The 136,350-nt window shown below is 42.1% G+C and overlaps 47 protein-coding genes across 47 annotated transcripts in view; 23 read left to right on the top strand and 24 right to left on the bottom strand.

The window, feature by feature from the left end:
- Positions 1 to 4,272: 4,272 nt before the first annotated feature.
- EAE97_011055 (uncharacterized protein) lies at positions 4,273 to 6,168 on the top strand (the record flags this gene model as incomplete). Its single annotated transcript, XM_038881570.1, has 5 exons — positions 4,273 to 4,791; positions 4,873 to 5,247; positions 5,318 to 5,663; positions 5,742 to 5,972; positions 6,077 to 6,168. 5 exons carry the CDS (start codon positions 4,273 to 4,275, stop codon positions 6,166 to 6,168), a joined length of 1,563 nt encoding a protein of 520 aa, XP_038727497.1.
- Positions 6,169 to 7,322: 1,154 nt separating this feature from the next.
- EAE97_011056 (uncharacterized protein) lies at positions 7,323 to 12,991 on the bottom strand (the record flags this gene model as incomplete). The annotated part of the gene is made up of 6 exons (XM_038881571.1): positions 7,323 to 8,472; positions 8,520 to 11,185; positions 11,258 to 11,352; positions 11,480 to 12,340; positions 12,416 to 12,464; positions 12,587 to 12,991. 6 exons carry the CDS (start codon positions 12,989 to 12,991, stop codon positions 7,323 to 7,325), a joined length of 5,226 nt encoding a protein of 1,741 aa, XP_038727498.1.
- A 2,908-nt stretch (positions 12,992 to 15,899) lies between these two features.
- On the top strand, positions 15,900 to 17,534 carry EAE97_011057 (uncharacterized protein; the record flags this gene model as incomplete). Its single annotated transcript, XM_038881572.1, has 3 exons — positions 15,900 to 15,999; positions 16,152 to 16,284; positions 16,526 to 17,534. The coding sequence occupies 3 exons, from the start codon at positions 15,900 to 15,902 to the stop codon at positions 17,532 to 17,534; spliced, it is 1,242 nt and encodes a 413-aa protein (XP_038727499.1).
- Positions 17,535 to 18,940: 1,406 nt separating this feature from the next.
- EAE97_011058 (uncharacterized protein) lies at positions 18,941 to 21,020 on the top strand (the record flags this gene model as incomplete). The annotated part of the gene is made up of 3 exons (XM_038881573.1): positions 18,941 to 19,222; positions 19,371 to 19,896; positions 19,957 to 21,020. The coding sequence occupies 3 exons, from the start codon at positions 18,941 to 18,943 to the stop codon at positions 21,018 to 21,020; spliced, it is 1,872 nt and encodes a 623-aa protein (XP_038727500.1).
- Positions 21,021 to 25,023: 4,003 nt separating this feature from the next.
- EAE97_011059 (uncharacterized protein) lies at positions 25,024 to 26,013 on the bottom strand (the record flags this gene model as incomplete). The annotated part of the gene is made up of 2 exons (XM_038881574.1): positions 25,024 to 25,502; positions 25,740 to 26,013. The coding sequence occupies 2 exons, from the start codon at positions 26,011 to 26,013 to the stop codon at positions 25,024 to 25,026; spliced, it is 753 nt and encodes a 250-aa protein (XP_038727501.1).
- Positions 26,014 to 27,029: 1,016 nt separating this feature from the next.
- EAE97_011060 (uncharacterized protein) lies at positions 27,030 to 27,236 on the bottom strand (the record flags this gene model as incomplete). The annotated part of the gene is made up of 1 exon (XM_038881575.1): positions 27,030 to 27,236. One exon carries the CDS (start codon positions 27,234 to 27,236, stop codon positions 27,030 to 27,032), a length of 207 nt encoding a protein of 68 aa, XP_038727502.1.
- Positions 27,237 to 28,128: 892 nt separating this feature from the next.
- Positions 28,129 to 29,607, bottom strand: EAE97_011061 (uncharacterized protein). The gene is made up of 2 exons (XM_038881576.1): positions 29,358 to 29,607; positions 28,129 to 29,259 (listed from the first exon to the last, which is right to left on the bottom strand). Exons 1-2 carry the CDS (start codon positions 29,403 to 29,405, stop codon positions 28,624 to 28,626), a joined length of 684 nt encoding a protein of 227 aa, XP_038727503.1. The 5' UTR covers positions 29,406 to 29,607; the 3' UTR covers positions 28,129 to 28,623.
- A 391-nt stretch (positions 29,608 to 29,998) lies between these two features.
- Positions 29,999 to 31,273, top strand: EAE97_011062 (uncharacterized protein; the record flags this gene model as incomplete). The annotated part of the gene is made up of 5 exons (XM_038881577.1): positions 29,999 to 30,323; positions 30,382 to 30,400; positions 30,451 to 30,525; positions 30,579 to 31,109; positions 31,159 to 31,273. 5 exons carry the CDS (start codon positions 29,999 to 30,001, stop codon positions 31,271 to 31,273), a joined length of 1,065 nt encoding a protein of 354 aa, XP_038727504.1.
- Positions 31,274 to 31,871: 598 nt separating this feature from the next.
- Positions 31,872 to 33,538, bottom strand: EAE97_011063 (uncharacterized protein; the record flags this gene model as incomplete). The annotated part of the gene is made up of 2 exons (XM_038881578.1): positions 31,872 to 33,355; positions 33,406 to 33,538. The coding sequence occupies 2 exons, from the start codon at positions 33,536 to 33,538 to the stop codon at positions 31,872 to 31,874; spliced, it is 1,617 nt and encodes a 538-aa protein (XP_038727505.1).
- An 828-nt stretch (positions 33,539 to 34,366) lies between these two features.
- On the bottom strand, positions 34,367 to 35,774 carry EAE97_011064 (uncharacterized protein; the record flags this gene model as incomplete). Its single annotated transcript, XM_038881579.1, has 2 exons — positions 34,367 to 35,577; positions 35,630 to 35,774. The coding sequence occupies 2 exons, from the start codon at positions 35,772 to 35,774 to the stop codon at positions 34,367 to 34,369; spliced, it is 1,356 nt and encodes a 451-aa protein (XP_038727506.1).
- A 1,403-nt stretch (positions 35,775 to 37,177) lies between these two features.
- EAE97_011065 (uncharacterized protein) lies at positions 37,178 to 37,642 on the bottom strand (the record flags this gene model as incomplete). The annotated part of the gene is made up of 1 exon (XM_038881580.1): positions 37,178 to 37,642. The coding sequence occupies one exon, from the start codon at positions 37,640 to 37,642 to the stop codon at positions 37,178 to 37,180; it is 465 nt and encodes a 154-aa protein (XP_038727507.1).
- Positions 37,643 to 39,727: 2,085 nt separating this feature from the next.
- Positions 39,728 to 40,138, top strand: EAE97_011066 (uncharacterized protein; the record flags this gene model as incomplete). The annotated part of the gene is made up of 1 exon (XM_038881581.1): positions 39,728 to 40,138. One exon carries the CDS (start codon positions 39,728 to 39,730, stop codon positions 40,136 to 40,138), a length of 411 nt encoding a protein of 136 aa, XP_038727508.1.
- An 822-nt stretch (positions 40,139 to 40,960) lies between these two features.
- Positions 40,961 to 41,482, top strand: EAE97_011067 (uncharacterized protein; the record flags this gene model as incomplete). Its single annotated transcript, XM_038881582.1, has 1 exon — positions 40,961 to 41,482. The coding sequence occupies one exon, from the start codon at positions 40,961 to 40,963 to the stop codon at positions 41,480 to 41,482; it is 522 nt and encodes a 173-aa protein (XP_038727509.1).
- Positions 41,483 to 42,469: 987 nt separating this feature from the next.
- EAE97_011068 (uncharacterized protein) lies at positions 42,470 to 44,181 on the top strand. Its single transcript, XM_038881583.1, has 2 exons — positions 42,470 to 43,225; positions 43,286 to 44,181. The coding sequence occupies exons 1-2, from the start codon at positions 42,868 to 42,870 to the stop codon at positions 44,059 to 44,061; spliced, it is 1,134 nt and encodes a 377-aa protein (XP_038727510.1). The 5' UTR covers positions 42,470 to 42,867; the 3' UTR covers positions 44,062 to 44,181.
- Positions 44,182 to 47,204: 3,023 nt separating this feature from the next.
- EAE97_011069 (uncharacterized protein) lies at positions 47,205 to 48,264 on the top strand (the record flags this gene model as incomplete). The annotated part of the gene is made up of 2 exons (XM_038881584.1): positions 47,205 to 47,360; positions 47,419 to 48,264. 2 exons carry the CDS (start codon positions 47,205 to 47,207, stop codon positions 48,262 to 48,264), a joined length of 1,002 nt encoding a protein of 333 aa, XP_038727511.1.
- A 255-nt stretch (positions 48,265 to 48,519) lies between these two features.
- EAE97_011070 (uncharacterized protein) lies at positions 48,520 to 50,109 on the bottom strand (the record flags this gene model as incomplete). The annotated part of the gene is made up of 1 exon (XM_038881585.1): positions 48,520 to 50,109. The coding sequence occupies one exon, from the start codon at positions 50,107 to 50,109 to the stop codon at positions 48,520 to 48,522; it is 1,590 nt and encodes a 529-aa protein (XP_038727512.1).
- A 411-nt stretch (positions 50,110 to 50,520) lies between these two features.
- EAE97_011071 (uncharacterized protein) lies at positions 50,521 to 51,306 on the bottom strand (the record flags this gene model as incomplete). The annotated part of the gene is made up of 2 exons (XM_038881586.1): positions 50,521 to 51,062; positions 51,129 to 51,306. The coding sequence occupies 2 exons, from the start codon at positions 51,304 to 51,306 to the stop codon at positions 50,878 to 50,880; spliced, it is 363 nt and encodes a 120-aa protein (XP_038727513.1). The 3' UTR covers positions 50,521 to 50,877.
- Positions 51,307 to 51,686: 380 nt separating this feature from the next.
- EAE97_011072 (uncharacterized protein) lies at positions 51,687 to 54,065 on the bottom strand (the record flags this gene model as incomplete). Its single annotated transcript, XM_038881587.1, has 7 exons — positions 51,687 to 52,163; positions 52,237 to 52,502; positions 52,552 to 52,817; positions 52,875 to 53,300; positions 53,379 to 53,759; positions 53,817 to 53,957; positions 54,013 to 54,065. The coding sequence occupies 7 exons, from the start codon at positions 54,063 to 54,065 to the stop codon at positions 51,687 to 51,689; spliced, it is 2,010 nt and encodes a 669-aa protein (XP_038727514.1).
- Positions 54,066 to 54,350: 285 nt separating this feature from the next.
- Positions 54,351 to 56,186, bottom strand: EAE97_011073 (uncharacterized protein; the record flags this gene model as incomplete). The annotated part of the gene is made up of 3 exons (XM_038881588.1): positions 54,351 to 54,983; positions 55,036 to 55,206; positions 55,254 to 56,186. The coding sequence occupies 3 exons, from the start codon at positions 56,184 to 56,186 to the stop codon at positions 54,351 to 54,353; spliced, it is 1,737 nt and encodes a 578-aa protein (XP_038727515.1).
- A 495-nt stretch (positions 56,187 to 56,681) lies between these two features.
- Positions 56,682 to 58,762, top strand: EAE97_011074 (uncharacterized protein; the record flags this gene model as incomplete). The annotated part of the gene is made up of 9 exons (XM_038881589.1): positions 56,682 to 56,867; positions 56,920 to 57,024; positions 57,082 to 57,190; positions 57,241 to 57,395; positions 57,453 to 57,802; positions 57,855 to 58,285; positions 58,336 to 58,416; positions 58,465 to 58,542; positions 58,599 to 58,762. The coding sequence occupies 9 exons, from the start codon at positions 56,682 to 56,684 to the stop codon at positions 58,760 to 58,762; spliced, it is 1,659 nt and encodes a 552-aa protein (XP_038727516.1).
- Positions 58,763 to 59,549: 787 nt separating this feature from the next.
- EAE97_011075 (uncharacterized protein) lies at positions 59,550 to 62,144 on the top strand (the record flags this gene model as incomplete). The annotated part of the gene is made up of 6 exons (XM_038881590.1): positions 59,550 to 59,630; positions 59,695 to 59,751; positions 59,805 to 59,896; positions 59,949 to 60,571; positions 60,624 to 61,243; positions 61,299 to 62,144. The coding sequence occupies 6 exons, from the start codon at positions 59,550 to 59,552 to the stop codon at positions 62,142 to 62,144; spliced, it is 2,319 nt and encodes a 772-aa protein (XP_038727517.1).
- A 1,179-nt stretch (positions 62,145 to 63,323) lies between these two features.
- EAE97_011076 (uncharacterized protein) lies at positions 63,324 to 66,242 on the bottom strand (the record flags this gene model as incomplete). The annotated part of the gene is made up of 7 exons (XM_038881591.1): positions 63,324 to 64,234; positions 64,332 to 65,057; positions 65,106 to 65,296; positions 65,347 to 65,381; positions 65,432 to 65,543; positions 65,591 to 66,013; positions 66,099 to 66,242. The coding sequence occupies 7 exons, from the start codon at positions 66,240 to 66,242 to the stop codon at positions 63,589 to 63,591; spliced, it is 2,277 nt and encodes a 758-aa protein (XP_038727518.1). The 3' UTR covers positions 63,324 to 63,588.
- A 1,327-nt stretch (positions 66,243 to 67,569) lies between these two features.
- EAE97_011077 (uncharacterized protein) lies at positions 67,570 to 69,226 on the top strand. Its single transcript, XM_038881592.1, has 2 exons — positions 67,570 to 68,796; positions 68,851 to 69,226. Exons 1-2 carry the CDS (start codon positions 68,232 to 68,234, stop codon positions 69,156 to 69,158), a joined length of 873 nt encoding a protein of 290 aa, XP_038727519.1. The 5' UTR covers positions 67,570 to 68,231; the 3' UTR covers positions 69,159 to 69,226.
- Positions 69,227 to 71,145: 1,919 nt separating this feature from the next.
- Positions 71,146 to 75,033, bottom strand: EAE97_011078 (uncharacterized protein; the record flags this gene model as incomplete). The annotated part of the gene is made up of 7 exons (XM_038881593.1): positions 71,146 to 71,723; positions 71,813 to 73,055; positions 73,596 to 74,113; positions 74,160 to 74,349; positions 74,461 to 74,598; positions 74,674 to 74,919; positions 74,980 to 75,033. The coding sequence occupies 7 exons, from the start codon at positions 75,031 to 75,033 to the stop codon at positions 71,146 to 71,148; spliced, it is 2,967 nt and encodes a 988-aa protein (XP_038727520.1).
- Positions 75,034 to 77,025: 1,992 nt separating this feature from the next.
- On the top strand, positions 77,026 to 77,676 carry EAE97_011079 (uncharacterized protein; the record flags this gene model as incomplete). Its single annotated transcript, XM_038881594.1, has 2 exons — positions 77,026 to 77,607; positions 77,671 to 77,676. 2 exons carry the CDS (start codon positions 77,026 to 77,028, stop codon positions 77,674 to 77,676), a joined length of 588 nt encoding a protein of 195 aa, XP_038727521.1.
- A 771-nt stretch (positions 77,677 to 78,447) lies between these two features.
- EAE97_011080 (uncharacterized protein) lies at positions 78,448 to 80,196 on the bottom strand (the record flags this gene model as incomplete). Its single annotated transcript, XM_038881595.1, has 4 exons — positions 78,448 to 79,344; positions 79,401 to 79,864; positions 79,913 to 80,063; positions 80,113 to 80,196. 4 exons carry the CDS (start codon positions 80,194 to 80,196, stop codon positions 78,448 to 78,450), a joined length of 1,596 nt encoding a protein of 531 aa, XP_038727522.1.
- Positions 80,197 to 81,635: 1,439 nt separating this feature from the next.
- EAE97_011081 (uncharacterized protein) lies at positions 81,636 to 82,643 on the bottom strand (the record flags this gene model as incomplete). Its single annotated transcript, XM_038881596.1, has 3 exons — positions 81,636 to 81,883; positions 81,934 to 82,317; positions 82,391 to 82,643. 3 exons carry the CDS (start codon positions 82,641 to 82,643, stop codon positions 81,636 to 81,638), a joined length of 885 nt encoding a protein of 294 aa, XP_038727523.1.
- A 2,290-nt stretch (positions 82,644 to 84,933) lies between these two features.
- Positions 84,934 to 85,326, bottom strand: EAE97_011082 (uncharacterized protein; the record flags this gene model as incomplete). Its single annotated transcript, XM_038881597.1, has 1 exon — positions 84,934 to 85,326. The coding sequence occupies one exon, from the start codon at positions 85,324 to 85,326 to the stop codon at positions 84,934 to 84,936; it is 393 nt and encodes a 130-aa protein (XP_038727524.1).
- Positions 85,327 to 86,044: 718 nt separating this feature from the next.
- Positions 86,045 to 87,008, bottom strand: EAE97_011083 (uncharacterized protein; the record flags this gene model as incomplete). The annotated part of the gene is made up of 2 exons (XM_038881598.1): positions 86,045 to 86,670; positions 86,741 to 87,008. 2 exons carry the CDS (start codon positions 87,006 to 87,008, stop codon positions 86,045 to 86,047), a joined length of 894 nt encoding a protein of 297 aa, XP_038727525.1.
- Positions 87,009 to 87,330: 322 nt separating this feature from the next.
- On the top strand, positions 87,331 to 87,921 carry EAE97_011084 (uncharacterized protein; the record flags this gene model as incomplete). The annotated part of the gene is made up of 2 exons (XM_038881599.1): positions 87,331 to 87,577; positions 87,668 to 87,921. 2 exons carry the CDS (start codon positions 87,331 to 87,333, stop codon positions 87,919 to 87,921), a joined length of 501 nt encoding a protein of 166 aa, XP_038727526.1.
- Positions 87,922 to 89,369: 1,448 nt separating this feature from the next.
- On the top strand, positions 89,370 to 92,547 carry EAE97_011085 (uncharacterized protein; the record flags this gene model as incomplete). The annotated part of the gene is made up of 5 exons (XM_038881600.1): positions 89,370 to 89,479; positions 89,531 to 89,970; positions 90,018 to 90,567; positions 90,621 to 91,458; positions 91,525 to 92,547. 5 exons carry the CDS (start codon positions 89,370 to 89,372, stop codon positions 92,545 to 92,547), a joined length of 2,961 nt encoding a protein of 986 aa, XP_038727527.1.
- A 1,318-nt stretch (positions 92,548 to 93,865) lies between these two features.
- EAE97_011086 (uncharacterized protein) lies at positions 93,866 to 95,066 on the top strand (the record flags this gene model as incomplete). Its single annotated transcript, XM_038881601.1, has 2 exons — positions 93,866 to 94,996; positions 95,046 to 95,066. The coding sequence occupies 2 exons, from the start codon at positions 93,866 to 93,868 to the stop codon at positions 95,064 to 95,066; spliced, it is 1,152 nt and encodes a 383-aa protein (XP_038727528.1).
- A 1,402-nt stretch (positions 95,067 to 96,468) lies between these two features.
- On the top strand, positions 96,469 to 98,399 carry EAE97_011087 (uncharacterized protein; the record flags this gene model as incomplete). Its single annotated transcript, XM_038881602.1, has 4 exons — positions 96,469 to 96,645; positions 96,724 to 97,022; positions 97,097 to 98,231; positions 98,286 to 98,399. 4 exons carry the CDS (start codon positions 96,469 to 96,471, stop codon positions 98,397 to 98,399), a joined length of 1,725 nt encoding a protein of 574 aa, XP_038727529.1.
- Positions 98,400 to 98,892: 493 nt separating this feature from the next.
- Positions 98,893 to 100,221, bottom strand: EAE97_011088 (uncharacterized protein; the record flags this gene model as incomplete). The annotated part of the gene is made up of 3 exons (XM_038881603.1): positions 98,893 to 98,913; positions 98,966 to 99,588; positions 99,651 to 100,221. 3 exons carry the CDS (start codon positions 100,219 to 100,221, stop codon positions 98,893 to 98,895), a joined length of 1,215 nt encoding a protein of 404 aa, XP_038727530.1.
- Positions 100,222 to 100,994: 773 nt separating this feature from the next.
- On the bottom strand, positions 100,995 to 102,718 carry EAE97_011089 (uncharacterized protein; the record flags this gene model as incomplete). The annotated part of the gene is made up of 4 exons (XM_038881604.1): positions 100,995 to 101,419; positions 101,506 to 101,538; positions 101,628 to 102,090; positions 102,158 to 102,718. The coding sequence occupies 4 exons, from the start codon at positions 102,716 to 102,718 to the stop codon at positions 100,995 to 100,997; spliced, it is 1,482 nt and encodes a 493-aa protein (XP_038727531.1).
- A 5,179-nt stretch (positions 102,719 to 107,897) lies between these two features.
- On the top strand, positions 107,898 to 108,303 carry EAE97_011090 (uncharacterized protein; the record flags this gene model as incomplete). The annotated part of the gene is made up of 2 exons (XM_038881605.1): positions 107,898 to 108,191; positions 108,274 to 108,303. 2 exons carry the CDS (start codon positions 107,898 to 107,900, stop codon positions 108,301 to 108,303), a joined length of 324 nt encoding a protein of 107 aa, XP_038727532.1.
- A 1,702-nt stretch (positions 108,304 to 110,005) lies between these two features.
- EAE97_011091 (uncharacterized protein) lies at positions 110,006 to 111,028 on the bottom strand (the record flags this gene model as incomplete). Its single annotated transcript, XM_038881606.1, has 1 exon — positions 110,006 to 111,028. One exon carries the CDS (start codon positions 111,026 to 111,028, stop codon positions 110,006 to 110,008), a length of 1,023 nt encoding a protein of 340 aa, XP_038727533.1.
- Positions 111,029 to 111,640: 612 nt separating this feature from the next.
- EAE97_011092 (uncharacterized protein) lies at positions 111,641 to 113,287 on the bottom strand (the record flags this gene model as incomplete). Its single annotated transcript, XM_038881607.1, has 6 exons — positions 111,641 to 112,422; positions 112,476 to 112,634; positions 112,686 to 112,790; positions 112,848 to 112,949; positions 113,005 to 113,129; positions 113,208 to 113,287. 6 exons carry the CDS (start codon positions 113,285 to 113,287, stop codon positions 111,641 to 111,643), a joined length of 1,353 nt encoding a protein of 450 aa, XP_038727534.1.
- A 2,606-nt stretch (positions 113,288 to 115,893) lies between these two features.
- EAE97_011093 (uncharacterized protein) lies at positions 115,894 to 116,271 on the bottom strand (the record flags this gene model as incomplete). The annotated part of the gene is made up of 2 exons (XM_038881608.1): positions 115,894 to 115,977; positions 116,089 to 116,271. 2 exons carry the CDS (start codon positions 116,269 to 116,271, stop codon positions 115,894 to 115,896), a joined length of 267 nt encoding a protein of 88 aa, XP_038727535.1.
- A 1,241-nt stretch (positions 116,272 to 117,512) lies between these two features.
- Positions 117,513 to 118,605, bottom strand: EAE97_011094 (uncharacterized protein; the record flags this gene model as incomplete). The annotated part of the gene is made up of 2 exons (XM_038881609.1): positions 117,513 to 118,373; positions 118,429 to 118,605. 2 exons carry the CDS (start codon positions 118,603 to 118,605, stop codon positions 117,513 to 117,515), a joined length of 1,038 nt encoding a protein of 345 aa, XP_038727536.1.
- Positions 118,606 to 119,644: 1,039 nt separating this feature from the next.
- On the top strand, positions 119,645 to 120,550 carry EAE97_011095 (uncharacterized protein; the record flags this gene model as incomplete). Its single annotated transcript, XM_038881610.1, has 3 exons — positions 119,645 to 120,051; positions 120,101 to 120,227; positions 120,278 to 120,550. The coding sequence occupies 3 exons, from the start codon at positions 119,645 to 119,647 to the stop codon at positions 120,548 to 120,550; spliced, it is 807 nt and encodes a 268-aa protein (XP_038727537.1).
- A 56-nt stretch (positions 120,551 to 120,606) lies between these two features.
- Positions 120,607 to 121,222, top strand: EAE97_011096 (uncharacterized protein; the record flags this gene model as incomplete). The annotated part of the gene is made up of 2 exons (XM_038881611.1): positions 120,607 to 120,993; positions 121,058 to 121,222. 2 exons carry the CDS (start codon positions 120,607 to 120,609, stop codon positions 121,220 to 121,222), a joined length of 552 nt encoding a protein of 183 aa, XP_038727538.1.
- Positions 121,223 to 122,826: 1,604 nt separating this feature from the next.
- On the top strand, positions 122,827 to 123,027 carry EAE97_011097 (uncharacterized protein; the record flags this gene model as incomplete). Its single annotated transcript, XM_038881612.1, has 1 exon — positions 122,827 to 123,027. The coding sequence occupies one exon, from the start codon at positions 122,827 to 122,829 to the stop codon at positions 123,025 to 123,027; it is 201 nt and encodes a 66-aa protein (XP_038727539.1).
- Positions 123,028 to 124,550: 1,523 nt separating this feature from the next.
- On the top strand, positions 124,551 to 125,153 carry EAE97_011098 (uncharacterized protein; the record flags this gene model as incomplete). Its single annotated transcript, XM_038881613.1, has 2 exons — positions 124,551 to 124,767; positions 124,825 to 125,153. The coding sequence occupies 2 exons, from the start codon at positions 124,551 to 124,553 to the stop codon at positions 125,151 to 125,153; spliced, it is 546 nt and encodes a 181-aa protein (XP_038727540.1).
- A 2,216-nt stretch (positions 125,154 to 127,369) lies between these two features.
- Positions 127,370 to 128,336, top strand: EAE97_011099 (uncharacterized protein; the record flags this gene model as incomplete). The annotated part of the gene is made up of 2 exons (XM_038881614.1): positions 127,370 to 127,631; positions 127,696 to 128,336. 2 exons carry the CDS (start codon positions 127,370 to 127,372, stop codon positions 128,334 to 128,336), a joined length of 903 nt encoding a protein of 300 aa, XP_038727541.1.
- A 2,061-nt stretch (positions 128,337 to 130,397) lies between these two features.
- Positions 130,398 to 133,931, top strand: EAE97_011100 (uncharacterized protein; the record flags this gene model as incomplete). The annotated part of the gene is made up of 1 exon (XM_038881615.1): positions 130,398 to 133,931. One exon carries the CDS (start codon positions 130,398 to 130,400, stop codon positions 133,929 to 133,931), a length of 3,534 nt encoding a protein of 1,177 aa, XP_038727542.1.
- Positions 133,932 to 134,382: 451 nt separating this feature from the next.
- EAE97_011101 (uncharacterized protein) overlaps positions 134,383 to 136,350 on the bottom strand; it is a gene marked incomplete at both ends in the record, with an annotated part of 2,456 nt that continues 488 nt past the window's right edge. The window contains 10 exons of the mRNA XM_038881616.1: positions 134,383 to 134,520; positions 134,626 to 134,655; positions 134,733 to 134,772; positions 134,842 to 135,254; positions 135,309 to 135,382; positions 135,465 to 135,714; positions 135,788 to 135,897; positions 135,948 to 136,039; positions 136,104 to 136,143; positions 136,202 to 136,316. Coding sequence (XP_038727543.1) covers positions 134,383 to 134,520; positions 134,626 to 134,655; positions 134,733 to 134,772; positions 134,842 to 135,254; positions 135,309 to 135,382; positions 135,465 to 135,714; positions 135,788 to 135,897; positions 135,948 to 136,039; positions 136,104 to 136,143; positions 136,202 to 136,316 — 1,302 coding nt within the window. The remainder of the gene's footprint in view (positions 134,521 to 134,625; positions 134,656 to 134,732; positions 134,773 to 134,841; positions 135,255 to 135,308; positions 135,383 to 135,464; positions 135,715 to 135,787; positions 135,898 to 135,947; positions 136,040 to 136,103; positions 136,144 to 136,201; positions 136,317 to 136,350) is intronic.

The raw sequence follows: 136,350 nt of genomic DNA on the forward strand, positions 1-136,350 counted from the left end.
CTGTTCGACGGAAAAGATCGACTATAGCCTGGTATTCAAGTCAATATCTTGATGTTTGAGACTGAAGCAGGCAATAGACCCATTCTGTTACGAGAATACGTGCTTGCTATTTCTTTTCCTTGAGTTTTCTACATAATTTACTGAGCCACTTCACTTGGGATCATGGTTCTTAGAATGCCCTCCTTGATTAAGAACATGGGGAAGATACAGTGATGTTCATAATTCACTCACCTGTGCATGATAATCTTGAGGTAGTCTCTCACGATCATTCTCTAGTCATAAAATAGTCACTATACATCCAGGGTAAAAGTTCAATATATTTTATACTATGTGTTTTCTTGGTTCAAATCGTGGCGTTACATCTGGCTTAGTTGCAACAGAATATCTTTCCAAATGGTCTCGCGATATCAAGAAGATTCCATCTAAACTGTCATGAGTTCCATATGTATTGTTTCCTTGTCATAACAATAAGAAGAATCTTGGATTTAGATTCCAAGCCGTGAACTCAAGATCGTCATTATTACCACGGTGCGAGATGGCGAGGTAGCATCCAACACTGCTAGAGTTGACCAGTCGCTGCAACTCTAAGTCGACGTCAAGGTACAATTGGGCCATTGTTTTTTTTTTTTTGTTCTCTTTTTTTGTTGAGCCCACTTACTGAGATATCTTCCATTCTTGATGAATCAAAGACAAGCTTTACACAAGGCTTGACACCAAACAAGCTTGTTACTCTAGGAGATGATTCTCCAAAACCCATCCCAGCCCTGAGAATCCAGGTGTCGTTGTTGCATATACAGTGTATTAATGACCCGCTGCTCCTGAATGAGATTCATTTTGTAACACGTAAATGTCACGCAAGTATGGGAATACATTTATCGACGAATGAACATCTGGCTGGTCAAAGACCAAGTGGTAGAACAATTGACACTCCACACGAGTACATGTATGTCTTTCGAAAGAAACTCGACATTAAAATGGTTTTATGGGCGCGAATAAGCACTTCCCGAGTGCCAGGCAGTGTAGGCAATAGTATACTATAGTGAAACTGTGGTGCGTATTAGCATATTGATATTGTAGCTAGTATGTATAGAAAGGAGGCTATACTATTTTTGTATATATTTATATATTTAGAGAATATTAGTAATATACTGAAATATTAGAATGCAATATAAAGTATATATTCCTATTCAAATTAAATAATAAAATTCTATTCCTTATTTCAAATTGAATAGGAATCCCTTATTTCTAATCTCATTTGAATAGGGATGTATATTTTATATTGGATTCCAGTATTTCAATATATTACTAATAGTATTAAATAATTAAATGATATTAAATATTTTCAATAATATTGAATTCTATATTATATACATATATATTTCGAAAAAACTCAATACGCATTACTAAACTAACCCATAACGTAGTTTAACACCGAATGGCCCATATCACCGAGTAGCCCACTTTCACCTCAATTTACACTTTCAAACTCATATTATTCAATAATAATTGAATCAATTGATTGAAATTATTAAGAATCTAATAATCTAGGATCTATTATATTATTTTGATAAATTCTTATATTATATTCTATCTTTTCATATTTATTATAATATTAATTAAAAAATACTTTCTTATTAGAATTCCCCCCTTTTTGATATTTATTATATTAAATCTAAATATTAATCTTTTATTAAAATAATATATTAAGAATTTTTTATTTAATAAATATTTTTTCTTAATATAATTAAATTTTTTTTATATATCAATATTTACTTAATATTTTATTTACTACCCAAAATATACAATTCTTTATATTTAAAAATATATTCTTATAAACTAATTTTTCTATACTTTTAATTAAAGTTAATATAATTTTGAATATAAATATAAAAGAATTTAATTGATAATAAATTACTCGAAATTTAATTAATATTAATTAAAAAAAAGCTTTAATTGGATTATAAGAAGTTTGAAAGATTTATTGATTTAAATTAAAAAAAAAAAGAATAAGTATGTGAATTTGAATATTTAATTTTAAAAATATAGTTTTAGAATTAAATAGAATTAAATCTATTCTTTAAAATTCTATTTTTATATTCTGAGAAATAATTGATTTTTGATATACAGTTTTGAAAGCTATAAAGAATTCAATCTTTAAAATATAATTAATATATATCTTAATAAATTTATTAATTTGAGTATTATATAAATATTTTAGATTATTAAAATAATTAATATTAAATAATTAAGTTAAATAACTTAAATATAATGATAAATTTAGATATATAATATTATTCTCTTTATAATATACTTGAAAAACTACTGATTTATAATTTTTATATTCATTTAATATTAATATTTGATATTTGCCTTCTCTTCAATTCTTAATATATTTATTAAAGTATTTTAATTATTTTAAATCTATCTTATTGTTTATCTATTTATTAAATATAGATTTAATAATTCATTCCACAGGAAAACTAGTTTTGATATATTAATTGAAGAGATGAATCTATCCTTAAATTATTAGAAATAAAGGAATAATTTCACTCTTCATATTTCCATATATTATTACTATAGCTTATTCTCAATTGCCTAATTATACTAATTTATTTCTATTATATCTCTTAATATTAATAATAATCATTACTATATATATAATCCCTATTATAAAGCTTATTTTATTGAAATTATAGAAATCGCTATCCAAAATACTATATTTCGCTTATATATTCACAATCAATTGAAATCATTTTTTAATAAATTTAGGATCTTTACAAAAAGCTTTTTGAAAATCATAAACATAATTAAAACATATCTTTAATTCAATTCAACATTTTATAAATTGATATATCCAAAGTTTCTTAATATATTTTGTATTCCTCAATTCAAAAATATAATTCATTATATCTTCCATATTTTTCAATTTAAATGGGAATTTTCTTAAATCTATATTAAATATATATTAAATAATTATCTTTTTTTCTAATTCTATAATTTTATAATTATTAATTCAAGTTTTTATATAAAAAGATAAATCTTTTATTTTATATTAAAAAATTATACAAGGGATATTATAAAGTATAATGGCTTTTTGAATACTTAGTTTTTTATTTTTATAAATAGTTTTGATAGTAAGAAGTATACAAGTTTCTTGATTATTCAAATTTATTATAAATTATTAATAAAATATATATTAAAAGAAAAAGATGTAAATTGAAGTGAAAGTGGGCTACTCGGTGATATAGGCCACTCGGTGTTAAACTACGTTATACGAAATACGGGAAACACTATTGCCTACACTGGTGCCAGGTAGCCAGTCATCAACAATCAGCGACGGCAATTGGATTGGCGAATTGAGTGGCTTCTTAAATCTTCCTCCAAAACCGTACCTGAATTGATGCGATATTTTAAGCTTAAACTCATGAGCAGTAATCCACTCCATCACTCATTGTACTCTCTTGGCGACATGGCGGCGCTCTTGGCTCACACTTATTCATCAATACTGAAGGCTGAGCCGCAACGCAAATACATCTGGGGGAAAACTTGGTATAAGCTTACTCATTATCGATCACATTATCATCCCAATTCAAGAAGCTGATGATTTGGATAGCCTATGGAACAGATTCAGATTACCATACTCTAAAAATCATTTCGCTGACCATTCCAAGCGGTTTTGGAGATTGTCTCATTACTTTTCAGACCCCAAGTGATAGAATGATTGAAAGGATGAAAATAGTCGAATAGCCTATCCAATCACCAGCCTCTCAGCATTCTATCACGTAATCATCTAGATTTGGATATAGGCGCTTGGCTTGTCTTTGAGCAGGGCTATGAGCACTCTGCATGTGTAGAACACCAGCAATGGCGCTTTAGAAGTTCTTAGGGCTGCTAACGCCAGCCAAGGTTAACATCATGTGTGCGATGTATCTTGAGCCAAATGCAAACTTTTGACGCTTTTGATACATTTCTAAGCTGATATATCAAATCCTTCTTGTGAGTAATGATCTTGGCATCTTGGGTTCTGGCAAGTTGTCATGAAAGGAGCTCCAAAAATTCGAGGATATAAAGTGTGCATAAATCGCTGTCAATTTGAGTCTTCATTTTACAGAACGCATATCTGTTCGCATATCTTTCTTTGGTATTTTCTCCATTAAATTTTCTATTCCTGTCTTTTTCCTTATTTCCTTGATTGAAAACACATTCTTTCAATTTCCTTCTCTCCTTCATTCTCCAAAATCTTTCTTTCCTCTTTTTTCCAATAACTTAAAAATGCATTCTTCTAAATCCCAGGCCATCCTCAGTCTTCTCTTCTCCCAAGTCTTCACGACCACCGCCTCTCCCGCCTCCATAAAAGTCCGCGAAGCACTCGCTCCCGTCCCGTCCAACTTCAACCCCGGAGTCTTCGCCATCCAGCCCAACAGTGGCGGCGGCGCCTCCGACAATTGCGGTGACGGACCCATCACTCTCAACCGCGACACATGGGCATCCCACAACATGGACCAACTAATCAGCGACATGTTCTCTACCGGGATGAGCGATCCCAATTTCGATTTCCACCAAGCATTCGGCAACCGCTACAATGTCGATTTCTACTGTCCCAACAGTTTCGATAACTGCGACACCACCCCCGCAAGCTGCAGCGCGCTGAGTGGAACAACCGCAGAGAAGGAACAGGGTTGGTTGGGAATCAAAGCAATGATGAATGTGCAGCAGATGTATCTTCAATGGGAAAAAGTCATGAGCAATTCGCTTGATACGCTTACGCAGACGAGTGCGGATTTTCAGTCTGTACGTTTTTTTCGAAATCTTCCCTTTCATAATGAAAAAAAAAAAAAAAAAAAAAAAAAGAATATTAACAGCTTCATCTAGAGCTTTGCTCCTACCACCCCTGGTGCAAAAATCGGTGCCAAAAACGCAGTGACAGTCATCTCCGGTGGTCTCGCCGTCGCAGCCGTAATCGGAACCTGCTGGGTCCCCGGAGCCCTCGTCTTTACACTCCCGGTACTCGGTACACAAATCACCGCCGGCATGCTCACAATTGGAACCGGAATTGCCGCCGGAACAGCCAGTCTAGCTGGCACCATCGCGAACGATATTCAAGATAGCAAGGAATCGGATGAATTGAGCGTGTTGGAATTTTCGGACTACTTACCGGTGATGAAACAATTGGCTTTGAGCTCGCTGGAATTTTCGCACAATGGAACGTTTTCGAATGGTCAGGTGAATGGGAATAGTGTGGGGACTGTATGTTGTTCTTACTCCTGCATGCTCTGCAGCCTGTGCGAGGGATTGACTAACTAACTTTGTCGTCTAGTTGAAAGATCTCCTCACCGGCGGTGCATTTGCCGGCGACGAAGTCCTACAAGCATATGTTGGTGGCGAGAATGGTCTCGACGGACTTTTCTCCCGCTATGCAGCTATCAAACTCCTACAAGCATATTGGGAAGCGCAAAATGCATTCTTCATCTACATCCCAGATGTTGTCAAAGATTGTTCAGGATGGCACGGTAATACCGGTGGGAAGAATGCCGGTGATCCCAGAAGATATTGCGGTGAAAAGGGCATGATGATTTTAGCAGGTGTTGACAACAACTCCAAGTTTTCTGCTCCGACGGGTATTGATAATGGGAAAGTTGCTTCTATTGGCGGATTCAATATTCGTTCGTTTCCCCTTTCCCCTGATCTCATTTACCCCTTCTATGCCTCCTAAACTTTCCCACTAACTCTCTCTCTCTCAGAACTCCAACAGCTCTACGCCAGCACCTACAATATGTACACCGGTCATGGTCTCGATGCCTACAAAGATATCACCTGGCACATGAACAGCATCGCGCGTGAATTCGTCGGCAACAATGACGCTAACAAAGCATATTCCACCGCTGGATTTTTCACCTTGCCCGTCTGTGAATTGAAAGGTTACAATTGGAAACAGAGTGATAATATGCATAAAGATCCTCCTTGCGATTGCCGTGAGTAATTTTCTCTCTTCTCCCTTACCAAACTATAGCCGAAGACGATGGAAGTGATGTGTAATGGAAGTCGCAGTCTAGAATTGACACTAACATGAAAACAGTATGTGCTCAAGATGCCTGGGGCCATAAATTCCTCGATTATGCTTCTCAACCTATCAAAGATTGGTTGAAGAGTTGCCCACCGTGTTCTTAGGAGTTATCATAACTTTTCATAGCCAGATCTTACGAGAGCTCTCTCTGATAGGCTGGAGAAATTGTACAAGAATTACGGGTTATCATTTCAGGTGTTGGTCAAGAGGGGGTTTAGAGGTTTTGGAGCGATGATTTCACAAATGGGTTGTAACTTATGGGTCTGAGGTTTCTGCATTTTGTTTTCCGTGTTTGGACTGTCATTACAGGATTTTTTTTGGCTTAGCTATTTTCTCACGAGTCAATTTTTGATTGAGTTTGCTCCCGATGTAACCAATGGTCAGAGTGAAGCACATGTATATGCAATACAACTAGTGACTTTTTATATATTTTTATATATATAAATCGAACCTCTAACATAAAAGGGAATCGATGTATTCAATGCTTTCATAGTTTGCGGGGCATAACCACATGTTGGAACGAGTTTTGTGTACTTCGAGTATTCTCATTGAGGAAAGGTAAGAGTAGATAGTACATTTCTGATGTTTTCATTCACTGCATCGGCACAAGTATTATTTCATGTTGTATTATACCACTATGTTGCGAAGATAATCATCACACCACTCTCTCTCTATTGCGTCATTAAAAACCGCCCCTTTTTAGCTACACACCCTGCCAGCCAAAGCGAGCTATCGCTGTTAACCCAAAAATGCTCCCCTGTGAAACTCGGCCCGTTCCCGCATGCCCATTTTCGCCTCACACAATACCACCCACCAGAAAAAGCAAAGCGAAGATAGCAATCCCCCACCATAGATCCACCGATTGCAGTGTAAATATAAACCCAAATGTATGTATGCGATTACTTCAATCCTCATCTATCTCTGTATTGTGTAAACTTGGACGCGTACCGAGACCTACACACAATAGCAAACCCAAACCAAAGCCATTTCGACACTTGATCCATTAATTCATGCATGAGATGAGAAGACAAGGAATCAACTCATGAAATGATACATCGTAAGGAAAGTCAAAATTTGGAGCCCGATCCCATCAAAAACGCCTTGAATCCATAAAGTAACCATCCCACGGAACTAAACACCAAATGTATGCTACCAGCCGGCCCCCTATGCCATTTCTATGTTTTCCTTCGCTAGTCACAAACCCTATATGACTTTTTGTGTGATTGCAAATGCCGCAAATGACCAACCATTGCACTAATCAAGGTGCATCGAAGAACATCTCGATATTATTATTTTCCATATCCCATTTAGTCGCGTCGGCTGAATCTTTATCATCATCTATTGGTTTCCTATCAATCGATGTTGTCTCTTTATTCCCGATCGGCTCCTCATCTCCACTGACATTCGTAAGTTGTTCAAACATCCTATCTCCCAAAAGTTTGTCTTCGCCAGCAGTAACACCTAGAGGAGTATGACCAACATTACTAACACCCATTACAAAGTTATCTCTCATTGGACTATGGAGTGAAACAGAAGGATCCATCCTTGACAGCCCTGCCTCATTGAAAATATTTGGTTGTTGAGGAGATGCATGTCCGAATGTAGGGGTACCGTTTGCATTCAGATAAGCATGCGGCGCGAAAGCCGGAGATGGATTTGCCGAAGCCGCCATGCTGGTATACGGATCGTGGCCATAAGATGCATAAGGATGCGCATGATCATGAGCACTGGGGAGACCACTCAGAATCGGACCATGTGAACCCATACTGGCCATGCTTGGTCCAGAACTAGTTCCAAAACCATGGGTAGTAGGGGTTCCAGGCTGTGATCTTCCTGGAGCAGGTTGCAAAGGCATTGGTCGACTTCCGCTAGGCTCACTACTTTTCCTTTTGAAGTTGTGAGGCTTGGTTCTCAAATTCTGTGGTAAAGCTTCAGGGTCATTAACACCATGCTGTGCCATCAACTTTTGAAGTTTCGTTGGTCTAGGCTTTCGTGTCGATTTCGAAGATTCAAGTACTGGCGGAGGATCTGGCGCAACTGGTGACCATTTGTGAAGTTCTTGCCTAAAGAAGTTGGTTTCATAAGCAAGCAAGATTTCTGAACCTTCAATCTTTCGTAGATAGAATCGTTGGGTTTCGGATTCGTCTGCTGTTGACATGACTGGATTGCAATAGGGTGCAATATGATTTCGGAATTCCTGAGCATTATTTATGATTGACTCGAGAATAGCCTCTTCATCGGGCTGGAATGGTAATGACGGAATCTTATCTTGCCATGTTTGTAAATCTTCGAGCTTTGGTCTGGCCGCATCGCGAGGAATCTTCACACGCCAATCGCAAATTGGACAAGTATATTTGTCATCATCCTTTACTTTACCACGAGCAATCTTCAAGCATTTGCCATGGTACCTATTCTTAATTAGCAAGACCCTAGGGAAAAGGGACGAATGACTGACCATTCATGACAAAGCTCACACTCAATCATCATACCGGCTTCAATTCTTCGACAGATACAGAATACCTCCCGAAATCTTGGATCTTCCCAGCTGTGTAATTTGTCGTTTGAAGGGGAGGGTTCACGAGATAATGGTTCAGCCGGAAGCCGTGGTTTATCCTGGCTGATATCGAAGCAATCTACATTTCGTTCCATAACGTACTCCATGTGTTGTTTGAGAATATGTAGAGGGGCATTTGCCTTGCCGAAAAGTTTCTTCCCTTCTCGCATCCAATCCTCATGTCGCTTGATTTCTTTTTCCAAATCAAGAGTACCGCTTGGTTTACTACCCAATCCTTGGAGTTCCTTTTGAAGAAGAGCAACCTCTGCATAGGCAGGACGTTTCATGAAATCAGGATCTCTACAACGGTCATATAGCGAAACGATCTGTTTATGAACTTCTCGATGCTTGTTCAGGATTTGATCAACCTTAGCCAATGTTTCTTGTGATACAGGTAGCGACGCAGCCTGAGCTTGTTGAGACAAGGCTTCCAGTTGTGGATAGTGAACAGTCTCTGCACCAATAACTTCTTTGGCTTTTGTTTCCCAATTCATACCAGCGATCTTCTGTTCCTTGTAGTAGCTCAAGTAATCGTTATAGTCGGAAACTTGAAGCTTTGTAGCTTCGTCGATGATGTCGCTGACTTCCTTGAGAGAGAGAAAGATTCCACGATTATCACGGGCTCGATCATTCCACTTCATTTGTTGAACTTCCTTCTCAAGCTTATCAATCTCGACCATGTCGACATTGAATCCTCGTCCAACTTCTAGAAGTTCTTCAAACTCAGTAGTACGACGTGAACTTGGGTGGGCTAGAGCCGCTCTGGCATCGGTCTGGAACTTCGTGATGGCATCCGCTCGCTCTCGTAGTTGATCAACTTCTGGACAGTGGAAGCCAATCCTATCCGCATCTTTCAATAACTTGACAACGTTTTCGAATTTTCTTAATTCACGGTCCCTTTCTTCCATTTCTGCGGCTCTACTGCCTTTACGCCAGGCCTTTTCGTTCTTTCGTCGATTCTGCTGTTTTCGAACGGTGTAGTTTGTTGCTTCTTCCACCCATTCGTTACAACGATCAACAAATTTCTTGAGTGAAGGAAGGGATGGTAAATCATACGGAATGCGCTCTCCTTCATTCAAAAGGGTCCGCAAAGTTTTCAACGACGGAGTTGCATCTTCTTCGAGAAACTTTTCCACTTTCTCTTCCCAGATTTCAGGTAAACCTGCTTTATCAGCGACCTTTTGGTGCATTGTTGAAATGGCTTCTTCTGTACGACGGTAGTGAAGAGTATGGTCAGTACCCGCAAATCTTTCTGCTTCGGTGACATCGCAACATTCGTAAGTACCCGCATGGAGAAGACACAGAACCTTGCCACTCTTGTTGCACTTGAACCTTGAGATATACGCATAAGCTTTGCAGTGCGTGCATTGATACTCTTCCTCTGGTACATCTTCTTCATCGATCTGGAATCCAATATGACATCTGGGACCAGCACCTTTAATGACATCGGTAATGACACAGGCATGACCATCCTCCTTGTGTTTATCAACGAAATCCTTTCTTTGTGAAATCTCTCGATCGCGAAGTCGTTTGAGAGCAGGGGCTAGCCATTTGGCGGTCTGGATGGTAACACCACCAGTTGCCGCACCTTCAGCTGCAGTCCATAAGAGTTCATCATGGGAAAAGCAAGGCTGTCGTCTGAACTGTTGGAGGCGTCCAACTCCAGAATCCCCGAATGGTTCCCAGTCAGTGGGTGCAAAATTAACGGCTTCATTAAAATTGAAACCGTGATTAAATCCAGCATGGTAAGCTTGGGGGAAGGTGATGACGAATTGTCCAGCTCTTTGGTCCAAAGCATACACTCTGACACCTGCTTTCTTTAATTGTTCTGGGGTCAATAGTGTGACCAATTGAAACAATAAGTCTGGTTGTGTTTCAAATAATTCGGGTACAGCTTCTCGCATGGCGTCCTCGAATTTCTCGGCATCTTCCCCTGGAATTCCGTACCAAGTCTTTGTTGATCCAAAATGTTGATAGTTTGCGGAATATGCGTAGTGATCCTCATTGTGCCAGCAAAAAGTCGAAAAGATCATTCCAACGTACAACCATGGCACAGTCATACCGGAGATATCCGATTTGATATGTCTGAATAGAGATTCTCCATGAAGTGGCATATTCGTCAAGTTCCAGGGGTCGGTAGAGTATGGATTTTGTGGTTGTCTTTCTAAGGTTGGAAATCCACTTCCATGTGTAGTTGAATGAATATCAGCACCGTATTCAACCTCCACAGTTTCTTCTAGGCTTGCAACCAATCTCCAGAATTCTCTTTCAATGTCATCTTCCGTAACTGGTCGAGGGCAATTGAGAACGGGATCAAACGGCATTTTGTTCTGGAAGTATCCTTCCTTGAAGTCTGCTGCCTTTTCTTGAAACTGCTTTAGTGAGTAGATTCCACCCTCTTCAAATCCAAACTGGCCATCTCCGACTAAGCATCTAGGACAATGCCAATCAAAATCTGGTTTATGGGTAACGGGAGGATCAAGACATTGCATATGGTGACCATAATCGCAAGATTCGCAAATCAGGATTTTATCAGCATCATCACCCTTGCCGCAAGTCTCACATTTCTGATCTGAATCTAAGTATGTGTCCGAACAAATGGTAGAGGAGATAGAGGATAAAGAAGAATCACTACTGACCTCCCCAGGTGTTGAGGATCCACGTTCTCCTGGATTTCTAGGTGGTGTTGGTCGGAATTGGGTCATATGTGATCCAGCCACAGTTGGTACAGCATCTGCAGGGGTATCGTTAGCCGGGCACCTGGACCACCAATGATGCATCAAGGTTTCTCATTTAAACATTACAATGTTACAGTGGTCCATTTGCTCGATGCATGATGAATATGAGAAATGTAACTTTACCTTTCTTAAGTCGTTTGCTACGTCTTCCACCATTGTCTGAATCTTCCGGTGGTTGACTTCCTTTACCCGAATCCAAACTTTCGTGACTTAATTGTCTCTTGAGTGATGGATTAGAGGTAAAACCATTCAACACCGGAGCTGAACTCAGTGCAGATGGTTTATACTCGGGGGTGTTTTTAGCTGATGAAATCGGACTATCGAATGGTCTCCTTGGCGTTGGTGTGAAACTAGCGCTCGACTCTCGTTCACGGCGATTATTATTGACAGGTGTAAATGATGAAGGTGTAGAGTTGACAGCTGTAAACCCGCCAGCATTCACCGGAGTAAAACCAGATGTAGCTTGCGACTTTGGTACAACCGGAGCATCTAACATCGGAATATTCTTCATGCTCTTTTCGAACTCCTCCTTCATTACACTTGTGTTCAAAGCATCCGATGCGCGCATCGCAGGAGATTCACCCCTCAGACTCGATGGGGTATGTTGTACTGATCTCTTCATCGGCGAGTTTGCAGGAGAGGGTGTAAGCGGTCCTCCGTATTCATATTCTAGTTGTTGATGTACGCCTGGTTTGGCCAATCGTAGGTATTCTTCGTAAGGATGCAACCATCTTTGATATGAGTTCTTCAATGACGTCGACAATGAGGACATTATCTTCCCGCTGTATCCTAAATCTCTCCCGATCTCAGCCCATTTTTTAAGCTTGCAAACTTTCTCAAATCCGCCTCTGGTATCGACGGCCTTCTTAAGTTTGTACAAGTCGAGAGGTCGTTTATCGACACTAGGAAACCGATTGAGATTTGTGCCATGTTGTTTATGGAATTTAGCAAGTTGATCGAGATACGTAAGATTCGCTCGTGTGCCTAGATGTTGTTAGTAAGGGAAATGGGTGATGTCGATAGGATTGGGTCAGGGATGGAGGTTGCGATTGAACTTACTGCCTTCGACTGAATTTAATTCTTGTTTGCGCGTGCGGAAGTGAAAACGCTATGAATCATTAGAATAGATATGCAAATGTTTTATGTTGTGACCAAATAGTGTGAGTCGCAGATTCGCAAGGTAATTGTGTCGTTGCGATTGCATTGAATAAGTGGTGGGTGAAAACGTACCTCGGTGTCGATCGCAAACTCTGGTTTCCAGGAATCTGGTGGAATAACTTTACAAATACCATATTGCTGAGCTTCTGGCGCAATACTTCGAATGTATGCATAGGGGTCTTTGAATTCTTCTGCTGTTGGTCTATAGGTTGGCGCTTCTTCTAAACCATGAGGACGCATCTTTTTTGGATTTTCTCGGCTGGCCGTCGGTTGTCCCCTCCTCTCTACGCTGGTCAAGTCCAAAGGTGGAGAGATCATGGCACTCAAAGCTGTAGGCGCTGCAGCTGGATTGGAAGCATTGCCATTTCCATTTGATTTGCTTCGATTGGAACCTGAGTTGCCATTTGGCGTACCGATGGATGGCGAGGCTCTCATGGTCGAGCTCGAAGCCGTTGTATTCATGGGTACCTGAACCATATTGGCGATTTAATCCACCAAAGGGGTAGGCAGACAGGTGCAATGATCGTAGGTAGATGTTGATCGCGAAAATGAAGACGGACGTTAAATTATCGACATCGAATTAGAAAAGATGGTGAAATAATATTGGTGTACCAATCGTTGTGATCGTTGTGTGAAAGAAACTTGGAAGATCGTTCCCCTCGTTCGTCCTGGGCTGGTAAGGCAGATGGAAAGAAAGGAAGAGGAAAATGATGGTACAGTACAGTACGGTGTGGTTTGTGGTGTCTTGTTGCCGATATCAAACTAATCAATGCAAACGCATATCAAGAACCTAAGGTTAATCAACTAAAATAGTTTGGCTCTAAATCAAGTATTGAAGGTTTATCACTTCTTGATTGCCCTCGGGTGGTTATCAAAGGGTGAATTGAATTGAATTCGGCGTGAGCGAAGGTGGTAGACAAAGGTAGGTCGGTACGTAGGGACCTCGTAAAGGGCGGATTAATTATCTTGGTAGAAAGATGTGATGATTCGTCTGTGAGTGAGAGAATGAGATTATTGAGTGAGGTTTGTTTGTAGTTTCGAGTAATGAAGTATATGGTGTGGGTGGAAGTGGATTTCTGGCGTGGATGCGGATGTGGATGTGGATGTGGATGTGATATTGATGTGGAGGATTTGATTTGAGAATGGTGGAGGGCGGATAGGATAGGATGTCTACGACTCACGAGAGAGAGAGAGAGAGAGAGAGAGAGAGAGAGAGAGAGAGAGAGATCCGGTTAAGCCGCTAAGGAAACCCTTCACACATATTCCGTCCGCACGTAATAATAAGTAGGTAGGTAGGTAGGTTAGGTATACCGGGTACCCAGGTGTATCAAATGGGATTTTTATAAATGTGGAGAAGATGAAGGGAAAATGGGTTGGTAGATCTAGGTAGGCATGTCTTGCTGTACTGTGTAACTATGGTATGGTATGGTATGGTATGGTATGGTATGGAAACGCTACGGCACAAAGAGTGGTGGTGTAATAATAAGGTTGGGTATTATTTCTTGGTGAATTGATATGAATTGATATGATATGATATGATATGATATGATATTACAGATGTGGAAATCGAATTCACGTTCTCTCATTCATATTGTACAATGAACAGTGAGAGGTGACGGACTACTCTATACAAGCTGCGTTTTGTTCCTATTTCTCTTAGCATGATATCAACGATCCTTGCATCTGTGTGTAAGGGCGAGGGCGAGGGCGAGGGCGAGGGCGAAGGCGTGGATGAGGGAGAGAGAGGATGAGCATCATAAATTGAGGAATCGATGGAAGAAAGAATGATAATATTGATTGGAATCTGTGTACAAATCCATCATCTTCATTTCACATAATTTTCCCTATCGTTTTCATTCCTCTTCTCCATTGTCTTCCATTTTACCTTCACATTGACATTCCCCCCGTTCTCCCGCCCGTCCGCCCGTATCAATTTATTACCCACCTACTAATTCGAAGCTTCCCTTATGCGATTTATATTGCATGGGGTCAACTTGCAACCTCAGGCCAGATGTCGTTTGGCCACCCAATGAAAAGCATTTGACGTTGATAAATGACGAAAAGCGTTTAGCGTAGGACGCTTGCCTAGGTTATGATATCAAAATTCATAAAAGATGTGTTAGATTTATACTGGGATAAATGGATCAGTGGCTTCCAAGGTTTTTTTCATGGGGTGGAGTGAAGCAAAGTTAATTCTTCTAGATTTCGGGATGTTGAGCTGAGGGCTGAGGGATGATTGATGAGTGGGAGACTCGAGTGAGCAGTAAAGTAAGTACACTAGACTACGAGACTATAGGACTACAAGACTACTGGTGAGTGAAGTGAGTGAGTGAATAAATGAACGACTTCCATCTGGGGTGATTGACTGATGGACCACCAGACTGATTGATCTGAACTTGTGATCTGATCTGACCTGATCTACCTGCCCTTGCCTTATCAATCCCTACCTAGACACGGAGCGATAAGTCGGTGCTCCTCCCGTCTGTATGAAATCATTTATGCAAGTCTAAAATCAATACTACCCGGAGTCTTTGGGGGATACAGCGTACGTACAATCGATCGATATTTGCACCAACGTTGCCAGAATTAATTCAACCCAGTACCAGGTAACTTGAGAAGAAGAGAACTTTTGATGTAGGTGCCTAGGTAGGTATCGTAGCTTGGTATGCTTGAACCAACATCTTATTGCTTGCTTACCTACTGGGTTCTTATTGTGTATAACTATGCTATGTAGAAATCTTACGTAGCATACTATTATTAATAATTAATCAATTCAATTAGGAAGGTCGTTGTGATTACCTACCTACCTACTCATCCCATCCCTTCATGTTTTTCATCTGATGTTGAGGTGTGGTGGTCCCAATTATGCGGTTCTGGCGCTTTTCCAATGCCATTTCTTATTATGTTCAAGGGTTGATGCTGATGTTGATGTTGATGCTGACTTGATGGTCTAGAGTACTCGGTAGACTGGGAGGTGCAGTATTTTGTTTCTTGATTAATGGTAACAACATTAAATACCACACACACCACATCTCACACACCATATATACACAACACATCGACACAACACATCAACCACACCAAACACATCGACGCTACATTCCTTGATACTCTCCGCATAGAACTACCAGCAATTGGGGAATACACCCCGTACCCCGTACCGCCGTCACATCGCTCTTTTCACCGAGTACCTATATCGTCAAATTCATTTATCGTGCGTAGAGAATGATATAAGTGGCGTGGCAATTAAGTCAAGAACGGCATCCGAATACAACAGAGAAGAATTAAAGAGAATTGTCAAAAAAACCCCCCCCCCCCCCCAAAAAAAAGAAAAAAAAAAAAAAAAAGTCTATCTCTAGTATATCTACATTTCCTTCATCAACAAATGGCCATCGATCGTCCAATTCCTTCATTTTATTGTTGTTACCTTCTTCGTTCAACTATTCGACATAGTGCTTTATATGTTGGTTCCACTCCAAACCCAGGTAAGTCTGAGGTTATTCAAAATCTTCCTAAATATCCAATCCATGACCACGTACCATAATCAGATGTAACCATACAACACAACATAAAAATAACAAACCAAGAGTGTGAGTGAGCTTACATTTTCTGACATTGAAACCCCATGAATAAATAGTCAGACGACTTCGGCAACATAATGGATTGGCAAAGGGTGGTGCCGTGAGAACAAGTCGAGGCAATTTAAGGCCATGGGAAATGGCTTGTATCGTTACCGGCTTTCCTACCTCCATTGCCGCTCTCCAATTTGAGTAAGTTACATGATATTTAACAATACATCTTGATATATCCACGTGACACTCCTTGAGAGTTGACGTTTCTACACTTGAAACATCTTGATGCACATATTCATGGATGCATATATATATATATATATACCCCTCCATTATGCTACATTACTCACCCTTTCTTCCTTCACTTACAATATCCCTTCGTTCGATACTCACCATGATTCTCCTCAATTTACACCCTCCACTTACTAACCTCCAGCAGATGGGCCTGGCAAAATCCACACATAACTCTTCATATTCCACCATCAGCACGAATTTCTCATGCTACTCAAAAGAAACGATCGGGTCATCCAAAAAGACCTCGACATTCCCTTCAATCACTCTTATCAAACTTACATATTTTACTTAGTGTTCCATCATTTTCACGATGGCCATTAGAAGTAAGATTTTTTGCACCGGATGTTCATAAGGCTTGGGTTAAATGGTCGAAAGCGGCAACTGGATCTCTGAGGGATACTTTGCCTATCATCACAGATTTTCCACCAGCGGAATCAGAAGTGAATGACGAGGATGGTGAAATCAGAGACCGACCCTATGGACTTGAAGCTTTGAAGGTAGCCTATGAGGACACCAAATTGCATTTGGAGAAAGGGGAACAAATCTTTTGTCCTGATATGAAAGAATCGTGCGATATTTGCGACCAAGACCTTTACCACAACTCGGGTCTCTACACTATTTGTCCCAACATAGATTGTAATTCTATCACCCACATGACATGCTTGAGTCAACATTTCCTTCAAGGTGAGAAGGATGAGCGATTGAGTGAACAATTGGTTCCCGTTCAAGGGAGGTGTCCTGGTTGTCAGATGGACATTCGATGGAATGATGTGGTGAAAGAATTATCTCTTCGAACGAGAGGTCAAAAAGTGGTGGAGAAATTATTGAAACCGAAAAGAGCACAGAAGGGAAAGGGCCCCGCAACATCTCAGGCAATTGTGGAAGATGAGGGCGATGAAGAGGAAGAAGAGGAGGAACAGGAACATGCATCAGAAGATTACTTTGACGCGGACGAATTCCTTGCACAAGATGTCGACCGACAGGAGAATGAATTTATGGATCTTGACCCCGACGACTCCGATGCTCTATCTAATATCAGTATGGAAAGCGGTAAATCACCAAAGAGGAAGAAGACAATCGGTCCTTTTATCAAACCAAAGCTTATCACTGTGATTGAGGATAGCGACTTGGATGAAGGGGAAGAATTGGCCTGACGATAGAATTCGAATAGGGTTTTATGTATATTTGAAACGATCCACTTCGATGAAGGATACCCAATTCTCAGGCGTGAGTTTATATGGGTTTGAATCTGAGGTGCGATTGGATTGTTTGGATTCGACACTCGATATATACTTATCAGATATCTGCAAGCAAAGCAAGGGATCATCATATGTGGATGAGAAGATACGTATTAGGCATTAGGTATGTACTTGTACTCCAGGTCCTTCAATCAAAAATGACACCAAATGGAAGTTGGAGTGGAGTGTTAGTTGATGTGGATTCTCGCTCTTTAGTCGCACTCCCACTTTCACGACCACTTCTGGCTACTGTGATGAATTCTTTCTTATACAGCGGTGAACCAATTGCAATGTCAAATGTTTCATCGTTGATCCATTATCTATATCTGCTGAGTGTTATCCATTACCTATCCTCCATGATGGTAAAAGCTCTGTGTAAAGATAATCCACTCTTATTAGTCTCATTGACACTGTTTTGACAGAGTGTATGAAACCACTTTCCTAACGTATTGTGTGCCTCTCTATATCCTTGAAGAAAGATGGCCGAGACTGATATGCTTCTCAAGAGACAGGACTATAATTCATCCCATCGGCGAAAGAAAAGACTTTTGTTCTCGGCGACCCAAGCGTCTCCATTTCTAACCCCACAATCACATTGACACTTTACTTACTTTGTCTATCGTACGTGCTTATTACCTAGATTACCTAGTACCTACTCACTCTCACCACCCAGTAACAACATCGTATGCATACTGTAGGTCCATCCCCCGAGGTCCAACCTAATCAGAATAATTGTCCATCAATTATGGATTTTCAAATGCCTCAATTGCGATGTTGTATTTTTCATCCATCAATCCAAAGGATTGGCTTGATTTCTCCATATTCTTTAATTCCCGACTTCAAATTGAATAATTGCCGATTCAATTCTGCTCTTCTCATGCTCACCAGGCCATCCAAGGAAACAATCATCCCCGTCATCCCCGTCATCTCCGCATCTCCACACTTCTCCCTTTACCCCGCTGTCCACCAATTTTCTGGGAATTTTCTGGGAATTCTGCAAGATTTCTGTACCCCATCCTTCATCGCCTCTTACACTAATAAACCATCCACCATCCATCCACCCTCATCCACCACCATCCACCATCCACCATCCACCATTTTCTATTTCATCCTTCACTTGACACCCAAAATAGAAGGTAAATCTTCGGCACTTATTCATGTACTCCGCAAGTTCGAAGAATCAATGGGTCCCCTTCTCATTCCATCCAATGATCAATCGAAATCATCTCGACGTCACTCATCACATCTCCGCTTTATCATTTTATCATTCGTATGGGCATGGATGAGAATTAAGATGGCTCAGGTAATATTCACAAACAAGAATGGATAGAGCCTTTTCGAGAAAGGTACAAATACACGATGGTTCCGCTGTCACTGCTGCAGCTCTTCCCATCAAGCTTTTTCTTCTCTTAACTTTCACCTCTTTGACCATGTTCCTCCATCGGGATCTCATTCCCGTCCTTTCCCTCTGCGCTCCTTTGGTTTCGGCAATTCCTACGATTCGTTCCACGGCTCCGACTGTTACGGTCAAGAATGGCTCATACACGGGACTTCACAATACTTACTATAATCAAGATTTCTTCCTTGGCATTCCATACGCTCAGGTTAGTCATCTCCTATCTTTTTTATACCTTCTTTCTTGTACTCTCCATTCCTCTGTCGCTTTCTCTCTTTCCCTCGCCTCCTCTCCATTTTCTTATCTTCTTTCCCACCCTCCTCTTCCTTACACATGACTAACCCTCACACCCATAGCCACCAATTAAGGACCTCCGTTTCCGTGTACCTCAAAGTCTAAACGAATCATGGACAACTTCAAAATCAGCAACCAAATACCCTCCATTCTGTGTAGGATATGGATCAGATGATTTCGAACAAGAAACTGATGAAGACTGTCTTTACTTAAACGTAATCCGTCCATCATCCGTTCCGCTCAATGCCTCACTACCTGTAGCCTTCTGGATTCACGGTGGTGGTTTCTTTGAAGGTGGCACTAATGACGCTCGTTACAATCTATCATTCATCGTCCAAAACAGTGTAGATATGGGGACACCAATGATAGGTGTCTCAGTCCAATATAGACTCTCTGCCTGGGGCTTTTTGGGTGGTAGTGAGATGTTGGAAACCGGAAATACAAATTTGGGTTTCAGAGATCAAAGATTGGCTTTACAATGGGTCCATGAGAACATCGGATCTTTTGGAGGAGATAAAGAAAAGGTTACTATTTGGGGTGAAAGTGCTGGAGCTGCTAGTGTTGGTGCTCAAGTTTTGGCTTACAATGGTTCGTTCCTCTATTGATTCCTCAACTCCTTCTATTTGACCACATATTAACAATGAATAGGACGAGATGATGGATTATTCCGCGCCGCAATTTCTGAATCAGGTGGCCCAGCAGTTCTCTTTTTCCCAACTGATTACCCCGGTGTCTATAACTCCACAACACCCCAAAAACTCTTCACATCCGTCGTCGCAAACACAACTTGTGCATATCTTCTCGGCCTCAACACCACCTATACAGATTCCTTGGAGTGTCTTCGTAAACTCCCCTTCTCAGAGATGAATGCAGCACTTAATACAACAGCTGGTGGCATTGGTCCTTTCTTCCCGTACATCGACAATGATTTCATCGCCGATTATCCCAGCAAACAACTTTCCTCTGGAAATTTCGTCAGAGTTCCATACCTCATTGGTACAAATACTGATGAAGGAACTACCTTTGGATCCGGCTATGGACCCAATGGTACTGGAATCAACACCGACTCTGAATTCTCAGACTTACTAAACAGCACCGGATTGCTCACCGGTTCCGATGCCAATTTGGAGATCCAGAAACTCTATCCCAATGATCAAAGCGTCGGCATTCCAAGTCTCGAAATGTATCCCGAGCTTTACACACCCGAGAATCCATTAACAGCAAAAGTTGGTCTGCAATACCGTCGTGTTTGCGCTTACATGGGAGATGTCATCATGCAAGGTCCTCGACGTCTTACCGCCCATTCTTGGACCAAGTTCGGTGTGCCTGTCTATACCTATCGATTCGATGTTCTTGTAAATGGTGTACCAGCTTCCACTGGAGCAACACATTTCCAAGAGGTAGTATTTGTTTTTAATAACACTCAAGGACTTGGATATGATACTCTAGTCGCGGTCGATCCATTCGCGAACAAGACCCAGAACTACTTTGACTTGGCGCAAGAAATGAGTCAGAGATGGGTAGGATTTATTGTTCACGGGGTTCCAAATGGGGAGACTGGAGTGAACTGGCCTAATTACGCAGGAAATACCACCGAAGGGAAGAAGAACTTGGTATTCAATGTTACGGGTAGTTATACCGAGGATGATACGTACAGGAAAGAAGGAATTGCGTATATTAATGAACATGCATTGGATGTTTATGGGCTTTAAATCTGGAAGGGAACTACTTAGATACCGCTCTTGGAGAAAAAACGAATAATGAGATATGAAATTTTCTTTCGATAAGTTTTTTCCTTCAACAATGAAAGTTGACTTTATAGTGAATGCTCAAACCATCACCACTCCACATGAACATTGACAGGCGAATAAATCAAGATCAAAACAAAGACAAAGAAAGAGACACGAACTGCTATAGTAATCTTACTAATTTTCAAACCCCTCAAATTCGAACCGACTTGTCATAGATTGAATTAGATATTTCTCAAGAGAGAGAGAGAGAGAGAGAGAGAGAGAGATAAGAGTCGTAATTACATACACGTTATGCAATGGATACTTTAAGACCTCGAGATTGAGAACTCATAGATTGAGAACTCGTAGATACAGAAATATAGAGGTGAAGGAGTCGATTTGGGGATTTGTGGGTTTCTAGTAAGGGTGAGGAACTGGAGATGGGGATGGGATTTGGAGTGTGGAGTGGAGTGGAGGTTTTGGTATGGATTGGCGGATTTGGTTGGATTTGGTTGAACTGGGTTGAACTGGGTTGAATCTGGCTTTGAAGGGAGGGAGGCAGGGAGGGGGATAGGAGAAAAGGGGATTTTCGTTCGAGAACTTGTCGTCGATAGATTGGGTTAGGTAGGTACCATTGGTTATTCACAGATGATGGGATTGATTATTGTTTAGTGAGATTGTTGGGGGTTTAAATGTTTCTTTAGGATTAATGTTGTGTTTTGTGTGTTATGGGTTGTGGGTTATGGGTTTGTTAGATCTTGAAATTGGGATGGGGATAGGGATGGGGATGAGAATGGATTTGAGAGCCACTCCTTTTTTTTCCCTTTCTGGGCTTTGAGGGGGGTGGTGGGTTGATGGAGCTGTAGAAGAGGGGGGAGGGGGGTTTATAGAAAGTTATTTTGAGGTGAGAGGTGAGAGGTGAGATCTTGGGCACTGTGAAGGGATAGCCAGGGTATGTGGGAAACAGTGAAGGTCAGTGTGTGAATGGACGTAAACGGAAAGGGGAAGAGGAGTACCTACCTATCCATGATCTACTGACAACCTTGCGTATTTCACCTAACCCAAGCGCACATCATTTCCTACGCAGCTTTTTGGATACTCGAGGAGTTATATAAATATAAATCTCTCCAGCAGCATCAATTCCGCAAAGATACAAATCGTCATGGAATGCTGAACATCATGGAACAAGGTCTGGTGCTGTATTTTGGGTGCGCAGTTGGGTACAACTTGGAGATTATTTTGAGAAGATGATTCTTGGTGGAGAGGACTCTGGGGTGATATGTGGAGGGAAGGGGAGGAAATGTGTGGGTATTTATCTGGTGTCTTGATTCTTGATGGAAGTTGGTGATTGATGGTAGGTGAGGTGAAGTTTAGTAATAGTGATTAAGATATTAAGAAACTATGTAAAATGACAGTAAAAGTCTTGCAATCTCTATCTCGATTCCTGAATCCTCTCTTTCATTAAATTTTGGACATTCCAAGCTTCTAAACCCGAAATCAAGACCGGACTAAAAGCTTCAGCTAAAAAAATAAAGTTCGAATGGGCAGTGTTTGATGCGGCTCCATGTCTCGTGCTCCTTCAAAATGCTCTGTGTTTTGGACTTGAACTTGGATATGAGTTGTGAGGGGAGTGTAGAGGGGGTTTATATAATGTCTTGTCTTGAGGAAGATATCTAGGAGAGCAGCGGTGGAGCGGAGCGGAGATTAATTGGTAAATATGTCAAAATATATGTGAATTAGAGTCTGAACCTGATATATCCCAGCATTCACTAGAAAATTCCTATACGTGACAGAAATAACTGGACTTGAGTATGGGAGTTTCAATTATTTTGTATAAATAGACTCACTAAGCTAGACATCTGGAAGTCAAACACGAAGAAATGCAAATTCCTGAAAGAATAGAGCATCATTATTACTCTCGTATGTTTTCCCTCGACCTTTTTTTTGGCGTAAGCGGGGTTTCAAGAGTAGATTCAGAGTGTACAGAGAGGAGTTACTTAGATGAGTGGTAAATTATCGGTAGTAAGATTGTAGCACAACCATAACAATAACAACCATTCTTCATCGTCCCTACCCAATCGACAACGAAACACCTAGAACTCGTCTTACATTTGCTCTGTTTACACTCTCCCGCTATAATAACGAGCAGTCTGATCACAAACTTCGAAATCGCGGAATGGGAAGATATCATTATCCTCCATGGCTTTCCACCTTCGCCACTTTTCGCCGAGTCTTGCTTGGATATCGGTCCGGATATCAGCTTGTTGAAAAACTCGATTGGTGATATTCAAAATGCTAAGTTAGGAGTTCTTACAGAGAGAAAGAAGTCAAAACTACGAGAATAACGGAATCATGGATTACAGCAATTTACCCATCGTATCTTCTACACGAGAGTTCCGCGGATGAGGACAGGAGAGAGTGAATAATAGAGAATAGTAATGATATGGATGGCACTTGAGTTTGTGATTGATGGTTGCATTCACTCTCAAGTAATTTTCTTACGACATGCCTTGGGGAAAGAACAAAAAGATTATCGATTTGTTAGTTTATAAATTCATCATTCTTAGTCCAATGATTAGGTAGTATGCGCAAAGGTGTAGCTGAAAAAAATGAGTCGAAGGGTGTTGTCGTACACTCTGAGCCTGATGTGTTTCACAGATCGACTCGCTGATCATATTTGAAGTGAGTCTTTTTGATTTTAGGATTTTCGTTTAGCACTGTTGATTCTGTATATCATCTCGTTTAAATCTCACAAAGTTTTTGTGGACGACAGTGAGGAATTACTTCTTGAAAACGTCAATTTCCAGACTCTCATCTGAAAACATTTGTCTAAAACCATTCCTACGTAATTCGTAACTGCAATAATCCATCCGCGTCATTCTTTTCTGAATTCACCAAGCTGGAACACAAGCCCAGGAACTCAAGCCTTGGGGCGTGCTTCACAACGAGTTGATGCGTGATGGTTTGGAGACTATAATGCAAATTTGAGGTTTAAACAGTTCTCTCCTAGTAAAATTTTGTGAAGCTGCTGCGAGTAAGAACCAGAGGGGGCAATAACTAAATAGTGAATTGGAAGATTGTGGATGCTGGATGGTGGAAGTATGGAATAACACGAGATATAGATCAATCAAATCAATTCCAGACGCGTATTTTGAGTACGAAAAAATTGATGATCCTAGACATATAAAATCATAAGACGATACGGGTCCTATAATTGCACTTGCTGTAATAATTTGTAAGTAATAAGGAAGAAATTATTACCAAAGGCTCTGGGTTGACGAATGGTCATCTTTGACGTATGATGGTGGCACCTTATTCCGATGGTTGGGTATATACCGCATGTTGTTATAAAAATTGTCTAATCAAGCAATTCTCTTGAATCTTTATCAAATCTCTAATTCAACGATATAGCTTCTATCTGGTATTCTGGGAATGAATAGTTCGTGAGAAAGTAGAGGTGAGTAGAATTCTGTGACATTTAGCTAATATTGATAAGAGATACTGAATGATTAATATAAGCGAATCACGATGCTGATTTACTTTGGGAAAGACGAGTCGATGGAGGAACCGTCATTGTAGGTATAGAAGAGATATACAATTGTTGATATTACGAGTTCAATCTATCTAGATTTATTATAAGTACATCTTTGATCTTTGTTCTAACATCGATTTGTAAGATTTTATATCATGCAAATTGGAGATTTGTCTCGCGTACTATTTGAAACTCGCTTAAATAATAAAGATGATACTTACCGTTTAAGGAATTTTTTGATATGAAAGGATTACTTAAACGTTTGCTATTAAGATGAAGTTCTCGCACGCTAAAATGCAGCGATTAAATTATAGATTGCAAGACAAAAAGTAAAGAAGGCATTGTCAAGGATCTAGTCATAGCCTTTAAGATCATCAGGAGAGTCAAACTGTTTGTGGGAGTAGAAAAAAGAGAATTATAAGCGACACCTCTATTCCGTGCTATTTCTTTTCTTTAATCTTCCCCTTGAATCTGAGAACCAACACCAGCACCAGCGCAAGTCCCGCTATACATCGCACCCACAACGTTTTTTAACATCGAAGCGCAATCTCCAGTTGCAAAAACCCCTCTTACACTTGTCTCGTTGAAAGGTGCTGTGACCTTAATATCTCCTTGCTCGGTTAATTCGATCCCGAGTTGACGAGCGAGATTATTGGCCTGCTCGGTTACTGGTTTATGAAGCAGAAATGCGTGTGTATGATCTCCCAACCCCGCTCCGTCACTTTTGTCCAAAAAAACAGTGGGACCAGATGATGGATCATCATTTGGGATGAATTTCTGAATCGAATAATTGCAAATTTCGATTTTACTGCGACATTTGGAGTTGACATCTGGATTTGACGCGATTTTCGCAGCCTCTATTTCTTCAGCTAAGGCCTCGTTTCGGTGCGTATAGATTGTGACGGTTTCAGACAATCGAAGTGCCTGGCGACCTAGGTGAAGAGCTAGCTGGGGTGACGCACAGTCATCAATTGCAAGTACGCCAGTTGATTGTGCAGGAGATGATCATAGCCGTGACAATAGAGGCAGTGAAAGTTGTAATCATCTTAGTCACGGAAATAATAATGGATTCTAGTGATGCTCGGACGAAAACACTTAATCAAGGATGAGTGATCAGATTACACTTACATGCTTTTAACCCAACATTCTTCATAACCTTCAATATCCACCATGATATCTCTCAATAGTTTGAATACCCACATCTTCAAAACATATGGTATTGTACCTGGCCAGAATATCCTCTCGAGAAGCAGCGCGGAACTCTGAAGGATCTCGATGATCCCATGTAGAAACTGTGTGCATGTGCTCAGACTTTTCGTTTCGGAATTTGTTGCTGGAAAATACGATGGCGGTATGGTGAAGACGCGCAAGAGCGGCGGCGCAAGATATACCGGCTGGACCAGCTCCAATGATCAGGACGTCTACAAGTGACTTTGGAGGCATGTTAAGGTGAGTCGGAGTCATGGATTGTAATATATCTTTCATTTGTATAAAACGATTTACTCAAATATTCATTGATTGTTTTCAATGAAATTAGATCACAGTTTGTGAAATTCCCGTGCAATTGGTCCTTATATTCAGAGCCGGAAAAATTCCGGACACAAAAGATTCGACTATTATGACACGTTTTGATGCTTGATATCGGGGACTTTTCGGGGACTTTTCCGGCACCAATGACCCATTTACTCCCCAGCTCATCTTGTTCATCCAAAAAGCTGAGAGATGAGCTTAGAATTCATGGTCCATCAAATAAAGATTCTACAGACTGGTTCTCTTAACAAAATCCACTGGCAAATAAGTTTCATCGCCAAATTCAACAACGCTGCTTACTAAGATTTTGTGACAAGCTTAAGTCAGGGCTTCGAACCATGCAGTTTATGCAATTAATATGTGACCTGAGAGGTTAAGGAAGATTCGAAGTGTCCATTGGTTTGAATAAATAGCCACCCAATACCTGATGTGACTATATTTACCATTGGTTTGAGGTTGTTTTTTCTTTCACTCGGAGCTTACTTGATGAAGGATCTATGTGTCATAGGATAGGAAGAAGACCTAGTGTACCGGCTGTATGTTCGCATCGTTTGATTTGATGTTTAGTTGAGACATTAATGTGGATTCGGTGGCTGTCAACACTGCTACGGAGACGTTTATCCTTTTGGAGCGGTTGGTGATGGACATTGCGATTCCTCCTGCTGTCACTCTGATAGGAACAATAGCACGGGCTGATAAAGATTGAAAAGCTGAACAGAAGTGGTACTGATTCTTGCGGGTTGTGAACTAGCCTTAGATACCTGATCAAGCGGGATCCAGAGATTAACACAAGCTGAAAAGACTTAAATCAAGAGTAACTGAGTCATACCTATGTATTTTGCACGTAGAATCTTGGTTACCAGATTTGCAATGATAACATTAATCGTCACATTATTCCCCGCATTCCCAAGTCCCTGAACCCAGGACTATTATAAGGCATTTCCCTGCATACTTTTTGAGCCTCTTGCCCTTCTTTCAGGAACATACCGCGCAGACGCTAACCACCCGCCCTGTGTTCTGCGTTGACGTGCAGTATTAGATAAGATATTGTCCAAAGGATCGACAGTAACAAGAAAATATGAGCTAAGTAAACTCAAGTGCCAAGTCAAGTGTTTGACATGCTTATTCGCTGTCATTTTGATTGATTACAGGCACAGGTCTAGCTGGTGTATATCATACCACGAACATCAGATTTTATCCCTCACGAGATCCGAAATCAATCTTGACCCGAAAATTGAAGACATACGATTCGAATTCTATCCAGACATTGTAGTCATTTCTACATATCTGATCAGATTGTGTCATTTTAGTTTGTATAGAATTTCAAAAATGACGAATAAGTATGGTTCTCGACAGGGAATTCAGTAAATTTAGAACAACACCAAGTACATGATTCATGACCGAATACCTACCGTTTCGGCAAGATGCCGATCCGAGTATGGTCTTAGATACATAGGTTGCGCGAAAATCTGCAAATTTAGGATGTGCAGATGCTCTATTGGAGGTCCTACCCCATTCTGCAGATTATCTATAAGACCCATTATTTGCTTTACAATATGTTATTCGTATCAATCTTGTGTAATATTCATGGCAGAAACTTAACAGTTATTAACATTTGTTCTAGGGGTACTTTAGTCATTGCGAAGCAGGCTTCCGAGCAGGTATCTTGGGGAATCATGTAATTACTGTGAAGAGACCACAAGTTCTGCCTCCAAGTGGTATTGTCCCACTTTGATGGGCATGAGACAATGAACGGCGGACGTGAGGATCCTGCAAGCGATTGTACAACATTGGGTTATAATTAATGTGTGGAGTGGAGTTTTTGATAGCCTGAATTGTATAATAGGTCCTAATATGAGTTTTTGCATGGACTATGATCTGAATCAACAAACTTCATGGCTTAAGTGACCGGTGATGTATTTGAGCTGTGACTGCGGGCATGCGACTACATTCCTGCCTCTTGAGGCTCGGAGAGACTTCAGTTGCGGATCGGTCATTGGTGATAACCCCCCCCCCTCTTGCCCCTTCCCAACAAGAACAAATTTGAGATGATGAAATGAAATCAACATGTCGCTAGACTGTCTGCGACTTTTTTAAGGGAATTTAACCTTGATGTCTGAGTCAACTTGGATAGAGAAGTGTTTCACAACGTCTTCCTCCCAGCGTAGATTGAATCTCATAAGACGATCTACAGCTCCCTTGGTGAGCAAGGGCACACTTCATAAAAACTCCAAAGAGCTCCTAGAAGAAGCACTTGCTTATACCGTCACATAGTCACTTAACTCAACCAATTTCAGCTTGAATTCCATCCTATGCAACACCCGACCTGATACATAGGCGTAAAGCACGGTATTCCCGGAATATGGACGTGTTTTTGGGGAAAAAGTGGAAATGCAATCGTAAGCATCAGACGTACTAACATCGATGCAAATATTGAATTGAGACAATTGTACCAGTACATCAGAAAGAATTACTCGCTGCTATTACATTGCAATTCCAGCAAAAACAACTGACAATTCCCCTTTACATCTCCGCCAAATTATACCCATTACCCTTTTCCATTGCCCTCTTCCAAGCATCTCTTTCTTGTATCCTCTGTCTCCACTGGAAAATCTTGGGGTACTTCTCAAACTCCACATACTTCTTTGCAGCCAAGAAATCCATGGGCCAACTCAGCATTACATCAGACCTTCCCAAAATCTTCCCATTGAACCAGTCGTCTGTCAGTTCCTTCTCCAGATATTGAAATTGAGTTGCATATTCCGGCCCCGTGAAACTCTTATGTACGTTCGACTTGACACCTCCGAGTAATATTGATAGTGGCCACGGAGATTTACTGGCCACGATATCAAATATCAACTCAATCATTCCGATAGTCCCAATAGTCGACCCAGCGAAGGACGACAAACTCTCATCGCGAACCTTATCCTGTGCTGCAAATTTACCATCTTTATCGTACGTATCAATCAGGTACCCGAGGATTGCACTACTTTCTGCGATGGGCACATTTTCGGATGTAACAAGAACCGGGGCCTTTCCCATGAAGTGAACATTTTTGAGCTCGGGTGGTGCACGACCTTCAACGCGTGTATGGCACACGAGGTTATATTCGATTTCTAGCTCTTCGAGAAACCAGAGAATTCGTTGGGATTGGGAGTCCTACATCAAGAGATGGCGTCAGCATGTGTGGGTGCATTTGGTGGGGTGATGTTGGTTTAGAGGTTGGGACCGATGGAATGATTGCCCGGCCCACTTACATTGAGGTGGTGGAAGGTTGGAAGTCCAGGCTTGATTGTAGACGCCATGATTAACGTCTCGTGGAAATTTCCTATTATACTAGTGAGCAGACGATATCCGTTGAATGCCAGCTGAGGTGTCTCAATTTATACATGTCGTCGTCTCCCCGGACTCATATTTCCATCCGCCCGTTCCGAGACCAAAATTGAACTAAGAACCTCATTACTCAGGCATTAATTTCGTTTCTTCTCTATGGACTTTGTGCCACCATCCGACTGAGCGTAACCAATCTTATCAAACACTCGCCGCCATGTATACAGCTGATCAGGTGCCAGCATCGATAACAATCGATAAAACCTTGATTGCTTCTGAACTTCCTCCACTTTATGATTGGTCTTGAGAACGCGAATGGTGGGTAGTAGTCTACACAAAGCTGGGCAGAAGCATCTCCGACATGGATAACTGCATATGCAGTGAACATGCAGTGACAAGATTGTTATCGCCCACGCCCAAAGATGTCTGGTCAAGTCACCATGATTCCTTCAGCTAGTAGTGAGGATTTCATAATTGAATCATATCTTCGCTTTTTTGACCACTTCACTTGCTATCCCTTCTTTTCTCTCCTCGCCAAGTTTTGAACTGTATTCTTATCATCATTACAATGGCTACCGTCAAACCAAAACCGATAGTTCTGCACATTGGTGACCCAGTCAGATGGAACCTTGATTTATATGAACAATTTTCTAAGGATTTTACAATCATACGGCCTTCAACTGAAGAACGTCAACGTGGTGAATTTATAAAAGGCTTGAAAGAGAACAGATGGGGCAACTTTTCCGCAATATTTAGGCCGTTCTGGAATACTGGTGGTGAAATGGGTCGATGGGACTCGGAGCTCATCCCCTTAGTACCTGAAACGTGCCGAATCTTTGCATCTGCCGGAGCTGGTTTTGATTGGGCCGATGTAGACCTTCTGGCCGACCGAGGTATGGATTCTTGTGCGATAAATGTTCACTTTATGTTCCTAACGCATGATCCGGATAGGCATTGTTTATTGCAACAGGTTTGAGTGACCTTCATATATTCGCATATGTGGCTAATGAATTTGTACAGCGCCACGGCTACTACCGAATCTGTAGCAGATTTCGCTATTTTTTTGATCTTAGCTACATTCAGAAACCTCACTTGGTGGGTTTATAATCTTACCCGGATCACACATTACGAGTGCTAACACAAATGAGGTGCACCCAAGCTGCTCGTTCTGGCGCAGCTTCGTTCCAAGATTGCCACACCAATGCGGCAGCTATGTCTCATAATCCTCGTGGCCACACGCTCGGTATTGTTGGCTTGGGAAACATTGGTTATAACATCGCCCGGAAAGCTTTTCTAGCATTCGGAATGAAAGTTCTTTACTACGATATCGTGCGAAAGGCTCCATCCCAGGAGGCTGCCGTTGAAGCACAATTCTTTACTGATCTGGATGATATGTTAGCCCTCAGCGATTGCGTAGTTCTCGCTACACCTGCTTCTCCAGATGGAAGAAAATTCCTTGATCGACAGAGGTTGAGCAAATTTAAGGAAAAAAGTAGATTTGTGAACATTGCTAGAGGTGTCTTAGTGGACGAGCAAGCATTGGCCGAAGCTGTTGAGTCAGGAAAATTGGTGGGCGTAGGACTAGATGTTCATGAGCATGAGCCAAGAGTAAATGATAGACTAAAGGCTTCGAGGAATGTCACGCTTACTAGCCATAATGCTGGCGGCACACTTGAAACGTATGTTTCTTTACTTGGATTGATTCCCAGATTACTGATATTTCTACAGCCACATTGGATTTGAGGAATTGGCAATGAAAAACATCGACGCAGTATTGAAAGGGAGAGAGCCATTGACACCGGTCAATAATCATTTGGTCGGGAAGGCGAAGCATACTTTGTGAGGATGTATCCTGCCAAATAGGTACTACGGCAAGTGGGTATTGGAGAAATATCAGGAGATACTACTACTCCGCATGTTACCCCAGAGAGTTTTGAACAAAATTAATATCCGGAAGATTTCAAATGGTAGTCGAATCTGCAAAAATGTGGTGAAACGTGATCGCAGTTGAGTAAATGAAGGAAGGTGCATGTGGGAATTTCGAGGCATGGTTTAGTTTCCAATGTTTCACATCAAGTAGCACTACGAGACTTTCTCTTTCTCAAGATGAAAGCTTTGTATGTATCACATTATGCACATCTCAAAACAATTGTAATGAATCAATGAACATCAATAAACAACTATAGAATTGCTTCATTTCATGTTAGCTTCAGCGGAAATCAATCAAGTTGCTTGACCTTGAAAGTTCATCTGCCACTCTACCAAATTTAAAATACATATTTTACCCCGCACCCTGTGGCAGTCAGCAACCGATCCTACAATGGATACACCCAGTACCAACCCATTGGTGCTCTAGCAATTTTGATATTTGATAGACATGTGCAGACCTACCCAAATTAGTGAAAATCAGAAGCATGTTGCTGGGGCACACCAAAAATCCTTCAGAATGAGAGCCACCATCTTCTCACGTGTTGGCCAGGAACCCAGGTACGGGGTGCGATGTCCTGGTCTACCTTCGTTGAAATGTTTAAGATTTGTCCGTGATCACGTCTGGCACCACCATGTGCATCCGAACATTTCCACACATCACCCGACTTTTCTGGCAGAAATCCATATCTGTCTCTTCGATCAGGACTATCCATTGGCGGTTCTCCAATAGAGCCCGGATTGGTTTGGGATGGGCAGCGGGTGACAGTCCAGGTGCAAGTGCTAGTACCGTAACTACCCGGACGTTCGTGCTCTCGCGAATCTTTGTGGCGACTATAAATACCACTCCGACCTGGAACCCGAGCTTTCCCCACATCAACACTGGACCAACTGGTCGGTATAGTACTTGGAGTATATAGCTGGTTGGCATATCGCTCATCAACAAACTTCATCCATTGAATAGACTTTCCCCACTCGAATCTATGATCTGCATAGCAATGAGATGGATAACGAGCAATTGGAGGTTCGGAATAAGCGCCTAGTTGAAGTTGCTGGAGATTTGGTAGACCGAGAACCACTTTACCTAAGATTCTATACATCATGCCGTAGTCATACCCCATCTCTTTTTCCTTTTCGGCACTTCTGGTGTCGTTGTCAAAGGCGAGAGAGCGCTGATGCAAGGTGAGCTTGCGTAATTTAGGACAGACCTCTGCTATGATGATCGTGTACATAGGCAGAATTGCTCCAAATCCGAGCGACGGGTTTCTTTCGCCAGGCGGCTTGAGAGTAAGCGTGAATCCCCCATCAAATTTAATATCTCTCAACAGTGAAGAATTCTTGAGTCCAATGTACGCCATAAAACGAATAAGCGGATCTTTTGCAATGAACGCTGGCTGATAGCATTCTAAATCAAAAAGTTTCTCGACAGCATTACTAATAGTGGCCTTACTGAGTAACTCTTCAAACAGCGGAAAACCAGAGACATCCCATGGGTTCTTCAGCTGGTGCATCCTATGACAGTCTGACACATCAAACTCATATTTGTTCTCCCCGTAAAGAATTTTAGTGCACTCTTGCTCCATTTGTTTGCATACTCGCACGATACTGACAGAACGACCAAACGGGTGTAGTTGGAATTCGGTCTTCTTTATGATTTGAGGACCAAATCCATCTCGATGATGTACAGCCCACTTGGTCTGTTGACCAGGCTCCGGGAAATTACCAATCGTGAATTTTTTGACTCCACCTTGAATGAGTTTGAGTTCCTCGCGGGTAGGGTCTGTAGTCCATGCGATTTCTCGACTAATGGTGTTACCACCGAAAAATGTCTCTGGAGCTGGCGCCTGGGCCCAATCGTAACTAAATCTCCGTTGAAACCTACAATGCTTATGACCTTCGGCTTGACTCCCTGTTGCAAATAAATACTTCCGTTTACGAACCCTGGGCATGATCGCAACCGGTCTCAAAAGAATGAGTCGCCAGATATTATCGCGAATCTCTACTCTTTTGTTAGTCCCTGACGTCAAGATGAAAAGATTGATCACTTACCTCTGGGAAGTTTATCGAGGAGGGCACAAACTCTCGGCTTGGGGGTTTTGATACTGATTTTTGCCATCAAAGAATCTACTGTCGAAGCGTTCGAAGTTGAATCAACATCCAGCGTCCGATCTTTGCTCGCCATTATGAGTGTGACTATTGCTAGACAGGCAATCTAAACAGTCAAAAAGTTTTTGCAATTTTCGGGTTTTAGGCAGATGGATACTGGAGTAGCTAGATAAGCTAAATGTATTAGAAAGGGGGCAGGATAGATGGGATAAGTTTCTTTATGATTATTGAAGGCGAACCAAGTATAGGCATGTATTATTAGGGTCCTGTAGAACGACATGTAATTTAAATAGAGATTGAGGTAGCTGTACTGGCGAACCAGAGTCTCACGCTAGTTTAAGCGTGGCAGTGAATATATGACTATCACCTAATCCAACCATGATACTACCAAGGTCATGACTGATACTGTATGGTGGCATAGAACTAGCGCTTCATCCGAATTGCCTTATAGTTAATATGTAGATTTGCTCAGGAGTCTCGATATTTCCTTGTCTAATATGAAAAATGAAATCAATTCTTGAATCTTTTTGACCTCCGACTTGAAAATTGAACATTCTTCATTCCTGAACTGCATTTCAAACTATTGAAGATTTCATAAACTAGGTACTGTAATAGATTACTTTGATTAAAGTGTTTTGAGGGAAAGCAATACATTCACATTCATTGATTGAACACAGATAGAGTCAAATATTTTGTTCGGTGAATTATAGTAGACGTGGGTGAATTGAAACATTGATTGATCATCTCATATATGAATCTAAAATCAAAAATCAAAAGGAAAAGATGGTTATAACCTCGTTAGCATTAGGTACATCGCAACGTTCTGAAATGATACCCTCATACCTTTATTCAAAGTTCTGATCTAATATTGCAAATGTGGGAGACGATTTATACTATCCCGACCTCATCGATTTCTTGGTTTTTCCCCATTCTCCTTTTTCTCTTCGCATTTTGATTCTGCCAGCGTGCGGCTCTGGGCACGTTGTTCAACGAATCCTATCCACTTCAAAGCCATCCCCCACTCGTCCTCTGGATGCACCAATTCTATGACATCACTACCAGGAGTACCTGGATCATATCCACAGCCGGCTGGTACGAACTCGTAACGGCCTAATTGTAGTTTCTGAAGATATGGAAGCGCGTGAACAAGTTTCTCGACAGACTCATTTATTTGCCTGTTCCTGTCCGTATCTCGCCGATCCAGCCGCTTCATTTGAGGGTAGCCCCGGTCGTCGTCATGCAAGGTTATGGTATGAATGTTCTTACAAACTTCAATAAGAATGGTAGTATAAATTGGAAGAAGGTCATGAAGTCCGACTGGGATAGACTTTGTGTATTGCCATTTGCCGATAATCCAGTTAAATTTGCCCTGAATGACAATTTTGGTAAGCTTCGAAGCATTTTTCCGGCCAATCTCCATCAGAAATCTTGTGAATGGGTCCTGGTAAATGAACTTCGATTTTTGTTCGATTTTTTCTAGGTCTTTATATGCGAACTTCAATTTGTCTTGATCCTGCTGAAAGATCATATCAACAGAGTGAGAAATCTGCTCTGCAGTTGGCATGGTTCCATCCTTACGTCGATGACCTGGAATCTCATCGAAATCATACGAGAGCTGGTCCATGGTAGCAACACTTTGAGGTCCGGTAAAGCTCGGAGAGCCGCGTGTGTCGAAAACGAAGGAGTTTTCCCCATAAAGTACGGCAACTCCTAATTTATTAAGACGTTTACAAGAACGCAGAATCGCAACTCCTGATATTACGGTGAAAGTTACTTTGGATCGGTGAATGACTTGAACTCCGTAGCCCTTACGATCATGCAAAAATCCTTGGATTTTTCGACCTGCTTTGGTTATTGTTGTAAGCTGATTGTACCCAGCTTCGATAAGTTTTGCCTCCTGCTTCGTAGGAGTTGCAGCCCAGAACATTTGTGTAGGTCTATCTTCCATATGTTGGGGAAGACGATGCAGTTCGTATTCCTCCTGACGTGCCTCGCTCCATTGGTACCTATAGTGCAATATCGAAGGTTCTGCCCTGCCACCTTTTTCTCGAATTATAACTGGCATTATGTGTGTTTGGGGAACCAACAATTCCGTTAGGATCTTCGCTAAAACATCTAAAAGCAGTCAGATGATTCTCGGGAATAGAAAGACAAACATTGGGCTTACTGTTGGGAAGATCTAGAAGTCTCGTTCTTCTTGTGATTGGAACATTTTTTTGGAATGGAGATTTTTGCCTCTTGCCATGCTCCCTTGAGAGTGCAAAAGGATTGTCGTAAACCTTAGCTCTCAGCATAGAGCTATAGGCTTCCATTTCAAGGCGACCTATCGATGATTTTTTTGAAACTATATTTCAATTGAAGGTCTCGGGAATGGGTTTATGAGATAAACCAAAATATTAGATCATATTTAAGCGCTAGTATTTGAACTGAATTAATATTTCGATGTAGAAGCCGTACTTGCGGTTTCGGTCCACTAGGCCGTAGTATCATGATAATGTGAGTTAGCAACCGAAAGGTCTTGCAAACTATGGTTGTTCATTGCTTGCGTTGCACTACATAGAAACTTTTGATCTCCGACTTTATAACCCCTCGCGACATAGATGTAGCAAACATAACGAGATTTTTTTTCATAAGCATGGCTATATGAGTTCCTCAAGTAGATCTTTACTTGACTGTCTTCATCCGTTGAGAATAAAATTCACCGAGAATTTTGGAAGTCTACAATTGAATCGAGCAATCAATATAATTGAAATCAGTGTAGGCAATAGTATACTACAGTGAAACTATGGCGTGTATTAGCATATTGATATTACAGCTAGTATATATAGAAAGGAGGTTATATTATTCTCGTACATATTCATATACTAAAAAATACTAGTAATATATTGAAATATTAGAATTCAATATAAAATATATATTTCTATCCAAATTAAATTAGAAATAAGGGATTCCTATTCAATTTGAAATAAGGAATAGAAACTTGTCATTTAATACAAATAGGAATATATATTTTATATTGGATTCCAGTATTTCAGTATATTGCTAATAATATTAAATAACTAAATAATATTGAATACTTTCAGTATTATTGAATTCTATACTATATACATATATATTTCGAAAAAATTCGATATATACCACTAAACTAACTCATATATGGAATACGGGAAATACTATTGCCTACACTGATTGAAATAGAAATAATTTAACTTTTCGGTGAGCACAAAGAATCGCAGAGGTGTGTCCGAGTGTATCTGTTCTTGAGATATTATCATGAAGTTTACCTAGACACCGCAGACTTCAGATCCAAAGAGATCTAAGCATCCTTTACTTCCTAAGTTTCAACTCTAGAGAAAAACAAATTGGCTTTCCGATCTGGAATACTCTGTGAAAAAGTTTAACAGAATTCTAACCTATCAAAAATCACATTGCAGAACGTGAGACCCAAGTTTGCCGAAGTGGAGATTTGTTAACCGATAGTTTATCTCTCAGTTGCCGAGAAAATATTAGCGTTCGCAGCCGACTTGGAATTAGGCGTTGCATGTTGTAAAGCTTTGGCTTCCTGGCATATTACATCATGGCGTATAGCTTGAAATATGCTTACAGATCATCATGGCATTCAAACACTATCTCAATGTCAAATAGCATGGTTGCTACATTAACCAACGACAAGAATTAATTGATAGGATTAATTTGAACATCAGTTGAAGAATATCTAACTTTCCTCGAGAGGACTTGAGCGTCTGTACATAGACACTCTATAGATGGAATTCTCTGCATACAACCTTCCATCCTCATGTACTTGTCTACATTCCCACACCCATTCCTTTTCCAAAGATAAAAGCCCATTCAATTGCAATATCTCTGGTACTATTTCGCTATCAACTTCAGGTTTCCATTCGCGAAACTGGCAGAAATCATCGGCTTCTCCATCCGGATTGTTGGTGAAATATCGGGTTTCATAATTCCCGCCCAGCTCTTTGGGTTCCAGTCGAAGTACAATAAGCCAAGGAAATACTTTTAGCTTATCACCAGAAACCTCTCTTGACTCGTTCACATTCGAGTGAAAGTTGTTAGAATAAAAGAATCTTTGAAGCTCACGAGGGCTTGGGGGTGAGCGCATTGGGAGACATAAGAATTGCACTCGGGGATCATTCGTGTTGCCAGGTTGGTTCGACATGTTGCTTTGTATTTCGAGGGACTCTTAGTCAGAGATTTGTATGACTGTCATGTGAAAAACACCTAATAAAGCTCTGGTTATGGCCGCGCTGAGACTTACATAATTAATAGCAATCCTGATATCATGTCAAGAGTGATATGACTATGATTGCTTTCTGGGTTCCATACTAGTTATAGCAAACTTTGTTGCACGTGAGGCTAAACTCGTGTGATCATCTGAAGTATAAATATTTATGTTAGCCAATGTTTCGGGGAGGGATTATCTCGCAGTAATCAATGGAAAAGGGATCTGATGATGAGTTTCTAGATAGTGTTAGGAAATGACTAAGTATATCCTGTTTTATTTATGTCTTTTGCGTTTCGAACGTGTGTTCAGACATCATTCGAGTGATGAAAGCCAGCTGGCATGTTCAAGGAGTCATGAGAAATGCACGCAGCTATAATAAGTATTTAAACAGACTTGCAACGAAACTTGAGTGTTTAACGAAAATCAAGTTCCATAGTAGATCTCGTAGTGGTCTGATGGCTTATGGATATTCTGACAATCATATGTATCAAAACATGGATCAGAACAGACAAAGCAGATTTGAACCCGGCTGCACTTTTCTCAAACTTTGTCACAATCAAATCAGTTCATCTACTGACATACACGTTGAACTGAAACACTTTTTTAGTCCTACAATTTTGAATCCAGCTACGGCTCTCAACAAATTCTCCCCCGTATTTGTTATTCATGATGCTTCTTATGCGATCCAAGTAGTTTCAGTACACAGGAATGGGGGGAGAATCCTACACATGCTGCCCAGTTTTTACATCCCAAGACAACCAAATGACGAGCCAGATGGACCCAATCAGTTTTTACAGTTTGTTTGTAACCCGCCACTAAGTCGGGAAAGAGAGGTTAGTGAGATACAGTTGTTGAAATCGTTAGGATATCGCGAGGGGAAAAATTTAACTGGGAATGTAAATACATATCACATGTACATAGATCGGGTTTGTATATCTATCTTGCGTGTATCTGGAGGCGTGGACCAATCTAGATAGCTCTGATGAGAACCAGCATTAATGATAGCTTAGTTTCAATGATGAACAGCGATCATAAACCAGATTACAAGAAGAGCCTCTGTCTATGTTTATAATGAATTATCTTCAAATTGTTCGTCTCCATTGACTATGTGCTTCGTATGCTGTCGTCAATTTTAGAGTCCATGAAGCATGATTTGATCTTTGGAAGAGGACTTTGCACTATACTGAAGCTGATGAGTGATATCAATGAAGATCTCACCTTTCACTACATTTAGGCTAGATTACCAGAAAAAGTCAGCAGTTCTTTCATGAAGTCCATCAAAGAAGTCAACAATCGCTCAGATTAATACTTCCTCTCCGATCCGATTAATCTATTCCTTGATATCGGTAGCTTGAGAGAGAAAAGATGACCATCTTGATATTTCGCAAGAGCTTCGAAAACATGAATCGTCAAAAGGGGCTAAAAGCACCGTAGAACAGCGTGCAATCAGCATCTTTTTCCTGAATGAAGAAGGACATGGAGAGAATCACAAGTAGATTATTTGTAGAACTTTAGCGTGACGTTTTTGAAGTGTTACTTTCGAGTATGCCCTGGATGTTATTATAGTAACGATGGAAACACAACCTATGGGGGAAAGATTGAGGGGAGAATGAGGGTTTGTGGCTTGTAGTTTGTTTTCACTTTTCATCTGTAATATGGTGAAATACAAGCTTCACCTAATTGCGATCGACAAATAAGTATACTACCCTGAAATTGTTTGAAAAGCTGTATGGCTTAGATTTCATATGTTTGTCTCCTCAATCTTGACATCACCCAGCCATGAAATGTTATATGACAACAAGTGATGACTTGAAATGATGTAACGAACAATTTCAATGATGAGAAACAGTACTTGTATGAAAGATTTACTATCTTCTATGGCCTTATCAGGAGCCCGACAGTAATAATTACCTTGTATTTTGACACGAAGTACAATAATCATCATTTTTATCTCACAAATTCGGGGGTAGCTCTTCTGGGATTCTCGACTTTCTACATCGAACTTGCTCTTCCTAGATCATGGACTTCCCGTTGGAAAATATCTTTGCGCCCTGCTGCGAGAACCTCACCCCCACTAATACGGGCAGCTGCCAGAGTCCACCAAGAGAACTGACGCATTTCTTCAGCCCCGTAGTTATGAATCCATTAGAAGCTTTGAACCATCGTCCCGAATCTTTTTCACTCCTCGATAACCCATACATAATTCAAATTACCCCAGTATTTCTTGAAGGAGAATACCGCATGGGGCGACGACCAACACAATATTTCATTCGAGTCCCCGAGAACTTGGAGCCTGAAGGGCCAAACAAGTTTGTTCGATTTGTGTCCGCTGGAACTTTGAGCGGGGAGGATGAATGGAAAAATTCATACTTTGGGAAAGAGGGGTATGATAAGAGAGAGTCTTTTGGTTGGAGATGTGAGGATACTTAGGATCATGACTGGTCGTACGAAGTGGTACTTTGGAAGAAAGAATAATGATTTAGCGTGCAAGAAAATCATTCTGCGAAGGCATTTAGGGAAATTTTAGCACAGCATATGGGTTTTATACCAGGTTGAAGAATTTACTTGTATGATAATAACAGCTCGTAATGTGTAAAGTGGGAACGGCATAGGGCTTTGCAAAAAAAGCAAGCGGTGCGGAACAAATTCGTTTCATTATGTCTGAGTTCGTACCTCGACTGCCAGCTACCAGGGCTCTAATAGAAACCTGCGTAACAGAAAGTCAAAACCTCACAGCGTGGACAAATCTTATGATCTATGATATCAATCAAACTGTTGTTTTCAATCAAATCAGAAAATAAATCATGACACCCTAGTGGTCACAAGGACCATGAAGAAATACCATCTTACATCAAAATCAGGAGTTTGTCTGTATTGCCAATTTGAACTATCTGGAATGCGCAAGTATTCCGACTCTTACGCCTACTAAGCCAGGTGACAAATGATTGCGAGCTACCACAAGACTTGCGTCAAAAGATTGTGATAGGAAGATGAAGAAGACGTCGGGGACTGCAAATACACAATAGTGTTGTTCGATTTATAGGATAGAACCCCTGATCTCAATAGCACTCACTTGCAAGCTAGATGACAAGGCAAGATGTCTGAAAATGATGACACAATTATCGGAAGGACGACTGAATAGATATGTACGCATATATATAAATCGGCTAACATCCCGCTATAGGTGCTCCAAGTTCACCAATTCTAATTCAATTTCAATATACAGGAGAACCTGGCTGTATTTCTATCATTATGGAAGCCCAGCCTTCGCCTGACGATGCTTTTGCACCCTGCTGCAGATCATTGAGGCGTAGCGATCCACCCAGTATACTCACTTACTTCTTTAGTCCCGAAAACTTAACCCGTAACCCACTTTCAGCTCTGAATAACTGCTGCTACGTGAGTATTGATAGAGCAATGGTTCCTTGCATGATCGAAGTGACTATGCTTGGCCACGGAAAATTACCTCATTACTTCATCCCCGTACCGCCAAATATTCAACCTCAGTTTCCATCAGTAGGAGAGTTTGTGCAATGGACTCTTCAGACGCACCCAGGGAATCAAAATATGATGGATGTCGAGTCTTTTTCGAGGGGACTTCCATTTTTCTGGGAGTGCTCCGGGGAAATGTATGGAGTTGGACTTCCTCATCTTCAGTACAAGGCTGTTGTTTTGACAGCCCCTGTGGGTGCTAAACTTGTGCAATATTCTGATTGGTGGGTTTCTCTGACATACGATGTCGTAAATCGAGGCAGAGGCAGAGGTACAGGTTGACTGGGAGGATCTATGACTAAGTTAATTACACGTAGAACTCTATCCATAATGCTCTCAATGATTGTCCAGTTCTAGTTCTCTTGCAAAATCATGAAAATTGGGGTATGGATGAAACATGAGTGACAGTGATGATTCAAACAAGTCTCAGTACCTCTGGCAGATTGCGCTTAGTGTGATCATTCTTGGAAACGTATGTGACATGGATATTATGTGTCAGTTTGCTCAACATAATTCCTAGATTTGATTGAGGCAATAATCACAGAGCAACATATGCTAAAGCTTGTAATGTAACTCTTTACTCTCAGAGAGGTCTGATAGGAAAAAGCATTTATGAACTCCAACAATGGGGGTAAATGAGCCAAGCGAAAAGAGCAGCTCTATAGCACCTGAAGTACTGCCTGAAATCACGTCTCTTGAAAACGATGGAGCAATATGAAAGATAATGACTCTAAATTGTAGACAGAAATTGCACGTCAGGGCGTGACTTCTTTCACAGATGCATGACTTCATGAATACTCTAATGCCAACTGATTGACACGGCGACAAATGTAACTCTAAGATAATTTAGACACCCAATGGAACAGGGAACATCGATCTTGCACCGACATACTTGACGGTAATGTAATTGTTATGCTTCGGCTAAAGCTACTTGCTCTATACAGATCTAGAATCAAGAGGCAATGAACTCAATGGACAGTATTTCTCCTCAGGTACTGGACGATGCATATCTGATGAGATGTCATAATAGAGTTATTTTTCCAATTACATCAATCCTTTAAAATGTGGAGTTTTCCCCTTAAATAAGCTCAGAAATCCTTCGCCTGTCGGTAGATCAGACCCCTCTAACTTAGCGCTGGCAGGGACCCCCAACTGTGCCACGGCCAGCGTGTCATTGACCACTTACAGGGCTCATCTATTACGCCATGGCCCCTTCGTTTTAATTTCCATCTGATCTTGACCACCAAACAAAAAGAATCTCAAACCTTTAAAAAAACAAACGTGCAGAAAAGACGAGCTGAGAAATGCACGACGATGCACGAACTGGAAATCCTGAATACGAGAAAAGATGGGGGAGTATTATCCTCTCTTCTGTATCTTCATTTTTTGTTGTTTGATTTCTGTTGCTTGATTCAATATTCTTGGTAGGTTATTTACTCGGTCGGTCAGCCTCATTGTTTTCCTGCCCTTTTCCGTTATCACAATTGTTTTGGTTTGAATATGCATATGAACTGGTCAATTCATCTTTCATCTTGTTGATTTCGTTTCGAAACTTTCTTTTATTCTGTATTTCATCCTAGTCCGTTACATTTCGAGCAGTCATACTGCGTCACAGCATTCACGACGTTGATAAATTCATCTGGGCCTCGGCCAGCCAATCCTTCAGAATGAAGATAATCTCACTACCACCTATTCCTTTGGCCCTTTTTTTCACGACCATTAATAAAGTCCTCGCACAGAAAGACAATGGAGAGGATTGTTCATGTTTTCGGACGGATAGTGCGTCATCTGGATATTTCACATACCATCGATTCCATGATTTTCGAACGGTAGCAGCAGCTTCGCAGACTGTGCCCGATTTAATTTCGAATGAAAGTGATACGTCTAATGCACTGGCAACATCAGAATTCTTCTCGGGGCAGGCTTGGAATAATGATTGGTCGACGCAGAATTGGAATAATAGCGATTCAATGGAGAGTGGAAGTGGTGTGCTGATGGTTAATTCGGCCAATAATGTATACATTGGTATGTTACAAAATACTTCTTCTTCTTCTGCCAATCTAGGTACTAATGTACCTTTCGCAGAAACTTCTACCGATAATGATACCTCTTATGATACCTACCTTACCCTCCGCACAGCGCGTCTCGAGGGCTTCCAATCCGTTGCCGAATTCGACTCTAACGAAAAGAATTTCCAGTATATGTCCGCCCGATTCCTAGCTCGAGTCGTTGGTTCCGAAGGAGCATGCGCTGGAATGTTCACTTACCTCGGGTCTGACCCTGTGCAAGAAGCCGACATCGAGATCTTAACATCTGGTCCCCGTAACGTGGTCCAATACACAAATCAACCTTCCTTGAATAAAGAAGGTGATGCCGAACCCAGAGCCACAAGCAATGCCTCGACTGCAGACGGCGCTATGGATTGGAGTGTTTGGAATATATATCGAATGGATTGGATGCCCAAACAGACATCATGGTATGTTAATGGCGAGAGTGTAGCAAATATTACATACCAGGTTCCGAAGGATCCAAGTAGTCTGATATTAAATATGTGGAGTGATGGAGGGGAATGGACGGGAAATATGAGTTTGTATGATGAGGCGTACCTGCAAGTTCAATGGATTGAATTGGCTTTCAATACTAGCGGGGATTTTGCGGGCAGCAAGAGGGGTGTGGAAAAGAGGAAAAACAAAGGCTGTAAGGTTGTTTGTGGAATTGATGAAGGAGTTAATGTTACGGGTACCCCGGCGTTGTTGATCAATAATACGAACGCGGCGACATTGGGATGGAAGGAGGGGACAGGGTGTATGGGGTGGGTCCCCGTGTTTGTAGTTGGGTTGGCTGTTTTTGGATTGTTGTGATCTTATCCGTCGATGTTATGATATATATTAGACAGACATGACATGGTTTTGGTGCTGAGGGAGAGCAATCTCTGTATTTTAAAAAGTTATCAAATAATGAATGTGAAAAGAGATTTTCATGCACCACACTACCCTAGCTACCTGTATAGCATGAGATCTGAACTGGTTGAAAACTCCATATAATTCTTGCTGTAATTCTGAAGTGTATCTTTCGGAAACTCGAATAGCCTTGCTAAAATTCCTAGATCTTTTGTTAATTATGCACATATTCACATCTTGAATTTAACCTAATCCCCCTCGGTTTTCTCAGCTCCCTCGCTTATGCACTTTAGCATTTCACCAAAAAATGGGGCCTACTCAATCTTAAAGGTCGAGGGTCTCTTGGGAAGACTTAAAGACACTCGTTCACTAGATTGGGGCTTACTTGACTCAATTATTTGTAAGATTACCTGATCTCGTTCAATTCAAATCATTCACCTCCAAAACCCCCTGCTTCTAAACACTTTCGCTTACTAATTCTTTGGAATCATGATATGCGCACATATATACCTCTAGTGCTCCCTGCAGGAACGATCACCATGGATTTATCTTCGATACCCCTCTACTAGATTCCGCTGATCTGCAGGACTGAGAGCTTAGGGCTGATGAGAAATATGGTACACGACAGTGTCGAATTTTGAGTTGGAGATTGCCGGGGTTTTTGGGATCGTATGATAATGAATCTGGTCATTGGGCCGAATGGGATTTGGCCTTTTTGCTGTCATTCCTGTTTGCGATCTTTGAGAATGGAATGATAGGAATCGAATGATATAGATACCTCAGAATTCCTCATTCAAAACTCTCGAGTTTGGCAAGTTTTATTGTACATACTCTGATCCATCACATCGATCATATCTATCTTGCAAAGCGTCTTCCAACACTTCTCGTCCAGGCTGCCCATACAAAATCGTAACCCTGAGCTTTAGCTAAGACCTATAGTTTCTCAGTGGTATGTGCAAGGTCTTTTATGATCCCCTGGGACAGATTTCTCGGATACGAACAGATAGCTACTAGAATTTTAATATCGAAGAGGGGTAAGGAAAGTGAATACCTACTCTTTTCAATCCCATCTTTACCATGTGACAGACAAGTTTCTATTCAATGGAGAAGCATCTTGTGATATTATTCACCTCTTGCTTTTGTATTTATTGGCCTGCTTATTGGGTTAGCGTTTTTCGCTTATTGATTTTTGTGATTCACAAGCAACGTATCTATACCTCTGGAGTTCTAATAAAAGAGATACGACTTCACAACTCGTAAATCTTGTACGAAATTGCTATCCCACTTCGAATTTTCTTCCGATAGGCTGGAGCAGAGCTCGTGGCTACCTTCAACGGAAGATGATGCAATACTGAAAGGGGAGAGGGTGAAGAATGAGGTTAGCCGACGGTAAATTTCCGGAATGTATTTGAAGCTGTTGTTTCACTAACTACAGATGAATAATCAGATCATCTACATGATTCAGCTAGCTAATTCCCCGCAAAAGCTACACCTCGCTGGTCATGATCAAGTTGATAGATTTGTTCACTACATTTTCAACTCTAGAGGCTTAGATAACTCCCGAATCAACAATTTGTCAAGTAATTTCCGTTCAAAACCCGATCTAGTTTGTCAAGTCATTTGCCTATCGCTTCTCCAATCCCGCCATGAAGCCGATAAACTATATTCTATCCTGTCCTTAGGTCTATCGAATATTTCAGCGAAATTTGAGCACCATTTCAACATTGTGCTTGACGTATGGTGATTTCACATGAAACTCTTCTGTTTAGCTATCGAAACTGAGAATCAGCTCACATTATTTATCTTCCCCTTTGCTATCAACACCACGTCTCTGACGATAGTACCAGGCTGAATAACTAGATAAGATAGAGTTCAACACCGTAGATGTTTTATGCATATTCTCAATTGTATCTGGTCCCAGTATCTGGTATATCCAAGTCGGAATACTTTCAAGTGCTCTTCGGACAGGTGAATCGATCAGATGTTTGAGGACTACATGCTCTTGCTAATTATATAATTTCATCCAATCTACTAGCAACTTATCATTAATACAATCTCTACGCATCATATAATGATTCGAAGTCATCCTCTTTATGAGAAATCTAATCTCAGATACCCCTCTTTGGTTGATCGGTGAATACATTCACTTTTCTGTTTTATGGACCCTAAAAATTCTCTCCGTACCTTTCTCACCCTCTCTCCCCTTATTTAAGAAATCAATTTGTTCAATCTAATCAATATACAAACGTGGATAACAAACCGTTCACACACATATTGTGTCTTGCGCGCTGTGTGCACGACCATGCGGCTCTCATAGAATAAGCCAGGCGTGCGGCTGCAAAGACCCTAGCAGTGAGCTTCTCCGGCGGAAGCCCTCGTAATTGTCTCGAGTTTTAACTGAAATTTATCATGGTTTCAATATGTGAATTTAGCTCGAAATATTGACAACAATAAATATACAGCGGCAATTAAAGGATTAAAATTGCGGTGGGATGATAGTCAGTTTTTGCCCCGAAGTAGAACTTTCGTTTGGCAATTTGCAATCCTTAATGACAAATTTAGGTGCTGTACCGTTCATAAAGTTGTCATTGTTTCTGTGAATGCACCTCGGGTCTATTGGAGAGATTTATCCATATTAACGTTAACGAAGCGACTCATGTTTCGTTGCAGCTCCAAACGATCCGAATTGGTTTCTCAAATGAGCTAGTGTCGGATAAGCTTATTAGCCGTTCTACACTTTCTCCACTATCATAACTCCGAAGGCACGTCGCTTGAGTCACTACCTTCGATGAAACAAGTCCGAACTACGGTCGTATGATACTCGTTCCTTGATGTAACCCTACATGCGGGGCAGGTGAGGGGAAATGCAGGGAGGTATAACGTGTAGCCTTTAAGCATAGCTAATGTTGTTGTTACTACATAGCTATAAGATGCAGAATTCGGTATTTATTTAATGCTGTGTAAGTTTGATGCGGGGATGTGAGAAAGGGGTTGAAGATTGCGTGGAAGCCTATATAAAGACATCCTACAGACTCGAAACATTTCTTAATCTCATTCATACCTCCATCTCAATTTTAAATATTATCAAGGCAATCATACGCAAAATGGGAAAGAAGGTCATAGCCGCCGCGGTTCATGCCGCTCCAGTCTTCATGGATAAGAAAGGCAGTATCGAAAAAGTTTTGCAACTAATCAAAGAAGGCAAAGATCAAGAGATCGAGTTATTAGTATTTCCCGAGACGTTCATTCCTGGATATCCAGTAAGTCCCTTCGGTGTTTTCTTTTGCTGCACAAACTTACACAGACCTTTCAAAACAGTACTTCATTCACACTCACCCACCTCTCAAATGCGTTGACGCACAAGCTCAATATGCGGATCAAAGTGTAGTCGTCGGAAGAACAGGGGGTGACCTCCTTCCTATCATGCATATCTGTGCCGAACTAAAGATCGCTGTTTCGATCGGAATATCAGAGCGCGTGGAAGGCGGTCATACATTATTCAACTCTCAAGCGTTTATCGATACTGACGGCACCCTTCTTGGAGTGCACAGAAAAATTCAACCTACGCACTCTGAGCGCACGCTCTGGGCACAAGGAAGTGGACACACCTTGAAGGTATGGCCAAGCAGCGTTGGCCGAATAGGAGGACTTGCTTGTTGGGGAAATGCAATGAATAACGCACGTCAAGCATTAATCGAAGATCGGCAAGAGATTCATGCTGCAGCATGGGCAGCTCTTAGCACTGTATCGGGATTTGAATCGGTAGCAAATATTCAGATCGAAGCATTGATGAAAAATCATGCATTTACAGCACAAGTATGGGTCATTTGTGCAAGTAATTACGTCGATGATAGGACTTTGGGGTGGATGGAGAAAAATCTGGGACCGCAGGATCTTGTCAAGAAGGGTGGGGGATGGAGTGCGGTTATTCATCCTTTTTGTGCTGTGTTGGCGGGTCCACATACGGGAGCTGAAGAGAAGTTCTTGAAGGCAGAGATTAACTATGATGAATTAGGTGCCGTGAAAGTTTGGATTGATGCTAGTGGCCATTATAAACGTCCTGAAATATTGAAGTTGGACGTTGATAGAAGTCCAACATGGCCGGATGATGAAATACTGGCAAGTGGGGCTTCTATAAACCCCCACGACAGAGTAGGAAGTTAGGAACATGTGGGAATTTAGTATCAATGGATTGTTGGTTGCCCATGGCGAGTTGCCTTTCAATCGATTTAAACACCGAAATGTAAGACTGAAGTTTGGATACTTGAAACATTGATTTCAGCAAATTTGCTCGCAATGTTAATGTTTGTATTGTTCCTTAATCATACATCGAGTGATTGAATCTATACTTCCTTTCACAAGTAAACCTCAGATAAGCATAGCATCAGCCATTGCCCTCATAACCTCGTTAACTTTCCTCTACAGTACACCTACTGACTCCTTAGCGATGCTTGCTTCAACGATTTCCGCAGCATGAAGTATCCTCGCCCAGCTTGCGCACCCAATCATAGTCTTGCACAGATTTCCATCTTTGTCCCTTTCTTGCATATTTTGCTCTCCAGTTTTTACTACACCAAACTTCCTGTAGAACTGGTGTGCCTGCTTAGACGAAATTGTGTATGGACGGCTACCGCGGTAGTACAGTGAATCCTCCCTGTCCCTCATGAACTCCTTTCCCCATTTAGCGATACGAACAATTTCATTTCTGAGTCTCTCGGCATGTGCATGCTTTGAAAGAGCAAGATATCCATCCACAAGATGATGTAGAAAAAAGGATCCGTCTGAAAGCATTCTTTGAGATGGATTTGGATTACAGTGATCGAAAAGTGCGCCCTCAGGATCCATTGCTGCTTCCGTGATTTCTATTGCCGTTGACAGATATTTAGGATTGTTGGTAGCTTCGTACAATAAAGTGAACCCATGAATGGCGAATCCACTATTATATGACCATTTCATACGTTCGATTTCCATGGATCCATCTTTATTTATCTTCAATTGATCCCAGATGAGTTTATCTTTTGGATCTTGCAAGTTCACCTGAAGCCAAGTCAATAAGATTGTGGCAAACCTAAGATAAGATTCAGCTTTATCGTGGGTCTCAATGACATGAGTTGACGGTAAAGCTCTTATTCTCAGGGCCGATATAGCAGCTGGACCAACTGAGCAAGCAGCTCGAACTGTCTTGTCTGAGAGATGCCATGCAATGCCACCTGACTCTTTCTCCACAAATGGCATGATAAAACACTCCATAACGTCCTTGGCTTGAAGTAAAAACTCGAGCTGTCCCGTAACTTCATACGACGATACTAAAGCTTGAACGACGTGAGCATTATCATCATAGTAAATGTCTTTGTTTCCAAGGAACATCTTCCAAGCACAGAATGCATGGTAGTCCTTGTTCCAGTATTCTTGCTGTACTGCGGCGACTTGATTTATTCTCGAAGGCGAAAGACAATCGGCAGCTGCATGAAGCATGATCGAGACAGGCCATAAGACATATGCGAAATCATTTCCTTTCCCCAGAGTACTTTCGTGCTCTACTTTGCCCTGGAATTGACGTTTCTCTTTGCAATAAAAGTATTGGAAAGTTTCCTCAGCTAGAGTTCCAGATTCAGTCTCGGTGTTCTTTGCATCAAATATGTATGATTCACTTCGGAAGTATGACGAGATAGCCGGTTTAGACGGATCCGGACGGGGTAATTGCGCCTGAAATCGCTCCAAGTCATCATCGCGAGGCTCCTCAACGTGTACCACAGTTCGCTGAATATGTAATTCCCGGAGTTGCTGCTCTAGAATCATTTCATCAGTTTGCTCAGGGATCATAGACTGTTGCTGCTCTGCAGTCATTTCATCAGTTTGCTCGGACATTGTAGACTGTTGCTGCTCTGTAGTCATTTCATCAGCTTGCTCAGAACTCGTAGACTGTTGCTGATGCGGGGTAGTATCTTGATCAGGCCTCTTAATCTTTTCTTTGACTTTTCTAATGCTCCTCTTCACGAATTCTCTCATCGTAAGTTGTAATGTTGTTTTGTGAAATAACGTTTATAGAAGACGGAAGAATTCCAATAGAAATCAAAAGAGCTCGTAACTTACCTTTATTTACAGAATGCCAAATAGCTTTACTGTATCGCGATTGCCATGAATCTTAGCTGCGTTGCAAACAGTGCTTGGAATGCGGGCAGGTACGCTCGGGTGCGCCTGCACTGGTTTTCCAAGGTTTACATCAGTGTCATTGCGCCACATTAGGGGCTCAATGGTACAATGCCACACACGAATAGAGTTTCTGATTACCACAATTGCAATTACGGCTTCTCATGTGGTAATGATTAAAAAAGTATCCTTAATTGATTGAAGTTATTTTTGTCTGGGTTAACAAAGAGCATATACACCATTCGATTGAAAATTATGTTTTTGAGTAAGAACTAGCAAGCTGCGTCATTGAATACTCAAAACACTCAATGCTTTGTCGCTTCTTCCTAGATGCTCCCATAGAAGGCAATCAGGGGAGAGGGTAGAACTTTCCCGATTGGTCTTGAAGATTAAGAGACAATAGCACATTTTCGTATTAATCATGTCGTTTATGCCCAACGCAGGCTTCCTCGACTATTTATGCTACTACTTCTTGCTAATTGGCAAATTATTTAAGTTCTTGTCTAAAGATTCATTGACGACCCCCTCCTTCGGCTAACCACCTAGGAAAGTGAATTTTCTATTGTAAGACCAAGTTATTTTTCCTGTGGTTCTTGGCTGTACACACATTTTTTAACTCAACATCTCTCAAACGTTACCCTCCAATCCCACGACCGTAGTCTCCCCATGCTTGAACGTTCTGATTCCCTTTCTGGTGATCTTCAACTGACTCCCACAATTAGGATCTGGACATGCTATCAGTCCGTCTGTGGTCATCCAATCGTTGGAATGAGTGAAGCGTTGCTTTGCTGCTAGTAGAGGGAGAACCGATGCTACGAACTTGCTTGTTAGTCTTTGCTTAATTTATTGGTCGGGAATCCATGAGCAAAGTAACGAACATAAACTGTAAATGCTAATTCCTTGCCCAGGTGGTAAATATAACATTTCTCCCTCGAGAGTAAAATGATCACCTTCCTTGGCACCACACAGGATTTTGGAAGAGGGAGGACAGATAACTTCGACACGGAGATCAAAAAGTTGAAAGGAATCATCAATCGGGGTTGAAGATGTCGCCATTTTTATGATTGGGTTCGGAAGTAGAGATTACCAAAATGTGTTGTGTATGTAGTGGTGTAGTGATGGTAGTAGGCTTGGATTTGAAATTTGGCTAGGAGAGTGTAGCCTTATTCCCGAGTAAGAGTAGATTTAGACGTGTCTTTGGGATGACAGTCTTGATATCTAACCTTACCGAATAACAAGGTTCCCAAGATCTGTCAACGCAATAATCCACTAAGAGACCGAATACTATCGGCGTTCTACGATAAATAATCATTATTCCAGGTTTCCCCGCACGATATGAAGGATCCCCCACTTTTGAACACCGATAATGGAGATAGTGACATCTGGAATGCTGATTGCAGATCGAATTGAGATATGAGTCAACACACTTTGACAACTTAACGAGGAAGACTGTTATCGGACAAAAGGTTCCCCTCGCTCATCCAAAAGCCAGCATCGGTCAACAAACCATCCCATATTTCCTTATCATGTAATAAATCTGTGCTGAAATTAGGCGTGCTCCCATTTATCGAAGTGGTGTCTGTCGATTCACCAGTATCCTGATAGGATTGAAGAGGTCTGGGGACCTGGTAGCTTGTACCCACATCGGTGTTCATTCGATTCTGGAGACTCTCTAGTGACGTTGGATCTTCGTGTTGATGCGAATGAACGCCGGGATCTCGGACTTGACTGCTAGCATGGGATTTCAATCTATGGTATTTCCCCACGAGATTTTTCAAGAATCGTGCTTGCATCGCGCAGCCCGTCATTTGTGTAGCACATTGTTCTGAGAAGGTATCGGATGAGAGGAGAATGGCCTGTAACGATTGAGTCTCGAGATCTAAGCGTAAATTCTTAGGAAGAGATAAAAGCAACTGCCATTGTCAGTAGTTTATCTCAGAAGTTGCGAAGCATTTATAAAATCTTGACGCTAATGAATGTACCTACCTTAATGAGGAATATGGCGGCATAAGCAGTCATCACATGAACAGAGTCCTGTACAAAATAGAGTTGTTTGAGAGGCCCAATGACTTTCGATATATTCTCCAACATGCCGACTGCGCTCGACGAACATTGCCATAGTGCTGTTTTTGACACTGCAGATCCTTTCTCTGCAGCTTTAAGGGATTGTTGCAGAGTATAGGAGTTGAGAAGGAGGCGGAGATGCAAACCATAGAAGTTGACAAGGAATTGCTGAGGAGGTGCGACCATCTCTGTGGGAACTTAGCGACAGTCCAGATATTAGGAGAGTATGTAACAAACCATCTTCGAATTTGGGTAACCAATCCTTTTCCCAGGTGTTTAACTCGGTGTTTAGGAGTTTGGACAAAATCTCTGACCGGAATTTTTCAGAATCTGATTTAGTCGATGACGAAAGCTCGATAAACTCGGCACTGATTAAACGTAGAGAGACGAACGCCGAGAGAAGCAGATCTCCACCAGGTACAGCATATTCTTCTTGGTACCATTCGCTTGCTTTCGATATTAGATTATTTTGGTCTATCATCCAGGGTTTGTCGAGTTGTAAGCTTAAGCTTCGATTTGTTAGAGAATATGGTCGGGATGAGGATGGAGTGAAGACTAACCTTCTATCATAGACAAACAATACTAGCCATGTTCTCTCAATATTTCTAGCTTCCCTGATGCTTAATTCATTGGCTGAGATCCGCGGCTTTTGTGTCACCGGTTTCAGTTCGTGCCACCCAAGCTCAATACACATGCGAATAGCATAGCCAACGAGTAGCCAGGTGCGTATCTCAGCTGGTTCTTTCCAATAAGTAAAGATCAATATTGCTTGAACGATCTCTGTGGACTTGGCTCCCCGCGTAAATACCCTTCCGAGTAGATTTTCGGTATGCGACCTGAGTGTGGGATGAAGCGCGGGGTGAAAAGCTTTAGAAGAGGCTGAAAGAATCGCAGTGAGAAGGAATGATGAACGTTGGCGAACGTAATCAAATGTATGGAGTTTAGGGTCTAGTTGACAGATGTATGGATTTAGACAACGCATAAAACTATTCCCTGTCAGATACACAGACAATTTTCCTCATAGTTCCGTCTTCTTATAAAAATTCAGAATCATTGAATCTTACCTATCGAACAAACCAAGTGCAACAGGAAAACTAAGCATGTTACATGTAATTGGATCATTGAAGCTATCTGCACTTGGGGTTGGTGATCTTGGTGGAGGGTGAGGTCTCAGAACATCCGGCACAGAAAGAATATTCTCTAGAGAGAATTTCCCAAATTGTGCTTCTCTACTTAGTATCCCAACTTGTTGTAACCCTTCGCTACCCCAGGATTGTGCAGTCTGAGGTGGGGATGTATCTAATATGCCACTTGATGTAACGTTTGGAGGTGTTTGTCGTTCCGTCTCACTACGAAGACGTGTTGCAGTTGGAGGTTGGTTGAGTGACTCGGCAATACTTCCGCTTTCAATTTGTGCATTTGACCTCTGAGCCTTTCGTCTTATCCTAGAGATAATTAGTACATGAATTGTGCTGTGCTGCATTCAGTGAGATTATGAATACTTTGTTCCAGGCTTTCTCCCTCTTCGATGCTGCTCAAATATACATTCCAGCGACTTTCGTTTGCATCGCTCACATTTTTCATCGAACGAAGTACTTTTACACTTTAACTTTACACTCCGGCATGTTAAACATGCTATTTGACTTCAGGTGTCTTGTCATTATCAATATCTGAAAGTTCTCCTCGAATGTAACTTACCTACTTAGTTTTGAGCTAGGATGGCCAGGAATTGCAGATGACGGCGAAGACATTGTTCTTGAACAATTTGTTGGAATAGCATTGATCAAAAGGAGAAACACTTTTTCAGGCAATTCGAATACATATAAACGGATCTAGATTCCAGGATGCAATGCACTGTTCCAGACTAATGTCCGGGGAAGATAGAAGATAGTCAGATAGCTTATCAGTGACCTGGCTTCTAGCCTGCTATCATTCCCCCACCTTTGTACAAATTTCGCCTCTTCTCTTTTCGGGCTGTAACCCCGACAGTGCAGTTGCTCAAACGGTGAAAGTACCAAATTACTTCGATTTTGAGTTTACTGTCTATATTCCGCTCCACAATCTCCCATTGCTTCGAAGATATCTTTAGCTCTTGATCTACTTAATACATTCTGTATCGCCTCTTTATCTTCTACGTCGAGAGTAAATGAGAAAGCTTTGAGATTTTCATCGATGTGCTCGCTGATCCCCATTCTTGCACCTATTATGACAGCCCCGACATAATCGTGATCCAACACCCATCTTATCGCCGCACTGGAGACAGAAACGTTATGCTTGGATCCAATTTTTGCCAGAATGTTTAATAATTCTTGGAAAAGCATCCATCCTCCCCATATATTGATCATTTCGAAATACTTCCGATGACTTGGGGTCATGTTCTCGTCGAAAAGATTGGGAGCAGGTTTTCCAACCCATTTATCAGCTAAAAACCCGCCACACAACGAGCCATAAGTGAGTAGTTTAACGTTATGTTTCCTACAGCTTTCAGCCATCTTAAAAGTGGGTCTGAGATCTATCAGGGAGAACTGAACTTGGTTCGAGACTACCTTGACACCGCTTTCCAAAATTTCGCACATGTGATCTGAGTCGAAATTGCAGAGACCCAAGCTTTGGACGTTGGGATGCGTCTCTATCAATCGCGCTGCTTCCACATATTGGTGATTGTTGTACTAAATTATTTGTCAGTGCATCCACTGCCAACCCTTGCCATCGTGTACATACATCTTGCCAATGAAATTGCAGCAATTCCACGCTTGTGGAGTTTATCGCAGTGAGACGCTCTGACACATTTGCATCTACAACCTCTTTCGTTACTTGGATAGGTTCGAAGACCGCCCATTTCGTCGCACAGTATATCTTCTCGGAGTCTTCTTGTCTCGATCGAAATTGTCCCTGACAAATGTTAGTAGGCTAGCTTGCAATAACGACGCCTAACTTACGAATGTCACTTCGGCATCGCCATAATGATCAGCCATATCATATGCAATGAGCCCAGAATCGACATGCTTCCTAAAATGACGATCAATCTTCGATCTAGAGGCAGTCCCCCAAGCAGGACTAGAGAATTGCCAGAGCCCCATAAACATTCTAGGTACTTCAGCCGGTCCCAATTGAAATGATTCTAATGTACTTTTCGATGATTGAAATCCATTTGTCCGACGAATTTCATTCTTCTGTAAAGGTTGATTTTCACTACCAGTTCCTTCAATCAGTTTTTCGAGACAACAAAGCCCACGGTCAAATGGGAAATCTTGCCCGCGAGCAATAGCGATACTTCTGCAGGCATGCAATACTTCTCGTAATGTGGCAACAGTCTTAGAATCCTTGGTATTCATAGGGCGCATTCCCGAACTGGTAAGAAGTAATTTCTGTACCGCTGTTATTGACTGTACCACATCCCCATCAATAGTTGCTAGAATTTCCAGTAACTCTTCTCCTTCTGCAGTTCTCTCGTCCCACTCCAAATTGTGTATTTGTTGTATGACGCTAGTGAGAAGCTCCACACTTTCGAATCCAAATCCACAGCCCATTAGACACCTATATCGACTCTGAATCCGCTGAAGATCTGTATTCGGTTGCGGCAAACCGCCAGATGTGCTGAAGAGCTCCGGTATGGATGATGGCTTCGTGTTTGCAAGGTACTTTGAAGCAAGTTTGGTGAGACCGGCTGTATTCGAAGTATTTTCTCCTAAAAGACCTCGAAGTATTGATCGTAGACCCTCCGCTGGCATATTTGCAATGATGCAGTCTGTCATCATATTAACATGAGCAGCTTTCGCTGGAGACTTCGCAACATTGTGTTCACTATCCATATTGCCCAAATGTGGTGCAATGAAGGGAGATTCGATTGATTGATCGTTGAGAGTCTTCATGAGGGTTGTGATTGAAAATTCTTGTACTCAAACTGAACTGTCTGCTTCAGAGTATATAGACCCTCATCGATTTGCCCACTCTCCATATTTCGCCCCCAATCTTTACATAATTCATCGCGAAGACGTGCATGTTTGAAAGTTATCGACAGATCTTGGTGGGGAAATGCCTTATCGTCTTGAACACCGAACACGCTAGATACCCCTGAAAGAATTAGTTCTGTATTACACGGGGTCTTAATAATCCCCGACAATTTGCCTTTCATGTTTGGACACCGATCTTTACGTCCTGCTTATCTTGTCAAATACATGGATTTCAAGATACTGCAGGTTCCTAATGTACCTCGACTATACCTGGTTCAATATGCGGTATCTGATGTCGAAGGGGTTCTTAAGCCCTGGAGTGATATATTATGTCGATCGAGACCCCCTTGACATCAGTACAATTGCCTGTACCATCCTTCTACTTGATGATAACGCATTATTTGGTTTTTACTCATGACTTCAAACTCGACTGAATCCGTGGATCCAAAATCGTACATGATGAAATCTGAAGTGTTTTCTCATCCAGGAACCGATCTCGACACCGAAATGGGCTCCACTGAAGATGTTCCTGCTGGGGAAGAGTTGAAAAGAAACATGAAGGGGCGCCATATCAATATGATAGCTATCGCTGGTATGATCGTAGGTCATTCTCAACAAGATCAAAGAACTGTGTACTAATGGTACAAATCAGGGAACGGGTCTGTTTCTGAGTTCCGGGACTACAATCGCCCAAGCTGGTCCCGCTGGTGCATGGCTTGCATACATTTTCATGGGATTTGTAACCGCAGGGGTTAGCGTAAGAGTTCCAAATTCCTTCATAGCAATGGGAATTTAGTGATTAATCAAATCATAGTATACGACTGGAGAAATCACTGCGTTCATGCCAGTGACTGGTGGGTTCGTGCGTCATGCCACGGCATTTGTTGAGCCTGCTCTAGGAGCCGCGACCGGATGGAACTTTTGTAAGCTCTGATATCTTCGTTCTCGGGGGACTTCGGCTTATTTGACTTAGGGTACACAATGGCTATCTCAGTGCCAGCGGAACTAAGTGCAGCTGCAACACTCATCCAATTCTGGGATTCGACCACAAATCCAGCGGTTTGGATTACTGTGTTCTTAGTCGTGATAGTATGCCTCAATTTCTGTGGTGTGCGAATGTATGGTGAAGTAATAAGACCTGAGAACTGCTCGCTTATCGTTTAGAAACTAATTGCGATTTCTTAGTCCGAAGTTATTTTCGCTTCCATGAAGATTGCTCTCATCATTGGTTTAATTATTGCAGGACTAGTCGTTGATCTTGGTGGGGGACCAAAAGGTGAACGACTAGGGTTCACTTATTGGAAATCCCCCGGGGCATTCAACGAATATCTAGTCAGTGGTAACACAGGGCGATTCCTAGCGTTCTGGTCCTCTCTCATTAGCGCTGCCTTCAGTTATGGCAATATTCAAGTGGTGGCACTTTCGGGTACAGAAACAGGAAATCCCCGAAAGATAATCCCAGAAGCTACGAAGAAGACATTCTTCCGTGTCTTCTTCTTTTACGTTTTGAGCATCTTGATAGTAGGAATGATTGTGTATGTCATTCTTCTATCCCATTTTGTACTTTATCCGACTAACAATTCTTAGTCCATACGATAGTGAAGCTCTATCTGTTTCTACTGGAACAGCTGCCTCATCTCCATTTGTTATTGCTTTCAAAGCCGCTGGAATCAAGGTTATGCCTTCTATAATCAACGCTGTTGTCTGTACATCTGCTATCAGTAGTGGATCTGCTTGTATCTTCCTGGCGTCTCGTGCACTCTATGGACTGAGTGCGGATGGCCATGCTCCAAAGATCTTTATGAAGTGCAATCGATTTGGTACCCCGTGGTATGCTGTTGGTCTGAGCGTGCTGCCATCACCTCTTGTGTACATGGTCGTTAGTAACCAGGCATCTGTTGTGTTTGGGTGGTTTGTAAACATTACTACGGTGGCGGGGCTGATTGGATGGGTCGTCATTGAAGTTACATATCTCAGGTTTTTCTACGCCTTGAAGCAGCAGGGCATTTCTCGAGATCGTGAGAAATTTATCCCCCAGCCTTCATCTCGATTACTAATGGTGTTGTAGCTTTACCTTACAAGGGCCCCTTTCAACCTTACGTAGCATGGATCACGGGATTCATGATCTTTTTGATTGTGCTTTTCTCCGGTAAGGTTATTATCTTTAATGACATTTTTTTGCTAATGAAATGCTTAGGATATGCTGTATTTTTCCCAGGAAATTTCACTGCTTCTGGATTCTTGACATATTATGTTAATATTGCAATATTTTTCGGTACGCCTCTTTTAAATCTCACATCAACACATGCTAATCAAGTCAATCATTCGTAGTCCTTTATGTGTTTTTCAAGATTTTCCTTAAATCAAAAATCATTCCACTAGAGAGCATAAACTTTGAAGCTGAGCTAGACTCAATACGCAGATGGAAGTATACATCCGAGCTCATGAAAGAGGAGCAAAGTCTCGCGAAAAGACTGTGGAATAAAGTTTTCTAATCTTGTCACGGAAACTTTATTTCCGTAGTACCCATAATATATCCTCTATTTCCTGTATTTGTAGTTTTAGCTTATAATGAAAGATATTCGTTGGTTATTGTTCATTGCCTTCACTCATAGACAACAAACTGATTAACTTCGGGTCTGATGATGGTTTTGTACTTCCGGTAAGATTTATGCAATTGAAAGTCTTCAATCGTATATTGCCAACAGACTTATGCTCTTTTGTCCCAGGACTAAAGTTTATGTCTCAAAGTTGGTATGATTTAGTGGACCCATGCGCTTTCAGACATGCTCTCTAAATAGAACTTTGAGAATGCATTCTCATCCATCATTTATCCGAATGATGTCTGTGGGCTAATTTTCTGACGGCCGCCGGTAAAATACACTCTCTGTTGATAGTAGACAACTCACCCATGCCTCAGAGATGCATATCCGTCCTCTACTTGAGCTGAGATGCAGAATTGATCGTCATAATGCAGATTCTCCCCGCACTCCCCCACACGTCGTGCGCGGAACATTCCCCGTGAATTTGAACATGCAATTGGCAAGCGGGAACTATTTCGGCATGTTATCCAATGTTACTTGCATTACCGGTCGTATTTAGGCTAAATGCTATGTTCTCCTCAATATCTCCACTGTCGATGAAAATAATCTTCGATTTGACAACACCAAATCAGGTGATCTGGGAACATATATACTTTCTATTGTCTCATTGAGAAGTGAAGTGTTCATACTCCAAGCATCCATTCAGTTTCTTACTTCAATCGATATTATTTTGTTCATCATGAAGACTTCTAAACTGCTAGGGACCATTGGAATCACTGGTGTTGTTGCACATGAATTCCCAGACTGTGTTAACGGTCCTGTTAGTACCGAATTCCAACAAATTTAATTCTGTAATGTGCTTCTACTTACAAATGACGAACTAGCTGGCCAATAATACAGTGTGTGATATGACTTCAGATCCATACACAAGAGCTGCAGCGGTAAGTAGAAGTCATGAATGTCTCTCAGATCTCGTCATTTTGACATCTCTTAGCTGATATCATTATTTACCTTCGCCGAAAAAGTCAACAATACGGGGAACACAAGCCCTGGAGTTCCAAGGATAGGGCTTCCATCATACGAATGGTATGTCTTTTTAAGGCTTTCTCTATTATCCTGCTAAAATACATTTAAATAGGTGGAATGAAGCACTTCATGGCGTCGCTCGTAGTCCTGGGGCCACTTTTGCAGCTGCTGGTTCCAATTTCTCTTACTCGACGTCGTTTCCTCAACCAATCCTGATGGGAGCTACATTTGACGATGATTTGATTCACAAAGTAGCCACTCAGGTCTCTACAGAAGCAAGAGCTTTCAACAATGCTAATAGATTTGGCCTTAACTTTTGGACTCCTAATATCAACCCCTACAAAGATCCCCGATGGGGTCGTGGTCAGGAAACTCCTGGCGAAGATCCATTTCATACTTCCAGCTATGTGAATGCTCTCATAACTGGACTTCAAGGTGGACTCGATGATCTACCTTACAAGAAAGGAGTAGCAACTTGTAAACATTTTGCAGGTTATGATCTTGAGGAAAGTGATGGAGTTATAAGATATGGATTTGATGCTATTATCAAATCTCAGGATCTCAGAGATTATTATTTGCTCCCCTTTCAGCAATGTGCCAGAGATTCAAATGTTCAAAGCGTCATGTGTAGTTACAACGCAGTAAATGGGGTTCCCACATGTGCGGATGATTGGTTGTTGCAGACACTTCTGCGGGAACACTGGGGGTGGACGGAAGAGGATCAATGGGTAATTGGTATGTCAAACTCTTGTTTCTCCAAGAAGTGCAGAAATGCTAACCAGATTAGGCGACTGTGGTGCCCTCCAATTTATCTGGGATTCTCACAATTACACAATAGCTCCCGAGCAATCAGCCGCAGATGCACTAAATGCAGGGACCGATCTCGATTGTGGTTCCTTCTGGCCAACCTACTTGGAATCAGCATATGAACAAGGTCTCTACAATATATCGACACTTGACAGATCCCTCACTCGTCGCTATGCGTCGCTAGTTCGACTCGGATACTTTGATCCACCATCTATTCAGCCATATCGCCAAATTAGCTGGGATGACGTTTCCACTCCCGCCGCTCAACAACTCGCACTGCAGGCAGCGGAAGATGGAATTGTTCTGCTCAAGAATGACGGACTGCTTCCACTAAAGTCAAATATCACAAATGTAGTATTGATTGGGCCATTGGCTAATGCCACGAAACAAATGCAGGGGAATTACTATGGTAATGCTCCGTACTTACGTTCTCCTTTAATTGCAGCACAGAATGCAGGATTCAAAGTTACGTATGTACAAGGTGCAGATATCGATTCTCAAAATACGACAGAGTTCTCAGCAGCTTTGTCTGCCGCACAAAGTGCTGATCTCGTCATATATGTTGGTGGAATAGATAATTCCATTGAGGCAGAAGAGCTTGTATGTGCCACAGAAATTATAGATGGCTTCATTTAACTAACATTATTGGTGATAGGATCGAACATACATCTCCTGGCCTTCAACTCAACTATCTCTAATCAATCAGCTCGCCAACCTTTCTACTCCTCTCATCATCTCCCAAATGGGCTGCATGGTAGACTCCTCCTCCATCCTCTCAAATCCTGGAGTAAATGCACTACTTTGGGCCGGCTACCCTGGTCAAGATGGTGGAACCGCTATCTTCAACATCCTCACCGGAAAGACAGCACCAGCAGGTCGATTACCCATTACCCAATATCCCAGCAACTACGTGGATCAAGTCAAGATGACCGATATGAATCTACAACCCAGCAGATTCAATCCCGGAAGAACTTACAAATGGTACGCCGGAACTCCCGCTATAGAATACGGATATGGATTGCAGTATACGACATTTGACGTCAAGATTACTCCCCCTTCGTCTAAGAATACTTTTGAAATTTCCAAATTACTCGCAAATGCATCGAATTATAAAGATCTAACACCTTTCCTCACAATCCCCATCACCGTCTCTAACACAGGTACCACAACCTCAGATTATGTGGCTCTTTTCTTCTTGAATGGAACCTTCGGACCAGCACCATACCCCAAGAAATCATTGGTCGCGTATAGAAGGCTTCACGATATTACTGGAGGTGCGGATGCAACTGCGGAAGTAAGTTTGAATCTTGCCAGCTTGGCAAGGGGAGATTGGAATGGAGATTTGATTTTGTATCCAGGTGATTACAAAGTCGTAGTTGATATTGATAGCAAGGATGAGTGGAGTTTCACCTTGACAGGTGAGGAGGCACTTTTGGATAGTTGGCCTGAGAAGAAGGAAAGTATCAAGGTGCAAGATATGGGTGCTAAGGTGGAGTTATGATATGCTACAATGGAGAAGGAGGCTGAAGAGCGCTGAGTCCATAGAGTGTGGTGTCAAGGGATCTACATAACTACGATATGAGCCTATGACAGCAAGGTACAGACCTTTGGCCTTATAAGAGGACCAAATTGTTATTCTGTCACGGAATTCACGGTCCTGTGCAACAACACGTGATTCAACAAGGCACTCCTTAGAATTGCCTACTCCATGATCACCATATCAACTCTTATCCCATTTCATTTGTGAACCCTAATACCTAATTAGGCGATTCCATCGCCCAATCAAGGTATATAAGGTAGGTATGATCCTTATGATCATACCTCAAGTCAATCTAGTTTATTATCACTATACATACCTATTATATGATCAGAGTGACCAATCGACATAGCTATCCCTCCGTGATATATTCTTATAGTTTTAACGACTCACTCATTTAAATTTTTTATATGATTCTAAAGATAGTATAATAAAAGATTTTGATGCCCATACAATTTATCTTTGCCAAAAATTCTTATTCCTATAACGTGGTTTATCAGTATGTGGGCTATATTATTATATGGGCTATTTTCTTTTATATACAAAATTTGTTTGTGTGTAACCGTGTATTTTCTTTATTTAATAATATAATTTTATAAATTTTGAAATTTTGAAATTTAATTATATAATTATTATAAAAATTTAATTTTTTATTAGAAATTTGAATTATTATAATAATTATTAAAAAAATGATTTTTTTGTAACAAAAATTGTAATAATTTCCATTTTTTTTATAATATAATAAGAATATTTATATAAAAGCTAGATTTCTAAAAAACTTATTTTTTAGTATTATTTAATATTCTTTTTTTTATAAAAATAATAATTAATTATTAAAATACGAATATTAAAAAAGATCAAATTTTGGTGTATTTTCAAGTGGCCCACATAATGATATAGCCCGCATGCTGATAAACCACGTTATCTATAAAGCCAATACGGATAAATACTTTGCAGAAATATATACATCAGGTCCAAAATATTAGTAAACCGGATGAATCGAATGAATTGAAATGTTTTAATCATTCAGAGTGTTTTCATATCTTTCCAAAAAAAAAGCACAATATTTCAATATGTGAATCGTTAACATTTGGGTTATTATCATAAATCCTAATTCATACATATCTAAAACTACCGCGAATACATACTTCACAGAAGTATGTAAGATTACACCCACTAATTCCTATGTTCATACTATGTATATGCGTAAGTCTCCGTGTCCTTTCGCGTGTATGTAGGCACCACGGAATATCCCCACCCATAAATGTACAATTCTCTGGAATTTGGAAACAAACCCTAACGCCCTATTCATAATCGTATATCGTAAGAATCATAATTGAAGCAATATACTGCTCCTCGTAATCTCTACCCGAGAGCTTTACCCCTCAACCGCTCACACTACTTTTGCTTAACCAGAAGCGCAAGCAGTAGGAGGGCAATACCCATGATTACAAGAGAAACTGCAAAGACCCAAATAACTATCATCCTCACCAGGCAATGGTCTTCCCGGTGGACTATCGGCTGGAGGTGCTTGAATAGGTGCATCTGCATACTTCGTACACGTGCATGGCCCTGGAGGACAATAAGAATACATGCAACTGAATTCACATAGACCGAGATAGTTTCCGGGACCAGTTCCTTCGACACAGTATTTGATTCCGGTTGGGACTGATGGTGGTGCGCTCGTCTTGATTGTGGTGGTGGAGCTGGAAACGGTGGAAGTTATAATTGTTGTAGGGGCTGGTACAGGAGCGGGGGATACGATAGGAGAGCCGTCCTTGTTGTAAGTACAAGCTGTAGGAGGACAATAACCGTGGTTACAAGTGAAATCACACAAACCAGCGTAGGCCGAAGGATCTTCGCCTGCGAGAGGATAACCAGGTGTGTTGGTGACTGGAGGAGCGGCAACGCCAACTGCAGCGTAGCTGGTACATTTACATGGAGATGGACAGTAACCGAAATTGCATGAGAATTGACATAAGCCGATGAAATTTTCAGCTCCGATTCCTGCGACGCATGTCCCGGATGGTACAGATGAGGTCGTAGAGCTTGTGCTGTTGTGTTTGTGTTAGATATCGAGGACCAATAAGAAAAATAGCAAGGAAAACAGTAAGGAAAACAGTAAGGACAACAGTAAGGAAAAACACTTACGTAGTTGTGGAAGGCTTAGTAGTGGTAGGTGGAGTCGTGACTGGTGGGGTAGTAGTTGGTGGTGTCGTAGTTGGTGGCGTGGTAGTCGAAGGCTTGGTTGTAGTAGGTGGAACAGGAGTTCCTCCTCCAGGTGGTGTAATTGTTGGCCTGATGAAACCAGTTGGTAATGATGGTGTTGCGCTACATGTACTAACATGAAGTCCAGCTGTCAAAGATGCCAAGCCATCGTGAAGCAGTGGACCAGCTGCACTGTCTGGTACAGTTCCGACATATGCGTTGAAGTTATAAATACCACAAATGCAAACATTTGTGACGTCATGACGACTAACAGATTCCAACACAATCTCAGTACCACGTTGAAGGAAGAATTGTTGCTTGCCGACTTGCATATCAACTTGGTACGCTGAAGCACCAGCTGGTGCATTGAACTGTTGAACATTATCTCCGGACATCACTGTAACAATTCCTGGCTCTGTAAGCATCGCAACGACAAATACCGAGTCTTGCATGTCTTCCCAACCGTTTGGTCGACCCTGAAAGTAGTTTCCACTAGCATTATTAGCAGGTACCATCGTGGTATCTGTAGCATCGCAATCAAGAGTTCGTAGATTGGGTCGATACCAATAAATAAGTTGGTCGGAGGTGATATACTTGTTTGGAGAAGAATCACCCGCGTGGTATGCAGCAATATATGGTTTAGCCATATCTAACCAACCATCATGAGGCCTTAAAGTGTCAGTACTTATTTTTCTCAAAACAGAGAATTGTACTTACATATCATTGACCCATTTTGAATTTCCATCGTCAAAATGTAATGAATCCAAGGGACCAATGTAGTGGGACTCGCCATAGTCATTCCAAGTTACAATCTCGATAAACTGGGGCCCGAGGGTTAGAATTTCGTTCCAACGATTAAACCACAAGAGATCGGATGGGAAAATCCAGTTCTTGCTGTAAGGTACTTCCTTCGGAGCTGTTAGTATTGTAATTTATCTCATCAATAAGGAAAACTCACTGGTCCGAAATGAGTGCTGAACCACGGAGAAACCGCTAGTAGTAATGTTAGCTCCCATCTCTCAAATCAGACTGTCTATACATACGTGCGATGTAAGGCTTTCCAGCTAGTGCTTCAATATAGGCGGCATCACCGGCTTCGACAGTGACATTATGAGTAGGAGTAGGTGCCTTGTTATTTCCATCATTGGGCCATCCCTAAGATAAGTTAGATTTGCTTTGCATGAGAGAGGCTGAGTACTCACCAGCCAATTTAAGGCGCCGTCAATAGTGCCGAAGTTGGTTCCCATCTCTGGATGGAAATTGGGTGCGAAGAAAATTGGAATACCCGCTCCAGCTCTTAGCGCAGCAATATCAAGCTGATCACCAGCAAACGAGGAAGCAAATGCCTTGCCCTCAAAGAAAAGCTGCGCTGGTAGAGCTGCGTATTTTGCAATCATTTGTCCAATCTGTGTTGCTTGACTTGATGGATTCCACCAGTTAAAGTCAAAGGAAATAAAAACCTTCATTCCATTATTTGCGGCAGATTGATATGCAAAGGCGAGTTGAGTATCCGTATATGGGTCGACTCCGATATTGAGAGCAAAGGCATCGATACCGAGGGCCTTGGCACGCTGCATATCCGAGTCGTAATCTTGAGGACCTACACGTTCACCTACAATACCAATCTAAATTGTATGTTAGTAAAGCAATAAGATAAGTGGTACTGTACAACTAAGAGGAGATCTTGAAGTTACTTCAATCTCTACTTACCATGAAGTGACAGAAGACAAGTCTGCCATTAGACGGCTCTTTTGGCTCGAGAGAACATGCATGGTGAGATGTTGGAGCTGCAATAGCAAAAGTTGTAGCGAATATCAGCAAAATCGCCTTCCAGAAAAGACTGGCCGAGACCATCGTGTTTCTCAGTACTGTTAAAAGTATTCTGAGTAGATTTATAAAAAGTCGTGATATGGTGATTGACTTTGCTTGTTAGAAAGGTATGTTATGGGTGGAATGGTTGTATAATTGAATGATGAGAAGGACAAAAGCAGGTCCTTTTGTAATTCAAATGTTTTCTCGCATAATGACCGAATCTAAATTAACCGACATGGTAACTTCTCGGTGTTTGTAGAGGTGGCCACGAGAGCACAGAAAGTTATTCACTATCATATTGAATTGACACGCTAAAGATAGATAAATCAGACGCTCCACCACCATTAGGTGAACTGATATGGTCATGAATTCTGTGTAGCGCTGTGAATAATCGAATGAATAACTAATAGCACGCGACTTCCTATATTTCGCCCTATAATAATGTACTAAATGGCGAAGAAGAAAGACTACATCGTAATCTTTGGCGTTTTAGTCGATGTTAAACTTTGAGAATTCCAAACGCGCGTTTCCAGCACCGAGTTCTAGAATGCCACGGACTTCCAAACAGAGCAGATGTTACATGAAATCGTAATAACTGGGAAATTATGGACTGGAAGACAGAAGACGTATCATGCGTACCTACCTCGAGCACTCAATGGTACGGCTAGAACACAATTTGAGGTGGCTTTAAACTTCTTCTGTTAGCTAAGCGATCGGAGAATTCTGTACATGAGGTCCCAGTCTCACGGGAAATAGACTCCGGGTAGCCACACCGTCAGCTTGTCGATATCAACATTAACCTTTGCACCTACATAAATAAGGGTGCACTGAACAAGTTCATCACGCATCCCAACCTGAAATGATGTGGCTCCTTTGTATGGCCACATATCACCCCTGGTGAGATTCCCGCTGGGGAACGCGCTTCCAAGATTGTGGGGTATGAAACACAGTGTTTGTATGGGGAAATCATTCACAACATAATGTGATAGCTTGTCGAGTTGTATTCTTCGATACATATCGCCAACAAGGTCATCGGGCTGAAGCAAGTCATCGAGGTAATGTTTTGACAAGAGAATGATGTCTCTGATGATCACAAGCTCAATTTTCACGGGCCGATTTAAAGTTTGAATCAGACTTCGGCAACACTTCAAACTGAGATTATCGGAGACATCATAGAATTTCGAATCGTATTTAAATCACGGTGGCTGCATCGAGTGTACTACAGTTCGACGACAAGCACACAAAATATCACCGATGAAGCTTGCTTTGTTGCATTTGCCGGGAGGCAGTGAAAAGCATAACATCGGGACCGGCGAATCAAAAGTTCCGAAAAGACGCCTAGACCGTCGGCCATTTCAAATTTGTCTCTCACCTGATCACGTGTAGAGATGATATCTTGTGACCTTTGGAGCACTTATCTTCACCAAGTGTATCCTCCCTTCGATAAGTATCAGCACTTATGCAACTCTGAATATCGGTAGCTTTATTTTTCTCCATCAAGTACTGGAATGTAGCCAGATACCCGAGGTACTTCAGGTTGTTGTATTTATTCTCAGTGAACAAGCCTCAGTCATGTGTGTAATCGTGATGACTACTGTCCTGAACGTGCGCGGCAAGAGAGCAGCTCCGCATGATTCAATTTCAAATCAGGATAAGCTTGGCGAGTCCCGATGTAGTAAGATCTCGGGCCGGATTCAAGAATACGAGTGCCGATCATTGTATGAGCAAGACGTTTAGCCACGTAGGGTCGCATATCTCAGGTACATGAGGATGTTGATCCAAGCAACTTCTACTTCAAGTAGTCGAAGCTTACTCTGACTTGATTGCAATTCAGTCAGCAAACCCTACGGACTAGACAGCCGTCTTGGCTGTACTGAGCCTCATTTGACTTGATGTCGGTTAGGGACTGAATAACGTCATTTCCATGCAATGCTCACAATCTTGGTATGACATGAGATGGAGATCACTGTTGATATACTTAAAATATGAAGTTGTTATGGAAAATTTTATATTTCGCCAGCAACATTCACGATGTATTCATATTTACCATTTATAACCGCACTCCTTGTGCCTTTCATTTCTGCTCAATCCGATTCTGTAGCTAGCAGCGGAACTGGGCCGGGCCCCTCACAAAATGGCTCCTACTTCGAACAATACAACCAACAACCCAACGCTACTGGCAGTGGCCATTTAGTGGGCGCTAATACATCCGAAATCCCACTGTTCCTATCATTTGTCAACTGGGATACACAAATTAATGTCACCGAAGTCCCGTGGACTGGCAATCAAACAGTAACGAACACGGTGATATCACTCAGCGCCTCAGACAATGATTTCCCCGCAAATTTCTCATGGGATACTTGCGTGGTTCTCTTCACAAATGTACCCAGGAATGTGACGGTGAAAGGTCAAGATGATACCGGAGACTGCACAGCCTTGTATTCCGACGATTGTATAAGTAATTTTACGGTTGCGATTCAAGATGCGAGAACAAAGGCTACCTCGAGAAATTCCACAGGTGTTTGTGGGGGTATGTCATTCAATGATATACCAAGCCAGTGTGCAGGGTCAATACTTCTTGGGTCTGTTGCTCAAAGTATGTCTCACTGCCATGCTCAAATCATCAATGGAAGCTAATAAACTTGTACAGACATCACATCAAATCAAACTGATGGTTCAGCTTGGATGTATGAATCCAGTGATCCCCATGATTCGACCAACTTGACCTTTTACGAGGAAGCAGTTACGAAAATTTGGCCAATGATGCTGATTCAAAGTCCGAGCGCTGATGCCAATGGAGGGGCGGGGTTCACGCATGCTGAATTAAGTTGTCTGAGGGCGGAGAATGTTACTAGTGGAAGCAAGGAGGTTGATGGTGTTCCTGGGGCCGGAAATAGATTGGCTCTTGGTGGATGGGCATTATTGCTCGTGACAGGCGCTATGGGGCTTTTGATGTAAGCAGCAGCGGATCATAAGTAAATCATAATAAATTTCAAGCTTTATAAATAACTTCAGCCACGACGGGGTCGGTTAAGAGAATAGTGGGTCTCTCCTAGCCTAATTCTCGCCACAAAATCTGTTTTAAGTGAACAATATTGTCTAGGTCCCGCACACAACATTTGCCCAGGAGCACCTCTGCAATATATTCTACAATTCTCTCGCATCGCGACAAACACCACAAACGTGTAGTTTGGATGAAGCAGCGGTAGTCTTCATCCTTGCGTTAATTCTAGCATCATGCGCATGATTTTTCTTGCCCTGGCTAAGACCAGAACAATTCCTCTCTCTCGGCTTTCTCCTCGATTCGGAAGTACCGAGCTTGCATGAGAAAGGTTTTGGCGGTATATGCATCATCTATAACCCAAGTGAGAAGTATCTAGACTTTGAAACAAGAGATATTAGCTTTGAATGACTTCACTCATCATTTCTTAGATTTTGATTGTTTTCTGGAAAGGGAAGAAAGAATTAGGAACGATTATTCACTGCGTCTAAGAAAAAACTACATTTTTCATTCCTTGTTTGTAAATACAATTCAACAAAAACTTTCACTCTTATAGCAAGGCTATATTTTTGCCTGGGCTCAGATGCACATGTGAATAATTCACATTCCTTCTTCCCAATTTACTACTCTGAATTGACCTACTTACAATAGAATATTATCTTCTCAAAACATCGAATGTTCCCAAGCAGATTTGAAACTCCATATAATACAAAAAAATCCCCCTTTCGGGCTTTTCACATCATAGGTGAGCTTTACAAATCGTTGCAGCAAGAAATGGGCTGGGAATAACCATTAGCGAATGCCAGAAATCGAATCTAGTGTGATAAAAGCTTAAGGAATAATCATAATTCTATGTCGATATTTAGGAAATGATGTGACATCAATTGGTTTTCGATATATGAGAAACCCGTCTCCAATCAAGTGCCAGTCTGATAGGAATTATTGATTGTGCTTTTTTCCGATATTCAATTAGTTCACTGCAGGATTCTCTTGTATATCCTCATTCTTCTACATGATCCCTGAATATAACATGTCATAGTCCATGTACTGATTTCTTCTGGGGTCCACGGATATTCATCCACGTTGTTAAACATAAAATCCTTTCTCCACGCTACAACGAGATTCGAAACAAACATTCTTTTTTCGCAGTATCGATAGTTTTTTCTCGTTGTAGAAGACTATGCGACACGCAGTTCTATTTTGTGATTCAAAGTTTGACTTGCAGTACCTACTCACCAAATCACATCAACGATTTTCATGATCTAACTCATCATTTCTCGAATATATACATACAATCTACGCACTACTACGATAATGTAGGTTAATTACTGAGTAGGAAAAGTATCAATTTTTACTTCTGGTCAGATACTGTCTGCAACTGTCATTGTAGTACGCTCATAATATATTTCTGCTCGTCTCACAAATAGTCTGCAAAAACAATACATACCTACTATTTATAAGCGAGACGTAAATTATGCCCTTGCCCCGCCATCGGGTCAGTGACGGCACGTACATACCTCGCATATTCAACCATAAACCCGATTGAATATTATTTAGATACTATATTCTACAAAGTGATAACATTCCCAGAGAATAATCATTTTGAAAATATTTCGCGGCATTGTCTTCTTGCTTTAGTATATTGGAAGAACAAAGGAAACCCAGTCTAATAAAACAGATACTGCCACATAAGAAGTCGGACCACACAAACTTAGTTCCAATCGTGATGAATTTTGACCAGGGTAACTTCGAGAAAGAAATTTAAACATACATAAAATTCCAATAGCAAAATATCCACACCAAAATGAAACCCAAACGGGAAAAGCTAGCTTGGACTTGAACAAGATAAAGACAAAATAAAAGGGCCTAAGGAAAAACCAGGGCCCAAAGAAATCGTAAATTGAAAGATGAATTAATCTCCCGAGAATCATGAAAAAGTTCAAACTATTTTTCTAAGCCACAAAGAACCATCGGGTAAATACTAGTATTGCCATCACAGACGACCGGTACTTCGCCCCCATTGTCCTGGCAGGACACGGTCGGCTTACCTGGACAGAATACATCACCCACAGCCGACCGCCCCCCGTCATAGTAGCAACCAGCTCCTGCGCTCTTAGAGGGCAGGGAGAACTTTCCTTCAGGATATGGGATAGAACTTGGAAGAGGATCATGACTTGTGATATTTTGGTCCTGGATAGAAACAAGTCCAGTGGTTTGACATGGGTCCACATGACTTAGATTGATATCCGTCAATTTATTGACGTACATGTACCACAGGTTTCCTGTTGACTTCTTTTTATTGTCGTTTTGATGCCAGAAATTCATTTGAAACATTTTTATCGGAGTAGTGGCTTGAATAGCTGGAGTAGTTGTGGATGGAACATAACTTGATGGAACGGCAATTGTTGAAGAGCGAGTAGGTGCGGCGAAAGAAGTGGTTCGTGGTGACGATGTGGTAGAGCTGGATGTGTTGCCACCGTCACCACTCCTAGATACACTGACTTGACTTGTGCTAGAAAGTACTGAGGATTTTGAAAGCGTATTGGAGACAGAAGAAGTGGGCGAAATATGACTTTGAGAAGAAGAAGTGGTGACAGTCGCGGGGGATGACAGCGGGCTACGTAAACCTCAAGTTTGGAAAGTGGAGCTTCGCTCACTCTCCGATTCGGAGATGAAGCTACTTCTAGAGGATGTGCTACTGAAAGAAGAATCTTCTGTGTTTCTGAATCCTGATTTTGTGCTCTTTGCTGTGTGAGAAACAAGGTTGCATTTTCACTCAATGTACCAGGTTGTAACTTTGGATTCGTTTCTGAGAGAGAAGTACTTGAGAACAAAGTGACAGACACTGTGGCCGTCGAAGATATTCCTGAATATGGAATCTCTGAGAGAGTAGGTATACCAAAAAGCAGACTAGTCGATGTGGATGAGTTTGATAACACGCTTTTAGTGTTTGTCAGAATTGGATTTACTCCAGATAAAGAGGAATATCTTGTGGATTGTATCGCGATATTCGATCTCTGCTGGCTTGATGCTGCTGAGGTGCTCGATATGTGCTGAGCTAGCGATACAGAAGATTTTACAGATGTGTAAGAGCTCGCATGGAAGCTTGTTGGCGCAGAAGCCCAAGCTGCAGCGAGCACAGATTGTATGGAAGATTGGATATTGATGAAGTTACTTGGCACCTGATGTATTTTCCAGCTTCCGCTTTCAGATGTGTTGAATGAGATGGTGGACGAGGTTGTTGCAGTTCCAGAACATGCAGTAACTCTTGAGCATATTGTGCTACAGCTTTGAGTACTACCAGCTGAAACCGCACAGGAAGCTACGCATGAAGATACAGCAGAGGCGCTACAGCTTGAAGATTTTAACGAAGATGATGAAGCGGTGGTCGAAATGGATAATTTTGAAGATGATGTAGAAGTCGTTATGAAAGAAGTGGATGTTGTTAAGCTTTTCTCTTCTTCAAGACTGTCTGGGAATGATTCTTGAGGTGGGTAGATTTCCAGTACTAACCACTCCGGTAAAGGCAGCTTAACCCCTTTTACGATAGGAAATACTAGATGGCAGGCATCATCGAGAACCCCATCCACAAGATCACTCCCAAGGTTAAAAAGAGCGCCAAAAAGGCCACCGTGATGAACTTTTGGAAGGGGCTCACAAGGACCATCGGGAATAGTAACTTTGACAAATGGTATTTCAGTATCATCAGTACCTTTCGGATCAGGATTCTTTACCATTAATGTTGGAAAGACTTTTAGATCGGTGATACTTGGAATGTAAAAGGTTGAGGCTGTGAAAATACCGAGTATGTTTTCAGTGGAACTAGGATGATACCTGTCCCAGGATATAGGTAACTATAATTTTATGAGATCAGTACTGAGCTCCATGGATCACAAAGACGCATAGATCTGTATCTTGAACAAATTTGCTTATATTAAAGGTTGCTGTGGGCTTTGGTGTAATTGAGACCTGGCACCAGATTTTATTCACTTCATCTGTAGCGGTGCATGAAGAAAGTGATGGAGAACTATGTGCTGAAATTACAAGTGTGCTTGATTTGATGACGGTGATGAAGCCTCCAGACTTCGTAAAGGTGGTTGTGAAGTCACTGAAATATCCGCTTGTTGGCATATATGACTTCCCGATAGAGATAATTGCAGATGTGGTGTTAGTAGAAGTAAAATTTTCAAAGGCGTCAGGGTTTATCATGGTCGTTGACGTAGACAGTGTTTTCAGAGTAGAAAATGAAGCTATAGTAGATGCCGGTTGGGTCTGGAAGTTGAATGAAGGCACTGTTGTCTCCGATCGATTATTTGGAAGGACCCTTGTAGCAGTGGCTAGGGCGATCGAAGATGACAAAAACATGGATGATGTAGGCAAGATATGCCACCCACCAGAAGTTTTTGTATTAAGATACCACGAGGACAGTAAAGATGTTGCGCTACAGCCAGTGTTCGGCGGAAAAGTTGAACTTGACGAATTTTTCCATAACGGGGACAACGGTGTGAAGGATGATAGGCCATCACTTGCTGAAGCACTTGAATGAGATGTGACTTGCGAGCCCTGATCTCCTCAGATGGAAGCGGTGTTCCATATAAAGAAGAGTCGTTGATATACGTAGCATTGCTGGTCGTAGTAAGGGGGGTCTTTGAAAGATCAGTAGTAGTCCGTGTCACTTGCCTGTCGAGTCTTCCTTTAAGGAGTTTTCTGAAAGCTGCTGGCCTACTTGAAGCAGAGTCTCGAGTCCTTAGTTTACGGGCGGGTGTCCAGTTAGCAAGACTGACTAACAAATTATTCGCAACACTCCCGTCTAGATTCACAGTCCATCCAATGTCCGACATGCTATCGTCACGATTGATACGATTCCCTTGTGTAAGCTGCTGAGCGCCGATACCAAAATAAGCCCAAGAGTCTAGTGAATGTTATTATGTTGAAATGCTATATTGTTGATTGTTTACCTGAGTTTTTGTATGCCAGATGAGGAGCCCCCCCTTCTGCCGCAGGGCTAGCTAGCTGTTCTATATTTTTCCAGCCGTATGGACCAATATCTAGACCGTGTTCCGCTTTACTTACATCTATGATCTTAGCTGTAGCTGATGTAGATAAAGGAACGAAAGGGTCGACTATCACTGGAACTACGTGGGTAAGCTAATAATGGTCTCCACGTTATTAAAAGTTCTTTCCACGGCGAACCATGATGTGGAGGGGAAAATGTTAGTGAATCTGTGCATTTCTATTTTATGAACTGAAACAGCATACCTCGTGTAGCAATGTTGAACAAAGAAATGCAATCATATCTATTTGTTTTTCGGTGATGCTTGAAAGCTTGTCTGCGAACAAGTAGTACCACTTGACGGGGTTGATATTGGAGTGTGTGCGATATTTGGCTGCCGCTTGCTGTTTCGCAAAAATTAGTTGGTGATCCGCTTCGAGAATGAGCGGTAAATTAACTAAACAAAAATATGTGCTCACCTGCTCAAGATACCAAGGGCACAATTGCATTGTTGAAAATGGTAGACCTGAGGAGCTCACTGACTCGGTCAAAGCAGCTACGGGACCCCTATAGTATACTGCTGTTATTGTGGACAATAAATAATTGTAACACATATTGTAATCTTCTTGTGGCATTTTGTCGTTGCTCATGGGCAAATTTGGGTCACCATTTCTATGATTACCATCCGGCTGCTGTACGAGCCGCTTGAGATCGCAGAATATCAACTAAAATTCGTTTAAATTAGCTCATTATGTGTTTCAAATTTTTTGAAGAGCAAGTCTTACCACATCCTCGGGTCCTAAATCCGTCACACCTGGTGTCGCAGGGTTCGGATTCATGAAATTTCCGCTTGGATCTCGCACAGCATAGTTGTTCAATATATAGTCAAAGCCGTCTTATATAAAGCGTATTGAAACTTGGTTATAGAATCTTGATGACGGAGTAAGTGAAATACTTTTGATGTATTGATAGTTATTGGGCCATTTTTTGGAAAGGGTGGTTCGCACAGGGCCAAATATTCTTCCCGCCAAGTCTCTGCTTTCTGTGTCTGGAAAAGCCCAGACATTATCATGCGGATCATTAGCTACTGGTCCCCCAATAGCAGCTGATGCGAACTCTGCCATTTCCATCGCCGCTGGTATGGCTTCATTAAGCATATAGGTGTACGCTATAGGATGTTAGTCTGGAGGGAAATGCTTTAATACATGCGCGGAAGAGATCTTTACGCTGACAAGATGCGGTATCATAATAAATTCTACCTGAGACTTTCACGATTTGAATCAAGAAGGCAAAAAGCAATCTTGATATGTGATAGTTCGCCATGTTACTTGTGACCGGTTCGAAGTGCAATCTCTCTTCTTGGAGAGAACTGGCAAAGTTGCATTGATAACTTAATAGATGAGTAAACTTGAGATAGAGAAAGAATCGGCGGGCTTTTGTTCTGGGACTTTACAAATCAAGTAACTTTATGGGGTTCGAAGAATTTGAGATTCATATTGAGAAACACGGTTCAGCAGCCAACTTCCTAACCAGAAATCTATATTGTTAACCAACATCTATGTGCTCACTCTTCCTTCCTTTAAAGGAGCATTGTTTGTGTAGACCGTTCACAATGTTATTGAGTCTCAGAATATGGTAGCACGCATATGCAATAGGCATCTCAGGATCTCACTTGAGGGTTGAAGTATACCGAAAAGTCACCAACTCTCCTTCAGTTAGAATACGATGTTGTATATTTGAAAAAGCATTTCTTCCGAGCCCATGAGAGCCCAGTCATACCAGAAGGATCTCAGCACAATGAGTGCTTTGAAAGCAATTGGCTTAATCACTTGATCAGACGTGATAAAATTGTCTCCAACTGTACAATCCTGCAACCGCAGTGACGTCTCCAACTGTCACCAACAAACACGAAGTTGCCCACCTCCCCTACATGTCACCCCCAAAATCCTCCAGTCATTTCCATCAAATTGCCAAGGCGCAAATATGCGTATCATGGACAATCCAACTTGTTCGAGTGAATAAGTGATTTTAATTCATGTCATGGGGGCGAAAACATGATATTTTGCCCCATCCTACCTGTCTACCGGGATGAAACAGGTATTTATGGTGACTTCGCAAATGATTATATATTCATAAGACTTCAACCAAAAGATTTCGATATAGGATGTGACGTTAGCTTAGAAATTTGTTACATATCTCCTTTCAGGTGCTTTGGGCTGCACGCAAGCATACATTCTGTGGTAATTACATTCTGAAATAGATAATATAGAGCTTGATTTCGCCGCAAGGCATACCGCAAGTGTTTTGTTTGAATTCATTTTGAGAGAAATTAGTGGTAGAGCCGTAACTGAAAACAATTATCAGCAACCGAAGGAATTTGAAGAGTAAACATGCCACCCTCAGCCCCGTCAGCTAAGGAGGCCTGGCGGAGCCCAAATGTTGGCTGACTGCAACCCAGCGTCTTTAGAGCCCCTGCAATCCCAGGCGTGATGCGTCTGAAACAGGCATAGCCACCATTGCTTAGTCAACATCGTAAGAGGAATTCTAGTCTTCAATTAAATTTGCCTGATGTGAGTTATTGACGTTCTGTTCCTTCAACATCTGTCTTTTTTTCTATCTACATAGTTCGATGTTCTGCAGTTTTGCAGTGAAATTCATTTTGTATACAGTATAGCTGTACTACATCAACTGAGTGGCGCAAGATCATCATCCATGGGACGGCCTCCACACAGATTTACAATTTATCAAAATACCACATCGCAGCTCCTAGCACCCTGTCCAAAGTTCGGAGGACGCAATAACAGAACTTTCATTAATATTTCTTTTTCAAAATGAACAAAGGCAAAATACTCGGCTTCCACATGCTTCGGGATCTGAATTGGCCGTTTGGTCAGGGCTTCCATGCCTGGGGAAGTTTCTTGGCTACGCTAGTTGTTCTTTTTGTGATACTAGTTTGCCTCAGTCCAGTATTCATTATCATGGCTCTCTCCCGACTCAGGAAGGCCGATTGGAATCCAATGTCACGATACCGTAAAAAGAAAAGAAGGGAGAGATTAGAGCAAGTGGGAAGAGAATGGGAAGAAGGGCGAAAAGCAAGGAATAAGAGACGACTTTTCCCGAATATGCTACAGGGAAGAGAGAGAGAGAATGGACTCATTTGGAATGGTGAAGTGGACAAGCAAGACAAAAGTTCGCTTTACAAACTACCGAGAGAAGTAAGAGATTTGATTTGGAAAGAGGCCACAGGTGAATATTTGGTGCATCTGACTTGGTTGGAGGCGTACAGGAGGTTTGATGTTTCCAGGTGCAAAGGCGAAAATGGGAACTGCATCGGATCAGCTTGTCAGGGAGTGAGAAAAGGGAAGGGTGCGAAAGACATGTGGGGAAATGTGGATTTGCTGAGCTATCTGCTGGTTTGTCGCAAAATATAAGCCCCTCGGTGACCTTTGTATTTACTCAGACTGAACCATTCACAGGTATGAGGAGACAATTCTCATAATATATAGGGAGAACTACTTTCAATTCCGCTCTGTCGTACACATACTTCGATTCTCCCTCACCATCCCCCTTCAACAAATGTTCATGATCCAAAAAGCACAATGGGAACAATTTAGGTAGGTGATACCTTGTTCGATGGTTACATAATCCAGATTACTGAACCTAGCAGAAGCCAACCGTCACCCGATGAAAACGATCTCATGTATCGTAAATTTCCACGATGCAAGGGTGTGGACCATGAATGCTATTGTTTAAGGTGCTGGAAAAAAGAAGACTGGCAGAGACATTACCATGATCCATGTTATTCTTCCGACCAGCCGCTTGATGTTGTATGTTTTGTTTGTTGGCCTGAGAATCCTGCATCGCAATTTTGGTATTGAATAGTAGTCTTAAGGTCAACAGCACAACAATACATTTGGATATGTCATTGAGGACAAGAATTATCCTACGGTCATAAGTGGAAGTGGATTGTTAGTTCGCATCGATCATTTCTTATCAGGGTTGGAAAATGTGAGACGTTGATGAACAAGGCTCACTGACTTCGAATGCCCATGGACGTGCTACGTCTGTATGTTAAGTATCATATTCATCGGGAAATCTTTTGACATGAACTATTGACATGGGCTATTACCAGTAATTCAAAGGCATGTTAAGCTAATGTGATCCATTGAATAAAATCCGCACAGTGACTGAAACGCCAAAATTTAACCATAAAATGCAAGACTGATCCTCCGACCTCCAGGCCCATTCGTCTCTCACTTAGCTCTCGCTCTAAACTCAACATAAGGACCATCCTTCATACTCGTAAAACTATCTTTGAGCTGATATTCCTCTTTCCTTCGTCTGCTAACCTCCATATCTTCGCTTCCCTCTCCGACGGTATATCCCTCCGCCATCCTCATCTCATACATGAAAACGACTCTAGCCAAACTAGTCATGAGCTCAACATATGCTACTCCCTTTCCAATACATCCTCTAGGCCCGATGCTGAAAGGACAGAAAGCGCTTTGAGCGAGTGCTACGGAATCTTTTGTGACCTGCGGTGAAGAAGATGGAATCCAACGTTCAGGGATGAAGGTAAAGGGAGATGGGTAGTACGCCGGGTTGTGGTGAATGGCGTAGTGAGGAGTTCCAACTACATAGCCAGCTGGAATATGGAGGCCATCAATGTCGATACCGCCTGGAAGAACTTCACGGGGAAGAATGCCACCGACAGGTGGCGATAGACGCATTGATTCATCAACGACTGCTCGGAGGTACGCGCAACTATTGAGTGTGGGACTTGAATGGATTTCTTCGACATCAGAGAATGTGGACATGATTTCTTTTGTAAGAATCTCCAATTTATCAGGATTATGAACCAGATAGAAGAAAGCAGCAGAAAGAGCTGTGGAAGTGGTATCAGACCCAGCAATGATGAGTAAATTGCTCTCGCCCCAGAGTTCTGGTGTTGTGAATCCTTGTCCTGTCTCTGCATCGCGAGCATTGAGCAAATAGTAGAAGAAATCCTTTCTGTCAGTATCAAGTCCGATCTTGGTTCTTTCGGCGGCTTGAGCTCTGCTGTATGCCATATACTTCATTCTTTGGGCATAGATCTTACGGAAAAGAATCTTGCTCAAGCCAATGGTCTTGATTATCGGATATGTACCCGTCTGATAAGTTAGTAATTAGTTTGTAGTGTGCCTAGAGACATGGATTTTGTACTTACAATCAAGTGAGTGTGAGCAGCGTTTCCAATGAGATCAATCACGTGACGATTTGAAGCATTTTCCAACATCTCAAATGCTTTACCGAAACAAAGATCGCCCATGACGTCGAACGTCAGGTAGTTACACCAATCGGACATGTTCTGAGCAACGCTCCACCCGCCAGTCGACTTCTCTGCTGATGCTTTTGGTTGACCCAGATTGGTACAGAAAGTTCTGACATTGGCCAAAATATACTTTTCCATAGTCTTAATTGCATTGTCTGAGAACGCATGGGACAGAACTCTTCTTTTTCTGGCATGACTAGCTTTGTCGATGCTGCTGTGAGTGTTGAAAGTATCCTTGGTTGGAGGAAAGACCGAGTAGAATTGGGACTTCTTGACATTCGACTTGTGGCCATAGATAGTTTTCAAAGCCGTGTTGGAATTGATTGAAAGGCTATCAGGTCCATATCGAAACACCGGACCTTGAAAATTAGCATCACCCAGCTCTTTGTACAAATGAAATTGCTTACCATATTTTTCATGGCATCTGTAGAACTCGAGATGCCTGTCGCCTTTCCATGCGTGGTATACTGAGTACCAATCCGTAATCTGAGCCAAGAACGGACCAGGATATTTTGCGAGAGGATGAAATGTCAGACGATAAATCGTGAGAATGGTGAGCTACGATGCGGTCAGCTTGAATTACTTGCATCATGCAAGGGAAACTTACGTATACCGCGGAGATAGCTGTTGCAAATGCTAGAGCCCAAAAAGTTCCGCTTAGGATAAAAGACGTTGATGGAAGTTCCATCATAGCCGCGAATGTGTGTTGCTGTGCAGAATAATGACTTTCAAAGTTGTTGTAATTGTAACTTAAGTATTACTCACATGCAGCTACAGCAATGCTTTCTTTATAGATCACGAGATGTGCTGAATTGGTTTAAGTGCATTCACTGTATTGATCTCATGCATTCATCAACTATGATCCTGCGTACGAGTGATGCTCAATGATTGTGAAGAATCAAGAAATAGTCATGAAGTAATCATGAAGAAAGAAACATTATGAGGTGTACCAATTGACATAAGAAGGTAACACAATAATCGACACTGTACGGAACCTTCCCGGCTGAGGTACCACTAATGTATGGTTCACCCGTGATTTCTCTTGGTCTGTCCGACGATAACCGAGAAACATATCAAACGATCTAACAAAGGGACATGAAACTACTGCACCCACAATCCATGAACACGGATTTCTCCCGCACGTTGAGGTTTGATGCCGTAATTGTGTAGTACAAAGCCGAAGGAAACCTTGAACTGCCATAATGCGGGGATCCTGGGGTTCCAAGGTTGTCTTTACGTAGAAGGTGCGGGTGCGAATATGTCCTGCGAATTAATAATAGGAAGAAGCTAGTCTTAATATAGTTGCTTTTGCGAGAATCTAGTACCTGGCAAACGTTTGGAAGACATAATATTAGCGTCAAGCAACAAAAAATATCCAAGAGATTGGAAATTGCTGGATGAAGTTTGGACCAAAAGGGTTGTGGGGAAATTGACGAATACATTTCCTCTGCGGGGAATCAAATTAGTCAGCGACAATTTCTTCGCATGCTGTGGAGAGCGAGGATCCTCCACAATAACGCTACCCCATAGGGATTTCACATCGAGATAATTTCCGATCGAAAGACAAGCCCAGCAGCCCTAGGATAAATTTGGAAGGATTCAGCAACGATATAAAAAACATCAAAGCGACCCTAGCATAGATTATATAAAGGATACGCTCGCTCCTCGGACTCTCCTCCATAATTACCTCGGTACCGCCCCTTCATTTCGTATGAGCCGAGACTTCTCCAGACAACCACAACATATGTTTCAAAACGTGTCTCATTAGAACACGACAACTACAAAAGAAATATTTTGTTGCACGTCTGCGACAGCTGTCAAATAATCAAAAGTGGGTTTTAGTGGGCGGATTTATCGTTTGTTGCACATCTGTGACAGCTGTCAGACGTGTCAATTGTAGAGTGGGGTTTCGCAGGTGATGATTGAAGTTATCCCCAAAAATAGTTTTTGCCGCAAAATCATTCAAATCTCACATCCAAGCGATAGAGGAGAGTTTCAATAGGCAATCCTAGTAAACAGGCTTTCATTGTATTCTTAAAGCTCCATTTCATACCGCAACAACGGTGTCTAGTCTATCCCAATATTTCCAAACCCCAAACACCTCATCAATCATCCATCGTATATAATTCTTTATGGTAGGCAATAACCACCATCACAAATGATATCAGTTCCAGTACAGTAGCTTGAAGCATCACTGGCGAGGAAAAGGAATGCACCCTTCAACTCATGAGCCTCTCCTTCTCTACCCATAGGAATCTTATCCTTCCAAGTAGCCTTTGTTTCAGGTGGACAGAATTCAGAAATCTCAGTTGCAATGTAACCAGGGGAAACGGTATTGGAGCGCGCAAATCCAACCCATTCCACTGCGAGAGATTTACCTGTGATTCAATTAGCATTTCGTAAGTAGGAAATTGGAACGTATACGAACATAAATGGATGACACCAGCCTTTGCAGCATTGTATGCAGCTTGCAACTGGGGAATATTGACAATGTGGCCACTCATACTTGCGGTTGCCACAAAGCTTCCATACTTGAATCCCTCCAGTTTCTTTCCGTCAAGAGTGGTACCCTCTTTCTTTTGTCTGCGCCAATGCTGGCCTGCAGCACGAGCACAGTAGAATGTTCCATCTAAATCTGTTGTTACAACCTTCTTGTAATGATCCAGTTCTCCGTCAAGGGCAGGACCTTGAATCCAGGGAATTCCAGAGTTTGCGATAAAGATATCGAGACGACCATTGAGATCAGTTACAGCAGTGTTGACAGCCTGTTCCACGGCTTCGTATGAGGTAACATTAACTTGGTATGCTTTGCCTATTTGTTCGCATGGCGGTTAGCAATGGTTGCGAGATAAACCTGGCTGGTCCCAGTAAGTACGAGTACTCACAAGTGACACCATATTCCTTCTCAATTTTCTCTGCCTCTTGAATAGCCTTCTTGTTGCTATTGTACCAAATGGCGACATTAGCTCCAGCTTCCGCGAGCGCATGCGCGACGGCGAGTCCGATACCCGCGCCTGCACCAGATACGATGGCAGTTCGTCCTTTCAGTGAAAACATGGGAAGCACCTTGGAAGTATAGGTGGGAGCCTCGGTGAGGTTGTGCTTAAACTTGCCATCATTCATTGCTTCGCCGGCCATTTTTGAGATTTGAGGTGTTTTTGTTTGAAAAAATGTGGACGGTGGTGATTTGTACTGAGGAGCAGCAGAGTTGATGAGATGAACTTGCGTTTTGAGAGCGAGCACAGGTGGCAGATACGGAAGTAGATATGGAGGAAGCTATTCACATGCGTGGATATTGGGGTCGCACGGTAGACATGTTGTATCAGCATGTGCCATCTTAGCAAGGAAGATTGTCAGGGCATGGGTGGAGCGATCGTGCGAGATATATGCATTGTAGGGTGTGTCGACCAATTATCACACAGCTGAAAGTGGGAGGAGGGGTAGTGAATGCCGCTTTTGTCCGTCACTGTACAGTAGTAGACAGTAGTTGATACATCTCGCCATTCTGAAAGGTGTCATCATCGAAAAAAGCTTTTGCGGATGACCTCAATATGGAGATTCCGCCGGTAGAGGTAATTGGAAGAGCGATGTTGATGTCATGTTTGTTAATAAGAACAAATGATGGGATTTCTTCGGAGTTGTTTACCCCTGAGGCTAACCCCACATTGCCGTTTTTACATTCTCTCTTCAAGGTTAGCGTTGTTCTGCGATCATGCATTTAATTCTCCGCACATTATCACTTCTTCGTATCACGACTGAATTCAGTTATAATTTTGTCTCCAGGTTTGGAAAAGGCAGGTGTGAAGAAATTTTCGCATCCCACCGATCAGCTCAGGACCTCATATTGTGTCTAAAACATCCGGTCGTTGCAGCCAGGTAACGCGACAAACATAGCTCTTCTCAACCGAAGCATCGTAAAATGTTCTTTGATACTTGCTGAAGAACGAAAAGTATTTGGGGTGAACAGAGAACACCAAAAAGGAATTGATAACACTCGCGATGTAGAATGAGACGAAGTGGAAGAAGGGCATGAAGTGTAGTATGGTCAGTGCATGCAACTCAAGCGAGAGTTTTGCTCCTGCATTAGTACCAACAGTTGGATAGCACTTTCTGAAGAAGTACTACAGAGACTAGCAACGCTTAGCTTGGAAACATGCGGCGTGGTCCATCTACAATCTTTTGTCAAGGCTTTATCTGCCCGGTAGTCCGATATCAGTATAGAAGCAATACCGCACTTGATAAGTGCAAGAAACAGCGTATGGAACCACATCGTAGTGCTTTTCTTCACGTTGGTAACTTCCGATAAAAGAAACTACAGAACATGCACAACAAAAGAGTTCCTTGAGATGAGAAAAGATGCTACCGGGAATTTGGTCCTAGAAAGTGGTGCTAGTAAGGAGGACTGGTATAACAAATCACGGAGGGGAACATTCTTCATAAACCCAATCTCACAAAAATGCGACTTGTCCACGCCTCTCACATGCGAAGCTACAGGCCTAGCAGTGCTCATTCGTGCTCATGGTACTCGTTATAATCACTGCAAGTGATTGAATTATCAGTATCGGGTTCGTCGACGAGTGATTTCAGGATGAAATTACTGCCATGGGAAACTCTAAGATAGGAAACAAAGCTACTTTTCATCTGTCAACCCAAACAGAAGGAAATCAATCTAGGGGACTTCGAGAAACACTCGGAACATTTTAATGATCACAACGGCTGGATAAAGTGTAGCGATGTTAATGAATTATGTCTGTCTAATCCCATCAATGTTGATGCTTACCGGATTGTTGAGCGTGTCTCTACGAGAGCCTGGTTGGGGAACAATAGAAGACTTGAATTCTTACGCTGGAATCTTAAATCACTGGTTATTTTAATTTCAATTAACTGTATTTATGCTATATGCACATAGCCTATGTTAATGATTCTGCCCTTTCGACCTCACCATTTCCATCACTCTAGTTTGCCGGTACCTTTCTTGGAGATTCCCAGATCTACTAATATAACAGTATGAGACTCCTTAAATTCTCACTAATTAACCGAAGTCCTCTCTCCCTCCTACATCTTCTCAACACTTCCACCATATCGCAAATGAGCAATCAGGTGATACTTCCAGATTCCGCTGTACATTGTAGACAAAAATCCAGAATGTGACCCACATCCTCACCCCCACCTGCCCCGCGACCCCACACCCATGAAACCACACCAGACTCCCCCAAACGAGAAGCTCCGACGCCGCCTCGAGGCCGCTCCGCCCTACCATGAGCCATCCGAGCATTTGTCTACTCCGCCCCGAATAGACACGTCATATCCGAGCACTATACACCGCTGGATAGAAACGATTTTCGATATTACGGCCCGAATACATTCACATAACGCCGCAGAGCGTGCATTTGTTTCGTAATCTATGACATTTTAGCTCCCGTGTCCTTTAACATGTCGTATTTCTATTCTCTGAATCCCTGAAAGTTTTGGCTTCTTTTGCGCAAATCATTGCGACAACCGTCGATCTGCTCTTCAGACGATTTGCGGCCCTTACGAAGCGTTGGAGCGAACGTTCAATCCACGCTGAATCTCTGCCTTTCGGATATACAGAGTGCTTCATCATTATGTACATCTCCTGAAGCTTCAATTCGACTTTCATAGACTTTCCAAATAAGTGCGATGGATTGATCTCAGCGTAGCTATGATGCTTGAAGCGATAGAATGATAGGGTTTGATGAAATTCTAGGAACCATTCGATAGTCGCAAAGGAGGTCAAAAATTGCAGCGTAGTCCTGTGATCACCGGCTGTTACTCTCACAGCCGAGCCGTTTATTCGCATCTTGTACATAGTCACTTCGGCATTCTCAAGTCGCCTGTCAACCAAATCCAGATACAAATAAAGTCCTTGGCACTCGCGTCAAGGAACGCTTTCTAAAAGAGCCAAGTGCCAGATAAAGGTTTTCCGTCAACGACATTCCGCCTCTATAACATTCTCGACTGCGAGGCATGCAGAGTGGCATGGAGACGAGGGAATAGTGACAATTACCTGAATAGGAATGGTACTTGGACGCAAGTGAAGGTGCTTCGATGATATGCATATCTTTCTATAGTCTTCATGGACCAACAGGCCTTTTCCCGTCAGAGTAGAGTTGCTAATAGATTTTGACTAATAAAGCGTTTATTCGCACGTGCAGGGTCATCGAAGATTCATGATACACAAGAAACCGTGGTCTGAGCGAAGCTGATCTCATACTCGAACACGTGTTGTGGCAACTCACCTCTTGAATATGGTGAACGCTCGGTCGAGCTTAAACAAGGAAAGCAGATATTCTTGAGTCTTGCGTAGCATATTCTGCTCAGCATTTTCCCAGGTGGCGCAATCTATAGGAATAAGAGATGGTAAGTGACAGTATAGCCGCTCGTAAGGAGACGCAAGTTCATTGGATAGTTGTATTCCAATGACTTTATAGCAATGTGATTTTGGTGATGGATAGTAGTGATTGCCATGACCTCATTTATATACTAGAAACCAATCCCTAAACAACCTGCGCTCAAGCTTATTGGGAAATCATTTGTTCTGCTGACATGCCATCATCTCCTAGCACTTTAGCCTTCTGCAAAGTAGCCACAGTCTTTTGGATAACTGCTAAATCAACATTCTTTGTGGCACTTGCAAATCTGACTGTCTTCAACCATTCCTCTGCGTCCTCCTCGCTGTAATCCAAAGAAGTGCTGATATACTCCACCGCCTCAGCCTGGTTGTTTTCGAAATATCTAACTCCCTTGTCAATTTTCTCAAACAAATCGTCCAGCCTCTTATCTTCCGTGTTTTGAAGGACTTTTGTGCTGGCAACAATTTTCCAACTGCTCCATGGCGTATATATTTCCCCGATACGCTTGATCTCTCCATTATCGTAGTATCGTTTGGAGGTGAAATGTTCCCACATGAAGAAATCCACTGTACTATCGTTTACACCATTGCGTAATTTCTCGAAAGTTTGTAAAGGAACCACCTCGAATGGTCCCTCTGGTGATTGATTCTCGTTGAGCCACCCTTGCTCATCTGCAAGAACGAACCCCATCACATAGCTCCCACTCCCGATTCTTGAGACTCCAATTTTGCCATTCTTCAGATGTGCGATGCTATTCAATGGTCTGTTTGCGCCGGTTGAGATTGCCCAGCCTATTTTCATTCAATCAATCTATCTGTATCATGCTTATAACAGAGGCGCCTGAGGAAAGGAAAGACCTACACAACGGTGTTTCAACATAAGTCCCGACAATTCTATATCCTCCATCTCCTTCGACATCAGATTTCCCCAATCCAGCTACCCAACCTTCAGTGAGACCAATACCCACATCGATTTCTCCCGACCGTATAGATGTAATCATATGCCCAGTTCCAGATGGGAATGGGATCAATTCGGCTTCAAGACCGAAATGCTTTTGCGCAAAGTGAAGAGGGGTGGAGAAGTGCTCGGGGACGTATCCAATCTTCAGGGGGGTTTGAGTCGCGGACATGATTGGGAGCTAATTTCAGTCGCAAGTTTATTGAGGTATAATGAGTATCTTTTGATGGAGCCTCGATTAATACGTAGCGATATAGTGAAGTGATAGAGAATAGTAAATGAGCTCAAGACGGATTTGGAACGGGTATTCACCGGCATGGCGGGGTAAGTTATAGTGATCATTGCGACGCTAGAAGTTTCAGGTCTCAATTTTAGCGTGATTTCTCAGCCACACCTCCAGACCGCCACAACCTTCCATTGTCTCCGGGGATCCCAACCATCTTCGAGCTGTACCTTATCTCTTCCCCACGATTTAACTCAACAACCTAAACATCATGGCTTCAGCTACTGCGCAGCGTCGTCTTCTTCAGGAATATCGCGCCCTTACAAATAATCCACCAGACGGTATTACCGCAGGTCCGGTGACAGAGGATGACTTACTTTGCTGGGAGGCCTTAATAGAAGGACCAGAGGGTACACCATTCGAAGGGGGAGTGTTCGCTGCCGAGTTGCAGTTTCCCAAAGACTATCCACTTTCTCCGCCGAGTATGAGGTTTCTTGGGGAAGTTTGGCACCCCAATGGTATGTTCTCCTTCCTTTTTTCTTTACTCCGACATCAACGATGTCCGATCGTAGCTTGGAGAGTGCAATACTGATACGTGCTATTATTAGTCTACCCCAGCGGTCTTGTCTGTATATCTATTCTTCATCCGGCCGGAGACGATCCGAACCACTATGAACATGCATCGGAGCGATGGTCACCTATACAAAGTGTCGAGAAAATCTTAATAAGTGTGATGAGTATGTTAGCAGAACCAAATGATGAGAGTCCGGCAAACGTGGAAGCTGCAAAGCAATGGAGAGAAAATAGGGCGGAATATGAACAGAAGGTCCGCGACGGTTGTAGGAGAATGCTAGGATTGTAAGACCGTCCGTGAATGAGGTCTTGAATTCTATATTCATTGATTTGGAAGAGACCGGGCTATATATACTGGCCCATGTAAGGAGTCACAGGTCACTTAGGGTAGACGCTTTACTTCCCCAAGCCACTCTCAAAATCGCATGGCTTGTAACATAAGACTAGGGTTGAACTACATACACAGAATACTTAACACGGAAACGGAGTTTTGGAAGCGTATCGAACTACGTATCATTCGATACTAGGTGATAGGTCAAAAACGCGGGCTATACAACATGGAAATATGAGCATCATTCAGATCAATTAGCAACATTATTATGGGCTTGAAAAACGTTCTACGCCTTTAAAAGTCCAGAAGGTTCAAGGTGAAGAATATTATGTGGCCCAGTATAGAAGTCTTTGCTTGGCACGTTCCCGAGTATAAGTATTTGTACCTTAGCTGTTACCATTGCCAAGTCTAACAAGTCATTCCCCTTTCGCTGGGTCTCGTGTTTTGATGGCCGAACAGCCTCAAAGTCGCGACTCTGAGCTATTCGTACGAATCAAAACCAGGCGGAATTTGACCATTTTGAGCTTGTCTTAAGTATCACTCACTTATTGAACTTTTAATTCAAGTCACGATCCATATTGAAATCTAAGAAATTCAAACGAAATTTGAGTCTATTTTATATTGATAATTAAAGTTTTTAATATCCAATATTATATCAACAAGATATCTGAATTGTTGAAGTTCTCTCAAGTGGTAGTCAACTCCCGCCTTCATTTAGCTGATGTAATAGAGGCTACCTCCTACAAAGCTACTCTCGCTACTTCAACGACGCTTGTTAATTCAAAAGTAGAGATACAAGGCATGGAAAGAATGAGAGGAGAATCTAGAGCAAAAATTCTGGAGTAGCGAATCAGATGATAGCGCTAGAATTTCTCTATAAGCGTGCAATATATTTAGGTCCCATGAATTGTAAAATGTATCTGGATCAGAAAAAGCTACTCAGTTAGCTACCATCTGTTGTGCGCTTTCCCTAACTGTTGGCGCTCACGAGACTCACTCTCACAAGTTCTCGAGTTAGTTGATGGTGTGGGTGCAATTTATTGGACATGAAACAGAAATTACGAATATTCGAAAAACCACCTAACAATTCTGAAAGTTTCTCTTCTCCCGTTCTAGATAAGCCCTGCCGGTGTATCATTGACAGGTCCTGCTTGAAGGGAGGCGTGAGATTGTCTCGGTTGCAGGGTGCCATTGGCATCTAATTTTACGACTTTTTCTTGAATCTGTGTCTAATCAGCAACCAATCCAACATCTTGTGTACACTTTACTGTGACTTAGTTATGCAAGTCAGACTCAGTTTATCCACGAAGTTCGCCTCAGCTGTGTTCTATTGATCTTTTCATATTCAAGATTTCTCCTTATCACCTTGTTATTCTCTATGTGATTGTTCATCAATAAATATCGACATGAGTTTTGGTTTTGGTATAGGCGATATCCTCGCGGTGATCGAGCTTGCTAAGAAAATACGAAAAGATTTCGTCGATGCCCCAAGTCAATTTAATGATATTTCGCTCGAGTAGGTGGATCTGTTTACGATTTGAATCAAAAAGCTTATTGAAATCTGCAGGGTGCGAAGTCTCTCCATTGTACTTCAGGATATCGAAGATGAGTTTTCATTGCCAGACCTCAATGCCGAGCAGAAGAGTGAACTCAAAGAAATAATTTTCGGTTGTCGAGATGTTCTTGAGAAGTTGCAACAAACGTTGAGCACGTATGGCGAATTTAAGTCTGACTCTAGAGGATGTAAGGCAAAAAGAATTTGGAAACGATTTCACTGGGAGCCTGATGACATGAAAAACAGCGCAGACCAGTTTCATGAGCGACAAGATGATCGGGAACTTAACAAGAAATCTTTAGCGATTTTGAATTGGCTTACCCCAATCAACCATGCATCTCAACAGCATGATTACATCACGCAACGGCAAGTAGATACAGGACAATGGCTTCTAGATTCGCCAGTGTTCATAGAATGGGTAAATTCTGATAAGCAGAAATTGTTCTGTCCAGGTATCCTGGTGCAGGCAAAACGATACTAACATCGATTGTTGTTGAAGAACTCATGAACCGCTTCCGAAACGACAAAGACGTTGGAATTGCGTACTTATACTGCAACTTCCGACGCCAACATGACCAAAAGATTGATGACTTGCTATTGAGCCTTCCCAAGCAACTCTCTGGATACCAGCCTTTAATGCCAGGAGCGGTGAAAGATATGTTTGACCTACACTCACGCAGGCAGACACGCCCATCAACTGAAGAAGTTTCGAGCACCCTCAAGTCTATAATCAATTCATATTCCAAGGTTTTTATTGTTGTCGATGCTCTCGACGAGTGTCAAATGGCCGATGGTTGCCGAATGAAGTTTCTATCAGAAGTTTTTCACCTCCACGAAACATGCCAACTAAGTCTTTTTGCTACCTCAAGATATATTCCGGATATCGAAAAAAGGTTTGATAGCTCTATGCGGTTGGAAATTCGAGCCAGTGATAAAGATGTGGAGAGATACTTAGATGGTCGCATTTCGCAGTTACCTGGATATGTACGGCAGAGCACAGACTTACAAAATGAGATCAAAATCGGAATTATTAAAGCAGTTGATGGAATGTATGTGATCCATCCTAATTCTAGGGGATAGTGCTTACCCATTTACTTTCAAGGTTTCTGCTTGCTCGACTTAATTTCGATTCATTAAGAGGAAAAAAGTCTCCAAAGGCAATGCGGAAAGCTTTGAATAGTCTCCCAACTGGATTCGATGCATATAGAGATGCATATAAAGATGCTATGGAGAGAATTGAAGGACAGCTGGATGATGAGAGAGACCTTGCAAAGCAGGTTCTTTCGTGGATTATTTGTGCAAAAAGGCCTCTCACAACAGCAGAACTTCAGGAAGCTATTGCAGTAGAGATTGACGAGACAGAGCTTGACCAAGAAAACTTTACTGAAATCAACACAATGATTTCTGTATGTGCTGGACTGGTGACTGTTGATGAAGAAAGCAAAATAATTCGCTTAGTCCATTATACTACACAAGAATACTTCGAGCGGACACGAGACGATTGGTTTCCTAACGCTGAAACCTTTATCGCTACAATTTGCGTTACATATTTATCATTCGAAACTTTCAATGCCTGTTCTTATTCAATCTACAGAGACCCCGCGGAGCGGGCACGGTCGGATAACTTTTCGTCGTATGCTGCACGATTTTGGGGGCTCCACGCTGGCAAGGCTTCAATTTCAGAAAAGACATTAGAGCATGCGCTTCTAAGATTTCTCGAAGACCAAGCAAAGGTCAACACATCATGGCAGTTGATTGATTCTGGGGATTTACCAGAATTATATGTCGGCCAGGGCTCAAGACCCGAGTTTTCAACCTTTTCCCTCAACCAGTTCATTAGTAGAGGAAAGACAGCAATGCATATAACAGCGTTCTTTGGAATTGAAAATGTTCTACAACTGTTGCTTTCTACGGGCAAATTTGAAGTCGATTCAATAGATGTTTGTGGCGGAAGATTGAAACAGGGTCGAACGCCACTTTCTTATGCGGCGGAGAACGGGCACTAGAATGTAGTGAAACTCTTGCTTGATACAGGCAAAGCCGATGTCAATATCAAAGATGACATGGGTAGGACGCCACTCTCCCGGGCGGCTGCGAGCGGGAACGAGAATGTGGTAAAGCTTTTGCTTGATATAGATGAAGTCGATGTCACTTCTGAAGATCAATTTCATCAGACGCCATTCCTTTATGCGGCCAGCAAAGGGTACGAGAAGGTGGTAAAGCTTTTGCTTGGTACAGGCAAAGTCGATGTCAATTTCAAAGATAGCGGAGGTCAGACGCCGTTCTATTGGGCGGCTGAGAAGGGGCACGAGAAGGTGGTAAGACTTTTGCTTGACATAGACGAAGTCGAGATAGATACAATTGGTCCGCTTGATACAACACCGCTGTTAGGTGCTGTTCGCAACGGATGTGAATCAATAGTAAAGCGACTACTCAATACAGGGGCAGTAAATATCAATCGAATTAATTACGAGCACCGAACTCCAATCACATATGCTGCTGAAAGAGGTTTTAATTCTATAGTAAAGCTGTTTCTCAACACAAATTCAGTTGATGTCAATGTTGTTGATAGTTATCACCGAACACCTATCTCCTATGCTGCTCAGTTCGGTAGCGAATCGATAGTAAAGCTACTTCTTGATACAGGGAAAATTGAGATCGGCTACCACGATGACAGGGGTCTAACACCATTTTCCTATGCTTGTGTTGAGAGAAGTGAAGGCATAATGAAGTTGCTGCTCGATACAGGTAAAGTTGATATCAATCACAAAGATAAAAACGGTATGACACCATTCTGGCTGGCAGCTTTTGCAGGCTGTGAGGCAGTTGTAAAGCGAATTCTTAGTACAAACAAAATCGATCTCAAATGCCAAATGGACTGTTGGTTGTGTCCAGAGAATGAATGGTGGTATCATGATGAAAAAGCGAAATTTTTGGTCAAGATATACGCCAATATGAAGATGGATATTCCCCTTGTAGTAGAAGAGAGTATTCGAAAGCGGTTGCCAGAGATCTTGAAAGGTACTTGAGGGTTTCTTCATGGAGAGTTGAGGAGTGCTGCTTATGAGCGGATGGTGTTAATCAGCTGGATTGACATTTCACTTATATTTAACAAACGCTGCATTTAAAAATTCAATTTATTCATCATCTGAGAGGCTAACATCTTTGTATTTACATTATCAAAACAAGGCCCTTTGAGAAAACAGACTAATATCTATCGCGAGATGATAATAGTATGATGTGATAAGCTTTTTACTAGATTTAATCAAGTCTACTTTGCTTGAACTTTCTGTTGCCTATCAAAGGCCGCCGTTTTGCTTGCCCCAATCTATCAAGCCATGGCATCTAATATATATTACGGTCGTAATTGGTTGATGATGTTCGCCATTTAGCGCGGTTTCCTTTCCCGTGTTAGCTGGTACCATATCGAACATGCTAAGACAATGAAAAATATATGGTATCCATTATGAAAGCTTCGATCAAAGACATCAAAAAGGAAAGTCGGACATAGACACAAGAGCTCCGGAAAGGCAGGCCAATGATAAATAGCAAATGTAGCGCATTCAAACATAGGACACACTAAGTTGCATGCAGGATAAATTGAGACGACTAATCTGAATAATATTATGCGCAGCGTACAAGTTTATGATAGCATACTAAGCAGAAACTCAAGTATTGATTCATGAAATTGGCGCATTAGAATCACCGGACCATCCATGTCGAGATTCTTTTTTTCCTACAGTTTTATCCAGCGAGCATGTTGAAATACCCGCAGAGCCTACATTGAGAGTCAGTCACACCCTGCCCGAGCATTTTAGGAGGTGCATCGCTTGTCCTCCTCCCAACATAGCAGGAGGAATCATCACTCCGTATTGACACCATTCTTCCTGATGCTTTTGTAATATTTGCCCGTTTGGTTTATGTTCATTTATCAATCAACCTTACTTGCACAGGGTTCTTGAAAATTCGTGGGAGAAAATCTTAAAAGGCTGGTGCTTGATCGAAACCAACAGACGTGAGTTACGAGATGTGGGAATCGTGCGTTGATCGAAATACCTGCGTATCGAATCTTAAATTGAAAATCATGAGACTTTAAAGAAGACTGTATATATCTAGTACTCCGCAGCAGGAGATTGTATGTTAATCACCATAACAGATTCACTGTGGTCACGTACACCAAAGATGGATATTTGGAGCGAAATTTATCATACGATCAACTAAGACCACACAATCACTTCCTCCCAGTTTTCAATACTTTCGAACAAAGCAAAATATCGACGTTCTCTCTAATTCAATACAACGAATAAATAGCTTTTGTAGCGGTCTCCTAAATAGGAGTTTTTCAAAATGTCCTTTCAGTCTGAAGAATCTCACTTGGCGAATTTATCCAGCACACCCTTCAATTCTGTGCCCGGCCCACTCGAGGAGTTCACCCCATTCTCTGGATTACCTTTAGAATTAAGACGCAAGATCTGGGGATTCGCAGCTCTATCCCACCCAAGAATCTTTGAACTGGTATGGTGCAGCTTTGAAAATGACCTTCATCAGTTATTCAAAGTTTCGAAAGAGGCCAATCGTGTCCCGCCAATCATGGAAGTCAACAGAGAGGCGCGTCAAGAAGGTATGCGGATCTTCGAAAAGCGAGTATTCAACAATTGCGACATCAATATTGAGAGTCCTTTCAAACCTGAAGGAGAAAAGCCTCAGTGTACATGGTTCAATCCCGATCTCGATACGATCTACTTTGGCGAAAATACATGTGTTCGAACAGTTGCATACTTCCTTGATTTGTGCTGGTATACGAAACTTCCAAAGATTGCTTTCGCAGTTAACAGACATGTTCAGGTCTCCTGCGATTGTGATTGGTACCCTGAAAACTGGAACTCTGAAGACTGGAGGCCCGCCAACGATATGTTACCATGTCTTCAAATTCTTCATGGCAAGCCTAGGAAAGACGCAAACTCCTCCATGTTCCCAGGCTCACCTAGCACTACGGAAGTCTATATCGTTATTCCATCTCTTGTCTACAAATTTGCAGCAGGCGAAATGACAAATACGGCCACTTTACGAAGTTCCCTTCATGAGGATCTTTGTGTGGGCGGTCCACGACCAGGTTCATTATGGGCCATGCAAATGAGGAGAATTCGATCCGGTGTGTACGGATGTGGAACAAGCAGATGGACGAATGGCAGTGGTCCTGATTTCAAGTTTGCTTCTTTCGGACCAAGCATTAAGGATGGAAAGGGAAAGAGACTCAGGCACCATGGATATACCATATGTGATAAAAAATTCGAAAAGATCACTATGGGAACATTTCTCGAGGATTTGAAAATTCGCATTGGTGTTGATATACGGATTGGTGTTTGGAGCCACTCTGAAAATTTCCCTACCTGTTATAATCAGGTGAACGAAGTTGGGCTTTTCAATGAAACAGATGAGGGTATCAAAGAATGCGAAGCCGAAATTTGGGCTCACTGTGTAAGTCAAACCATCAAGCTCTATCGTAATTTCAACTAATAATTCTTAGCACAATGAGAAATGCAAATGAACCCGGGTGTAGCCAATCATGTACTCTAGTCATTTGTTGGCAGACTTTGAGGCTCTGATATAATTGCTCATATGTATTTATAGGCATCGCGAGATCACTTCTATGAATTTTCAATGCATTGATGAATTTTGAAACTCTCGAAAATATACGAAAGTGATTATATGTGATGTGGAACACCTTAAAAATCTGAAGAAATAAGAGATTGAACTAGGATATAATGCCAATCAAATGTATATCCGGACTACTGTAATATTCCTCAATGTAGTCCATCAACTGAAATACCCTTACATGACACTAACAATAATCCTGGTGAAGAATTGACAATGGTTTATCCCCTAGAATGTTATTCTGATAGACTGGATCTTACAGTAGAGAAATAAATAGAATATTCTGATGAACATGTTTCTATGATTCTCCCTCTGAACTATAAAAGATTGGTAAAATATAAAATCAATCACATTTGAGTATGCACCATGGCATTGGACACACAATAAGCCAAATGAGCATTAATCATTGATTGAAGAAGAGAAGTCTTTCAGCCACTCTATGACTCCACATTGAACTAAACTATTATAGTACTTCACAATTGTTTATGGATTAGTTGTGCATTATTAGCCGGGCTAAAGCAATTTTAGTCATATGAACAGCACAAGAAAACCAGGTTTTCATTCGACATCTTAGATCTTGAGAAACGTTCAGCAGCCATGATTGATAACATAGAAAACAAACACAAGCATCTTGACATCTCCTCGTGCAATCCACTCATGCAAATGGTGAATGATATGTGAGCCAGAGGAAGCACGTGAAAATTTGTAATGAATGACGCGTTCAAAAGATTACAGCACGCTTATCTTTTGCTGGAATTGTATAATCTAGTCCTTACCCGGTCCCTACCATGTATTCAAGAAGTATTCACCGTCCGCATGGTAGCCATCAATTCGATTATTCAATAAATATATCTCCACACTATTCGAATGATTAGATTCACCTTCGAAAATCCATATCTTAGCCAATGAAACACTTACAAATGGACTAGTACTACATAAACAACCGAGATTCAATACAGTCGAAACAATAGCCAGCCGTATGAAAACTCGCTAACATGAACATAGCATTACTAGCATCATTTTTCCAGTCTCCCAAAGTAATAAAGGCTTCTTCTTACATCGTCTACTCTCCTAAAAAAATCATCATAGTTTCAGTTCGACTTCTCCAGATCTTCTTACTCTTGATTAGAAAAGAACATCCAAGACTTCAAAAGACAGACACTTTCTCCAACTTCCTTTTGAAAACTTTCTACAACCCCATTTTACTTTTGAGAACTTCCCACGAGAAGTTATATCAAGCAACACTCCAAAAGATCAAGTTAGACATAAAGTTTTAAGACATAAAGTTTTACGACATGTCTTTCAATAAACACCTTTCCAACCCATCCCGACCGGCACCAAGAGGTGCAGGACAAACAAACGGCAGTGGAGGTCAGGGTGGACCATCCACTGGATCTGCTCCCACTGAGGGACAGAGCCAGATCCAGTCCACTAATCTAGCAACCGCCACTAACAACGGCGGTTTATCACAAGTATGTATTTCTTCTCTCAATTTTCTCAGCTCTGATCACCATAGCCCCTTGTCCAGAGATCAAACTGACAGCTTTCAGAACACAGAAGCTCCTGTCCCAGTAGCTGCCCCCAGGGGCAAAGGCAAGGGTAAGAAGAACAAGTGGGCAAAGGTCAACTTGAATGACATTGCCCCAATGGCAGGCCCCTCCATTTCCGCACAGCCAAGCATCAAGGGTAGAGGCCCAAACAAGAAGGAGCAATCCTTTGGTCTTCTTGTGGAAGACAATGTTGAAACATCTCGTCGTCATGAGGGTCCTCATCGCGGTGTCAACATCGACGGAGAATCACTTGGCGAGATTGCCGATTGCTTGAAGAAGCTTGATCTAGAGAAGGCTAGGTACGTACATGCTTCTTATTCTCACATCACATGATATTTCCCTTTCACCCGCATCAGTACTAACAATACATCAGTAAGCCTTTGACTGAGTTTACAATCTTTTCCAAGCTCACTCCTGAGCTTCGATACAAGATCTGGAACATCGCAGCACGTTCCTCACCTCGCATTCTCGAAGTCGTGTTGCATCCAGACTTTCCCTGTCCACCAAATGGCGAACCGGACTATATCGATAGTTCCGATCCCAATGACTTAAGAAATCACAATCATGGCACATGGCACGTCTCCAAGCCTGGTCAGAAAGTTCCGGCGATCTTGCAAGCCACGCAAGAATCCCGTGCTGAAGCCCAACGAGTATATGAGAAGCGATATCTCAATAACTTTCCGGCTAATTATCCATATCGCCAGAATGAAGAGCGTCCCTGGACATACTATAACCCTTATGTCGACGTCCTTTTCTTTGGTGACGGGGTGTGCATTCTGACACTCGTCAACTTCTTCCGCTGCCATTCCGAGGAAATCTTCCCTCGGTTAGCTTTCCGATGTGTCAACTTCATCGGTACTTGTAAGTACAAATGTACTTACGACACCTGGGAATGGCCTCAAGGCGAGGATGAGTATGCCTGCATTTGCGGAGCCGGCATTGGCGGCGGTGGAATCGATGTGATGGGCATCCTTCACGGAAAAGACATGACAATTGCCCGGAACTCATTAGTTCCTGGAGTCCCGAGTGTGGAGGAAGTGTTCTTTGTTGTCAAGACAGAGTGCATGAAATTCCCGGCTGGACAAATGCCCAGCACCCTGACCTTCCGACCAGCAATTCACAACGGTCTGACACAGAGTCAGCAGCAGAAGAGAACGGACTTCGAAGCCGAAGTTGTCAAGGCTCGGGCCGGAGAAGGCGTTCGTGCCTGTGGGGCCAACAGATGGAACGACAAGCTTCCAGATTTCAGCTTCGTCTCCTTGGCTCCTTCATTGAAAGATGGAAAGGGCAAAATTCTTCAACACGACGCGGTCCAGGTGCCAACTGAGCACATGGGCAAGTTAACCTATCGGAGCAACGAGTTCCTCAACGAATTGGCGGTCAAGGCCAATCTCGAAATCGTGCCTGCTCCAAAGGCTTACGTTGGCGAGAAGAATCGGGAGATCGGCCTGTATAATGGCACTGAGAAGGGCATCGAATTGGCAAAGGAAGAAATCCAGAAGCAATTGGTATGTTGAATAGCCCTTGAAATGCTAGTAGATTGATGTTGACATATAACACAGCTTAAGGATTTCAACGCAAATCGACGTGGTCCCAATCATCAAGGTGGTAACGAAAATCGCGGTGGTTCTTGTGGCCGTGGAGGATATGGTGGTCGCCGAGGTCGCGGTCAATAGATTGATCGGGCGGCAGATGGGGGGTTGGGGGCTCAGAATGATATATCGGCGTTGAAGTGGAGGGAATCCGAACAATTCTGAGCATTGATGGACATGGTTTTTTGATGATGGCTTTTAACCTTCTATCTCTTAATCTCTTGTAGGTAATTAGCCGTTTCTTTGTATGGCTCAGTGATTTTTTATAAGTAGCATACAATATTATATTATATCAGCTATCCGCAATTGATTGATGTCAATGCTCTCCGAAAATTGAGATTGCAACTTACCTAGACGATTGCCTTCCACAGTTGAACTTTGCAAGTCTCTCACAGCATTCGAATGATTTAGGCAATGCTCAAAGAGCCTGTGTATGATAAGGGCATGGGAAGTCCGACTTTATGTCTGTGCGCGTGTCTATATCCAAAGCAAATAACGCTTGTTAAACGCTTATTCAATTTCTATTTCTATATCCCAATTTTGTATACATAGGTGGTAAACCTTTTACAAGTCGCAGTTATTCCAATCCGCAAATTCCCTGTCAAATAAAGTCAGTCAACAAGTATTGCAAGACTAAAAGAACATCTTACCACTCTTCTCTGCCTAAAGTCATCATACAGCCCCTCCCAGATATCTCTTCCTCTACAATCATCTCCATCCGGCACCGCATCACACGTCGGCCCCTTTCCGATCCATTCCATGTCATTCAATTGCCACGGTTTCTTCAAAGGCCAATCACTGAAATGAACAAACTTTGACTTTCGGAACACTTGCAATGGATTCCATACATCAGTTTCATGACCTTTCCCCCAGAAGCCTCTATGTTTATCGACAGGTCTTCTGAATTCTCCTGTGAGAAGTGAGTATATTTGATGATCTATCAAGCCACAGGAGTCTTTTTGTTGTGTGAGGACAGAGTTAATGATGTCCATATCGTAGATGCCCACACGGGCTTTTTTGACCTCACTTTCAAGCCGTAAGAATTCTGTTGTTGACGGCTTGATGAGCATGATGTGGGATGCTAATTGAGGGACACCTTCAGAATCAAGCCAGTACGCTCGTGGTGCAAGGAGTTGCGTTGAGTCTGACATTGGAGCAAGGAACAATTCATCCATGGACTTCAAAACAATTGAATCGGAATCCAGAACGAGAAGTCTCTCGTGAGATGTCTGGTTGAAAGCTAGGAGTTTGGTATAACTCTCCGCCCATTCATCTATTATGCATTAGCGTTCATGATCTCACATTTTAATGCAGAGTAAGAATCAGATTTGTTACCCTGGCTACCATGTTTGTGCTTCAAAATTTCCACATTTTTCAATTCCACTTTGTATTCATCTCTCGCTTGGATCAGCATCTCAGTGATGATATCCAGACCCTTCCCATTGACATCCTCAATCCATTCATCTCTCCACAATTGTGGATATATTAATACTCTTTCCGCTTTGCTTCCTAGCGTTTTTAGCGACTCAAACAACATCAATGCATTACACAAATGGTCTTGAGAGGTTGCATATGTAATGTAAGCATATTTATTCCACTCAATACCTGTCTCCTCGCCCGTCAGGGGCTCCACAACAACCGGAGCCTGTTTCAAGCATGCAGGAGTTTTGTACTGAAGATGTAATTCTTTTGCTTTACGTGTCCCATGAGGAAGTAATAAGAGTATAATGAGTCCACAAATAACGATGGGTATAGTTGTTCGAACAGGTCTTGACCGAAGTATTTGCGCGATACTCGGTTTGGCTGCTTTAAGAGGGGGTGGCTCGTCGATATCAAGATTCATGACTGGAAGATAAGGTGAATTTTGCAAGAAATCTGGAAGATCGCGTGGTGCTTGATGGGACATGCTCGATTAAGCCCAAAGAAATCCCCAAAGACGTAGAGAGATATAGCCAAAATGAGAACTGTTATATCACGTGATAGGTATCAGAAATGCAAGATCCGTGAGTCCAAATCAAGAAAATATCGATCTGCCACTGTCAGTGTAGTAGTTCCTGCGTTCTGAGTTGATGTAACAAACAGAAACTGCAAAGCAAAATTGTTCTCAATAGCCAAAAAAATCTAATCCTCACAGGATCACAAACTTTACTAAGGCGTAAATTCCGAATGACAATCGAGCAAGCGGCCAAAACACAATATTAACAATGATTGATGCCGGAAATATTTAAATGTGCGCCCGATAAGATGAAATATTCAGCAGACCTCACAATACAAGAAGAAAATTGATAAAGGGACTGTCGTGGAATCAATAGGACACGTCAAATGGTGCTGGCTGTGGAGATGATTATTTTCGGACTTTAGTGCTTACTAAGTTGAAGGCTTGGCCTTCTTGATAGGATAGGGGTATCACGGGACTCCAACAACGACAGCATCACTGATTGAAAGTGCGATTGTCAAATGCTGGACGGTTCATGATTAAGTGATGCTATAAATTTCTATAGGATGGCTTAGAGATTGCATAACGATTGTTTGATTTCCTACACCGCTAGCCGCTATAAATGAATGCTCTACAGAATTCGGAATACTCGCATGCAAATTCGAGGTTTGGCGAACTTCATTTCATGTCCAAGCCTGAAAAAGTCGACAAGATCGCACGCATTCTCAAATACACTAATGCCCCTATCCAGCCCACTTCACCCCAACCTTAACACCGTTTCCACTCTCCACGCTCAATTTCATCTCCTCTACCCACTCCGCAACTTCGTCCCTACACTCCACCCCTTCCCACTCCTGTACCAATCTCGCAAGCACATATGCCATCTCCGTTAACCCCAGATTTCTTCCCGCACACATTCTAGTTCCACCTCCAAATGGTAAATAATTCCATCCTGGCCTCAGATGTTCCCAACGTTCTGGTCTGAACGCTTCGGGATCTGGTTGATAACAAGGTGCCAGGCGATGGAATACCCAACTATTGGGTGTAATGAGAGTACCGGCTTTGACGAGAATCGGGGATGTTCCTGGAGGGCCGCCACCGCGAGGGAGAATGGTATCGCAAACTGCTCCACGGGTTATGGTTGGGGCTATGGGAGTGAGACGGAGAGCTGTCATTTATGTCAGCATTATGGTCTCCTTTGTTCTCTTCATCGAACGGGGTAAAAGGGGAATAAAGTATGAAGAGAAAACCTACTCTCGTTAACAACCCATTGTAGATATCTCATCCCTTTAAACTCTCAAACGTTAATTCTTCATCCTTCTCCCTGTGTTCCAATACCTCTTTCCTCAATTTCTCCCAAACCTTCTGATTCCTACATAACCAAAAGATTGCATTCCCAACTCCAATAGCCGTAGCTTCATGACCTGCCAAGAATACCTGCAAAGTTTGATTCCGGAGCTCTCGACGATCATCTGTTTCCTTGGCCATTTCGTGAAGGAGAATATAGCGATGGTTTACTTCTTCTTCATCTTCTTCGTCGCTTGAACTCGACGGATCTGGATTCGTGAGTGATTTTTTGGAAGCTAAAAATTCTCGGCGAAGCTCGAGTGCCTTGTCAATATGTGCATCGACGAATTTATGAACGGCGCGTCTTTCTTTTTTATCCCAACGGTCTTGATATAAGAATGACAAGGTACGGAGCTGAGATCGGATACTGATGCCTCGTTGAGCATGGTGGAAAGCGTTGAGAAATTTATGAGATTCAGAAGATTCATCAGAAGACTCATCTAAAGCATTGACAGATTCGCCAAAGATGAACTCTGTGGATGTGGCTAGGAACTGTTTTTATCGGGTTAAAAGATTGATCCTTGATGAGGGGTACGACATAGGCAGGAGTTCGACTAACCAGGTCATCAAGCAACGAACTCAGGTTTACGGTTTTTCCATCTCTCGGTATAAATTTCAGGAATTTTTGAAGATGTATCTCGAATGCAGGAAAGTTGGCCACGTTGAACCTTGTAAAGGTAGGTCGTATCAACGCTCGGGAGTGTTCCCAGAAAGGCCCGTCAGTGCTAAATACGCCATCTCCTAGAAGTGGATGGAAAGCTTTTTTTCTCAGATGATAAACCCCATAATCCTTGAAGTTTGTACTATAATACGTTTGAAGATTCTGAGGGTCGATGGTAAAGATGGTAGTTGTACCGATAGACTTCTCGGTGTACGTGCTTCCGAGTTCCTTGTGATGATTCATGATAGATTCGAGATGTGTATGACTTTTGATATTCTTCATTTTGTTCAGGAAAAGATCAATACCAAAGGGATATTGAGATGGTCTCTTGGGGGGTTCTTCGCAATCATTTTCCCTCATAAATTGCTTTCGTCTGGCTCTGAGTCTTGCGGCATCAACCAGATAGCAGACTAAAAGGATACTCAAGAAGGCTCCACCAAAATCCGAGAGGTAACCCATCGTCAAAGCAATACGCTTCTATTCAATTTTGACTGAAGTGCCAGTTCGAGTGATGAATAGAAAAACACAGAAGTATCATTATGTGCGAGGTACCTACAAGTGAAGCAAAGGCAGTGCAATTATTATCGGTATGAAAGCTCCTCTTCTTACATCATGATTCTGCATGTTGGTGGCGTATTCATATCCGCTGGAGCGATTCCAAATGATGTTGGTGAGATACTGGACACCTAACACAGCGAGCAATAATTTTATCGGATTCAGCCAACTGTTAGATCAATGTACCCACTGATGTTGGTTCGAATATTAACGGCAGCTTACATCCCAACAATCCTGGTCAATTTTATCTGCCGTCAATCGCTTCCATTAAAAAGAAGTTCCTCGAGTTCCAGATCAGCACCATGTTTTTTTTTGTACAGTCCATTGATAATCCGTGGATGATACTCCTGAAGTATAAATCACATGCAGCACCGAAAGACATTTATCTTATCTGCTTGATGTTGGTACCTGTCAAATTGGAATTTCTTTGAATGACACCCAGAGACTATCTTGGTATTATCAAAGTAATCGTTCAAATTCTCGCCAAACTGCCACGGCGAAGATTTTCCGCCCCAGTACTCTGGATGATGTTCGGTTCAAACCAAGACCAGTCGCTCTCACGCTGCCCCAATCCAGTGTGATTATGACCGCGATCCATCGTAACAATCAATCAATGCAATTGATGAGGATCTCAATTGAAATCGCACAAGAAGAACGAAAGTTTCAATCACTCAGGAACTTCCTCGCAAGTGCCATTAGAATGATATCCTGCTATGAGGAACCTAGTCTTCTCGTGCATCTTAGAGAAATGCAGAGACTATTGCCACAAGCAGAGAGCGAGAGCAAGATCTGCTTGTTGGCGTTCTGGGTACCCAAGGAGTTATGAGGAATTATATTTAACAAAAGCTCCGGAACCACTGGATCGTAGCAGATGATTGTACGGCAGTTTATATATCATGCTAATTCCATGACCAACCATTATGCCTCAAAACGAATGCCAAAAAAGACATGTTGCATATCTGAAAATTCCGATTTCCGACAAAGTATAATAAACTTCCACCAACGGTCATTATTCGGGACCGATAAAACATAACGTTCACCACTATAATTCGAAACCCCGTCACAACTGTCATGAAACCGACCTAGCGGCTATCCGAAAAGTATAAAGAAAAAGACTTTTTGTTGCATATCTTAAATCGGTATCGGTATTTCCGCCAATACCTATTTCCGCCCACTAGATACGATGGTTTGTTACGATGCGGATATAGCTTGGACTTGTAGATACTACCACGAGCTAAGAAGTGGACGAAACGGAGATGATGTTGTCGCTTCGACGAGAGTCGGTATCTGGGAAACTATTCGATATACTTGCGGAAATTGGAATTCTACTCTATTCCGCAAGGTAGGTTCTGTATTCCGGTGGGCTTTCGGAAAATTGTTGAGTAGAAATCCGATATCAAATCAGACATGGCACCATGTCTAAAATTCCGTATCAACGGAATTTAACAAACAAAGTAATTTCATCTTTCAACCTGGGAATCTCGCAATTTTGACTATACCCACCAGCCAAGAAACAAATCCCACCTATAGACATCATTTAAAATCTTTTGTTGCAAGTCTAGGAAATTTCAAATTCCGTGAATATCTGCCGAGACTCCTTCATGCGATGAATTGGGATCTTTGTTGTCAAGAATCAGGCGAGATATCGCCAGATAATGTTTAGTTAGCTGATAGCGGAAACCCCGTCGATAACACTTGGATGAACATTGTGGCGGTTCTAGCTGTTCGTACCCACATACTGCACTTCTGAAACTCCTTCCGCTATAAATGTTTTCGTTGCACGTCGTAAAACCGCCACATTCCGCAGCATCTGTGTTAGATTCTGGAATGAATGGTTAGGAAGATGCTAATGTATGAATAGTCCGTATGTGTTGGTGGAATTGTTGGATGGACGGTATCTCGGGGAATTAAGAGGAGGAATTCTAGACCTAAAAGACGGAAAGCGGCCCTATGAGATCCGCCATCAGACAATTTTGTTGCACATCGTAAAATACGATATTCCGAAACCGATAGCGATAGCGATATTCCCGCAGATTGATTCAGTGAGGAAGAGGAACGATACAGACGAAGGTGGTTAGAGTCTGGGAAAAGTGTATAGAATGATACTGTCTAGCAAATTGTTCTGGGCTTGTTTCTTAGCGATCTACTATTGTGACATGATCTACTAATAAATCCTCAAGGTTTCATTCCACGAAACTCGCACTTCCGCAAGAATATCACCGTATCTACTTCGTACTCGCACAGCTCATCGGAAAATCCAACAACACTTAGATTCTCCCGAATACAACCCGTCGGAAGAACGAACTCAAGCCCGCCACCATCTTGGAGGGAATGGATCTTTTTCCGTCACCATTCGGGAATACTTTTTCATAGTTACGTATATTACGCCCCGTTCAGAGGATAGTGGTACGTATATTAGATGTTTTTGATGGAACCGGCGATTTCGGAATTTGACAAACATCAAAATCGCCGGGGAGTTATAGCGTCGGAGACAAGCTAATTGCTTGAGCGGAGCGGTAGCTAACACATTCATCGTATTTCGTATCTTAAATATTCCGCACTCCGTCGGGAATTGAGGGTGAAAGCCATGCCTATGGAGTTATAGCATTAATTGTATGTCACTGCTGCGTACGAAACTACCAGGTAGCATCTAGTACAAACTGTTGTCACTTTCCGAAATCCATCTCATTCAGCTCGCAGAACTTGCCAACGGAAGATCCATTCCGTCGGTGGATACAGCGAATGATTCTAATCCGGGTCATTACGATTCACAAGTGCTTTTCATCATTCTGTTGCATGTCTTTAAAGATCCGAAAATCCGAAAATCCGAACATTAGGTGGTTGAGACATCAGAATCTCTCGCGATACTAGTTGATGTTGAGGTTGTTGTCGTTGTTGAGCCAAGTAGCAACACAATATCACACTAACTGACTCTGAAGCTCCGAAACCCCTTCATTTGATCTCGCCAATCCAGTCACCAGATTTATCACCAACGCAACAAATCAACTCATCCAAAAGATAAACACCGAAAACAATCTCTAATGTTGCACATCTAAATATCGCCGAATTTCAAATCTTCGGCGAAAACTTCAGTCTCCAATTCTTTACCTCCGAAAATTCGGCGCTCTAATCACTCCATTCCCACGGAAAACATCGTGATATTATCCTGAATTACATATTCGATCATCATGATTGGAAGCCATAGATTCATGATTATTTTGTTGCATATCTACTATATCCGAATTGGACCGGTCGCCGACTTCTGATTATTCCAAATCAAAAATTGACAATTTGTAACTGTTGGGTTGGGTTGAGTTGTTGTTGTGGTGTGGTGCCAGCAGCTCGCCTCCTTCGCACAGTGCTGATTTACTAGCCTAATATGCTGGCACGCACTTACATTGCAGGAAACCCGCATCGACCGAACCTCCGTCCATATCTACTTACTGAGTAATGTCCGCAAACACTTCTTCGCACATCATGCCATGGAATTAACAACCACCATCCAACTCCACCAACACAACTGATGCCAAAGTGAAGTTCAGCATATTAAACCAATCATCTAATTTTCCAATACATTTGTTGCATGTCTCTCTAAACTCCGAGATCCGTTCTTTCCATATTTTCGGACTTCATTTTACTGTTTTACTACAATGGTTATTTCCTTTGGTGTCTCTAAAGCTAACCCAATGCACCCCTTTAAACATGGTGACATTCAAATCGCTCTAACCATAAGACCGACTCGGAGCTCGCTTGATTTATCCTCCGCCTGTCTTCAATCAACATCCGAATATCTTCCTAACGAAGCAACCTTATTTCCTTCTCATTTCTTTGGATCATTGGACAAGATGCCGTCCCAAAGTCCTCAAGAATCATCTGTTGCACATCTACACAAACTCCGAGCCGGCGGACATTACCTTTCTTGCTCTTTACATCGCTGAAACTGTACGTGATTCGGAGACAAGTCTCAAGAGTTCGGCGATACAACATGATTTCGGAGACCGAACATTGGCGTTCCTTCCCCTCTTCTGGATATCCAACAAATCAACTATTGGTATTTTCCGAAGTATGCCATGAGACATCGGGCATTGTGTTGGAGACCTACTAATTCGGTAAGGTGAAGAGAGATAAAAAGAGTTTGTTGCATATCTATGTAACTCGGAAGCAATAAGGTTCGGAGCTGATATTACCCCGACTAGATGGGACTGACTAGAACATTTTCGATTTCGGGTTTGGAGAGTTGTTAAACGACTACGGAATAAAGTCCGATATCCATAATATGCATAGTTGACGAGCTGAGATAGAAGACCTGAGCTTGAAGATCTTGGTCGATCAAAGAGAACATGGCCAATCGTAAAGCGGACATTACGTTTCATCCGCAGAGCCGCATTAGTTCATCTCATTGGCCCCACAACGCGTTCATTTCGTACTTCCAATAGACATATTACAACACTGCATTTATATGTATCAAATGTTGCACATCTGAGAAATCCCGCAGCTTTGCTGTCAGATCCGCCATATCCGCAAGGTTCGGTTGGTCACCTCGTGCGGATCTAGATCTCATCTGATCTTCAGTTTGTGAGACTCAGGTAGATCTTGGCTTGAGCAGAGTACCAAATGCGGGGCAACAGGGATTGAGGGTTTCCCAGCTTCTTACTATTCCAGAAGTAGCGCAATGCACCTCGACGTATACACAAAGAAAGCGAAACATCCATCATGTATACGAGAGGTTTTGGAGACAGGAACGTTTGTTGCATGTCTATAAAATACCGAGATCCCGGATGTAGTCAACAGAGTCAGTGACTGCATTGATTAGTAGAGATGTGGAGTTTCAGCTCGACACTGTTCATTCTCTCGGATAATGGGCAGAACGGCGGATACATGGACAACGGAGCAAGCAAAATAAGCAAAACGTTATTCCCATAGCATGACATTCTAGACTTCTTGGTATACCTACTTGGTACACCTCACCTGATTTCTAACCCAATTCTAGCCACACCATGGACCGCCAAGTTCCAACACGTATTTCCAGACGATTTGTTGCACATCTGACAAACTCCGAGATCTCGGATATAGGAATCTGGTCATGTTTGGCTTTATCTACGGAGTTGAAGCAAAACTGCTCTTATTGCCAGACCACTCTTCTCCGTTCGAGCGGAGATTCGCGGACATTTCCTCGGCGGTGGAAAAAGCTGGTCAAGTCCCCCCTGTCCTAGTCACTCAGAAAATCAATTTACAAAATGAGGATCCTCCATATCGAATTCTGCAATACCCTGTGTTTGCTTTGACCTATAGTCAAGTCTTATTACAGTCATTGAAGGCTGGAGATACCTTCGGATCAATAGACAACCCGTGTGTTCCCACCGGAGATAAAGGACATGTTCTTAACTTGTCTAGACAGATGAAGCATTTGCGTCTATGAAAACGAAACATGCATTCCCAATAAACAAGTTACTAAATAGATAGCAAATCCTGAGATCCGCGACGTATAAACACGCTGTAATAAGCATCCGGAGTCTCCCCCCTCCCTTCCCCAGGCCAAAGTGACCAAGACAGAAAAAATTCACCAACGACAAGTATCTCCCCCGAGCCTATCAATTAAACAAACCACGACTCGGGAGATGTTATTGCATATATTACCATATCCAAGCTCCTGGTACTCTCATCGTTTCCACGAGTTGATGGAGTACATCACCGAGTCTGCTGGAGTGTCATAAATATTTGTGGAATTTTATGCATCCCGACCCAAAAATGGAGAATACTCCCCAGGCCTGCCAATCGTAAGAATAGATAGATCGAAAAGAATACTTTGTTGCACATCTGCTTGTTCCCGAAATCCTAGGCCTCCAATACATTTTCATGAACGAACGGGAATTTCTCACCGAGTCCGCTGGAGCATTACACATATTTCCCGACGGAGGAACTTTCCAAGTCTACCAATCGTACAGACAAATACCTAGGAAAAGTATGTATTTTGTTGCATATCTGAAATCATTCCCGAGATGCTAAAACTCTGATCATTTCCCATAGGTGAACGGGGTCTGCTTGCATAGCATGGAGTATCCACGGATATCACACATCTCCCAACAGAGGAATTTCCGTGCCTGCCAATCATAAAACCAAATATAGGAGAAAGACTTTTTGTTGCACATCTGTATGTCGCTGAACTCCTGAAGCTTTGATATTTTCCTTGGATCAACGGAGGATATCGCCGACTCCGCTGGTGTTACATGGGAAACCCACGACCATGCCAAGTCTCCTGGAGGGTTAAAAATGTCCAGGTCTACCAATGACAATGCCGGATGAGGAAATCAAGTTATGTTGTTGCATGTTTAATGATCCTCAAGATATTGCAATCTCCATCGCGTGCTCAACTGGGGTATGCGAAGTTCATAGCCGATGTCGAGTGCAGTTGATGCTTCATACAGAATTTTCATGTGTAAATGATGGAGTTCGGCGGATAAACTCTCCGTATATGCTAATTGGAAATCCAAATAGACAGAGATGATATTTTGTTGCACATCTAACGGTGACCGAAGTCTCGGGGTAGCAAATCTCGCTGCACCATAAAAGTCCGTGGCTTGTGATGGTGGTTCAGGTGGTAATGATGCAAATGCATTGAAACGCAGTATCTCGGCGGAGAAAGGGGGATACGTCAAGATCACGAGCAATGGCATGCTACCTCACCAATCAAGTGAGTGGGTGAAAGGCAATGAGGAGAATGAAGAGTTTGTTGCGTATCTCCAGCCTCCGAGACTTCGGCCGTAGGATGAGGGAGTGTGAGGTGCCGCCAAAAATAGAAATAAGCATGAAAGTTTATTCTGATGCTGAATATGCGATGCTGAAATCAACCTCTTTTTAGTCGTGAGAAGAGCCTCTGTTAAGGTATTGTAACTTAATGGTGTAACTTGATGGTGCATGCTTCTCAGAATGAACAGATTAGTTTGGTACCTTATTATCCATTGTTCATCATTAACCCCAATGTAGTTTCTTCCAAGTACATGTAGACGTTCAAGCTGAAAAGAAAGGGTTATGGGGTATGAAAGATCACAGTTATGTTAATGGATCAACTGGACAGGTGAAATAGGCTGTTGAACGAAGAAGCTTTATAATTTTCTTATTTCCTATATCCATATGACGCCGCCTAATCGATATCATCTATTTGTTCTCAACATTAAGTCAATCCCATCATTTTTAGTTCCTCAACCACTCCCTCTTAACCACTGCTAATTCCTCTTTCAGCCACTCTGCCTCCCCCTTCTCTTCATCCATAGACCCATCAAACCCATGTTCCATCCCCTCCCTCCAAACACCCGTCACTCTATCCTCTCCAAATTTCTTTCCATAAATCTCCACCCACTCCTTGGTATCTTCCCATGGAACAGCGGTATCCTTCGTCCCATGAAACGTCAACAAATAAGGTCTCTTCTCCTCCTTCACATTCACGTTCTCAATAACATCCTCCAACCACAGTCCCTCCTCTCCATCTCTCTTAAAAATCTCCGTCCACCTCCCTCTCTGCACCATCGTAACCGCGATTTCCAATCTCGCAGGCGGGTCTGCACTAATCACAATTTTCTCGCCCCCTTTGCCTATATCAGCAATATGATCATTCAGAAATCCCTCATCCAACTGTGGAACTCCAAAAGGACTTTTTGTCTCGCTAGCCACGGAATACCATTCCTTACTCAGAAGCGTCATAGGATACGCTGCAATAACTGCTTTCGGACCATTGAATCCCTCCCTCTGTCCCCAGAAATCTTGAGGAAAAAGAGAGCTGCGGATAGCCAGATATCCTCCGGCGCTTTCACCATAAACCGCCACCTTTACAAAATCCACAGAAAGCTTACCGTTCAGCCTTGAAAGATATGTCGAGAGTCCATTAACGCCAGACGCAAGCCACCCCCAAAAATCCTTCAAATCCTCCAAAATCTCCTGTCCACTAGCTTCAGGCAATAATCGATAATCAGGCATAACAAGGATGGCCTCATTCTTCACCACGAGATCGATAGCCCAATTCGGAAGCCATTCTGTGTAGAGTGCTGAGCCTGTGACTAAATATCCTCCGTGAAATCTTACAAGAATTGGATATTTTCCCGGTGTTGTGGAGGCAGCGATGGATTTTGGAATGAGAATGTGGGTTGAAAATTCAACGCCTTGCACGATTTTATATGTCGTAGTGTGCAGGCTGAAGGGCGCAAGCTTGGGGTCTGACATTTTTGAAGTTGGAGGTATTAGATTCTGCTTTTTGGAGTTTTTCAGAGTGAGGGAATGCCTGGTTGATGATGAGATTGATAAGATAGTATTTGTAAAAACGGGTATACTTCGGTAAATAATTTGTGGATTGAGATGTTGATTTCAAGTCAATGAATGTAATGAATGGTACCACTGTCAATAAAATGATTGATAAAAATCACAAGATTATTGAAAATCGATGGTCATAGTTATGAAAGATACTTATTATATTATTGTGCTTCAAAATCCAGCCGTTTACTCACCGTGAATTTTTCGGACTTTGTCATTAATTCCTTCGTGCTCTACGGCACAGCAAGCCGTTGTGCTATTGCCGCGGGATTAACAAGCGATGGGATATCGAGAGGGAGAAAAATGGTATAAATCCATGGGATTATGTAAATCTGACAAATCGAATTATTTACAAGGGTTATTACTTCTAATCAGATGTGTTACAGTGCCATACTTTCAAATCCTCCCATTCATATAGCAATTTTCTAGCTACGGCTGGCAATATTGTCGTTAAGAAGCCCTCATACCCATTTCTAGATATTATCATACATATCCATCCCCACTCCGCTCACGTTATAGCATACTTTAAGGCAATTGACGGCAAGGCCAATAGCTACTTTCCGTTCGGTCAACCACTTCTGTCTGTTTGACATCCATTAAAGTCATTCTTTGAACTGACGTGATGGTTTCAAGTGCGTCACACTCCGGATCAGTATTCTGTACAGTCTCAAGACAAGTTGCGAGCAAATCATCTCCTTCCCATTCAAATTTTTCATTGACTGGAATGAAGTCGGAAGGTGATACCGCCGTGCGTCGAACAGCGCTTCGACCACGGATTAGTATGATACTTTCGACGGCAGGATAACACAATGTAAGCTTGTAAAAAGGATTGATGGAAAGAGGACCTTCGTATGCGAGCTGCTTCACTCTAAGCCAATCAAAAGAGAGGGGAGCGTGTCTACAGCTCATTCTATGGCCATTACACCGAGCACATTGAGAATATATGCCATCACGTTCCCAGTCAAAGGAGATTCTTGGTTGGGCGCGTTGACCTTCAGTAATTGCATTGTCCATTAGCTCATTCAAAGTCCTCTGGTCCCAGAATCCCGTTTCAGGATCCCTTGCAAATGATAAGTCGTACCATCTCACAGCCTCTTTCCTAGATTCTTGACAAGTATGAAGCAAAAATGGAATTGATGCATCCGAGTAGAGTGCTGCACTCCATTTGGACTCTCGAATCTTTATGTAGCGTGCTTCAGGACGGGCGAAGTTCCATATTTGCCGTCTCACTTTTCCGGGAAGCTCTGAGAAACGGAGTAGGACTCGAGGAGGCGCAAAATCTTCTTTCAGATCGGAGATTCCCCACCCTACTGACGTTAGTAATTATCAAAAGAGTTTCCAGCTGAGAGGAAAAGCTTACACTGACCATCCTCTCCAGGATTTACCTCGGACTCTTCAGTTCCTTCGGTATCTTGATTGAACTCGATTTCTTGAACTCCATTGGTCTCTTGAGCTTTTTGAGGCGATGACAGGGCTGTTGCATCAGACACCCCGTCTTCTAAATCGAACAGGATCGAGCCTGCTTGGAATGTCAGAGTATGTCTCTGTAGGTGGTACTTGAAGATGTTACTGGTTTTTTCATGATATTCTAGGCTTCCTTCGGGTTGACTGAGTCTTTGAGGCGAAGATAGATCTATCAAGCCAGGTTCCTCTTGGAGATCCAATAGACTTGACGCTAAATCGAAGATTAATCGACATTAATCATGCAAATGTTTGATGGAATAAAACCCACAAGGCTGTTGAAAATTTTCGTGAAGCTTTTCAGTTTCATGAATTCCTTTGATAAAGAGTATACTTGTTCCCGCCTCTTCTCCCAAGTCCAAAAGATTCCAGTCTGGTTCACCGTCAGTAATTATTCTGAAAATCGAATGGCAGTTAAGAATTCTCACGAGCATCCTGAGACTCTGTTCTTGATTCTTCCCATTCCTTATGTTCTCGACTGTTCTCGGAAGCTTCTTGAGTTTCATGAGTGCTTTCCTCAACATCTTTAATCTCTTGCGTGGTTTGAGGTGCACTTGATACTGTTGCTTGTTGCTTTTACCTCCTATGATTTCCTTGTCAGAGATTATGCGATTGAGGAAGAAATACTGACTGTTCTGCCATGAGATTCAAGTAACGTTCCAACATTTGATCTTTCCCCGAGCCCCTTGAAGGGATTGATAAGCCCGCCATCTTGATTGAATTTGCGTCAAAGAAACCAAGGTAGTATTTGAATAAGTTATTGTGCTGGATGTTAAAGTTGAAGACGTTCCTTGCAAGAGATTCAAAGATGAAGGTGTGGTTATTAACTAACCTGATTAGGTAAAACTCCATTCAGCAAGGACGACCTCTTTGGGAAGGACCACTTGAGTCCCTGCCGGATGTGGCCGTTTGAGGCTCAAACTGAGTTATTTGATAAGCAATCTTTTCGTTTATATCTTCTCTTACAAGATTTTCTCATGAAAGTTACATGACATTCTGAAAAATCCTGTCTTCTCTGCTATCAATGTTCACATCAAACTGACATTTCTTCAACTCGAACCAATTCATCGACATGCCATTTTTCAATTGTCGTTAACATGAGAAGCTCAATATTGTCTACATTGGAGCAAAAGTTGACGACACATCTTCCCCCATTGCATAAATACACGATCGACTGAAAAGAGAGTGGTGCATGAGGAACGTTGGAGAAGACCAGCGCAGGTAACAGCACCACAGGGCGCAATATTCGGGCTCACTCTCCACTTGTGTCAATACATCCCATATCTTCTTCTACCAATCCCTATTTCTTACAAAATATCATCTGCCTCCTTGAAGATAAATCGGTCGAATCTTGTTTGCCGAATCTGGACTTTCTTCTAATTCATAGGGTGTGTGTTCTATGTGATACTTTATTTCTCAGCATACGCTAGACACGCAAGATTATTGCAATTCTATCCAGTATGGACTCCTTACTCAGTAAGGAAGAACATTTTCCCACTGTTCCAGCCGAAATTCATACGCTCTGTCTCTGATATCCCTTTCCATGCTTTTTGGTCTTTGTCACTCTTGTAACAACTTTAGCTTAAAATCTGTAGAAACGGAAAATTCTGAAGCAGGTATTAGCTGTCAGATGTTCTTGGGCAAATCTCGTAGGATAGCATTTCCGCTAAGGCTTGGTGGAACAATGAGGCTATTACTAAAACTCGCCGACACACGGTAGTCTGTCGCTGTTCGAGGCGAAGAGTCCTGCTGCTTTGAGTAAATTGGTTTGAGATAGTGCTGTAGTGTCGTAGAACCTCCGAGACAGACAGTTCTTCCAGTCTTTGAGTCTGATTTTTGATACGTGTTTCTCCGATCATAAGAAGATCCAATATATGATTGTAAATAGATACAGAGATTTCGAAAGGATATATTTGCTTGTTGAAGGAGAAGCTATTAAGGCAAAGTTGTCCAGCTGTATATAGCATGCACATGATTCGCTGTGAATGACTAAAATTCACTCGTATGTCCCGGATATCGTTGAGCAAATTCGAGTGTTTTAGCTTATTGCTAGTTTGGAACCAAGATAAGTCAATAAACTGAGAGAAAGAGCCCAAGTCAATGGAAAACGAATCAGCCATAACAAATGCTTTGCGAGCGCTATTCTATGAAGTTAAACTTAGACTCTTTCCTCCCTTTTTATCACCTCACTGATTCAATGGTCAATTTCACTCATGCCTGGTGGGGTTTGTAATGGCTAGAGTCTGACTAGAATAAGAGTAAAACCATTACAGCTTTAGTAGTATGAGAGTAATTTGCTGTCAATCAGATGTCTTTTCTAACTTCTGTGTCTGGGTTCTCAGCCGAGTAGTATCTTTATCAACAATATCGTCTTTATTGTTACGCTAGTTACGCGAACTCCTCGGTTCCCTCTTAAAATTCTTGTCTTAATATCTGTTCTAATGGACTGTGAGTTTTAGGACCGACTTATCGTCCATCTGTACATTCAAGATATCAGAGAAGCATTTCGGGGTGATTACCTCTATTTTATACGGTTGTTCATTGGCGTTTTTAACTCTGTAAGTATAACACTTGAGGCTCACCTGTTATCTTTTCATGTCTTGGATGTGAGTATCTAATTGTTGACATCTTGTCCAGTATCCTGTTCTGTTTGGTTGTATATGAGCAGTCAGTTCTGGCGGTAACATAGAGTGTGTCGTCTGTTACATCTGGCTTGAATATAGCTATTGAAGCAGAGCCAGTGCCCGTATAATATGGTTCCGTGATGGGATATAGAGCAGTTCGTAATAGACTAACAGTTGATCCCGTGATTGGATTCGTTGCGGAAACTAGAACCCATTTTCACGTGATTATCCAACTACGCTTGAAGACGTCCATCAACGACGACCACTCTTAGCAATAATCTTGTCACTTCATCCCCCAATTCCTGTTTAACATCGTCTTACATCCTTTTCAATTCAATCCCCAATTCAACAATTCCCTTTCTCACCTTACCTGCCTTGTCCTTGAAAGATTGATGAACTCGGTCTGCAAATCGCTTTCGTTGGATGTATTCGAAATCTGGATAGCGACGCGTCTATTAAAACAACAAATTAGCACAGCTTGAGCACATTTGCCCTGTCGTTCTCACCACCATGAACTTTGAAGTCTCACGCGTTCCCTTAGAGTATGCACAGTATGCTTACCTTCTTCTGATGCGCCTGCTTCACCAATTTTTTCTATTCGAACTTTCCATCATCCCTCAATCTCTTCTCCTCTTTAATCAACTTCTCTATTTCCACCTTCCAGATATTGTGCTCTTTGAATTGCGAAATCAGCTACCTCATCTCAACTAAATTGAATTGTCGAGCACGAGGACCATCGCCTGCGACCAGAATTTTACCAGGGAAACCGACAAGCTCCTCGGCATTATTGTAATCGAGAACCAAAGGTCACATCTGTTAGTACGCACCAACACATGCGACGTATCATATCCGAAGGATGAGAAGGTACTTACAGTAATAAAGCCAGACGTCCCATTCAATACATTGCTGCATATCCTGGGCTGCAGTCTTCCATTCCACCTGCTTGACACCGCAGCGCTCAATCGTTGTGTCGAATTCCGCCTCAGTGCAGATGCCACGGAAGGAAAGCTTGTCGTCGAGGACCAAGTGCTTGATATCCTCGAGCACAGATATGTACTCGAAGTCGGCCATGGTTATCGGTGTGTTGTAGTTGTTGGACTTCTTACGTGGAGAAAGAAGATGTATTGATAGAGAGAGAAGTAGGATTGTAATGAGAAAGGAATTGACTTTAAGAAGATAGAAAACTCTGTGGGATATTCAGGTTTCTTAGGGTATTGTTTGATTCAGGCTTCGAGGCAGGAACTTTTGAAGTTGTGAACGACTCCATCATGGGATAAATATGCATGGGGTGGAAGTTGATTTTGACTTGAGGGTTTGTGTCTAGAGGCTGTTTATTCCACTGACTCTAAGTGTCAGTTCCAGAATAAGACTCAATGGGTTGCATTCCCTAGAGCTCTAGAAGCCAGAGAGTTCAGGTATGGATGAATCCATTGACTAATTCAACCTACTTCAACTATTAATCACATCAAAGTGAGAGCTCTAGATACGAACAATGAATCTATCAGAGAGTCCAGCTATCAAGGATAAATGACTATTTGCTACTAATCCATCAAGCACAAATAGCTAGGCCTTTAGGAACTCCATCTCATCAACCACACGAGACCATTTCCATTCACCCAGCCGAAGTAATACTTGAATTTCAATTTTCTGTCCGCCAACAATAATCAAAGTAGACTCTTCTCTTGATAGAAAGCTTAAAACACAAAGGGTCTTCCCATGGATACTAAAAATCAGCTTTTGCTCCTTCTCATTAGTTAAATTGTCGGCTAACAGAACTCGCAAACGCAACCGATTAGGAAGATATAGAAGCGAGTTCTAGTTATTTTCAGGCAGATGAATAGATAAATTACGTGCAGCGTAATGTATTGAAGAATAGAGGGATCATCGTACCTAAGATATCGCAGGGTGTATTGTTGATATAGCAAGCCGAAAGTTGTGCAACTATCCCGGCTGGATCCTGCGATGAACATTCTGCGTGAAGACACCATGTAGAGCACTGACGTGATATTCATCTAGATTTCCTGAGATGAGCTACTTGTTGTAGACGGTAGGCTGCAATGTTAACAGGTTTCTCCTACTATTTTCATAGAATTGGCCGAACAGTGCTAAAATTTTAGCATTAAGTATTAGGCACACCTCGAAATTTTGTAAATTTTCTATGCTTCATACGAATTGATACGGGAACATTGATAGGATTGGACCGACAAAAAGTGATGCTCGGACTGCTACTAATATTGATGGAACGAAGAGTACGAATTTGAGCACGTGGAAGATTTCAATCTTTGGATAGAGCTATATGAGACAGGGTATCATTAATTCTCATCTCCATATCCCGAGGAATGATACTCAAATTCCGAAGGTAATGGAGCATCCCCTTCAAGATCATCATCTACATTTCTACTTACAAGCGGCTTTTGAGCTTCTACCTCCGGTATTACACTTGGACTCATAATCGGCTGCTTTGGTGCAGATATTGGTAGTTTGCCCAAGACCCTGGTCATCCAAGCCGCCCATTCCCACGGTCTATCTCTATCACCCGGCAACGAATTGAAATATTCCCAACCCATTACACCACCGAATGTAGAATATCTCAACTTCAGATTGAGAAGGACTTCCTGCAGAACCTCAAAAGGCACCCACCCACTACCATTCCCCGGATTGGTAACCATACCCACCACTATTTTATGTGCAGGCCATCCCCGCATCATCATCATATCATATCCAGCCGTCTTACTCATATCCCCCCACCCACAATAAAACTGCGTATTGTACCATTCAATACTACTTCCTCGCATAACCTCCAGCGCTTCGTAGTTGAACCCACTTAGATTATGTTTTGGCAGTTCAGATACCAATGCCGCAGCCACAGGCGCGAGTGTAATGATAAATCCAGCTCCGAAATCCGCTTTCAGTCTATCAATTAATCGGATAATTCCACCAAGAGTCATTTCTTCTTCGACATCAAGATCTAAACCATCGAGACCCCGCTCGCGGATAAGATTTCGTAAAGGAATGTAATAGAGTTCGAATGTGGCATCGTCTTGATCGAGTCGTGTGAATGAACCCTTTGCTGCCCCGCCAAGCATTCCCATTACTTTTATTCCGGAGGCTTGGAGGATTCGAAGTTCCGCCCACATTGTAACGAATCGTTCATGGTGAGGTACATGATCGTTCTGCCATTTGTCAATACTTGCACACATAAATCAGAAAGAGATGTGGCAGATGTACCAGAGATATATTTCCTGGGGGATCATTGAGATGAATCGCGGCAACATTGACATGTGTCACCGCAATGTTTGGTTTGGTTATGATTGGTAATATTGAACATAATTTGCCATCGGGATGATGTTGCGTCTGATAATATATGACGATTCTAGGAGTTGTAGGAATTGGAAGGGGAGGCATTGGAGAAGAGTCGTTATTGTTTGATTTGTTGGTGAGGTTGATGGTGGTCAGGGTCCTAGAATTAGTGTTGGGCTAGGCCGGTGGGGCACGAAGCTTATGCCGCTCGGAGTTTGACGTCGCCCTACGAATACCATTATCACCATTGTGCAAGTGTTCATGGTGGCATTGTATGTGTGCTTTTAGTAGTTTTGAACGAAAGACACATGCGAGGTCAACTTGTCGAGCTCAAGTCTGAATACACAACGGCGAGAATGATTCCTGTTTGATGATATTTTTCTCCTGCTCCTCAGCTTCATCCCACGATAGTTGGTGATTATCATACAGATGAGGCTGCAAGCCTTTAGGTGTGCATTTAGTTATTATGATTCTATAATGATACCGCGGGAGATGTTCGCCGCTTTAGGAGTGGTCATTGCATTCCGGATGTTACTGGGCAGTACGAACAGATGACCACAAGTGCTGCAGCTTCTTCGCACAACACGGTCATCAATAGAAGCTTCTCGCAGCATTAAAAGGTATATCGCAACAACAATGCGTCCGGCAACACACTCATCCTGCAGAGTAACAACCATTTACATCTCCGAGACTTCTGATCCTGTGCTGTCTCATGTCTCTGCATCGCGTCCATTGGCCTTCGACTGGCCGCATTTCATATACCGAAGCATAGAAAGGCTCCAGGCTCTACAAATTTTCCTCTAGGCAATTGATTGGCTGCGTATCACGGCAAGCTGCGTTTATCATAGGATTTCTTAGCCATATGAGGTGCTGGCCTCCAGAGCCAGGGAAATTGCCTTGCTCTGCGCCTCGTTCTGTCTGCCTGCTTTGCAAGTAAGCTCTTGTGACTTGCGACACTCCTATTTTTCTTTGGGCTTGTAGTCTGATTCTTTGCAAATTCTTATTCTCTGTTTGACTCATCACTCTAGCCTCAAAAATCACATTTGTTTTAGTTTTCAAGGGTTGTCGCCTGTCTTTCGTCGATGATTGAGGATTCAATGTTCTTTGAATTTATTTTTTGACATTTTCTCTTCGATGTATCGAAATGTCGGACCCGCTCTCTGCGGCTAGTTGTGCAGCTGGAATAATCTCCCTCGGCATTCAAGTCTCCCAAGGCCTGGTCACGTACTGCTCTCAAGTCAAGAACTTTACGTCGGGGATAGCTACATTCAAAGCTAAAGCAAAAAGCGTTGACGGGATTTTACAGAATCTCGAAAGTGTGTTGAAGAAGACGGAACGTGAACGGAAAATGACACCTAAATCTGTTATTTTCACGCTGAAAGGTTGTGCAGAAACATTGGGAAAGCTAAATGAAGGGGTTGGCAGACATGGAAAGGATAGACTTTCGAACAGACTTACATATTGTTTTGTGCGGGATGATTTAGCAGCCGCTTACAATATTTTGGATAGCTTACAGCATAATTTGAGCAATGCTCTTCAAGTTGGAATACTGTACGTATGTCAAAACGTCCTAGATGGTATTTCACTAAAAGTAGAATAGGGAAGAGAGTACTCGCCATCAAGCAGATATAACCCAAATGATTATGGATCAATCTGTTACGCATCTTCATACCTCACGAAAATTCGAAGGCTATTTCGAAGTTTTATCAAAGAAGATAGATATTATAGTAAAGTTGCATGCATCAGAACCCATGATTAAATTACTAAGTTGACATAGATATCAAATAAACAGCAGCCTCTTCTCCAAAGCCCTTCTTTAATGGCACGAAGATGCTTAGATCTCAGAGCCGCCAAGGTTGAATCCAGCTTTTTGCTATTGAAATACAAACACAACGTTCGACTCCAACTCCCTCGTCCCCATATCCTTGCCAACCTCCAGAATCTCAATATGCTGATGGACCTCGACATCGCACCTCTGTGCATTATGTCCTCTGGAAACAAAACTCTTCGAGTCAACATACTTGTCCTGCGTGTAAAGGTTGGCAAATAATTCAATAGAAGTACAATTTTTGCAACAAATTGTTAGGATACTCCATAGCACTCACTATGTTTCTCATACATGGTGCCGGCGGCTTTTCAATCGGCCCACTGTTGGATATTAGTGCCATAGCACCTACTTCTTCGCCTGATTTCCGCTTACTATATTCTACTAAATACATGCATCTCAGTCGGCGTCCCTTTTACAGGGCTTTGAATGGTAAGAGCTGGATATACTCGAAATGTGATGCCTTACGAATGTATCCCGAGTTTGATAGCTCAGGTGGATCGCATTGGGGATCAAATAGCCTCGTTATCAAATATGATGAGCCGGACAAAGCTATGGAACAGCTCGAAGAGCTTTTTAATCATATTTTGAATGAGTTGCGTATATTGTTTCAAAACGGGAAAGCCTCACCCAACGATTTAGACGAATCTGGCGTGCCACTATCTGAGGTGCGTATTCAAAAGACGATATTCTACATAGGTATTAATGTCTAACTCATTTAAATGGACACAGGCTGTTTGTGGTTGGCTAATTTTTGCGCTTGACAACGAGCTCATCAAATTTTCAAAAATGTACATCTACACTAAGAGTCAGAGACTAGCTAAGTGCCAACATGCGATCAGAATATTTCGCACATTTATCGAGCATGCCAATTCCATCGGTTTGAGTACATCATAGGTCTATTCCTTCATTTAACTGAGCGCGTTCACGATGAATAGTGGTTTATTGTGAAATTGCACATAATTCAAAGTGATAATATTTACAGAAACATCTTAGAAATTCTCATGGAGACTCATTTTTCGTTGCCTGAAGATGTCGATGAAGGAGACTTTACAAGACTCCAGGAGAGAATATGCGACCTCGGCGCCATTATAAAGCATACGCCAGAATATACCTGGAAGGCTGAATTACTTAGGATTTTTATACGCCAGACACAGCGTATCGATGGTACATTTTGTTCACCCTTATTTTAGACTTAGGTGAGTACGACCTCAGTGATTGACTTGCCCACAATCCTCGAAGCAATTTTCCCACAATCTGAGAAAGGCTTGGAACACATACTCTCTCAAGATCCGTCGGCGATCAATGAAGTTCTTTACGAAAGTGGAGAAACTCCATTACATCTCGCACATCAGTGGCCGCAAGGATTTCTTATTCGTGCAAGGGGTAACGTGAATTAATGCAATGATTGCGGTGAACTGCCTCTTACATTGGCAGCGAATAGAAATTGCTATTCATCGATGAAGATTCTCCTTGAGAATGGCAGCATGCTCCGCACCTACTCCCCGCAATATTCGAGGAGTTTGAGTGGTGATGATGCAAGTGATTTTCTGAGATGCATCAGAAATCGGAGAGATTCATGGAGATCGACGATCTTTGATCATTTGATTCAAAGAACACATGGGTTACTCGAGCTGGCCCGATATTTGATGACCGCTTCTCCCACAAGCATGCCTGGATGGCTCAAAACAGATAGGGCTCTAGATGTTCAGGCTGCCGATGTGGTAAAGGAACTCAAGCGTCATAGGGTATATATAGACCCAATACTCCTCCCTGCATTTCACTCAAAGACAACTATAGTCTATCACAAGAGAAACCTCAGTCCATAATTAGCAGAAGCTCTTTATCAATCTGGCTTCCTCGACATAGATTCACGTGATCATGAAGACCGCTTGCCTATATTGGCACAAACAAAGTTTGAGACGTATGAAACATTTGATCTGCCACGTTGGCTTATCACGAAAGGAGTTGATCTCACAGGAACACTGGATGAGTAGAAGATGATTACAACTTTACATGATGTATGCAGTTCCGCCGGCAACAATCACAGACGTTGGATCATCGAGAATTATGAGAAAACGAAGAAGCCTCCTGAGGATATTGACCTGACAGATGTGGAATTTTTGCAAAACTTTCCATTAGACCTTCTAGACGTTGATGTCATCGATTCTTGCATCTCTGCTTGCTCAATGAGTGGCTGTCTACCAATCACATGCTTCTTGGGTGATATGTAGGTGGAGTTCAGAACTGGGAACCCTGATCACCTTTGTGGAAGCTGGGAGGTATTAAGCGATGACCCATGGGTAACGTGGCGCGGCGAGCTAATGGTGAGGACATTTGCAAAAATGCTGGAGTCGAGGTTTAGTACATGTCCCTGGCTAGTCCATAACATTATTCGACAATGTACTTTCTATAAGCTGGGACTCACGCATACGTGTAAGTGTAGTCAAAGAATTTGTCCACCTGCCAGCTCTTTTACGAAGGATGAAGTATACAAAATCATGGAAGAAGAGCAAGACATGATAGAGCAGCTTGAGAGCCTCACAGCCGAATTTGAGAAAATTTTTGCAAATTCTGGGAAGCCAATACATGCGTTTTTGAAAGACGATTGGAAATCGAGGATGGAGGAGATCACGTCGGAGAGTACCTTAAATGAAGATTACATGAAGGAAGTTCCGAAAATTGGTGTGATCATGCGATGAATGCTGAAATTCTTTCTTGAGGAGACTGGGTGGGTGAAACTATTTCTGCAATACAATACATGCGTCTAAAATAATGTCTTAGGCTTCTGTTATTCCATTCATTATTTCAGCAGAGCGTGTACATAGAGAGTTCTAATATGGAAGGAAGGAGCACTAAGTTCATTTTGTGATGAACGAAATCATACTTGCGTGGGCTTGGATCACGGATTTTGATTCAACATCAGGATGATCCTATCCCCCCCCCCCTCTTCTTTTGTTTGGATTAGCCGTCTCATATTTATTATTCTTTTCTGCATAACATGTCATCTATCGGCAATTTACACTTGTTTACCAAGATTGTATAGTAAGCACGGTATCAGCCAACGAAAATTCTTACCCTCAAATACGCAAATTTCCGAAAATTCTGTGCTTAGCAATGTGATTTTTGTAAAATCTTCCCAACATCAACTTTTAAGAGACTCTGAATTTACTTTCGAAATTACCGGCACAAGGTGTCCAAGGTATCCTTTGATATGGAAGCAAGTTTTTTTTCTAGAATGCCTAATCTCTTCATTTTTCAAATTGGACTGCAAAGGAAGTCAGTAATATACTAGGAATAGAAAAGGTGTCCTAGGTTCGAACTATCTCGAGTAAGCGAGAATCGGATGCATTGACAAAGTAAAATATCTTTGTATTATTGGTGAGGTCAAAGAGAAGTAGCTTGTTATATGTTTTGATGGACATTGTTTGGGTAAAAGAAGTCCTTCCTTGACTCTCAAGATATCCATCTTGAGAGCCACTAGGTCTGAAGCTGACTTTAGTTGATGGCATCCGTTCGTCCAAGTGTCTGAACAATGGCTGCTGGCTTCTAAATTGTGAAGACACCTTCAAAGAATCTAATTCATCATTGTGTACCTTGACCATAAATAAAGCATAGTACAACAATAAGTGATCAATCGAAACAGATCACATTTCAACAGTGTAAAATCCTTTCTTAATGCGGAAAAGCCGACACAGCCAAAAGAAAAAAAACAAATAAACATCGATTGCAAATGAAACAGAATTATCGATTCTCACTACGAGGACTTTCATCTAGAAATACATAGAAATTTTCTTAGCTATTGAAACAATCTTAATATCTAGAAATTGCGTGATCCAAATGATTCTATTTACACTTCTGTTAAGCTTGTCTTTCGAGTGGTTCGAAGTCTTTATTTATCTCATTAGAAGAGATACAATCCATAGTATGATCTTGATCCTTAGTTATCAAATTCACTTCTTCAAGTAATTCCAGCCAATGCCGCACTCAAAATACAGCAGGGGAAATAGGAACTCAATATTTAGCCGTAGAAACATCCAATCCACTAGCGATACAGTTGTTTCTTCACTACGGTCCTTGGGCTCTCCAGCTTAACAGGCTATTTATTAACCGTTCTGCTCCTTAAGTACCTTCCTTCATCTCGAGCAAACTATCATACTCTCTTCAAGCACTTCTTCTAAATACATTTTGACCTCACCGCGATCTTACACACATCTCATCAATCATGGAAAATTATCCATTTTACCAATCGATAGGTCGTCATCTACAACATATGATTGTTGTCGATTCTCGTTCATATCGCGGACAAGTCAGCAATGAGGAGTTTTTGGCGGTTGCTGCTTATTGGAGCGAAATGATTCAAAACAATGACTATCATCGAGCTCTCGCCCGCCCCGACTTTGATCTATACAACATAGACTTTAAGATCTGGGAACACTTTTGTAAGTTTTAATCCATCACCTCAATTCGAGGAATCGAGAATTAACAAACCATGCTAGTCGCCATGAACACCACAAACAACTGGGTATCATTCCCATGCGTCGATCCTCGTGGACCACTCGACATGCCCGACATGAATCCATTCCCGGTCACTCACTATAGTCCTCGAACAGCCGATCGTGTACCTATTGCGCCAGCCCAACAAAATACAGCTCCTGATGTTGGTGCTTCTACTCAGGCTCCAGCATCAGCGCTTAGAGAACAACTTCCTGCATATCACCACGGCCTATCCGCTCATGAAATGGAACACTTAGCGCGAAGAGAGGTCAATGAACGTTTAAGACGAGGAGTTAAAGGCCGGTCCACCAAGCAATCGCGATTTCATTAAGAAACGTCTAGGTGCTGGTCGAAATCACGTTCTTTGTGGTACTGAAACTGCTTGTCGCTTTTACCCCCTGTCTTATCTCGGACGGGTTATACAAGTTGTTATACAGTATTGGATGTGCAAAGCGCAAAGGAGTCATATTCATAATGATATGAGATACTGAGGTTTCGGGGGACCAGGGGAATATAGGATTTATCATGATGTATTATGGAGAAGTAATGTCAGCTCGATAGGCATCTGTCCATATGACCCAATCTCTGTTGGCTGTAGCAATGGACATCCATCAGATGATCTTGTTTTCTGTTCCTATGCTTAGAATATATGCATGCTTGAAACGCCATGCTGGTGCATTATTGATTATGACTGAATTCTTTGAGTGCATTCTCGCAGTAGACCGCAACCCCATGAGAGACACTCAATTAGATCATCAGAGTAGATATCAAGAACTCAAGTTAAATTTTTAGTATAGGCCCTGCTTCGCAGTCTTTCGAGAATCAAATAACCTTATGATATCCCCCTGCAAGTTAATCTTTCCATAAATTCAATTGTATATTTAGCACATAGTCTTCTCACCAAGCTTGAATAATGAATTTAATGTGTCTGTTCTTGAGAACCTTTATGGTAAACGGCGGAAGAAAGATAAACATGACCAATAAGGAATAGTTTGTTTGTCTCTTACCTCTAGCATCATTGAAGTCTTCTTAGTGGGTAAATCGATTGGAATCGGCCATTAAGGAAAAATTTGAAGTCGGAGTATTCTAATGATAGGAATTCGAATGAATCTTTTATAGTTCTGGGTGATAGAACAAGGAAATTGGCGAGGAAGAGATAATGCAAGGGCAAGTGGACAATATTAATAAAGACACCTTAACTTTTAGCATTATTGATCTGAGAAATTGTAGACACGAAGTGCAAGTCTGATCAAGCTAAAGTTGATGAGTAGCTTACTCTTTTCACTATAAAAATCTTGAATATTCCAACATAGATAGACACTTATTTTACTTGTTTTATAATCTAAGTAACTGGAGCAAATCTTGCTTTGGAAACTATGGGTATTTTCATCATATAATGTCTCTTTCATGAGGCTACCTCGATCCCTTTCATCGAGGTAATGGTGTGCGAGGTTCTCGTACACTCGACACTATTCCTTTGGATTCCATCATGGTAACGATATCTCGGCTCCTTAATGCTTATTTTCTGGGGGAGGCGTCAACGATGAATAGTTGCGCTTATCAATCGCTCAGATACCAGAATTTCATAGAACAGGGCGCGGCAGAGTGTCAGCCAAGCTTTGGGAGTCTAAAAGACCGAGGATGAAGATTCGAATACTGCTCAAGGGAAGAAGTAGGGAGTTCATCAAATGATGAAGTACAGAATGCATGTGGATGAAAGAATCATCTACTACAAACACATTGCCAGCGATTAGTCGACGATTCATTCAAATCTCATACTCAAATTGCTTGGCTTAATGGTTTTGGATTCTTTCAATAGTTTGCTCAGTAATTTAGATTGTAGTATATGAATGGATTGGTCCCGTCACATAAATCTACGTCCTCTAGATTCTTAGCCAGAGTTCCACTAGCGGTCCAAACTTGTAGATATGGTAGGGTTCTATTTGAAGACATGACAGTTCAGACTAGACTTGTGTTCATTCGGCTTTCAGCCGAATGGCGATAGGCCCGAATCAATGCCGATAAGTTATTCAGAAAAACAAATTCACTTTATATTCCGGGAATTTACGGCAAATGCACGGCTACTAGCCCGAAGTAGCTGGTAAGTCCTCTTTCGAAGCCGAACGAATGGAAGCTAAGATTATTACTGAAGAGAAATATTTCACTCAACTGCATCTTCAATTCAAACACCACGGAGAGGAGAGTAGCGAATGCGAATGACACGTTATAATCGAACCATACTTACGATACCGATACTTGTGACACATTTGTACCCGCTGTACCAAGTACCTCCACGATCTCTAGAACTGTTCTTTCAAACGGAAACTATGGCTTTGATCGCGAGGAAGTCCTTATAAGCATCACTTCTTCCAAGTTCATGCCCATTTTGAACATCCATGGAGCACCTCATTTTCATAATAAATGCCAGCTTAACCGCGACTACTTCAAATACATCGAATCCCTATTATTTAAAGTCAGAACCATCAAGCCCTTCTATAGAACAAGAAGATCCCCTCTTTATAATAAAAGCCAAGGTAGATAATCGACATGGCCGATAAAATTACGCCTGCCGGCGATACACACAGGATGCCAAAATTATATGTATCAGTGCTTCCAGACCTTGCACGTCTACTTCTCAGTCAGCACTTGCCATCTGTGGATGGCAAGACTGTCACTGTTGATGAATTTGCCGCTGCAGTAGAAAAAGCAAAGGCATATATTCATAGCAAGAAAGTTTTTCTTCAACTCCAACTACTTCGACCAGATTATGTGCAATTTCTTGTTGATCGGGAAGCCTGGGAAACATTTTGTAAGCATTCGATTGATTATCTTAAATCTCCAAAGGAGATGAGACTAACTATCACCAATTGTAGGCGGAAATCCAGCTCAGAAAGACAGCCCAAACTACAGACCCTTTCCAAGAGAAGATCCTCGAATTGAGAATCCTCTTCCTCAGTATTTTGACCCTAACCGTCTTACGCCCGATAGTTATGGCCTCATCTATCGCGATAATTTACATCCAGATTGTCCTAACTGCACCTGTGGCACCATTTCCCGAAGGAACTCCGAGAAACAATACATTTACAAAGATGGGGGTGCTCGAATGACAACACCTAAAGATGAATACTCTGCTTATCAGGACGAGCTTGATGAGTTTCGTGAGAGACTTGAAGCTAAGTCTAAAAAACTAGGCTATAAAGACGCTGATGATCGGTGGGAGAAGGAGTGTGAGATTCAACAGGCTAAGGAAGATGAGAGGATCAGAATTGAGGGCGATTCAAAGTCAAAGTCTGATCTAGAGGCAATCAAGATCAATGAATTGGATGTTATGGAGAATGCAGAAGAGTCAAAGGCAAAGGGAAAGGCGGATCTAGAGGCAATCGAGATCGTGGAGATGGATATACTAGAGAACGCAGAAGAACCAAAGGAGCCAGAGACAAAGACAAAGGCTACTACAAGAAAGATGAAAGTTAAGAGCGCCAAAAAGCTTTGCTCAGGTTGTTTCTGCATGTAGCAACACGGTGGAGATGGTTGTAAATTATGGTGCTAAGAAACGTGTTTAGCACTATAAGACAGTGGGGTACAGGGGAGGCTGCGAGTTCGTTCAAGACATGGTTTTTATTTCTCTTTATTCTGGCTGCTAGATAAAACGATATCTAGTCTCTGACAGACTTCACTAATACTCAATGAAGAAGTTGAGAAAGATTTTCTTATGTCTCAGTTATTTACGAAAGCCTCTGATCGACCGGCTTTGAGTGTATCCATGACACGAGTTTGAAGGGCAATTTGAAGATGAGATTTATCGAAAGAAAATGATGACTCCTCAAACAGAAGCCAGTATTTGTTTCTATACAACTAAAGACTAGCAAGCATACAGGTGGGGGATTTTGCCTCCTATAATTCAACTTAATTAATATGCAATACTACTTCCCTCCATGCCTTTAAAGTGCTTTGAATATCTTCTGAACCTAGTGATCTGATATAAAGACTGTGTCCTGAAGATCACTCATGGAATGATACAAGGCAAATTTTGCCTGTAAAGAAAACGTACACAGGTGAAAGGGAGCTAGGGATGAATAGTCGTAGATGATGCGCCACGCTGCTTTAGAAGAAAAATTTATCGCAGTGTTGAGATGAAACCATGCAGCGGAGAAGGATAGATCACCAGAGTTCGGCGAGTGGTGAGGCTGGGCATATTCAGTCAGTGAATGATGACGTCAGTAATTTCATGCTGATACATTTTTGTGTATCAACTGCAGCATTTACTCTGGAAACGGGTGACATCCATAAGGCTGGCGTTAGAAACATCTTGGCTGACAGCATAAGCGCATCGCGTTGCAAATATGAAATCTCTCCCACTCTTTCCAAAAGCCCTGCTGAGTGGTCAGGTGATATGAATTTCTTTACTGCGATATCTTATGGCAAAAAGATTGTGCGGAAATCTAATTGCGCCATATCGTGCAAACTAGTGTATCACCATAGATCCAAAAATTTCGCAGATGCACCTCTTCCTCTTATACTGTCGCAAGACCATGGCGCGGAAGATTGAATAATGATGCAAGATTTACACCTCAGTTGTGAGAAGGAAGACAAATCGAATCAAGTGCTTCCTCACCAATGGAGATCTCACATACATCACCTTCCCGTATAATTAGCGAGAATTGACCCCATGAAGACCTGGAACAGTTGTGGATAGCTCATTACAAGCCTTAGTCCGGATACGCCCAAGTTTGATGGTTTTCAAAATCGAAATGAAATTTCAATGAACGATCGACTGCCCTATTAACTTATTCTTGATGTTGCTGAATGGTCAACACCAAGGTGAAGTATATTATATGTAACATGATCTATGTTATTCTCGTTTAACATGATCAATTGGGTTAGTGGATGTGAGACGTCAAATGTGGGGGGCATCTTCCATAATCTTAGTCATTCACACCTCAATATTAAGGTCGTCATTATTGTAGTAAAGAAAAACAATACTTGACGCCGTTTTGATTTTTTTTTCCCTTTTTGTCTGATGATACTCAGACAGGCACATGGGATATCTTCATTTCACCCGTGTTTATACCTAAGGAATATAAGAACCGGCAAGGAATCATCACCCAAGAAGCTCAATTCGCGATGATGTTTCGTGAGGATACAAGCCTCAAGGGCGGGCAAATATTGAAATATCGGGCGCATTCCAATCGCTCTCAGTGTAAGGGAGAAATTGTGAAATACCAATAAGATATCCAGGAGAAATCAATCGGACTACAAGTAGGAATGTGAGAATACATTCCTACTCAGAACTGCCATGACAACTTTTACATCTTGGCAGTCTCTGTTTGTTGTTTCTTTTTTTCGAACTTTTACCATCATCTTTTCGTCTAATTTTCTTCGCGACCTACCCTTTACGAAAAGTGATATCGCAAGTGCAGATATTATGCCATAATATGAGGAAGTGCTTTTCACAGATATAGTGTCATTCGCATTCATTTAGATTTGACCACGGAGGGAAGGACGTTCAAAGCATCGAGCTTGGAATTCTGCGATACACTCAATTGAACATTTTGTACAATTTGATTTTTCGAATATGCCTCCTCCGTCTATAGGAGCGGAAGTTCCAGTAGGGTCCGGCAGTATACCTTTGGGTGGGATCATTGGTATTGCCATTGGCGGTGCTATCGTGTTGATTGTGCTTGGAGTTATAGCAGTCACATATGTAAGACGAAATCGTCGAAATGCAATCAGACTTCGCAGGGATAAAGTTCAAGATGACAAGAATACAAGTTCAGCTGGGCAAGCAAATATATCGCCGTATTCACTCCCTCTATTCGCGACCCCCTACCATTATCTACCGCCTAGGAACGTCCCCGGTGGGCGTGGTACGGCGAAGAATACAAGCTTTATTGATGACGATGACGATGAGGAGGATGAAAACGTTGTCAGACCGGGTACGAAGAGATCGTCCGGGCCTAAGTACCTCTTCCAGAAGCATAGATCTAGTATCAGAGATTCATGGCCACTGGCATCCAGGATTCAGACGCCAGCAGCTTCACTCTCCCACGCTCAATCAGAGAAAAACATACGAATAAACTGTGTCGCCCCACCAGGCTATGTTCTCCAGGAGCCGCAGCGTCCGAAAAGGACGTTTTCGAGGAAGTCTCATGTCAAAAATTCCGATTCTGTCGAGGATATCACAATAGTCAATGGGGAGCCTCGAATACCCCGTGGCGGGAGTCGATCTAACTCAGAGAATCAGTTATCATCAATCTTGAAATCAACATCTCAACGTCTCCGAGATACCCATAGACAATCTGTGAGGAGAAGTTGGAGCAATCTAGGGCGATTTCCAGGATCACCCCCCAAACAAAGACTACCTAGTCCACCTTTAAACAAAGCCACAGAAAGTAGAGAAGTTCTTCTTGCATCTGAATGCTCTACTTCAGCCATCAGTTTATATAGAGAAATGCAATCACCACGAACTCCAAGCCCTGGAAAGAGAGTTCCACGAGCGGCTGGTAAAGCATTCAAAACTCGAGGGCGATCACCGACACCATCTGGAGACTCAGATGATAGCCTTTGTGGCATTGATACACCCGATCTTGTTATTCCGGCGCAGCTAACTTCACCAAGCAAAAGTGGACGAAGATCCGAACAGCGCCATCAAATGAATCTTTCTCCTACCAAGGGCTCAAATGGAGAAGTGAAGACAAACCGGATTTTAAAGACATCACTCACAAATGATCCATTCTTCTCATCAGTTAAAAGGTCGAAAGTCATGCCATCTACTACAGTTCATGAGCCACAACCTCTCTCCATGAGAAAAGCTACTTTCGGGCAGGAAGAGATACGAGAGCAAGCAATGATTCATGGTGACTTGCCATTAAAAGACATTTCAGGAAATCAAAAAGGGCCACTGGTCAAGAAACCTCAACCCCCTCCAACATCAAATGAGCTCAACCCGTTCCAGTGGTCACCAAAAGAAGCTATGCAAACTCGACCCATGACAGCAAGTCCTAATAAGATCTTATCTAAGAGAAAGGGACACAAACGTTCGAATGTGATAAGAATGTCTGGTTTATCTAGACCAACAAGTGTTAGTGTGGTCCATGAAGAGTCGGAAGGGGACTCTCCCGGCATGACAATGATAATATCTCGACCAACTCTCCGTGTAGTCGAGCCAAGTCCTTCATGTGCTTCACTGGCCAGCCGACAGTCTAGTGCTATGCCTCGACCCCCGTCAGCTTCTACCTTCAATCCCAGTATCTCTGTACCCTCTTTGAAGCCAGGCTCACGACAGGTGTCATTGAGTCGTGAAGGGTCCGCAACACCACCTCCTTTGAGGATAAGTCCAGCTTTCAATATTCCACAACTCAAACCAGTGGAAAAACATACACCACCCGAACGCGAAGTATACACCCCTACTCCACCTCCTTCAAAAGTCAACTTGATTCTCAGCGCTCCTCCACTGAAGCCAATTGAACGATATAAATCTGGATCCTCAAACCCCGATGAATACTCCCCGAAATTATCAGTCTGTAATTGTTATGCCGAGAACTTGAAATCTGAAGTTGAATTCTTCAAACATGCTCGATCATCACTTGCTATGAAGTCCCAAGTCCGTCGTCATATACAGAACATTAATGAAGAAATCATAAGTCCTAATACCCCAACGGATACTTTGGTTTCTTTTCCGGCACTGCCTCCGCCAGAACCAGTCATAAAGGAAGACAAAATTCATCAACCTGATGTTCTGGAGTCTTGGAGGTTAGAATGTCCGCCATCACTAGCTAGCAATCCGTCGAATTTCTCCCGAATACCAAACTCGACCATCTCAAACTCAAGAGCAAAAAGCCCTAAGCGTATATCTTTCAATGAGATTCTAAATAATAGACCATTCAGCTCTGCACGCTTTTCTCAGTCCTTAACTAACACCTCGAACAACGCATTGGTTCTTGGTCCTAGACCCTTCTCGCGCGCAAATCCCCCGTCTCCATTGAATATTCCGTCCACATCCTTACCCGCACCGCCAGTCCTCAGCCCACCTTTACCAATTCCTGTTCATCTAACCGGACCTCGACCAGAACCATACAAATCTGGCTCATTTAGCACTGCTATGACCACTCTTGCATCAAATACTCCCAACTCCACTCGTGAGTCAATTGCTACGAGTATAGGTCTCTTGCGTCGAATGAACTCTGAGATTTCCTGCATCAGTGCTGGTGATACCGATTCTTCTCCGATGGTGCCTGGAATTGGTCTTGACTGGAGTGAGCGACATCTTACAAGCCGTTCATCTCGATTCTACCTCTCCATTGGTTCGCCCATCGATGGAGCAGCGGTTCCAAGTTATCGGTCCTCTCTCAGTATGCTCTATCCGAATTCATATTCTGCATATTCCAACTCGTATTTTCCTCAAGGAAACGACTCAAGTACCAGCGTCAACAGTATTGGCGAGAGACGCCAATCGAGGAGTGACTTAATGAACCCCAACTACGGGAATCTACAAGAGATACTTGAGGATATCAATGCGAGTCGTGAGGGAAGCAGAGGTGCAAGCACCAGAGGCAGTAGTCCAGCAGCAATGGGAAGACATGGATTAAACGTCAAGGAAAAGAAATTATCCTTGACGAATTTGACTATCCTTCCTGATGGGGGAATTGGTTACATGATGGACTATGACGATGAGGATGAAATTGTTATTGAACCCTTGTCGTTATCGAAAACAAAGACAAATATAGAAAAGGAAGTAAAAGGAATTAAAGAAACCAAAGATACCCGCTGGTCCGACGCAATGATTAAGCCTCTCACAAAAACCACTCGTCGAGAAAGTAAAATGGAACATCCCCGCCCCAAAACACCACCGAAGTGGGGATGGAGCCAAGCGGTAAATGTCGCAAAAGAAAGATTGAGTAGAAGTCCAACCAGGGATAAGGAGAACGTGGTAGATGGTGATTGGGATAGAGGAAGAGATAGTCCTGAGAGTCTAGGGCTGTATGATCAAGATGGATTCTTAAGAGCTTCACCGGAACGAACGACTGTAGATGCGGATGAGAGTGAGGAAAGTAGGGAAAGGGTAAGGCTAGCGGCAGTTAATGCGTTGACGGGAGATTTAATGGAGTAGAAGAGGAGAGAGAGGTTATCTGCGCACATAGTTACGTCATAAGATTTGGATATGTAGGATTTATGGAATGCATAAATACAATGTGAGGAGCGGAGGGGCGGAGGGGCGGGAAGCACGGAGATACTTGACTCCTTCATCGTGAAGTTTTCCTAATGTACAAGATTATAGTTGATCTTTACACCTCTAGCATCGGATGATTTCTATATCATGACGTCAAATAATTTATTTGATATCCCAACATTTGTCATTTTTGTTTATCATCTAGTTCATACATTTAGTCATCAATTTATATTACGCTGCTGGTTGGCGGCAATGAGATATTCAATTCCCTAAAACCACTTGAATCTTCTTTCTAGAACAACTATTCAATTTCAGGAAAACCGATCGCCGAATCTCCAAGAATCACAAATAATATCCAATTCCCACATCTTCATCCGTCTTCACCTCTACCTTAGCCCAAAGTTTCCTTTCCCAGTTCCTTCTCCAATACCTCAGTCACCCCTTCATCTCCGTGGATAAGAACCTCCGATTTCTTCAACGAGTATTTGACTGGTTTTGCAGCGTTAAAAATTTCGGTTAATTCTTCGAGCTATGATTTTATGACTGTCAGTCAAAGCTCACAGTTTATGGCTCTAAATTGGATAGATTGGGTTGGGTAAATGGGATTAAAAGAGAGCGGAATGATCGTGCTTACTGTTCTGCCTTTGGTTTCTACGAAGAAAAGCTATGCGGTATTAGTTGATAAGCTCTGTTGTGTGGCAAACGGGAAGGAAATTCAGACGTCATGGTAAGGGAACTTACGTATATGAACGCCACTTCAAGTAAATCCCAAAATATGAACCTGAAAATAATCAGTACATCTCTCAGAGCCCATTTCATAAGTCCCAAGTCAACGCTCAAAACAACTCACAAATAATAATACCTCCACCCCGCCCCACTAAACGCGATCCCCGTCACAAAAGTATTATAAAATCCCGCTACATTTCCCACTGAAGTATAAACGGCCATTCCCTTCGCTCGACTTTCATACCTCAGAACCTCCACCGCATAAAGACCCTGCATCGGCGTCCAACCCACCGCAAACACAAATGAGAAGAGGAAAATCATGGCGATTTCGGCATTAGACGCTGCTGCGGATTTTGCGACCGTGAGATGAGTGTCGGGATCGGTGGTTGTGTTCAAGGCGTTGAGGATTAGGATGATGAGGAAGAGAAGAGATATGAGGGAGGTGGAGATGAGAAGTTGAGGGCGGCGGCCCCAGTGATCGGTGTAGGCTGCTCCTATGAGAGCACCGATGAAGGAGAGGACTGATTGCATGCCTTGCTGGTTCCGATGAGTTGTGGATTTGACAGGGGGATAAATGAGTGGAATGCTTACGAGAAGTAATTGAGTGTGATTATCCTCTATTCCTGCACCCGCTAGCATTTGTGGGTAGTAGTAACTGACGGGACCTACTCAAATGTCAACCCTGAAATCCCACCCTATGATTCATTCCTATAGAACTCAAAATAAAAATATAAAAACGATACATACCATTACCAGTCCACTGACCAAACAGAGCAATAGCACAAGTTAGCATTGTACGATATCGAACTTCCCTCGAATCAAACAATTCTCTGAAATCCCACCACCGCTTATCAGCACCCGTTTTGGAGATTTCCTCCATCATCTCACGGAGTTCGAGTTGCACTAGAGGAGAACTGCGATCGCCTTCACCGTGATATTTTGCCATAATGTAGATTGCTTCTTCATGACGATCATTTGCTACCAGCCATCTTGGACTCTGTGTCTCATTAGCATCACTCTATAGAATCTCCCGAGCATTTTGTCCTCAAGGAGATGATGAAAGAACATACCTCTGGCAGGAACAGTACCGAGATGAAGACAATCCCCGAAAACGTCATCTGCAACCACAACGGTATTCTCCAAGCTTGAGATCCATTGATGTAACTCGTAGCATATGGTACTGCCAACTTTAGCACTTGATTTAAGAAGGAATTCGGAGCCAATACTAACTAAATGTCCCAGGTATAGCTCCCACGAAATAAAACGTCGTATAAACACCCGTCATCGCGCCTCGAAAAGATGGATGCGCCATCTCGCTTACACTATACATCGTGAGACTTGTCTGTTCTCCTTCCCTTCCACTTCAAATATTCAGTATGAGCTTACTAGGGTAAAGCAGAACTGGGACCCATTGCCGCGCCGACACCTTCGGAAATTAGTATCTTGAAAATTCACATGCCACACAAGTACTACCAGATACGTACCGAGCATAAATCTTCCAATCATGAAAGCCGCCAAGTTCTGACTGGTAGCTTGCACGATTGCTCCCACGATAATAACGCCCGCGCCTAAGAACATACCCCATCGTCTGCCCTTCCACTAACGCACTCATTTCCATTAGCACCTTTATTCC

The sequence above is a fragment of the Botrytis byssoidea genome (genome assembly GCF_014898295.1).
Source record: "Botrytis byssoidea strain MUCL 94 chromosome Unknown BBYS_033, whole genome shotgun sequence".
NCBI lineage: Eukaryota > Fungi > Ascomycota > Leotiomycetes > Helotiales > Sclerotiniaceae > Botrytis > Botrytis byssoidea.

Coding starts and splice junctions, on each gene's coding strand:
- EAE97_011061 (XM_038881576.1), bottom strand. CDS start 29,405: ATGGCGTCTACAATCAAGCCTGGACTTCCAACCTTCCACCACCTCAAT. Junction 29,260..29,357: donor CAACCTTCCACCACCTCAAT/GTAAGTGGGCCG, acceptor CTCTTGATGTAG/GACTCCCAATCCCAACGAAT.
- EAE97_011068 (XM_038881583.1), top strand. CDS start 42,868: ATGAAGATAATCTCACTACCACCTATTCCTTTGGCCCTTTTTTTCACG. Junction 43,226..43,285: donor GGCCAATAATGTATACATTG/GTATGTTACAAA, acceptor TACCTTTCGCAG/AAACTTCTACCGATAATGAT.
- EAE97_011077 (XM_038881592.1), top strand. CDS start 68,232: ATGTATTCATATTTACCATTTATAACCGCACTCCTTGTGCCTTTCATT. Junction 68,797..68,850: donor TCTTGGGTCTGTTGCTCAAA/GTATGTCTCACT, acceptor AAACTTGTACAG/ACATCACATCAAATCAAACT.